Source organism: Loxodonta africana, chromosome 3 (assembly GCF_030014295.1).
Source record: "Loxodonta africana isolate mLoxAfr1 chromosome 3, mLoxAfr1.hap2, whole genome shotgun sequence".
Lineage (NCBI taxonomy): Eukaryota > Metazoa > Chordata > Mammalia > Proboscidea > Elephantidae > Loxodonta > Loxodonta africana.
In genome coordinates, this window is record NC_087344.1 from 26,643,507 (window position 1) to 26,774,718 (window position 131,212).

The 131,212-nt window shown below is 54.6% G+C and overlaps 16 protein-coding genes and 2 non-coding genes across 51 annotated transcripts; 7 read left to right on the forward strand and 11 right to left on the reverse strand.

Annotated features, from left to right (window-relative positions):
* Window positions 1-2,197: 2,197 nt before the first annotated feature.
* On the reverse strand, window positions 2,198-16,776 carry MAN2B1 (mannosidase alpha class 2B member 1). Of its 5 annotated transcripts, none has more exons than XM_064280746.1 (24): window positions 16,600-16,776; window positions 15,333-15,435; window positions 14,988-15,161; window positions 14,432-14,625; window positions 13,664-13,796; window positions 13,271-13,416; window positions 12,666-12,782; window positions 10,256-10,338; window positions 10,050-10,170; window positions 9,887-9,965; window positions 9,591-9,700; window positions 9,321-9,428; window positions 8,822-8,938; window positions 7,768-7,944; window positions 6,537-6,634; window positions 6,335-6,452; window positions 5,072-5,190; window positions 4,883-4,984; window positions 4,615-4,702; window positions 4,333-4,413; window positions 3,669-3,911; window positions 3,127-3,282; window positions 2,935-3,037; window positions 2,198-2,437 (listed from the first exon to the last, which is right to left on the reverse strand). In XM_064280746.1, the coding sequence occupies exons 1-24, from the start codon at window positions 16,759-16,761 to the stop codon at window positions 2,304-2,306; spliced, it is 3,066 nt and encodes a 1,021-aa protein (XP_064136816.1). In that variant the 5' UTR covers window positions 16,762-16,776; the 3' UTR covers window positions 2,198-2,303. The 5 variants fall into 5 exon arrangements, with proteins under 5 accessions (XP_064136816.1, XP_064136814.1, XP_064136815.1 ...); XM_064280744.1 differs by having other exon boundaries at window positions 9,591-9,730; XM_064280745.1 differs by having other exon boundaries at window positions 10,256-10,341.
* Window positions 16,777-17,590: 814 nt separating this feature from the next.
* WDR83OS (WD repeat domain 83 opposite strand) lies at window positions 17,591-19,037 on the reverse strand. Its single transcript, XM_003413076.4, has 4 exons — window positions 18,932-19,037; window positions 18,710-18,815; window positions 18,082-18,179; window positions 17,591-17,976 (listed from the first exon to the last, which is right to left on the reverse strand). The coding sequence occupies exons 1-4, from the start codon at window positions 18,979-18,981 to the stop codon at window positions 17,910-17,912; spliced, it is 321 nt and encodes a 106-aa protein (XP_003413124.1). The 5' UTR covers window positions 18,982-19,037; the 3' UTR covers window positions 17,591-17,909.
* Window positions 19,038-19,348: 311 nt separating this feature from the next.
* WDR83 (WD repeat domain 83) lies at window positions 19,349-23,621 on the forward strand. 2 transcript variants are annotated; one of them, XM_003413075.4, is made up of 9 exons: window positions 19,349-19,456; window positions 19,541-19,661; window positions 19,743-19,848; window positions 20,060-20,108; window positions 20,193-20,319; window positions 21,934-22,001; window positions 22,097-22,205; window positions 22,289-22,403; window positions 23,472-23,621. In XM_003413075.4, the coding sequence occupies exons 1-9, from the start codon at window positions 19,354-19,356 to the stop codon at window positions 23,619-23,621; spliced, it is 948 nt and encodes a 315-aa protein (XP_003413123.1). In that variant the 5' UTR covers window positions 19,349-19,353. The 2 variants fall into 2 exon arrangements, with proteins under 2 accessions (XP_003413123.1, XP_010591598.1); XM_010593296.3 differs by having other exon boundaries at window positions 19,354-19,661.
* A 35-nt stretch (window positions 23,622-23,656) lies between these two features.
* On the reverse strand, window positions 23,657-27,637 carry DHPS (deoxyhypusine synthase). 6 transcript variants are annotated; one of them, XM_064280761.1, is made up of 9 exons: window positions 27,246-27,452; window positions 26,495-26,659; window positions 26,155-26,276; window positions 25,979-26,075; window positions 25,812-25,898; window positions 25,254-25,359; window positions 25,078-25,181; window positions 23,948-24,036; window positions 23,657-23,870 (listed from the first exon to the last, which is right to left on the reverse strand). In XM_064280761.1, exons 1-9 carry the CDS (start codon window positions 27,450-27,452, stop codon window positions 23,657-23,659), a joined length of 1,191 nt encoding a protein of 396 aa, XP_064136831.1. The 6 variants fall into 6 exon arrangements, with proteins under 6 accessions (XP_064136831.1, XP_064136830.1, XP_064136833.1 ...); XM_064280760.1 differs by having other exon boundaries at window positions 25,078-25,196; XM_003413073.4 differs by having other exon boundaries at window positions 23,664-23,870; window positions 23,948-24,073.
* A 437-nt stretch (window positions 27,638-28,074) lies between these two features.
* On the forward strand, window positions 28,075-32,357 carry GNG14 (G protein subunit gamma 14). The gene is given in 3 exon segments (XM_023551923.2): window positions 28,075-31,342; window positions 31,345-31,422; window positions 31,425-32,357. Coding segments are annotated over 3 exon segments (363 nt in total). The 5' UTR covers window positions 28,075-31,173; the 3' UTR covers window positions 31,541-32,357.
* FBXW9 (F-box and WD repeat domain containing 9) lies at window positions 31,198-38,321 on the reverse strand. Of its 2 annotated transcripts, none has more exons than XM_064280757.1 (10): window positions 37,902-38,321; window positions 36,296-36,435; window positions 36,087-36,215; window positions 34,681-34,793; window positions 34,505-34,596; window positions 33,371-33,519; window positions 33,168-33,281; window positions 32,956-33,045; window positions 32,799-32,864; window positions 31,198-32,726 (listed from the first exon to the last, which is right to left on the reverse strand). In XM_064280757.1, exons 1-10 carry the CDS (start codon window positions 38,314-38,316, stop codon window positions 32,652-32,654), a joined length of 1,383 nt encoding a protein of 460 aa, XP_064136827.1. In that variant the 5' UTR covers window positions 38,317-38,321; the 3' UTR covers window positions 31,198-32,651. The 2 variants fall into 2 exon arrangements, with proteins under 2 accessions (XP_064136827.1, XP_064136828.1); XM_064280758.1 differs by having other exon boundaries at window positions 31,199-32,726; window positions 36,296-36,460; window positions 37,902-38,067.
* Window positions 38,322-41,501: 3,180 nt separating this feature from the next.
* On the reverse strand, window positions 41,502-57,827 carry TNPO2 (transportin 2). Of its 8 annotated transcripts, none has more exons than XM_064280748.1 (25): window positions 57,720-57,827; window positions 56,174-56,285; window positions 55,247-55,322; window positions 55,015-55,164; window positions 52,813-52,919; window positions 52,594-52,727; window positions 52,433-52,514; window positions 52,234-52,356; window positions 52,018-52,136; window positions 50,696-50,756; window positions 50,434-50,599; window positions 50,111-50,263; window positions 48,273-48,498; window positions 47,894-48,065; window positions 47,333-47,419; window positions 47,140-47,247; window positions 46,877-47,035; window positions 46,288-46,375; window positions 46,004-46,102; window positions 45,393-45,488; window positions 44,971-45,076; window positions 44,686-44,785; window positions 44,532-44,606; window positions 44,289-44,416; window positions 41,502-41,614 (listed from the first exon to the last, which is right to left on the reverse strand). In XM_064280748.1, exons 2-24 carry the CDS (start codon window positions 56,270-56,272, stop codon window positions 44,309-44,311), a joined length of 2,694 nt encoding a protein of 897 aa, XP_064136818.1. In that variant the 5' UTR covers window positions 56,273-56,285; window positions 57,720-57,827; the 3' UTR covers window positions 41,502-41,614; window positions 44,289-44,308. The 8 variants fall into 8 exon arrangements, with proteins under 8 accessions (XP_064136818.1, XP_003413118.1, XP_003413119.1 ...); XM_003413070.4 differs by lacking the exon at window positions 41,502-41,614 and adding an exon at window positions 44,084-44,212 and having other exon boundaries at window positions 44,971-45,046; XM_003413071.4 differs by lacking the exon at window positions 41,502-41,614 and adding an exon at window positions 44,084-44,212.
* On the reverse strand, window positions 46,172-46,246 carry LOC135230908 (small nucleolar RNA ZL2). Its single transcript, XR_010321633.1, has one exon. It is a non-coding gene; the product is annotated as a small nucleolar RNA ZL2 (small nucleolar RNA).
* LOC111751526 (small nucleolar RNA SNORD41) lies at window positions 48,150-48,218 on the reverse strand. The gene has a single exon (XR_002786640.1). It is a non-coding gene; the product is annotated as a small nucleolar RNA SNORD41 (small nucleolar RNA).
* A 131-nt stretch (window positions 57,828-57,958) lies between the features above and the next one.
* On the reverse strand, window positions 57,959-65,408 carry TRIR (telomerase RNA component interacting RNase). 2 transcript variants are annotated; one of them, XM_003413069.4, is made up of 3 exons: window positions 65,004-65,398; window positions 63,021-63,098; window positions 57,959-62,724 (listed from the first exon to the last, which is right to left on the reverse strand). In XM_003413069.4, the coding sequence occupies exons 1-3, from the start codon at window positions 65,346-65,348 to the stop codon at window positions 62,617-62,619; spliced, it is 531 nt and encodes a 176-aa protein (XP_003413117.1). In that variant the 5' UTR covers window positions 65,349-65,398; the 3' UTR covers window positions 57,959-62,616. The 2 variants fall into 2 exon arrangements, with proteins under 2 accessions (XP_003413117.1, XP_023408127.1); XM_023552359.2 differs by having other exon boundaries at window positions 62,709-63,098; window positions 65,004-65,408.
* A 965-nt stretch (window positions 65,409-66,373) lies between these two features.
* GET3 (guided entry of tail-anchored proteins factor 3, ATPase) lies at window positions 66,374-72,951 on the forward strand. The gene is made up of 7 exons (XM_003413068.4): window positions 66,374-67,189; window positions 68,031-68,178; window positions 70,744-70,892; window positions 70,983-71,133; window positions 71,866-71,973; window positions 72,056-72,253; window positions 72,692-72,951. Exons 1-7 carry the CDS (start codon window positions 67,029-67,031, stop codon window positions 72,821-72,823), a joined length of 1,047 nt encoding a protein of 348 aa, XP_003413116.1. The 5' UTR covers window positions 66,374-67,028; the 3' UTR covers window positions 72,824-72,951.
* Window positions 72,952-73,127: 176 nt separating this feature from the next.
* On the forward strand, window positions 73,128-81,251 carry BEST2 (bestrophin 2). Its single transcript, XM_064280759.1, has 9 exons — window positions 73,128-77,348; window positions 77,536-77,630; window positions 78,666-78,899; window positions 78,979-79,133; window positions 79,438-79,515; window positions 79,670-79,822; window positions 79,909-79,989; window positions 80,175-80,329; window positions 80,790-81,251. Exons 1-9 carry the CDS (start codon window positions 77,197-77,199, stop codon window positions 81,214-81,216), a joined length of 1,530 nt encoding a protein of 509 aa, XP_064136829.1. The 5' UTR covers window positions 73,128-77,196; the 3' UTR covers window positions 81,217-81,251.
* On the reverse strand, window positions 81,197-93,899 carry HOOK2 (hook microtubule tethering protein 2). 9 transcript variants are annotated; one of them, XM_064280753.1, is made up of 23 exons: window positions 93,748-93,855; window positions 93,519-93,585; window positions 93,173-93,258; window positions 93,031-93,103; window positions 91,537-91,587; window positions 91,312-91,444; window positions 91,144-91,211; window positions 90,733-90,795; window positions 90,343-90,423; window positions 90,089-90,249; window positions 89,867-90,007; window positions 88,735-88,936; window positions 88,278-88,388; window positions 88,082-88,169; window positions 87,455-87,524; window positions 86,558-86,695; window positions 86,382-86,469; window positions 86,143-86,177; window positions 84,480-84,562; window positions 84,293-84,396; window positions 83,932-84,042; window positions 83,793-83,867; window positions 81,199-83,712 (listed from the first exon to the last, which is right to left on the reverse strand). In XM_064280753.1, the coding sequence occupies exons 5-23, from the start codon at window positions 91,570-91,572 to the stop codon at window positions 83,563-83,565; spliced, it is 1,938 nt and encodes a 645-aa protein (XP_064136823.1). In that variant the 5' UTR covers window positions 91,573-91,587; window positions 93,031-93,103; window positions 93,173-93,258; window positions 93,519-93,585; window positions 93,748-93,855; the 3' UTR covers window positions 81,199-83,562. The 9 variants fall into 9 exon arrangements, with proteins under 9 accessions (XP_064136826.1, XP_064136821.1, XP_064136823.1 ...); XM_064280755.1 differs by having other exon boundaries at window positions 93,567-93,585; window positions 93,748-93,838; XM_064280750.1 differs by lacking the exon at window positions 93,519-93,585 and having other exon boundaries at window positions 84,293-84,393; window positions 93,748-93,899.
* Window positions 93,900-108,171: 14,272 nt separating this feature from the next.
* On the forward strand, window positions 108,172-111,533 carry JUNB (JunB proto-oncogene, AP-1 transcription factor subunit). Of its 2 annotated transcripts, XR_010321237.1 has the most exons (2): window positions 108,172-110,700; window positions 111,504-111,533. XR_010321237.1 is itself a non-coding variant. In XM_003413066.4 (1 exon), the coding sequence occupies exon 1, from the start codon at window positions 108,172-108,174 to the stop codon at window positions 109,213-109,215; it is 1,044 nt and encodes a 347-aa protein (XP_003413114.2). In that variant the 3' UTR covers window positions 109,216-111,533. The 2 variants fall into 2 exon arrangements, 1 of the variants encoding a protein (XP_003413114.2); XM_003413066.4 differs by having other exon boundaries at window positions 108,172-111,533.
* On the reverse strand, window positions 111,504-114,706 carry PRDX2 (peroxiredoxin 2). Its single transcript, XM_064280764.1, has 6 exons — window positions 114,603-114,706; window positions 114,041-114,152; window positions 113,799-113,952; window positions 113,063-113,185; window positions 112,763-112,893; window positions 111,504-112,169 (listed from the first exon to the last, which is right to left on the reverse strand). Exons 2-6 carry the CDS (start codon window positions 114,141-114,143, stop codon window positions 112,084-112,086), a joined length of 597 nt encoding a protein of 198 aa, XP_064136834.1. The 5' UTR covers window positions 114,144-114,152; window positions 114,603-114,706; the 3' UTR covers window positions 111,504-112,083.
* Window positions 114,707-114,715: 9 nt separating this feature from the next.
* On the forward strand, window positions 114,716-116,727 carry THSD8 (thrombospondin type 1 domain containing 8). The gene is made up of 2 exons (XM_064280765.1): window positions 114,716-115,090; window positions 116,155-116,727. Exons 1-2 carry the CDS (start codon window positions 114,940-114,942, stop codon window positions 116,352-116,354), a joined length of 351 nt encoding a protein of 116 aa, XP_064136835.1. The 5' UTR covers window positions 114,716-114,939; the 3' UTR covers window positions 116,355-116,727.
* A 645-nt stretch (window positions 116,728-117,372) lies between these two features.
* RNASEH2A (ribonuclease H2 subunit A) lies at window positions 117,373-125,398 on the forward strand. 6 transcript variants are annotated; one of them, XM_023552341.2, is made up of 8 exons: window positions 117,373-117,624; window positions 117,802-117,873; window positions 117,998-118,124; window positions 118,256-118,343; window positions 119,644-119,781; window positions 119,888-119,975; window positions 120,904-121,058; window positions 121,139-125,398. In XM_023552341.2, the coding sequence occupies exons 1-8, from the start codon at window positions 117,498-117,500 to the stop codon at window positions 121,346-121,348; spliced, it is 1,005 nt and encodes a 334-aa protein (XP_023408109.1). In that variant the 5' UTR covers window positions 117,373-117,497; the 3' UTR covers window positions 121,349-125,398. The 6 variants fall into 6 exon arrangements, with proteins under 6 accessions (XP_023408109.1, XP_023408110.1, XP_010591588.1 ...); XM_023552342.2 differs by having other exon boundaries at window positions 120,994-121,058; XM_010593286.3 differs by having other exon boundaries at window positions 120,994-121,058; window positions 121,167-125,398.
* Window positions 125,399-125,486: 88 nt separating this feature from the next.
* RTBDN (retbindin) lies at window positions 125,487-129,419 on the reverse strand. Its single transcript, XM_064279896.1, has 5 exons — window positions 127,670-129,419; window positions 127,053-127,137; window positions 126,864-126,937; window positions 126,268-126,479; window positions 125,487-125,717 (listed from the first exon to the last, which is right to left on the reverse strand). Exons 1-5 carry the CDS (start codon window positions 127,836-127,838, stop codon window positions 125,487-125,489), a joined length of 771 nt encoding a protein of 256 aa, XP_064135966.1. The 5' UTR covers window positions 127,839-129,419.
* Window positions 129,420-131,212: the final 1,793 nt, after the last annotated feature.

Below are 131,212 nucleotides of genomic sequence, written 5' to 3' on the forward strand. Positions count from 1 at the left end.
CTGCATCCGGCTTGTCATCATCTGATCTCTCTTTCTCCTCCTCCTCTCTCTCTCTATAGAGAGACTCTCTACAATTCTATAGAATTTGTTAGACAATCCAGCCTAAGACACTGGCCAAACCAAAACCAAAACCACTGGTGGGTTTGAACCGCTGACCTTTTGGTTAGCAGCTGAGTGCTTAACCACTGTGCCACCAGGGCTCCTCCCCTCAGGATAGGGGGACTTAAAAACATTTTAGGAGACACATCCAAAGACACGGACCCAGGTGTGGCTGTGGGTGGGCCTGGGGAACACTTGAAGGGCCTTCCTGTTTAGTCCAGGCCAGTCACAGCATCTAACGAGTTAGAAAAATTTTCAAGAGGCTGACTCCATGGCTGGTTAGGGCCAGTATAGCCCCTCTGGATGGTGTCTTAGAAATATTTTCGGGATGCACATTGGCGATTGGGCCGTGCCAGACCATAGCTCTGTCTGGGCCATCTCCTCAGACTTCCTTGTCCATCTGTTATGGGTTGAATTGTGTCCTCCAAAAATATGTGTTGTAAATCCTAACCCCTATACCTGTGGTTAGAAGCCCTGGTGGCACAGTGGTTAAGAGTTTGGCTGCTAACCAGCCACTCTTGGAAACCCTATGGGGCAGTTCTACTCTGTCCTATAGGGTCGCTATGAGTAGGAATCAACTTGAAAGCAGTGGATTTGGTTTTGGGGGGGTATTCCTGTGGTTATAATCCCATTTGGGAATGGGTTTTCTTTGTTATGTGTGTGTCTTAAGTCAATCTCCTTTGAGATATAAAAACAGCAGACCAGGCACAGAAGAAGCAGAGATGGGACTGGTTGTCACACCTCATGAATATCATCAAGAAACCACGGAAATAGAGCTGAAAAGAGACGAGGATTTTCCCCTAGAGCCAACAGAGAGAAAGCCTTCCCTTAGAGCTGGTGCCCTAAATTCAGACTTCTACCCTCCTAACTTGTGAGATAATAAATATCTGTTTGTTAAAGCCACCCACTTTTAGTATTTCTGTTATAGCACCACTAGAAAACTAAGACACCAGCCCAGGCCGATCCTCGATACTAGAGGGAAACTCAGGAATGTTTTTATGGAGCACCTGATACCAGGCCCCACATGGTGTAGCAGATGGGTACAGGGAGCCCTTTGGGCCTCACTAGCTGGCCCAGGTGGTCCCTCCCTCAAGAGAGAGAGTTAAAAAACATTTCAGGCCCCATCCAGCAATGGGGGCCCCATGCAGGACTATAGTAGGGGGTCTTTAGAACATTTTCAGGGGTGCTTCCAAAGACTGGCCCCCCATGCAAACCACAGCTGGGTAGCTGGCCCTTAGAAGAGAGGCTTAGACAATTTTTCAGGTGCATCTGGTGACCGGGCTCCACATGGCACCTTGGGGGACCTGGGGCACCCTTGTCAGGCCACCCTATTTGTCCTGGGAGGTCCCGTTCCAAAGCATGACTTTGTAAATTTCCAGGAGGTGCATCTAAACACTGATCAGCACGTGGCCCGCAGGCAGAGCTGCATGAGTCTCCACGAGCCTTCAAGGGACTGGCACAAGCCTGCACCAACTGATGAAGTCAGTTCCTTCTGACTCTAAGCCTCAAGCTTAATCCCAACATCTCCTTCCTCCAAAGCGGACTCTAGAACTACTAGAAGCCCAGGAAGTGCAAACTCTCTGCCTCTGTCTCCTGGGAGGTCTGTAGCTCCAGCCCACCTGTCCAAGGGCTCCCTTTGGGACTTGCCTCTTATACCATGTGCTTCACCAGAACTTCCCAGATTCCTCACCCTCAGGACTCAGCCACCAAAGCCAGGCCAGGGGAAACCCAAGGTGTGTTGGGTTCTGTGGGCTCCACGGTCCAGCACAGGGGTACCCTCTGTGGCTTCTCCAGGCAGCTCCACCAGGGTCTGAATGGATAGAGGAGGAAGCAGCAGGTAGGGGAAGGAGGGGTAGGTGAGGAAGGAGTGATAGGCAGGGAAGGAGTGGTAGGCGGGGAATGAGTGGTAGGAAGGGAATGAGGGGTAGGCGGAGAATGAGGGGTAGGAGGAATGTGAGGGGTGAGTGTCTGGTAGGAGGATTCAACCCAGCAAGGAGCCTCCCTGCATGCCTTGGGTAGGGCCAGCTAGTGGATGCTGACTTTTTCTGGATCTATCTCCCTCATCCCCCACCCCTCAAACAACCACACTCAGTCAGCCTCAAAGTGGGTCCTGGTGGTGGCATTTTAATGACTTTTCTTTGGCAGCAGCAGCAGCAACAGAAAAAAAGGCGAGCATCCCCACCCATGGTGGAGGGGACTCAGGCTCACAAGGGGGCATCCGAGTGGGTGTAGATATCCTCCTTCCATTCGACTGAGGCCAAGAAGGTGCGGATTTCCATGGGCTGTAGCGTGATGGCAGCGGGGTCCAGCAAGGAGGGCGTGGTTTGGGTTGGAAGGCCTGGGTGCAAGGAAAGAGGAGTGAGGGGGCGCAGACTTTCCTCTGCCTCATACCACCATGCTCCCTGCTCTAGGCCCGGGCAGGGCCGTAAACCCTCAATCAGTCCACAGGGCCTCACCCCATGACCCTTAAGTGGCTTCCCAGGGCCGGGATATCATCTCCAAATCCACAAATGTCTGGCCAGTATCGTCACACCCTCGAGCCCCACCCCTGGGATCATTAAGCTTACCCCATGCATGATGGACACCACCGCAGACCCCTGTATTATGCTCCTGGAACTGGACACTCAATCCAGATTCCCAAATCTTGTTCTTGGTCCTGAGCCCCATTCCCAAACCATCCATACCCTTTGCTAGTTTGCTAGACTCACTTCAGACCCTTTAGCTCGGAACCTGGATCTGGACACCACCCAAGACCCTCAAGTTCTGTTCTGGGTCCTGGTCAACATTCCCACGCCTCACACACCATCCCAGCTCCCTTTCTAGCCCGGCCCCCACCTGTGCTGGGTGTCCACCGGAGCCGGGAGGCGAGGTCCCGAGCCTGATTGGCCGCCAGCATGGTCTCTTGCAGGTGGGTGATGGTGAAAGTGGAAAACAGGTTCTGCGGGCAGTGCATGGGCCGGTTGAATGGGAGCAAAGCAAGGTTTCCCCTCTCCCCTTCTTTCTAGTCTCCTTTCCACCTGTGCTCACCCTCAAGTCCAAGGTCACGGGGGAGCTTAGATTGCCAACTGTGTCCTCTCCAACAGCGAACTGGTGCTCCAAACGCAGCAGCAGGGTCTCTGGGCCCCAGCGGGCCAGTGTGAGCAGGTGCACTGTGGGCGGCAGCTCCTGGTGCAGCCCGGAGAACTGGGGGCAAGGACCCAGTAGGGCTCAATCAGAAGGGGCGGGGCTTACAGTTGTCAGGAGGTGGGGCTGGGCAGGGCCGAGCCTGGGTTGGTGAGTGGGCAAGGGGGGGGTGACACTGAAGAGGAATGGGGCGGGGCCAAGGTGAGGCAGTTGAGGGGGGTGAAGGGGCATGAGTCAGACTGGGTAAAACCCAGTCAAGGTGGAATGGGACTGGGCCTGGACCACCCGGGGGCAGGGCTGAGCAGACAGGGTGGGGACCAGCTGATGGCCTCCCCTGACCATCTAGAGGCGGGAAAGATGGGTTCCGGCTGAACCTAGGAAAACTTGCTACCTACCCGCAGGCTTCATTCCAGTCCTTCCTATCCGCGGACCCAGCTGCCCCTCACCTGAGTGCGCGGGGCAGCCCCCAAGCGATAGGGGGCGCCACCTCCCAGGGCCAGCACTATCTGCGGGGCCAGGACTTCCTTTTCCGCCAGCAGCCGGTGCCCAGCAGCAGCGGTCCTGGCTGTGTCCAGTAGCAGGAGGTGGCGCCCTCGCACCCACAGCCCTGGCCCCCAACCGTCCAGGCCCGCCTCCTGCAGTGGCTCCCCTACTCCACGTGCATCATCTTTCAGCAGCCTTCGGTGCACCTGGGGTGAGAGTGGCCAGGAGAGGGTGAGGGTCCGGTGGGTGTCCCTGGGCCAGAAATTGGGTAAGGGCTCCTGGGAGAGCCTGGGTTAAGAGAAATTAAAGGGTGAGGGGAACAGATGAGAATGAAGGCAGGGGTCTGGTAGGGAACCCCAGCAGGAGGAGGAAAGTAAGCATCTAACAGGGCAGCCTGGATAGGACAAGTCAGGGCCTGGAGAGCAGCCCTGGGTAGGGATTGGGTAAAAACATGGAGGAAAAGTCTTGAATAGGGATAGGGTCCTCAGCTTAGTAGGGACTACAACCCACAGGGCACACCTAGCAAAGAACTGGGGCAGAAACAGGCTTCCAGGTCCAGCAGGGGCTGGGAACTGAGTGAAGGCCTCGTGGGAAGACCCTGGCTTGGAAGAGCTGTGACCCACTCACCATGAGCTCCAGGGAGCCATCGCTGAGGCTGCTGCCCCCCTGGGAACGGTCAGTCAGCACTGTGAGCTGCATGTTTCCATCCTGGGGGGTGAGAGGTCAGGGTGAGGGGCAGCCTGCAAACTAGCCCCTGCGGGTGGGCACAGGCAGGTCCGAGAGGGGGTGGTAGCGACTGCCCAGGACAGTTGGTGATGCTGAGAGTGAGGCGTGATTCCTTCTCTGGAGAAGTGTGTCAGGAAGAGTTAGGGAGAGGCAGACTAGGGCTGGGTGGGGGGTAGAGAGTACCGTAATATAAATGCGGCTGTTGACCGGGTAGTAATTTCCCGCCACTGGCTCAGTCTGGCTCAAGTCCCAGGTGGGCCGATAATTTCGCCTAGGGAGGGGTGTGGTTTAGTCAGGCCTGGGGTCTAGCTCTCCTTCCCCTGCTCACCTCCTCCTCACCACCCCCATCCTTTCCTCCCATACTCTTATCATCAGCAAATGTCCCCACCACCCCTGGGTCCCAATACACCACAGACCACTCTGTGCCCTCAGTGTCCCTAGCTACCCCCACCTCCTCTCCAGGATCTCCCGGCCGTTGCTGTCTGTGTAGAAGCGTCCATCTGTCTCCAATGTTGTGTCAAAGCGACTGATGACCTCCTTCCCCCAGCCATCGCTGCACCCGATGGGGACACAGGGTTGTGAGCCTCACATAAGCCCACCCTGGCCTTGGTCCCACCCCCATAGCAGTCAGGACACTTACCCCACGGGTATTGGCCCCACTGTCCACTCCAGCTCCAGGTGCCTCTGTCCAGGGTACAGGCGAACCACCTGGGAACACCAGGCTGAGAAGTTCTGGTGCACCTCCTGCACCAAGGCCGTCTGCGGGCACATGGGGAGGGGAGGTGGAGTGCAAGTGTGAACCCACACCTGAGCAGAGATGAACCCTACAAATGGCCTACAACAGGTTCAACCACACTAATGGAGAGCATGGGAACCCGACCTGCCTAATCATGGCTACATAATTTTTGAGTGTGGCATATGTGTTTGTTGACCACCACTGCCCCCATCTCTGCTCTTTTCACAATAATAGGAGTCTAGCTTGGCACATGGCTACATGGAGTAGACCATATTTCCCAGTAGCCCCTGAAGCTATGAGTAGCTGTGTGACCACAGTCTGCCCAATGCAAAGTGATTAAAGTATATGAACAGCTCTCCTTGACTCTTGTCCTCTCCTACTGGCTCAATGCAGCTGTGATGTTTGGAACTTGAGCAGCCATCTTAGATCATGAGGTGGAACTGAATGTTGAAGAAGGCAGAGCAACAAGATAGAAGGGGCCTGGGTGACTGTGGAGCTGCCTCACCTGGCTTGGACTGCTGAGTTAGACTTTATATTAGAGGAAAAGAACAGTTAATTTGGATAACTCTGTTACAACAGGCAAAAGTATACCCTAATACAGTGACCCAGGTATGTACACACTCACTTCAAGGGGAGGCGAGGAAATGTTGAACACAGGCCCCAGGAAACCCCCTATACACTTGTGGAGTATGCTGTCTTCCCAGCCAGATGTACCCTCAGATATGCACCCTAAGTGAGACTTGCCAAGTGTGAATGCTCAAATACCCACCCCAGATATGAACCCCTCGTACCACATATGCTTGGTGAACTCCAAACAGCTGCACCTGGCCCTCCCCGTTTGTGGACCAAGTGGGAACACCCTGCCCTCAATTTCCAAAAAAAAAAAGCTAAGTATAATCCTGACACCCACAGCAGGTACGGGTGCCTTCAGTATGTGCTTCCTCAGGCACACACAGACATGAAGACCAGCCCATGGGAGAACCCTCAAATATTACCCTCAGGTCTTCACCCCTTTATCTGATGGAGACATGAATCCTTCCCCCCATCTTACCCTACCCATACATGCAGTTTACCCTCCTTCCCAGGCTTCCTCACACTCAACACCTTGTTACAGAGCTCCCACCACTCTCAGCCCCACCTGCCCACTCATCATTCCTGCCTGCAGACCTTCACCAGGCGAGTCTCAGCCCAGCGTCTCACAGGCAGTGGTTCTGGTTGATTGGGTCTGAAGATGTAGGCACCTGAGACCTGGGGGCTTAAGTAGTCACCTGTACTGGCGTTGTACCTAAAGCCAAGGTAGGCAAGAGTCAGGTAAGGGGCCCCAGGGCTCCACTCACATCCCTTCCCTGACCTGGTGATCCTTCCTCACCAGAAGAAGGCCTGGCGAACAGGCAGTAGGAGGTTCTGGTCCAGGTTCTCAATCTTCATCAAGAGTCCTGTGTCAGGGTTGAATGAAGCCCGGATGTGCTGGGCAGAGAAGGTGGACAGATGTCAGTGACCATCACTTCAGCCAAGAGCAGCCCTGTCCTTCCCAGGGCTCAGGACAAAACCCTAGAGTCATCCTTATTTCCTCTCTCACTTCTCACACCTGAGCCTATTAGCAAATCCTAACAGCTCACCTTACCCTGAATCTGACCAGTTCTTACTAGTCAGAGCTGCCACCATCACAAGCTGGGACTAGTAGGGTGGCCTCCTCCCTCATCTCCCAGCTTCCTCCCCCTACCTCTAGTCTGTTCCCTACCCCCACAGCAACCAGAGGGCAAATCCTAAATCCCATCATGGCCCTCCTCTGCCTGGGACCAGGGCGGACTCTGCACCAGACACAGGAGCCTCAGTGCCTAGGACCCAGGAAACTTTAGGAGTTCACAGAAATGTTTTAATTTTAATTATTTTCAGAATCAGAAAAAACTTGAATATATTAAAAACGAATATATAATAATGAATCCAGTATGGATTATATTCATCTTTATACCAATGCCATCAAAAAGTATAATTTTAATATTCTTTTATGGAGGAATGGTCCCACAAAGGCCAAAGTCCTAGGTCCACAGAAGTCTTAAAGGAGCCCTATCAAGACCCCCCTGTGGTTCCTTCTCTATAAAACCCAAAGTCCTCCCCTCACCCCTTAAGGCCCTGCCCTCCTCTCCTCCCATCACCACCCCACACTCTGCTTCAGCCTTGCTGAGTTCCTTGGGATTCTTTAAACACCAAATCCCTTCTGCCTCAGGGCTTTTGTGTCTGCCCATCCCTGCCAGGATCCCTCTTCCTCCATATAGCCACATGGCTCACTCCCTCACTTCCCTAAGCATTGCCCTCAACCATCACCTTCTCAGGAAGGCCTTCCCCGCACCCCACCTGAAAATACAAACGCCCCCCCCCAACCATCCACTCTGACACATCCATTGAGTATCACTTACCAATGCTCACACTGGGTCCTCACAGCAGCCTCAGGAGAGGTCACCCACTTGAGGACACACAATGGTGGGAGTGATGGCACTATACCATGAACCCAGGACCTTTCAACCCAGAGTTCACCTGGTTCACCATGACACCTCAAATTTATCATGGGGCCAAAGAAGGGGATTTGAATGGGGTCTCACCTCATTTTGTATGACCAGGACACGGGACCAGGGCCTGGGTCGATAGGTGTGGGCCTTGGGGGTCCGTTTAGGCACCCGGGACACTGAGTAGGTGCTGAAGCCCAGGGCAGGCACTGAGGCAGAGAAGAGCAGCTCTGGAGGGTGCTCCTGACTGTTTGAGCCTGGAAGTATCACCACCTCAGGTAATGAGGAGGGAACCCAAGTCAAGAGGCTGTGAGTATACGTACATGGGGGGGCTCAGTGGAGGGGCCAAATTCAAGGAGGGGTAGGATTCCTGGGATGGGGAGAAGACATTTAGGTGGAGCAGGGGCATCAGAAATTCTGAGGAAAAGATTGCACAGGAGATTCATCCACAAGATAGAAAAAAGCCACTGGGAGGACCTAGCCTGCAGGTAGGGGGAAAAAGTGAGAGAGGAAGTTGAGGAGAAGAGATCTATGAGCAAGGAGAGTGAGGGAAAGATTGATTCTTAGAGGAAGAGATGTGTGGGGGACTGTAGGGGGGTGACCCCATGTGTGTTAGAGTAGAACTATGCTCCATAGGGTTTTCAATGGCTGATCCTTTTTTGCCCAGAAGTAGATTAACAGGCCTTTCTTCTGATGTGCCTCTGGGTAGACTCGAACCTCCAACCTTTTGGTTAGCACCGGTTATGTTTGCCATTTGCACTACAGGGAGTCAGGGTCAATTCAACAGCAATTAGTTTAACTGATGCGTGGGGGTATCCATCTGGGATGAAGGATTATAAATAGGAAAGATTTCCATGAGAAGAAGATATTCAAAAGGCGGAGATATTCATGGGCAGTGGGGAGATGTTCCCAAGGGGATATCGAGCAGTGAGGGAGATATTAGAGGGGTGAGAGTATTCATGAGGGGGAGGTACCCAAGGGAGGGAAGTGTTTATGGTGGGGCAGTAGAAGGCATCATATTGGAGGGAGAGAGATATTCATGGAAGGGAGGTGTCCGTGGTAGAAGAGCAGTCCATGGAGAGGTGTTCAAGGGGGTAGATAATCATGGAGGGAGGTATTCATGGGTGGAATATTCGTCTAAGGGGCTCACTTCGCTCGGCACAGTCGTGCCATTGGGGTCTCTCACTGAGAAAACGCCTCCGCGCACCGGCAGCCGTACCATCCAATTTACCTTCCGCCCCAGGGGGTTATAAATGGTGACCTGGAACTGGGGTGAGAGGGTCTGGGTGGGAATAGGTCACCGCAAGCATTCTCCAAACCCACCCACCATGACAGGCAATGTGCCTGTGCGATCCCACTGCGGTCGGGGCCATCCAGGCAGAGGGCCCATGTGTTACACGAGATCCTCAGTCTGGTCGGGTCCTGCCCCATCTTGACTGTGCCCCACGTGATACTGCCCATGTGTGCTTCTACAAGAACAATTCCATAACCGCCCTCAGAAGAGGGTAAGCCCAAGCCCCGCCTCCTCTTCATCCCGCCCCGACTGAACCAGTGTTCTGCCCCTTTTGTCCGCTCTTGGCCCGGACCACTGGATCGGCTCTTCCACCCCTCCGGCCCCGCCCACCCGCCCCGCCTCCAGGAGGGCTCACGCGCGCCGCCGTCTGGCTGAGCGGACAGACGCTGACGTTGAGTTCGCGGCAGTATGTGAAGTTCTCCTTGGAGCCGCTGAGCAGCGCCAGAGCGTTGCTCAGGAGCACCTGAGGAGGAACGTAAAATGGGCGGGTCCACTCTGAATGCCCGCCCCTCCCAGCCACAGACCCTTGCTTCCTTCCTGGCTCCACCCATTCCTCTCTGCCCCTCCCCTTCCAGGCCCCACCCCCGCCTAGCTGCACCCCGCCCCTTCTGGCCCTGCCGCACACCTCACAGGGTCCCCAGCCCTCAGCAAGCTGGAATGCGTAGTCGTCAGCCACGTGCTGCCGGGAAGTGCCACTGACAGCGTCGTGGTGCTGGAGCACGGCCACCGCTTCCCCTATGGGTGGGACACTGAGCCTGGCGGGACCTTCATAGGACACCGCACCGACCTCAGGAAGACACCGAAGGTCCGGTGCAATTGGAAACAGTTCTTAGGAACTTTAAAGGAGGGACTCAAGGAGGGACTGAATGACAGGTCTAGCCCCAGTCCCACCCCTCGTCCCTTAGTTGGCCCGACACCTACTGAGGGGCGTACTGTCTCCCGAGCCATAGGGTCCCACGTTGGCCGCAGGTCCCGCCAGTGCCTCCAGCTGCTTGCATACCTGGTAGGCAAGGGTGCGTTGAAGTGGCCAAGCCTGCCTGGTACCACCCCTGGGCCACACCCCTCAAGCCAGGTGCCCACCGACCTGCAGGAAGTTGTAGCTGAGGCGCTCGTAGCGTTTGAGGGCCGGCCGGCTGGAGAAGTAGCCGGTCCAGAACTGGTGGGGGCCGTCAGCGTAAGGGAAGAAGTCATCCTGTTTCACCGACCTGCGGGGATGGGGCACTGAGAACAGGGTCATGGCCCATGGGGCATCCCAAAGTCCCCCCAGACTCTTGGCCCCCCTCCAAATACCAAGTCAGGTTGGCCTTGTTCAGCTCTCGGAGATAACAGGCTGGGGTGGAATAGAGAACATGGACTCGGCTCCCACTGGCCTGCTGCTGGGGAAAGAAGTGATTGAGGCCTCCTGGAGTCTGTGTCTTCCCAGAGGGCACACAGGTGTGCACATTCACACATCAAATGTTCTTACTGCACATTTTGAGTGCAAACTAAATGCCAAGTGTGAAAATGAACATTTGGCCAAGCCACATATTAGCATCCTTGAATTTCAGGGGTGCAACAATAAACCTGAAATTTTACTAAGCTTTTACAAATGATTTCCATTTTATTACTAAAAATCTTAGTGGAAAAATTGTGACATTATTAAAAAAAACAAGCCCATTGCCATCAAGTTAATTCCAACTCATGGTGAACACATGCATTAGAGCAAAACTGTTCTACAGGGTTTTCTTGGACATTATAGTACAAGAATAATCCTTCTTCAGGAATAATTATTTTCTACCAAATGTCACAATTTTTATAATGAATGAGGCTCACTTTCACTCCAGAGGAAGGTAACAGGACTTAGGGCAGTTTTGGTGAAATGGCAGTGCAGGGAGTGAGGGGGAGGTGAAGTCATGGAGATTGGACAGGTAGACAACTATGAGGATGAGGTCGATGGGAAGGGGCATCTTAAATGGGAGTGATGAGACAAGTTTCTTTGCTGACAGGACCACAGTGTGGTGCGATGGACTACTTTTGTGTGACCTTTCTTGCCATGGTCTTGTAATTCCCAACCAAGTGATTGGGTGGGACTGTGCAAATAGGGTAATTGTGGCCCACCAAGGGGATTGATCAGTTTTGCCATCGCGCTAGCCTTGAAATGAGTCATCCCAGAGGCGGGGAAGAGAGGATCCCACCACAACCAAGGAAGGAGAGCCAAAAGCAGAACGTGTCTTTTGGAGCCAGGTTCCCTGTGCTGAAAAGCTCCTGGAACCAGGAAGCTGAGAGAGAGAGAGCTGTATCACTGAAGATGTCAAGAAGTGATGGCAGCAGAGACCAGCAGCAGAAGACAGTATTGTGGGTTTCCTGGTCCAGAGTGAGAAAGCTAAGTGACGCTGGGCAGGAGACTTGATGGAGAGTAGGGTGCCCCCGGGCACTTGGTGGAGCTAGGTTTGCTGATCCATGGAGCTAGAACTGAACGTCTTCTAGCAGAGGCTCACTGGCTGAGTGGAGTGCCTCTAGGCACTTATCGGCAGAGCTAAAAGCGCTCTGTAACACTTGCATACGCAGGGCAGAGGCCAAAGGCAGGGAGAGGCCTATCTGCCAACACAGCTGGGAAGAGGCTGTCCTGACGAAGGAATTGTATCCTGAGTGTTCCTGAACCTAAATTGTAACCTGTTACTTTCCTAATAAACCCCATAATTGTGAGTACTGTCTGAGTTCTGGGTGGCCACTTCAATGAATTATCGAACCCAGCAGAGAAGTAGAGAGTGCTGTGGGAGGGACAGTTGGTGTCGGAACTGGTAAACATGGTGGAGAGAGGAGGCATGTCTGACCTCCATCTCATAGAAATCAGCCTTGGGCTGTTGATCTCAATTCTCCTTCCCTCTCGTGAAGTTAGAGGAGGTGAGATGCCGCCTGAACACAGTTTTTACACACAGTCACAGGCTGCTTACGGGAGCTGCACCAACATATCCTGGTAAGTAAAATAATGCCCCCCCATAAAAAAAAAAAAACCAAACCTGTTGCCACCGAGTCGATTCCTACTCATAGTGACCCTACAGAACAGGGCAGAACTGCCCCATAGAGTTTCCAAGGAACGCCTAGTGGACTCGAACTGCTTCCCTTTTTGGTTAGCAGCCATACCTCTTAACCACTACGCCACCAGCGTTTTTTCCCTCCATAAATGTCCTAATTCCCAGAACCTATGAGTATGTTAGGTTACGTGGCAAAACAGAAGTAAAGTTGCAGATGGAATTAAGGCTGCTAATCAGCTAATATTCAGATAGGGAGATTATCCTGGATTATCCTGGTAGACCCAGTGTAATCACAAAGGTCTTTAAAAGTGGAAGAGGAAAATAGAAGAGGTGAAAGGACCTGAGAGAAGATGTGACAACAGAGCAGGATCAGAGAGATGTTGTGTTGCTGGCTTTGAAGATGGAGGAAGGGGCCACCCGCCAAGGAATGCAGGCAGCCTTTAGCAGCTGATAAAGAAACAGATTCTCTCCTAGAGTCTCCAGAAAGAAAGGCAACCCTGTTGACACCTTGATTTTAGCCCACTGAGAACTGTGTTGGACTTCTGACCTACAGAACTAATAAATTTCTGTTGTTTTAGGCCATAAGTGTGTGATCATTTTTTACAGAACCAATAGCTATGACTCGACACACAGAGAAGCAAACACACATGTGCACACAGGTACCACGCACGGGTAGGCATGCTGACCTGGGCGTTGACCAGTTGGATGAGCTTGTCAAGGTTCTTGAACCACATGTTGGCATTCTCATAGTGGAAGTCTGAGCCCATGGTCATTATAGTGTGGTTGGTGCGGTAGTGCCGGCCCTGCAGTTGGGATAGGGGACTCCTCAGGTCAGGGTGTCCTGTATATACATGTGATCAAGAGTGGATGATAATAGGAGAAACAGTGTGCAGGGGGCCAGGGAATATACGGGAACTCTGTACTTTCTGTACAATTTTTCTGTAAACCTAAAACTGCTCTAAAAAATAAAGCCTATGGCATGTGGGAACATAGGGATGCACACATAAAATAGCCAATGGTTGTTCATGAGTTCCCTTGGGCCAACGACACAGATGAGGGCACCCCGGCACTGTGCCAGGCCATTTCATGGTCATGGGGAATGTGTGCAGTGGGGAAGGGGTCTGCATGCTCTGATCAGGAAGGCACCCAAATCTGGGAGGAAGACATGGTGGTGGCGAATGGGATGTTACTGTCCTCACAGGGTTTTGAGGAGGTATTAGGAAATGCTGGGCCACGGGAAGGGCCCTGAATTATCTACACCAGTCCTGTAGGATCGGGACACTGGAGTTACCTGAGCAGCAGCCAACTCCAGGAAGTATTTGACCAGCTTGTCGGCATTGTACTCAGGGCTATAGGGGTTGTCCACCACGGGCTTGTCATCACACAGCATGTCCCAGCACAGATCCTTTGGTGGGTTGTACATATTGGGGAGCACACCTGCAGGCCACACCAGGGTCAGGGGGTGGCCAAGCATCCTAGACCTGCCCTAGGGTCAAAGCCTGCCATCCCCCACCCAGGCTGCAGAATTTGTGAGCCCCAGTACAAAATGAAAAGGCTCTTGTTCATAAACTACTGAGAATTTCAAGACAGTGACAGCAGAGCATTAAATCACGTGCAAGGCCCTCTGAGTCCAGGGACCACATCAGTCACACACCCATGAGGTCAGCTGCCACCTGGTGCTCACCAGTGAAGAGGTCGGCAGCCGGGGGCTTCAGACTGGTGCTGGCACGCCACACCTGCTCCATCTCCAGCATCTGCTCCCGAATCGCCTTGTCTTGATAATCCAGGCGCCCAAAGAAGAAGCCATCGAAGCCCATCTAGGGGGGTCACAGCACAGGAGAGGGCAGTCTGAATCAGTGCCCACCTCTCTCACCACCAAGTGAGCCCACACCCAGCTTGGGAGCAGGTCTGAAACTAGGGAGGCTTCCAGCACATTTCCACGCTTGGGGAAGACTCAGAACCACCACAGGAGAGCAGGGAGGGAGCAGGAACCCACCTCCACCTTCCCCTTGGGAAAGGGAGCTTGGTCACAGTGGAGAGGGGCAAGGCCTGACTCAAGATGACCATCCCTCTTTCCCAGCCTAAAGACAGATAGGTTACAGCACGGAAATGGGGTGGGGTTAGGGTACAGGTAACGAAGCCAGTTTAAAAGCAAGGCGGACTGCCACCAAGCTTGAGAATTCGGCATCATAGCAAGTGAGGTGGGGCCAGAGTGTGACAACTGACGGCTCAGGAGATGGGTCGAAGCCATCTGGAGCCAGGTCAGCTTGGGGCTGAGTCATAGCAGGGCTTGCACCAGAGTGGGAAGGGACTGGGATTCACAGCTCAGCCAAAGGGCAGGGCCTCAAGGGGCCGGGGGCACGGTCTGGTCAGTGTGGGATGAGAGAAATGGTGGGTTTGAGTGGCTGTGGGAGAGATCAAAGCAAGTGAGAGGGAAGATTCAAGACAGCACCTGAGCAAAGAGTGAGGCCTGCTCACGCGAGTGGCCAAAAGGGTCAATGTGCCAGGCCACATGGGGGCGCCCATCAATGCCAAACGTGTCCTCTAGGAAGCGTAGCCCAAGCGTCATCTGGTCGATGATGGCGCCATAGTGGGTGGACGCTTCGTCATTCATCACCCAGCCACCATTGGCAAACTCCAGGCGCCCTGTGCCAGGAAGGACACAGTGAGGGTCAGCAGTCAGAGCCAGGAGTGGGGCCAGGGTAGGTGATGCTGGAGATGAGAGGACCTGCCCACGTGCCTAGGCCTGGAAAAAGAGAGGTCACCCCCAGGCCGGTGTAGCCAGATCTGGGCCAGAGGGCCCTTGTGTGGCAGGCTTCCCACAGGATCAACTGGAGATGGGGCCTTGGAGGATCCATAGGAGTTCAACAGATAAAGGGAGACTGGAGACATGTGGAACCACATGCACACACAGCCTGCACTTGGCATGATAAAATCTCAGAAGCCAGAGTGGCAGAAACAGAAGCTGGTTGCAGCTTCCTCGTTTCACTTCCTGAGGGCAGGCTCACCCTGGCGCACCAGATCCCGCACAACTTCCTGCTTTGCTTTTGTCTGCTGGTACCACCATCGGGCGAAGAAGGCGATCTCCACATAGATGAAGCGGCGGGTGGGATTAGCCAACAGGGAGGAGACTACTGAGTCCAGGATGTACTGCACACCTGCTCGCTGGATGTCATTGTGGACTATGGGCACATGGATCAGGCAGTCAGGGCAAGAAGGGCAAGGAGGACTTTCCTGGACACAGGAGCCCAGGCTGGGCATTGCCCCACCCCAATGTCCAGGGCCCACAGGGCATGTGAGGTGCTCAGAGGGGCTATGGGAGTCCCTGGGTCCCATCTCCACCCTTTACTCACTGCCGTAAAAGTACTGGTCCACTGTCTTGAGCCAGCCCACGTCATCGTGTGTGTGGGCCACCAAGTGCACGTTGAGCATGTCCGGCTGCACCTTGGGGCATGTCTGCACAAGGACCGCAAACACACACACACACACCATGTCAGAGGCATGATGGGGAAAGGGTACAAAATAAGCCTTGATCTACCAGGCAAATGACTCGGAGGTGGAGAGCCTGTGACCTGAGCCCAACTGTGTGCAGAGGAGGCCAGGCCCCTCTCAGAAAGGACACACTCAGACTTGCCTCCCCAGTACAACTCTCATTCACACAACTCCACAGAACAGCTCTCACTCACACCCTGGGAAAAGAGCAGTATTAATTAAAAAAAAAAAAAAATTACGTGGATTCTCATTGACCCCATATGTTTCAGAGTAGAAATGCACTCCATAGGGTTTTCTTTCAGAAATAAATCACCAAACCTTTCTTCTGCGAGGTGCCTCTGAGTGGACTCAAGCCTCCAATCTTTTGGTTAGCAGCTGAGTGCTCAACCATTTTCACAACCCCGGGACTCCATAACTAACATTAGTAAAATGTTTATTAAGCATTTGCAAATACTAGACAGCCACCCTGGGAGGTGAGTGCAAAATTATCCCCAGTTTACAGATGAGGAAACTGAGGTTCAGAGAGGTGATGTAACCTGCCCACAGTCATGCAACCAGGAAGCAGAGGAGCCAGGAAGAAAAGGGAACTCCAGGCAGGCTGACTCCAGAGTCCCAGTTCTCAACCAGTCTCTCTCCTCCCCCCACCACACACACACACACACACACACACACCCCTGCTCACACCTCCAATCACACAGTTATGTGAATGCGAAGTTCAGACAAGCCCACAGGCAGATGAGTCCAGTCAAAGCCAGCCTCATCCTCAGAGGCGCAGTAAAACCTCTCTGACACAAGGCACGCATTCAGACTACACTGTCGTATTAGCTACCATTCCCTCCAAAACAAACCAAACCCGTTGTCTATGAGTCGATTTCGACTCATAGCGACCCTACAGGACAGCGTAGAACTGCCCCACAGAGTTTCCAAGGAGCGCCTGGTGTATTCGAACTGCCGACCTTTTGATTAGCAGCCACTACGCCACCAGAGTTTCCAACCATCAGGGTTTCCAACCCATTCCCTAAAAAAAAAAAAAAAAAGGCACCCACAAAACAAGCCCACTCACAACTCCGGACCGTTCTCGGGTTTTCACTCCGGCTCCTGTACATTTCCGCCACGGGCCCCACTCACCTCGTAACGCGCGGCCCGAGCGCCAAGCACCACCAGCAACAAAAAAAAGAGGAAGGCGAGAGACGGGAGCAGCGGCCGCGGCGCGAAAGAGCTCGTCCAGGGCCCAACCGCGCGCCGGCCGCTGCCAGCGCGGTCCCCTGCGGCCCGCGCGTCCGCACCCATAGCTCAGCTGCCACTGTTGCCTCCTCCTGGGTCTCCCAAGCCCGGCTCAGGCTAAGCAAAAGCCCCGCCCCAGAACCTGGCCTGGCCAATCGGCGTCGGCGTGGGCGGAGCTAGGGCGCAGACTGGCCCATCACAAGTCTACTAAGGCTGTAGCCTGGGGCTGCACTCGGGCGATAGGCTCAGAGTCTGGCAGCGCTAGACGTGTTTAGCTCTTGAGAAGCCGGTTTCGACTGAGAAGCCGGCTCTAAGGGGCCTCAGAAGTGACCCTTTGTCCTCATGGGGACAGAGGTCTCACACTTTGTTACGAGTGTCGTTTGCCGGGGGGGTGTGTGTCTGTGTGCATGTAGAGGTGTCCCATCTACTCTCAGGGCTGGGGTCCTGGAGGGACCCAGCTTGGCTAGCAATGGGGGTTGATGGGGGTTGGGCATCTGGTAAAGAAACTGCCCTGCCCTTGGAGTGCTGGGGATGGGGGGCACCAAGCCTGGATGGGAGGGCTGCCTGGAGGTCCTCTGGTGTCTAATCTCTGCCCCTGGAGTGAAGCCTAACTGGTAGGGGAAGATTCTTCCTAATTCCTGATGGTCTATCCAGGTTACAGGCATTATCCCATTAATCTGATAAGAAAACCAAAGCCCAGATTCCTCAGGTCAGCAGGCCTATCTGCTGAGTTGCTGAGAGCAGGGGTCACTGTCCTATACCTGACATCTGACTTGTGAAATAAGTAAACCACCTGAAAGCCCCAAACTGGGGCTTCCATCCCAGGCTAGAGGCCTTCCCCCACTGAGAGGGGCACCCCCAATGGCACAGAAGGAGACAAGTTGCAAAGGAAGGCTAGAGTGAAAAACTTTATTAGCTGATTTCAACGCAAAAAGAAGTGGAAGTGCCTAGAAACACAGACAGCACTTCCACCAGCAGCAGGCAGGGTGAGGGAAGAGGGCACAGGTGTAAGCCTAGGATGTTCCCCTCGTACCCTAGCAGAGGCGGGGCCCAGGGAAAGGGCCAGGTTCCTCCCATTCAGCTGAGAGCCCTGAGACCACCTCACCCAAGGAAGCCCCAGACAACAGGTGAGGGCAGGAGGCTGACCAGCCAAAGGCCAGGCCTGGGGGAAGATGAATAGAGGGGGTCCAGGATGTGACCCCTCTAGACTGGCATCACCAAGGGGGCGTCATGGGCTGAGGGTTCTGTAGATAGGACATCACCACGGCAGAAATGGACAGCCTGAGACGGGAGAGAGATGTCAGTTAGGGTCCAGGACGAGTAGGCCTGGGTCCCTCCTTCCCCTACTCAGAGTCAGAGTCCCTTTCCTTCTAGGCCTTCACTCACATGAAGCTACTCATCATCTGCTTGGTATCCTCCGAGCTCCGGGAATTGGCGAAGCTGATGAAGGAGCAGTAGACAGCGACCCAAGCACACCACTTCAGCTGGGGAGGAGTAAGTGGATGGGAGGGGTAAGTGAATGCATGGGTTAGGTCTGTGAAAGGCACACCAGTGAGCCCCTCAAGCCTCAGGCTCAGTGCCAGCCACAGTCCCCAGCACCGGTTCGAACCCACTGATTCCATCTGGTGCAGCTCAGGCCTTGTCCCCAGAAGTCCCTCAGGTCCAGTCCCCTCATAGCCAGGTACCCGATCCTACTCCCTGACCCCACGACGTCCTCTCAGACTCAAGACACCTGGCGCTTGCCGTGCTCCCGAAGATAAGGACCCCGCCCTTTTGCCACAAGCCCCCTCCAAGTTGCTTCAAAGCCTGCCCCACTCTCTGACTCTACCTCCTACCTAACCATTCCGGCCCCGCCCCCTGGCTTCACCTATGGTTCTGGCTTTCCTGACCGGCGCCATCCCAGCTAAATTCAGATCCTGATTTGCCCCTAGCGGGAGTACCCTGGTCTCTGGCCAAGCTCAAGCCCTACCCTTTCAATACTGGTCTTTCGCTGCGGTTTACAGAGGACACCAACCTTCAGCATGAGGCCGCACATGCTGAAGATCATGCCGAGTAGGTTCATATAGTCTGGCGTCGGGTCGTCCAAGGCCGGGTTACACTCGCTCGGCGGAGGCTTGTACCTGCAGCAGGCTCAAGGGTCAGATCGTCCAAGTCCCGCCCCCAGAACGGACGAGTCCCTGGACCCCCACCCACATCGACAACTCAAGCTTCGTCGCCATGACTTCGGAGACCTTACCTCAGCACTTTGTTCGGCCTCCGTGGGTCCGACATACTGTTCGCGGACATAGCTAGCGGAAAGCCAGGACGCGCCTCTTCCGCTGGGCAGTTGCAGCTTCCGGCGTGGAAATGGGGGTGGCTTTTTGGGTAACACCGCAGCCCTCTGCTTCCGTTCCTCGCGGCGGGGGCCGGGGCTCCCCCAGAGGGGCACCAGAAGAGGCCAGAAGTGTCCTTGAAAACGGGAGGTGGGAGGAAAACCCTGAAAGCGGGCTTCGATATTCCCAACACTATGCCCCAAAAGACGAAATTTTGAACCTGGAAGTGAGAAACAGGAAGTAGACCGTGGGGCACAATAATAAGGTTACACCCAAGCGTGGGCTGGAGGGATTGGAAACCTAGGTAGAGATTAGTATTAAGGAGCGAGGAGGGGATCTCGGAACAATGGCATTCCCTGAGCCAAAGCCGCGGCCCCCGGAGCTGCCGCAGAAACGGGTGAAGACGCTGGACTGCGGGCAGGGGGCGGTGCGAGCCGTGCGGTTTAATGGTGAGCGCCTTCTTCGTTCCGGATTCTCCCACTCCCCGCCTCCTGAGATCCGCGGCCATGTAACCCCTGCCTGGTGTTCCCCAGTGGATGGCAATTATTGCCTGACGTGCGGCAGCGACAAGACCCTGAAGCTGTGGAACCCGCTGCGAGGGACGCTACTGCGGACGTACAGCGGCCATGGCTACGAGGTGTTGGACGCGGCCGGGTGAGCCGAGGGCCAGACGGCATCGGAGCGCCGGGGCTGAAATCAGAGGTCGACGCTGATATTCCCTCCCTTCACCTCCAGCTCTTTTGACAACAGTAGTCTCTGCTCTGGAGGCGGAGACAAAGCCGTGGTGCTGTGGGACGTGGCGTCGGGGCAGGTCGTACGCAAATTCCGGGGCCACGCGGGGGTGAGTGCGAGAGAGAGCCTCATTAGAACATAAATGATGAGGGGAACAGCAGTAATGCCTGGTGACAGGGACACACACACACACACAAACCACCCTCCCGCCCCCCGTTCCCCCTAGTCTTTGCCATTGCTTTTACCTGCACCTGGAACCCTGCCTTTATCCCAATCCTCCAAAGCCCATCCCCCTCTGAGTGGCAGTTCCTGTTCCGCAGAAGGTGAATACCGTACAGTTTAACGAAGAGGCCACAGTGATCCTGTCTGGTGAGTCTGGGGCCTAGGCAGGGGGGCCTAGAGTGCCGTTGCCATTCTCCCAAACCTGACCGTACCTTCCTGATGGCCTCACAGGCTCTATCGATTCCAGCGTCCGCTGTTGGGACTGCCGCTCGAGGAAGCTTGAGCCAGTGCAGACACTTAATGAGGCCAGGGATGGCATATCCAGTGTGAAAGTGTCAGACCATGAAGTCCTGGCAGGGTGAGTGGAGCCACTGGGAAGCATAGCTGCCACTGCACTTAAAGACAATCAGTAAATCTCTGTTCCTCGCAGCTCACAGCAAAATCTGGCCGCTGCTGACCTCTCAGCTTTTATTCACTTGTGGGCCTCATTTCTCACAAATATGCCAAGCATCTCCCACCTCAGGGCCTCTTTCATTGCTCTTCCTCTGCCTGGTCTGCCCTTCTGTTACTTATTGAAAATGCATTTGAGCACCTATTATATGGCAGATACTTTCCCATTCATTGGAAATATAGCAAGGAACAAATTAGGGAGATTCCTGCCCCGAGAGGGTTGATATTCTATTTACAGGAAACAAGCAATTAAAAAAAAAAAAATTCCCCATGCAGGGCCACCCAAGAGGGAATGCCATCCCCATCACAGTGGGAGTTTGGGCTCCCTGGCCTGTGTGGCTGATCGTATTCCCACAGGACTGCACATGCTGGCTCCTTCTCATCCTTCAAGTCCCAGTTCCGATGTCACCTCCTCAGGGTGACCTTCCTAGATCACCCTTGATCAATGCCAGCTCTCTGATGGCAGAAACTGTGCCTGGATTGGTCACATGTCCCAAGGTCCCTCACAGAGCCTGGCCCAGAGGAGACGCTCGTACATGTTTGAATCATCAGAACAAATATTCCTGATGGCCTTGTGAGGAACTGGCTGTGTCTATTTCCCCATTACGGGAGGAGGACACTGCATTCAGACAGCCAGGTGCCATGGGAGCCCTGGCCCCACTTTTGCTGTGATCTGCCTGATCTAGCCTTCCACACTGGGCGCTGGGAATGTGGCTGAGAAGGAGACAGACCTGATTCCTGCCCTCTGAGAGCTTCTCTAGTGGGGCAGACAATCAGTAAATAAATGATTGCCAGTACTGTAATTCAAGCACAGATTTGAGAAAAGAGAAAGGATAGACTTGTCTGAGAAGTGAACTTGGGGTACCCTAGGTCATCAGGGAGGCAGGGAAGGCTGTGTAAAGGCTGACACTTGAAAGATGAGGAGAAGCTACCCAGGGGGAGATCTGATAGAACAGCAAGTACAAAAGCCCCAAAGTGGGGAGGGGCATTTTGGGGGCAGGAGGTGAGAATGGGGGTTGTCAGTGGCAGGCTTGTACAGCGTCTGAGGGGCCACAGGAAGAATTTGGATGTTTTTCTGAGAGTAACGGAATCCATATTTGTCTGAGAGAGGGATTGGCACCTAGTGACTGTACTTTCAAAAGTGCTCCCTCTGGCGGCTGTGAGGAGGAGACTACAAGTATTGAGGGTGGACACAGGGAGACCAGGGAGGTCAGATTCAGGAGGTACTTTGAAGAAAGAGCTATAGAGTGCAGGAAAAGGAGAATCCAGAAGGACTCCAAGGGTTTGGCCTAAAAAACTGGGAAGAGACTACCAATCTCAGAAAGGAATGGAATAGGGCTGATGGGTCTGAGTCTCAAAGCCTCAGAATTGCACTCATGAATTCATTTCAGTGCGTTTTTCCATGGCATTGAGGGGTGCACGGGAAGAGTGAGCCCAGCCTTGCCTTCAGGACTCTGGGTTGGGGAGGAGATGGGTTAGGGAAACCCAGGCCACCTCCAGCTGGATCCACCATATCCTGCAGCTCCGTGGACGGCCGAGTGAGGCGTTATGACCTGAGGATGGGGCATCTCTTCTCAGACTACGTGGGCAGTGAGTATGGCCCCAGGGCTGTGGGGCAGGCAGGGCAGATGGGGGCAGGGAAGGGGGTCCCTCCCCTCCACCTGCCAGCCCTCCCTTCCCACCAGGCCCTATCACCTGCATCTGCTTCAGCCGGGATGGCCAGTGCACCCTGGTGTCCAGCCTGGACTCCACACTGCGGCTTCTGGACAAAGACACAGGGGAGCTGCTGGGCGAGTGAGTCCTCACGGTCATTGGGCTCCTTCCCCTCCACCCCTACTCTGGTGAGGCCTAGTTCCCCTGACCCTGCCCATCTGCAGGTACACAGGACATAAGAACCAGGAGTACAAGCTAGACTGCTGCTTGAGTGAGCGTGACACGCACGTGGTCAGCTGCTCTGAGGATGGGAAGGTGTTCTTTTGGGACCTGGTAGAGGTGAGCCCCCCCCCCCGCCGCCCAGACATTCTGTCCTTACCTCGCTCATTCCCAGGTCTGCAAAAAAGAATGGATATTAGAGCTGGGATCTTGAAGCACAAGGCAGGAAGGACATTCCAGGCACAGGGAAGTGTGTGCAAAGGCTTAGAGATGGAACACAGGTCAGTCAGGAAACAGGGGAACATCAGGGTGGCAAGATCCAGATCAGGCAGGGCCATGAGTGCCAGGCTGAAGAGCTAGAACAGACCCTTGGGTGAAAGAGGGCTGCAATTGCTTGGGAAACCTGAACTACATCTGAACAACACCATGGCTTCCAGCCCTGTCCTTGAAGAGTCCCAGGCTGATGGGCCAGGCAGGTGGGCACAGACCATCCCTGCTCAGTGGGCCAGGGCTGAGGAGCTTCAAGAAGGGCAACATTAGCCCTGGGGATTGGCCAGGGGGATTGACTCTTCCAAGAGGGTAGAAGAACCTGTGGAGGCCCTGGAGATTCAAGGGACCAGCTCTCACTATAGTGGAGAATGTAAATGTGCCACCTTCTCAAGGTCCCCACTTACATGAAGTCACCCTGCAGGAGAGGACACGTGGAGGGACATTGTTGGTGTGGAAAGAGGAATTGGGGTTTATTTGAGGAAGTGTACAACTTGTGCTGAGGCTGCAGGGTGCTGAGGGAGGGGAGGAGCACTGAGGCCCCAGAGGCTGGGAGCCTGGGTGGCAGCAGGGAGAAGGGAAAGCTGGAGCAAGGTAGGCTCAGAGCAGGGTGGTGGCCATGAAGGTGGACTGAATGGGCAGTCTCTGGACATGTTCTAAGGATGAGCCAACAGGACTGACTGGAAAGGGATGTGAGGTATAAGAGGAAGAGACTCCCACCATGTTTGGCCCAAGCACCTGGCTGGACAGAGCTACTGAGCTCAGTTTTAGACAGACTGGGTTTGTGTGTCTGGAAAGCAGCTAGGGTAGATGTCTAAAGTCAGGGGAGAGGTGACCAGACTTGGGAGCCAGACTGGGGGAGGGAGACGCTTGGGGAACTTGAGGGCCACCAATAACCACTCCCACTCCCTTGCCTCACAGGGTGCACTGGCGCTGGCCCTGCCTGTGGGATCTGGTGTGGTTCAGTCACTGGCCTTCCACCCCACCGAGCCCTGCCTGCTGACTGCCATGGGGGGCAGCATCCAGTGCTGGCGGGAAGAGGCCTATGAGGCTGAAAGTGGAGCAGGCTGAAGCTGGTGGACACCCCTCCAAGGACAGAGACAGACTCAGAACAAAGGCTGAGACCATTTATTTTGGACATAATGCTGACCATAGAGGGTAGGGGGCTGGGTTTTCAAACTAATAAATAGAGGCAGGGTGAGGCCTCCCTGGGGTGTCAGCTGCTTAGTCCTCATTCTTCTCAGGCATGAAGGCATCCACCTTCTGGGCAAAGGTTTCAGCCACAAGCAGGGGGAAGACCAGGGAAGCATCAGCAAAGACCTGTGAAGGGGACCCATGTGAGCCTCGGGCTCCATGGCCACGGCCCCAGAGACCTGCACCCACCAGCCAACCCTCACCTTGACAGGTTGTGCATCCACCCGGATCTTGCCCCAAGAGACAGCTTCATCCGGCCGGGCACCAGAGTCGGAGCCATCAAACTCCTGGGCTGTGTTGATGTACACCACATAGTCAGCCCCATTCCGCTGCACGGAGGAGCAGGGCAGGAGTCAGCCCATCAGGAGACAGAGATGGGCACAGTGGCCAGAGAGAGCAGTGCAGAGAGATTCAGGAGGGAGTGGGCATGTGGCTGAGGGATGTGTTCCTGAGAAAGCCCTTAGCACCCCTCGCTGCAAGGTGAGAAACCTTTGCCTGAGCGGAAGTGAGGGGCCCCAGGGCTGGAGAGATGATGGGCATCATTTCCCCAGACCCACCTGGGACCTGGTGTGAACACTCCTCCCACCATCTGGCCAGCGGCAGCTGCCACCAATACTATCTCCAAAATACCTCCAAACCCAAACACTTCCCCCTCCACGCCTCCACTATGGCCCCACTGTCACCACTGCTGGCCTGGACCAGCTCAGTCACCTCCTGGTCTCCTGGCTCCACCCTTGCCCCTCGACAGTCTGTTCCCCCATGGCAGCCAGAGGGTCCCTGGGAAGACCTGAGCCTGAGCACGTCCCTCTGCCCAGAACCCTCCAGGGCTTCCATCTCACTTAGCAAAAACCAGAATCTTCCCTGTAGCCCACGAGGCCTTGCATGACCTACCCCATCACTTCCCTGCTCTCATCTCCCCCAACTCTTCCCCCTACCAGCCTCCTAGCTGATAGACTTCAGGCTCTTAGAACCTTTGCATTGGCTGTACCCTCTGCCCGGAACTCCTTCCTGAGATAACCACATGATTTATGGGAGGCACCTCGTGTAAATCTTTGCTCCTGGGCCCCATTTCTCAGCAAGCCCTCCCTCAAACACCCTTTATTGACCACCACTCATTTCTCTTACCATACCATCACCCAGACTTATTTTTCTCCATAGCAGTTACTGCCACCTGACATATATGTCCCTTGGCTGCTGTCCCTGGACGCCAGGTATCCCTGCCTGTCTAGCCCACAGCTGTCTCCCCAGTGCATGGTACAAGGCTTAGCACACAAGCGTGTCTGTGCCACCCCCCAGCCTGCATCCTTTTACTGCTTCCCACGGGCCCACTCACCATGAGGTTGGCATTGGCAATGTGGTGTTTGATCAGGCCCCCGCCCAGGATGATCATTCCAGTGCGCTTGGCAAAGATGGCCTGGGTGTTGATGAGCCTCAGATCTGGGGAAAGAGGGGCTGTGGTCAGGCCTTGCACCCAGCTGGTCCTCCCATGCTCCCTTCACAGGATCTCACCCTCAACAATGTCCAGGACGAGGCCAGGGTTCTTGTAGGAATGGAAGAAGATCATGTCACCCAGCGAGCCATCCGTGAGCGCTGGGCTCAACACAGGGATGTGGTTCTGTGGAGGGCAGGAGCTGGAGCTCAGGGCAGTGAGGGCAGCCTGGTCTCTGTCCCCAGTGCTCCCCTTCCTCTTGTCTGACTATGGGCACAGTGCTTAACTTCTCTGGGCCTCAGTTTCCTCAATTGTAAAATGAGGTAACAGCATCTCCCTCAGAGACATACATGAGATAACCCATACAAAATACTTAAGACAATGCCTACCACATAAGGAGTGACAGGTCTTGTTATTTTTCAGACTGTTGGACCTTGTAGCCTTTGGAAAGGAGGTTGCTAAGTGCTGCCCCCAACTGCTCACCAAGACCCTACCTGGTAATTATGTGATCTCAGACAAAGTACTTGTGTCTGAAGCTTCCCATCTGTATCATGAGTGTGAGAACTGACTCCTCAGGTGGCTGTGAAGGTGAAAGGCCTGGGAATTGGTTGCTGCCCTGCACCCACCCAGCCCCTCACCTTCTGGGCCCAGTAATACACCGACTCTGGATTGTTGATCTCCTTGCCAAGCCGGGCGATCATCTTGGACGGTGTCCACTTCACACCCTAGAAGGGGAAAGCTGCTTCAGCCTGCTCTTACCCTGATCCCCACCATGTCTACCCCCGAGACTGCCCTGGGGCCCCACCTCTGTGTTCTGCTCCAGCACCATCTGATCCAGAATGGGCATCACCCAGTCCTCAAACTTGCAGTAATTGTCATTGGGCACCAAAAGGTTCCCAATCCTGAAGGCAAGAGGGTGGCCATCAAGACCTGGACCTCTTGGCCCAGCACCCCTGCCCAGCATCACTCAGGGCTCCCCACCTGTTGATCCCATTCTCCCGGAGCTCCTTCCCCCTGAGGCTAAACTCGCCCAGGTACGTGGGTGCCAGGCACTTGATGAAATCCTCCTCCACGCCCCCTGCCGTGGTCACCAGGACATCCACCTACAGCCAGAAAACAGTAAGATTGGCCAGGAAGGTGGATTCTGTCATTCCCAGCAAGCTTAGAACCCCCAACCCTCAACTAACGACCCTTCGAGGGGAACTCGACTGCAAAACAAACTAGCTCCTTAAAACCAACCCGTTTCCCCATCTCACTTAAATAATCTTATTTTCCATGGAGACGTAGAACGGCCAAAGCCACAGCCCCACCGAGTCCCCACCATGTTGTGCTGTACAAGGTAGCGGATGGTCTCACGGATGCCTGAGCTGATGAGGTTGGACGTATAGCCCAGGAAAATAGTGCAGCCGGTGAGCGGGCGGCGGCTCTGGGTCAGGTCTGCATGCTGATCCTCCTCCTGTGACAGCGGCTCCAGCTTCTTCTCAATCTGAATGTAGGGGCCAGGTGAACAGAGCTCTGGCCCTAAGCACCAGCTCAAGGGTCCCATAAGGATTCCAGAGTCACACTCCCCGCCCCAGGCCCTGCCTACTCAGGGATACAGGAATACTTTTACCTGGGTCCAATGAAAGCCCTCTGTGCAGGCCCCGACCCCTTCCCGCCTAGATCTTACCTCACAGATAAGGTTTCGCACCTTTCAGAAAGCAACCCCTTTGCAGACCTGGCCCTTTTCCAAGCTGATAAGTGCAAACCTAAATTCAGGGCCCGCTCTGACTTAGGCTCCTCCTCCATTCCCTCTCCTAACACTACCCTTTGCCCAAGCTCCGCCCAGTCCACGACACTTGGGCACTTTGCCTAAGCCCGTCCCCGACCTAAAATCAGGCCCCATCTTTTCCAGATACCAAACTTCCCCTACTGCAGGCCCGTCACAACAAAGAAATACGCCCAAGACAGGCCCCGCCTCTCTCCAGGTATTGGTCCACTCTACTGAAGGCCCGCCCCCTCCTAGGTACTGCACCGTTGTTATTGGAGGCCACGCTCCTCCCCACCACAGGAAGTCCCGCCCCAGCCCTCACCATGGCGTTGATTTGCTGTACCGCCCGCCCGAAGTTAGTGGCCTGGAAGCCGGTGGTGCCGAAGGCCTCCAGCAGCGCGCGGTAATCCACGCCGCGGTTGAAGTCATAGCCCCGGACCTGGGTACTCTCGGGCGGCAGCGCGGAGCTGTGCTTCAGCACGGCGGCCAGCGCCGCCGCGGGCGCCTTCCCTTCCGAGGGGCCCTCCATGCGCCTATAGACGCGCTCTCAAGCCAGAGGCACGCCCGGCCGGGCCTCCGGTGGCGTCAAAACACTCGGCCCCAGCACGGGCGTCTCTACAGCAACGCAGGAAGTGGAGCACGAGCAGATGCCTGGAGAGAAGGGCCGGAACTTGCTCAGTCACATGATCCTCTTTGGCGGCTGGGAGTTCAGAGTGCAGCCATCTTTGCGAGGCTGTTCCGTAATACGGAAGCCTCGAGGAGCCTTTATTGTCTGTTTCGCTTGTTTTCAGCCTCTGATCATTGATGATTTCTACCTTTACTGCCGCCTGCTGGAGGCCCATCGCGTTGCGTTTCGCTTCCCCTGTCCATTTCTGTGCCCTCGAGGAGAGGATAGCTTCTTAAATGTCGCCCTTGGACGAATTTGGGTCACCAGGCAGAGTCTCCCTCGTCAAATGGGATAATGATCCTTAGTGTGCCCTCGCAAGTCTCCAAAGCGTCCCCATGCCGCATAACCCTCTGCTTTTCTTTTCCCCTTCCTCTCCCCCCGCCCCAGCTTCGGCTGTCTCTTCTTTTAAGTATCCTTCTCTGACCTAGAATGGTCAGGGCTTCCTCTGGGATCCAGGGCTGACATCTTCCCCCCTTCCCCCCTCCCCCAGGGAAACTGTGAGATCTTCGAGAGCAGGGTCTGTATCTCAGGCATACTCCTAACTGTGCACATGGTCTGGCCCAGAGGGGGGCCCCTTTATTCACTGTACAAGGTATGGAGGTCACACTATGTATTGGGCTTGGTGCTCTACGCTGCCATTTTAGTATTGAACAAGACACCTGCAGCCCATAGTCTGTTTGGGGAGATAGATCAACATCGGTTAGGAAAGGAGAGCAAGGGTAACGTTTGATCCAAGATCAGAAAGCTGAGAAAGGCCCTACTATGTGAAAATGTGAGTGTGGGGGCAGGGAGGAGGACTCCAGGAGAGAAAAGTACTGTGCAAAGGACCTGAGCCTGGAAATGAGCACACTTTATTGGAGGAACAGAGATCCTCCTTGACATTCCCATGAGGACCTGAAACTCCACCTCAGTTTCTTCTCCACCTAAATCTGATCCTCTGCCATCATCCCTGTCTTGGCAAATGACCCTACCCTCCATTCCTCTACTTGGCTAAATACTGAGGTGTTGAACTTGTTGTCTCCCTGTATGGTAATGCTATTCAGCTATATGCATCACCTCCTAATGGAGTCAGTCTTGCTCTTCCCCGAAGCATGCTGGGGGTGAATTCAGGATGGAGATGGACTCGAGCTAAGGTACAGGGCCTGGAGTGGTATGACTGGGCTGGTGGCCAAGGCTGAGGAATGCCTTAGCAACAGAAGAAAAACATCTGGGCCTGAACGTGAAGTCCCTGGGAATGCTGAATGCCCAAGAACATGGGAGAAAATGATGAGCCTTGGTCCCAGCTGGAATGGTATATAAGCTTGTGTCCGTTGCTAGGCAGTTGTGGAGCACTAAACTGGTCCAGCCACCACCCTGGGGCGTGGTCCCTTAAGTAAGCTTCCCAATAAACCATATATCATGATTGCTGGTTCTAGAGTCTTTCTTCAGTCTCTTAGAGATGCAGTCGACCTTGGGTTCAGGTGCCACTGGCTTGTTACACAACACTCCCCTTCTCTCAAGCTCCCATCCATCCATCCATCAGCACACCTGCTAAGCTCTACCTACAAAATAGGCCCCAAATCCAGGCACATACCTCCATCCTGACCCAAGCATTCAGTCGCCTCATATGCACGCGAAAGCTGGACCGTGAATAAGGAAGACGGAAGAATTGATGCCCTTGAATTATGGTGTTGGCAAAGAATATTGAGTATACCATGGAATGCCAGAAGAATGAACAAATCTGTCTTAGAAGAAGTACAATCAGACTGATCCTTAGTAGCAAGGATGGCGAGACTACGTCTCACATACTTTGGACATGTTATCAGGAGAGAAGGCCATCATGCTTGGTAAAGTAGAGGGTCAGTGAAAAAGAGGAAGACCCTCAATTAAATGGATTGACACAGTAGCTGCAGTAATGGGTTCAAGCATAACAATGATTATGAGGATGACGCAGTGTTTCATTCTGTTGTACATAGGCTCGCTAAGAGTTGGAACTGGCTGGATGGCACCTAACAACATCTCCATCCCCATGACCTCCATGCTGGATTTCCTCCCCTCGAATATCTCTCAGCAGTGGGCAGACAGCTCTTCTGTAGGAATAAATCAGATAGGTCATTCCTCATTAAAACCCTCTAACGGTGGCTTTCCCCTTGGAGGGCCTGCTGACCTCCTGGCCCCATCTCCCCCATGCTTGCCCTCGCTCACTCTTCCCCAGCTACACCACCTCCTTGCTGTTCCTAGAACATGCCCAGCACTTCCCTGACCAAGGGCTGGAACATCCCTTCTCTAACTCCTCCTTCCAGTCTTGGCTCAAATGTCACCTCCGAGAAACCCTCCCTGAGCACCCCTTCTCGGCCCCACCTTGCTTCTATAATGACATGTGTGTGTGCATTATAGTATGCGTGTTATTTGCTTGTTGTCCATCCATCCCCAGCTAGAACGGCCACTCTGTGAGGGCAGGCTTTGTCTTATTTCACTGTTGTTCCTTTTGTGCTTTGAGCAGTGCCCAGCACATATTACGATCTCAACAAATATACTGAATGAATGAATGACCACAAGGGTGTCAAGGTGGTCAGTGAGGAATAAGGGAGCAAGAGGCCAATAGAAAATGGACTCAAAGACCAGGTAGGCCCCTGTGTGCTGAGGTGAGGAGGAAGGGTCTTATCCTAAGGGGCTAGGAAGGCTTTGAAGGGTTTTAAGAAAGTGATCAAAAGACTCGATTTTTTTTTTTTTTTTTTTAACAGATTCCCATTGGCTGCTTGGAGAATAGGGAGGGGAGAGGGCCGGAGCTGAAGACTAGTGGAGATGGGAGCTGGGCCAGGAGGGGATCAACAAGGGTGGAGAGAAGTGACCAGACTCAGAACCTAATTTGAAGGTTACCTAATGGCACTGGAGGGAGGATCAGATGTGGGGATACTGGAAAGAGGAATGAAGAAGGACTTGGAGATTTTAGTTTGAGCAATTGGGAGGACGGTGGTGAGCTTTCATCGGGGACAGGAGGTCTGTGGGAAGACAATCCAGACTCTCATCTTGGCAGAGTTCGGTTTGAGATGCCTGAGAGATGCTGTGAGGAGGGAGGTGGGAGGTGGGCCCTCAGAGGTGGGATGGGGACAGAGGAAACCATCACCCTAAGTGAGTGGATTGAGTCGTCTGTGGTTGTGAGTATAGATAGAGAGGAGAAGCAGGGGCTGCATCCAGGTGGCCAGGGCCTTCGCACTCCCCCAGCCCCAAGGGCTTGGTCCCCTAGGGACCTGGTGACATGTGACACTAGGACAGTCACCCAGCCGCCCGGGGCCTCCTGGGGCACAGACTCCCTTGGCAGAGGCAACTGCTGCTTAATGGTGACATTTCACTTCACGAGCATCCTGGCTTCAAAGTCTCTGCAGGAGTGGGAGAGGGAGCGGTGGGGGTTGGAGAAGCCAGGCCAGTGTGGGGGAAGGAACTGGGCCAGAGCAGGGCTGGTGATAGATCTGGCAGCCAGGCATTTGCTGACAGAAGTCCTCAGCTGAGGTACCAGGGGTCTGGGAGTGGCCCCCCTCCCCCACAGTCCCCAAGGGACGCAGAGTTGTGGGGCCCCTTGAGTGGTCCTAGGGCTCAGGGTCTGATGTTGGGCCCTCTGACCACACCCCTGCTCATCCTCCCCCAGATGTCTGGCAAGGTGGCCATTGGCAGTGATATTGGGCAGGCCCGTCGGGCTGCAGAGCAGCTGCGGGTGGAGGCAGGCATCGACCGCGTAAAGGTGAGGGGCAGGGCAGGGCAGGGCAGGAGGTGGGGTGAGGTGAGGGCACATCTGGGCTGAGGGGGCAGGTGAACAGCCAGGTCTGGCTGACTGGGTTGGTCTGCAGGTATCCAAGGCAGCCGCCGACCTGCTGCAGTTCTGCATGGAGCAGACCAAGAGTGATCCCTTCCTTGTGGGTCTTCCAGCTGCCACCAATCCCTTCAAGGAGAAGAAGACCTGCGCCATCTTATGACCCTGCGGCCTACAACCCAGGGCGCCTCAATAAACATGAAGTGAATGTTCCTCAGGGCATGGCTGGGCTGGGCTAACATGGGGGCACGGAGGGGGCTGTGGCCTTGCCAGGGCCAGGCGCACACGTGGCCCAGCCTCTCTCCCTCTTTACCTCCAGGGTCACCACCAAAGCGGCACACACACATCCTGGACAGAAGAGCATGCACCTACCACCCATCCCACCCTTACCCCACACCTATGGGATAGTATACATGGCTTTACGCTCCCACTGTGCACACACCAGGTTAGAGTCATAATCTGCACGCCCACAGGTCTCACACACACACACACACACACACACATTACATGCACACATACCACACACATTTCACACCCCCCCACACAGCTCTCTCATTCACACACACACGTACCTCTCTCACACACACATACACACGCACATGCTTGTGTCTCACACACACAGGTGAGAACATAAAACAAGTGCCCACGGTCCTCAAGTCTCTCTTCCTCACACACACCCTCACAGGCCTGCAGAGACACATAGACAAGGTTACCATAGTAACAAACACAGCCAAACCTGCCTACCCAGTGACACAACGATACACATGATCACTCATGTGACTCATGAAATACACTGTTGGTGTGCACAGGCACACACAGACACAAGTTATGGAAACAAGCACCTGCAGCTTCCACACCCAGTGCCACCAACATGTACGGCCCAGCCCTTACACACTGTCTCTCAATGTTCACTCACACACACACCCCTACAGCAGCCCACCCCCAAGCAGACACTAGTGGGGCTACACCAACCTCACAGTAACATTACATCAGGTTTATTTCTTCTTCACTCAACTTTTCAACAGAGAGCAGGGTGTCTGAATCATAACAAAAACAGGGCCCAACGGTGGAGAGCAGTTCCCCAAATGGGCTAGAACCTCAATGTCACCACCACTGGCATGGGGCCCAGCTCAGGGACCCCAGTCCGACCATGGCCCGGACTCCCTGGTCCTAGGCCTGCCAGACTAGGAGAAGCAGCACCAACATGGGGGAGGGTCCCCTGAGAACAGAGGCTGTGGCCAGCCTGCTGGCAGGCAGTATCCACATCTATCTGCTCAGGCCTGTAGCCTCCAGACTTCCAGCGACAGGCCCCCGGAGGCAGCTACCACCAGGTTACCCTCAGCACAGATCTGGGTGGACAGGGAAGTAAGGAGTCAGGGGCGCTCTGGGCACCAAGGCAAGGGGTAGGCTGCAGGTCTTACCCCATTCAGCACGTTGTGGTGGTTGCGGATGCAGATGGTCCTCGGTGGGTCTGTGGGCACATGCACCTGATGAGGGGCAACAGGCAAAGATCAAGAAGTCTGCCCCAGGGCAAGGGGGCAGACTGTCCTTGAGGCAGGGGCTGGGCCCGGGTCTCACCCGGATGGTCTTGTCGGTGGACGTGGTGTACAAGGCCCCCAGTGAGTGTTTGATTCCCGTGATCTGAGACCTGTGACCCACGTCGAAGGACTGCAGGGTGAAGAGAGAGAGACAAATGACACTCAGGAGTGGCTCTCCCAAGGCCAGCCCTTCACCACCACCTGGGGCCAGGGAGTAGGAAGGAGGCCCAGAGGCCGGGGCCCCTGGCTGACCCGGACAAGCTGGAAGCACCCATTGCGGTTGGCAAAGACGTGCAGTAGGCCCTGGTTGTCACCAGCCCAGAGCTGGGGCTTCTGGTAGGACATGGAGAGCAGGTACGAGTCCAGCTGCAAGAGGGATGGGGAACACAGAAGCTCAGGCCATGCCCTGCAGGGCTGTAGCCCCAGTCCCTTGGGGTCCCAGGGGAGGCTCCCACCTGCAGCCGTTGCAGGACACTGTTGGCTCGGCGGTCAAACACCACAAGCGTGTGGTCCTCGCTGCCTGAGATGATGTGCCAGTCATCAGCCAGCAGCGCCAGCACTGCACTGGAATGCAGCCGCCGGCTCTTCAGCAGGGTTGGGCCGGCTGCAGGGACCATGCGCCAGGGAAGAAGTAGGGACAGGGGCATCAGAGCCCCTCAGAGACCCCCAGCCTACCAGAGGCTCCCATGCCTCTCTCCTCCCTGGCAAAACCCTCCGACTACCCTGTTCCCCACCCCGCAGGTGACCCTATCTGGTGTCTAGCTGGATCCAGGCCCCCCCTTCCCCCACCCTGCCTCTGTTCCCCCACCTTCTGTCCCATCTCCATGCTCCAATCCCACTGCTCCTCTCAGTGTGGAGTTGACCAAGCCAAGTCCCAGGCACCTTTGGGACTGGTGGGACACTCCACCATCCCCCGCCCCCAGCTCCAGCTCTGCCTGGATAAGGCACCAAACCAAAACCTGTCACTATCCAGTCGATTCCAACTCATAGCAACCCTATAGGACAGAGTAGAACTGCCCCATAGGGTTTCCAAGGCTGTACTCTTTATGGAAGTAGGCTGCACTCTTTATGGAAGTATGCTGCCGCATCTTTCTCCCTTGGAGCAGTGGGTAGGTTCAAACTGCCAACCTTTTGGTTAGCAGCTGAGCGCTTTAACCACTGTGCCACCAGCGCTCCGGATAACACACAGACCCTCCAATTAAACACAATAAAAACGAATCAGTAAATAAGCAACAGAACAGATTCACATGCCAGGCAGTAGTCTACGCATTTTATGTATACTAATTAATCTAATCCACCCATTAACCCTACAAAGTCAATGTTATTAACATCGTCTTCCCATTAACCCTACGAGGCTAATGTTATTATTACTGTCCTAATTTTACAGAAGCGGTGCTTCCTCTGTGCGCCCCCCCCCCCATTGCACGTGTTGCACCCACCACAGCACTGGTCACCCTGAGTGGTTAGCATGGGGTGATGTGCCTGTCACCCCAGCCAGGCTCAGAATTCCATGAATGTCTCTTCCCACATGACCCTGGATACCCCAGGCAGTTCTACTCTCCCACCCAGGCCCAGGGTCCCCAGCCCACCTCTGGGGTCGTAGACGGTCACCTTCTTGTCATAGGTGCCCGTCACCAGGATGTCAGGCTGATAGGAAAGGCACAGCACAGCCGCTTTGCCCCTGGGGACACACAGCACACAGGGCTGGGGCTATGGCTAGCCAGTACCCTGCCTCCCCAGTCCCCCCATCCATGACCCCTCACACTTTATCTCGCCAAACTGCTGTCCATCAGCTGCCATGTCCCAGAGCTTCACCGTGCTGTCCCAGGAGCCGGAACACACGCGGTGGTCCTGGGCCGCCAGGGACCACACCCAACCCTGTGGGACAAGGACACAGCAGTCACACACGGATGCCCCACCTCATGCGTTGTGTTTAGCTCAGGGCTCCTCGCAAGAGCCCAGTGAGAGGAAGGCCTTCTCTGTTTTTGCAGATGAGGCTCAGAGAGGTCAATAGGCTCACCCAAAGCCACACAGCTTTCCCCCTTAACACAGCTTTGACAGACTGCAGTACAACTCTATCTCTGTGTGATTATCCCCATTTCACACACTATTAATAAAATTGAGGGTCAGAGGAGGGACACAACTGACCCAAAAACTCAGAGCAAGTCAGCACCAAGTTGAGATTAGAGCTTGGGTCTGTGGGTCCATCTGACTTCAGAGCCTGGGGCATGCGCAACCCCACCCAATAACATCTTTAAGTCAAGTCCTGAGGAGACTCAACACCAGTGGTGGCTTGAGGCCACAAGACAATATGGTTAAAAGTGGCACCTCCACTCTGTGACCAAAGCAAGCCATGTTCCCTCCCTCAGATTCTTCATTGGCAGAATGGGCCCCTCCCTCAGCAGCTAACATGTGCAGAGTGCCAGCTCCTAAGTCCTCACCAAACCCCCTGAGGCGGGTACTGTGATGTGTCCTGTTTTACAAATAAGGAAACTGGGACACAGAGGGGTTGAGTCTCCCATTCAAGGTCACACAGCCAGGAAGTAGCAGAGTGGGGATTTGAATGCAGCAGTCAGGCTCCAAGCTCAAGCTCCTGGCCACCAGCCTGGACCACCTCAATGGCCAGTGGATGTGCCCTCTGCAGCCATTTCTCACAAAATGACAGTCATGCTCAGGGCTGTTTGATTCTTAAGGGTGGTCTCTTCAGGGTATGTATTAAAAAAAAAAAAAAAAAGTTGCTGTCAAGTCAATTCCGACTCATGGCAACCCCATGTATATCAGAGTATAACTGAACTCCACACAGGCTGTGACTTCAGAAGTAGATCACCAGGCTTTTCTTCCAAGGGGCCTGTGGGATTTGAACTGCCAGCCTTTTGATTAGCAACTGAGGACTTAACCATTTGTGCCACCAGAGACTCCTTCTCAGGGTTTACCTGACACCTGTTGAGCACCACCGACTGTGTCAGCGCCTGAGTGAAGTTATTCATCCTCCTCACTGCCCATTGGACAGAAACAGAAACTGACGCACAGAGATGTCACACATCTCACCCAAAGTCACACCAACAAGGGCAGAGCCTAGATACGAATCTGAGATCTGGTGCCAAAACCCATGCTCTTAACCTCAGTGCCCTGCCACAAACCTTCTGTCTTCTTCCCAGCCTGGTCCCTCACCTTGTGGGTGCTGTTCTGCTTGGTGCCCAGAGCCTTCACCAGAACCCGGCTGGGTTCCGCCCCCAGCTGCCGCAGATCCCACAGGTTGACATTGCGATCTCTGGAGCCTGACAGACAGAGCGCCCCACCCTGGGAGGAGAGTGAGGTGATGTTGCTGAGGACCACACCCTAGCCCACCCCTGCATGGCCACCAGCTGGCCTCACCTCACCTGGAGCAGCAGCACTGAGTCAATAGAAGCAAAGTGCCCATCAGCCAGGCAGAAGTACTCAGCCCGGCGCCCATCCTCTGCCCAGCGTGCCAGGTGTTGCTCCAGCTCAATGCAGGCGGCTGGCCAGTCAAAGTCCTCCTCTGTGGGGCACCAGAAGCAGGGTCCCTGGTGGGCAGGTACCCTGCCACCCACATCAGCTGGCCAATCCCACCCCTGGCTCCAGAGATCCTGACCTGCACCAGACTTAAACAGATCACCACCTGAATCCTTCACCTCACTCCACCTCAGGACAACTGCGTGCTCACCCCTTAGGCAGACCTAAGACGACTCCTCACCCCGGTTTCCAGAAATTGGAGATCTGGGGCCTCAGGATCACTTTTGCAGACCCAATTCTGCAACCTGAGACTGGGGAGGGGGCAGCAGCCTCAGGACATTGAGGTCTGATCTCAGCCCCTCAGCCTTCATGCTGGGCATAGGAGCTGGGGCCTCTTGAGTAATAGTCCTCCCTGCTTCAGTGTCTGAACCTGACCCAGGGAAGTATTTCTCAAACTTGTATCTATAAATCAGGGAGCATTATAGAAACCCTGGTGGTGTAGTGGTTAAAAGCTACAGCTGCTGACCAAAGGGTCAGTAGTTCGAATCCACCAGGTGCTCCTTGGAAATCCTATGGGGCAGTTCTACTCTGTCTTACAGGGTCGTTATGAGTCAGAATCAACTTGATGTCAGTGGGTTTGGTTTTGGTTTTAACAAGATCCAGGATTCATGCCCCAGGGATCAAGCATCTATGTTTATCAAGCTGGTATGGAGAGTGTGACCCAGATGCTTAGAAGGCAACACCTTAAGAATCAATGATCTCTGCAGATCAAAACTTCCAAGTTAGTATAATCAACCACCCAACTCATTATTCAGGATGGGTGAAGGGCCTGAGAAGCCAAGGGGTCACTGTCTCAGGACCAACAATATCAATTCAAGGTCCCCAAGCTGTCTTATCCCCCAGGGACCCATGACCTCTGGGGCAGGAGGAGAGACCACCAGCCCCTGCCTATAACCCCAAGCTAGATTCAGGCCTTGAGGACCCGTGGATGCTGATGTCAGGAATCCCATCTCCTAAACCCTAGTTTGGGTCCAAGGCAGTCGGCTCTGCACACTGAGTCCCTGCCTCACCCCTTCCTAGGTCAAGGCTCTAAAGACCAGGGGCTTTGGCATTATCAGTTGCTGCCCAGACCTCTAGACCTGAGTATTCTTAGGCTTACCTTGAATGCCAAGCATAGGTTCCCAGAGCCTGAGACTTCAAGTCCCTGTGTTAACTGTCACCCAGGGGTCATGGCTTTCATATTAACAGACCCAAAGCCCGAGGACCTTTGGATTCTCAGGTGAGGGACTCCAGCCCCCTCACTCTCCCCTTGTAGGTTACCACAGTCTCAGGACCCCAAGTGTCTGCCCCATGGTGCACCCAGAGGTCAGGGGCTTTGGCATCATCAGTAACTACCTGAGCCTCCAGCCAAAGCCAGAACAGCCACAAAGCCTGCTCCGGAGGCTATGCTCCGCAACCCCTCCCGCCCCAAGCCTGACCTGGTCGGGCATCTCCGGCCCCGGGCGCGCGCACCTTCCACCACTGGGTAGGGCGCGCGCACGCGGCGCTGAGCGCGTAGCCTCCAGGTGACATGGTCACGCACGAGGTCGCGCAGCGCGTGGCACACTCGCGGCAGGACCTGGAGCACAAGGCTCGCGTCCAGGTAGGCGCAGATCTCCAGCAGCAGCTCCGGGGGGAGGCTCAGCAGGCCTGGCACACCTACGGCCGAAACCTTGGACGCCGCCCGTGGCTCCAGGGCGCCGGGGGACGCGGCGGGAACGGGCAGCGGCGGGGCGCGCGGGGGCTCCAGCCCATGTTTCGGCGGACTGAGCACACGGGCGACGTAGGCTTCGGCCTGTGCATCGGGGTCGGGCTCTGGGTCCGGGTCCGGGTCCGAGTCGTAGTCCCAGGCGCGGGGATCATCGCACAGCCCTGGAGGCAGCTCCATGGCAGCCGAGTGGGCGCGGCCGGCTCTCCCTCGTCAGCTGTGGGCCCAGCGTCTCGTCTCCTAGGCAGCGTGAGGGCACTTCCGGCGCATCCTGATGACGTTTACGAACCCACAGAAAGGCACGGGCTACCACGAAAACTGACTGACTCCCCAGGGACCGCTTGCTGGAGGGGTCTTGCCCTGCAGCTGCGTCGGCCTTATGGGCACGCTGGAAAATGCAGATTCTTCGTTCCTACATTTTTAAAAACAAACGTAGCTCTGTCGAAGGGACCTCTTACAAGTGACACTGAGCTTAGAAACAAGAAGGCTCTTTTCGAGATCGGAGTCTGGGGCAGGGTAGTGATTCAAACTCCTTTCCCACCATTTCCAGAGCCAGAAACATTACAAGGCACACAGGCCTCAGTGAAATACCCTGAATGACCTAAAATCATACTGATAAGAATACCATCTTATTTACTGAAAGCCTGTTTGGGGCTAGACAGTGTTAACACAAGTCATCTCACAATAGCACGTGTTGTTCCCTCTTCTCCACATAGCCACAAGACTCTTCCCAGATCCTACATAAGACTGCAACATTTCTCCAACTTCCCACTTGCCAATGTATTTCAGTATAGCACTCACCGCTGGGTTTTGCTATTGTCAACTATCATCACTAGAATATATGCATTATTTATCGAATGAATGCTGGTTTAAAAATGAGGACCTCCAGTATGGCATTCAGGAGTTGAATTATATGCATCAGTGGAAAGAGCCCTAATGGTACAGTGGTTAAGCACTCAGCTTCTAACAGAAAGGTTAACAGTTCAAACACTCCAGCTGTTCAGCGAGAGAGAGATGTGGCAGTCAGGTTCCTTAAATATTACAACACTGGAAACCTCATGGGGCAGTTCTACTCTGCCCTACTGAGTCGCTGCGAGTTGAATAAACTCGATGAGAATGTGTCAGTATTTTTAATTTTCCCATGTTTATGCAGGTGATCCTTGGGCCATAATGAGACAGCAGTAAGATTTTTTCTGAGGCTTGTGTGTTGCTGTTGTTAGGTGCCCTCTAGTCAGTTCCAACTTATAGCAACCCTATGTACAACAGAACAAAACACTATCTGGTCCTGCACCACCTTCATAATCATTCCTATGTTTGAGCCCATTACTGCAGCCACTGTGTAAGCCCATCTCACTGAGGGTCTTCCTCTTGGTCCTCCACCAAGCATGATGTCCTTCTCCAGCAACTGGTCCCTCGTGATAACATGTCCAAAATATGTGAGATAAAGTCTCACCATCCTTGCTTCGAAGGGACATTCTGTCTGCCCTTCCAAAACAGATTTGTTCATTCTTCTGGCAGTCCATGGTATATTCAATATTCTTCACCAACACCATAATTCAAAGGCATCAATTCTTTGGTTTTCCTTATTCATTCTCCAGCTTTTGCATGTATATGAAGCAACTGAAAATACCATGGCTTGGGTCTGGTGCACTTTAGTCCTCAAGGTGACATCTTTGCTTATTAACACCTTAAAAGAGGTCTTTTGCAGCAGATTTGCCCAATGCAATACGTTGTTTAATTTGACTGCTGCTTCCATGGGTGTTGATTGTGGATCCAAGTAAAATAAAATCCTCAACAACTTCAATATTCTGTTTTTATCACAATGTTGCTTATTGGTCCAGCTGTGAGGATTTTTGTTGTATGTTGGAGTGTAATCCACACTGAATGCTGTAGTCTTTGAGTTTAATCAGTAAGTGCCTCAAGTCCTCTTCACTTTCAGCAATCAAGGCTGTGTCATCTGCATATCATGGGTTGTTAATGAGTTTTCCCCAATCCTGACACCATGTCCTTCTTGATAAACTCCAGCTTCTCAGTTTACTCTGCATACAGATTGAATAAGTATGGTGAAAGGATACAACCCTAACGCACAACTTTCCTGAGTTTAAACCATGTGGCATTCCCTCGTTCTTTTGGAATGACTGCCTCTTTGTCTATGTACAGGTTCCTTATGAACACAATTAAAGTGCTCCAGAATTCCCATTCCTCCCAATGTTATCCATAATTTGTTATGACCCACATAGTCGAATACCTTTGCATAGCCAATAAAACAGAGGTAAACATCTTTCTGGTATTCTCTGCTTTCAGCCAAGATCCATCTGACATCAGCAACGACATCCCTCATTCTACATCCTCTTCTGAATCCGGCTTGAATTTCTGGCAGTTCCCTGTCAATGCACTGCTGCAACGACTTTTTAATTATCTTCAGCAACATTTTACTTGTGTGTGATATTAATATTTTTTGATAACCTCTGCATTCTGTTAGATCACCTTTCTTTGAAATAGGCACAAATATGAGTATCTGCCAGTCAGTTGGCCAGGTAGCTGTCTTCCAAATTACTTGGCATAGATGAGTGAGTGCTTCCCATGCAGAATGTTTGTTGAAACATCTCATTTGGTATTCCATCAATTCCTGCAGCCTTGTTTTTTGCCAGTGCCATCAGCGTAGCTTGGACTTTTTCAATACTATCAGTTCTTGGTCATATGCTACCTCCTGAAATGGCTGAATGTCAGCCAATTCTTTTTGGTACAGTGGCTCTATTTCTTCCATCTTCTTTTGATGCTTCCTGCATCACTCAAAATTTTGCCCGTTAAAAAAAAAACAAAAACAAAAACCCAGTCCCGTCAAGTTGCTTCCGACTCATAGCGACCCTATAGGACAGAGTAGAACTGCCCCATAGAGTATCCAAGTAGTGCCTGGCGGATTCGAACTGCCAACCCTTTGGTTAGCAGACATAGCACTTAACCACTATGCCACCACGGTTTCCTTTTGCCCACAGAATCCTTCAATATTGCACTTGAGGCTTGAATATTTCTTCAGTTCTTTCAGCCCGAGAAATGCTGAGCATGTTCTTCCCTCTTGGTTTTGTTACTCAGGTCTTTGCACATTTCATTGTGACACTCTGTCTTCTTGAGCCACCCTTTGAAATCTTTTCAGCTGTTTTACTTTCACAGAACAGCCCCTGGCCCTGTTCTGACTGATATTGAGCATCTTCATTATCTTTTTCCACAGATGTAGTCAATCTGATTCCTGTTTATTCCATCTGGCAAGGGACACGTGTATAGTCATATTAATGTTGTTGAAAAAAGGTAGTTCCAATAAATAGCTGTTGGGTCTTGCAAAATTCTCTCATGCAATCTCCAGCATTATTTCTATCACCAAGGCCATATTTTCCAACTACTGATCCTTGTTTCCAACTTTCGCATTCCTATCACCAGTTATTATCAATGCATCTTGATTGCATGTTTGATCAATTTCCAACTGCAGAAATTGGTAAAAAAAAAAAAAAAAAAAAAAAAAACTTCAATTTATTCATCTTTGGCATTAGGGGTTGGCACATAAATTTGAGTAATAGTCACATTAACTTGTCTTCCTTGCAAGCGTATGAATATTATCCTATCACTGACAGCATTGTACTTCAGGAGAGATCTTAAAATGTGTCCAGAGTTGGAGCTATTTCCATTTGTCTCAGTAACTGTCACAATGATGTCTCCCACAGACCTGTTCTAAGCTGAGCCTTATACAAACATTTCTAACCTGCCCAGTGGGTCAGTTGTGCACCCAGCTGAAGACAATACTGCAAGGCCTTGCCCCTTTCATTTCAAGAATGTTATGACATTTAATCTTCCAGCTATCTCATTTGCCTTCTCATTTTACAGGGAAGAAAACTGAGAGGCTTGGGGTCCCAAGCAACGCGCCTGGTTAATGTCTGCTTACTTCAAACGCTCTCCAGCTATTTCCCTGATCCAAGTTCTATGCATCTCTATTTCTAAAGCTTCCCAGGTCCCCCTCCACAGCTCTTTTCCCCACTACCAAAGTCAAGGACACAGGAGACCAGATGGAGATTAAAGGTTTCACAAGAAACTGATCTTTACTCAACAAAGTTCTACACAAGTGGAATCTCACGCCACCTCGGGCGCCAATCCCCAGCACAGCACGGTAATGGACAGACCTGGCAGCCCACAGGGGGAAGGGATGAAAGGGAGGGATACGGGAAATGTGGCAAGAGGGGCTGCGGATCAAGGCCAGTCTGGGTCCACAGCCCTGGGCAGGGGAGAAGGTTGAGAAGCTGAAACTTCGTTGTGCAAAAACCAACCAAAAATAAAACTTAAAATTAAATAGTTTTCTTAAAAGGAAAACCAGAACCAGGCTCTCCCCTTCCCTGAAGATGGCTGGACCCCCCCCATCCTGGACGAAGAGGTGGTTACCGATCCCATCAGACAGCCAATCCATCTGCACACTCCAAGACCCAGTGGACAATGCTCCACAGAACTACAATTACCAGAAAATTAAATGGTATCAAAACATTTTTTTCTTTACAAATGGCTTCCAGAGACCTGCTCGAGTTTTATAGGGAAAAAACAAAACAAAAAGCTGAGTTGATGGAATGTGCACTTAGTGGACCTTGGAATAGAGGCAGGGCCTAACCGTCTTAAAGAACACAGGGCTAGGATGGGGGTTGGTGCAGGGTGTCAGATGAATGGATGGAGCAGGTTCCAGGGTACAGGAATCCAGTCAAACCCCAAACCACAAGAGGCCCCCAAAGGAGTAGAAAGCAGGAAAGGAGAAAAAAGAAACAAAGTTAAGGGGTTGTTAGCCCGGTTTCCCAGCCAAGTCAAGCCTGGAAGGAACCATACTCTCTCCCTCTCTAATATATCCCCTCCCACCTTGACCCAACAAAACCCCAGTTCCCTAGAACCACTGACCCCAAACTAACGGAGTCTCTGGGCCCACTGGGAGCAGCAGGCTGGCTGTGATGAGCAGGAAGTTCCAGTGGGACAAAGTGGAGGGCAATGGGTGTACCACTCTTTCCCTCCCAGGCCCTCAGTTTCCTTCTTGCTGACAGAGCCGACACCTTCATCCTCTATAACCGTCAATTGAATGCTCCTGCTCCGGCCCTTGTATTAAAACTCAGGCCTGGAACTTGAGAAGTGGGCTGTCAGAAGTGCGGAGAAACTGCTCTTAGAGCTGCTTTACAGAGAGATGGAGGGGGCCGGTAGATCCGGCTGTACTCGGCTTGCTCTCTTTGGGAAAAGGTCCCAGCCCACTACTTTCAGAAGTTGCTGGAGCACAGGGGAGGGAGACACAGCCACCTCTGGCCAGCCCTTCCAGCCACCCCACTCTGCTGGCTGGGACAGCACAAGGACGAAGATATTGGCTGAGGCTGCCACAAGCTGGCAGGAAGTTTGCTGAGCAGGTCCCAAGCGTGCACGTGCTGACTAGGTGGCCCCAAGATGGCTGTCTTCTTCCCCCCGCCCCGGGGTCCCAGCTGAGGCCCCACAACCCACCCAGCCCTCCCCTATCACTGCTAATTCTGGCAAAACAGCAGAAGCTTCTTAAACTCTAGAGGAAGGTTACACGGAAGGCCTTACGGGGTTCACTAATTCTACTGTCTCCATGCAGTCGGGGTAACGGTGGGGTGGCTGGCCGAGCCTTGATGGCTGTAGTGCCCACACGTGTATGACCACGTATGTGCGTGTGATTGTATGAGTCTCTACAAGGACCCCCTCTCCACCTGCTTCCCCGTTTCATCATCTTAAACCAGATTAAGGTCAGTGTGCTGAGCCTTCCCTCCCACATGGCTGGCCCAAGAGGGCTGCCTGAGACGATTAGAGTGAAGGGGCCCTTGCCCACCAAAAACTCCCACCCCCCTCCCCCTGTTTGTAGGATGAGTGTGGAGGCCCCACCCACCTGCCCGCCCCCCGGCCAGACAGGCCTGGTGCGGCAGGTAGACGGACGGGGTAGGCGTCTGGATTTGGGTCCCACTTCCTCCTCCCTAACCCCCCTCAACCAGGGCACGGTGACTTCTGGACGCAGCGCGCTCCTGGCAATCCCTCTGATGACAACGCAGACAGAAACCTGCAGGGAAGGAGGGGGGTTAGGGCTGTCTGTTCGGTCCCCTCAATATAGCACTGCCCCCTGCCAGTGGCCTCACCTGACAGTCCCGATGCCTGTCTAGACGCCGTAGAAGGCAGCCAGACGCTCCTTGAGCAGCGGTGGGAACTGCTCCGAGAACTGTTGCCAGTTCTCCTCCCCGACTTGATCTTTGAAGCCGTGGAGAATCTGTGTGAGGGACAGGTGAGGGGCACCATGGGATGAGGGGTGCCAAAGCGGACCCTAGAGCGGGCGGCCCGGCCTCTCTTCTTAGAGTTTCCTCCTGCCCCCTTCTGGGCCTCACCTTATAAAACATGTCCCGAAGGTCATCCTTTGGGCTCACCCAGGAGGCTACAGCATCACAGAAGAAAATAAAATCCTGAAAAGTAAAGGGTCCTGTGTGAGGGGCCCCCCAAAACCAGCCCCAGTGCCTTCCCTCCATGCCCAGCTGCCCCAACCTGCACAACACCCCCAGGGTTGACGCCTATCATCATGCAGATGCCTCGGAAGGCAGAGTCCTTCTCCTCGTTGTCCCTGATGTTCCTGAGGGATGTGCACCTATGGGGAAGGTGAGCAGTGGTGTGTCAGTAGGCGGGGCTGGAGGAGCATCTATAGGGAAGGGGACAGGGAGTCAGTGAGCAGGCAGGCTGGGGCAAGTGCAAGGGAGGGGACTGGCTGGGCCTGTCCCACCCACCAGTGCCCAGCCCTCCATAGAGCAGGCACCCACAAAGGTGGACACGCACCAAGGCCGGATGAATTGCTGCAGCATGGGTGCCACCTCCTGGGGGCACACGTAGCCCAGGCGGCCAATGGTGATGGCTGGAATGGCAGAGGAACTCGTCAGGCGACCTGAAACCCCGAGCGGCCCCGGGACGGTACGTGGCAGGACCTCTGGCACGAGGCACCAAGCCCCGTCCCACGGACCCCAAGGGAATGGCATCTGCCAGCCAACCTGGGCCCCAGCATGGCCCAGCCAGGTTCTCCCCCTAGGGCAATATCCCTTCTTAGGCTCCTCCCCCTTCAGGTTCACACAGATACCCTCCCTGGTTCTTTCCCAAGGTCTCTTTTCTCGACGCTCCTTCCCAGCCCAGAACCCCACCTCTGCAACATAGACAAGAGGGTGGGCACTCTGGGGTGGCCCCAGCAGCCCAGACCTAGCACCCACCTGTATTTTCCAGCAGCGTCTTGGGTGTGTTGGGCCGGTTAATGATCTCCACCAGGTTGTTGAGGACCATCTGCACATAGGGCTGCATCTCTGCCCCTGGGAGACGGCCAATCAGAGCCCCACCCAGCCCCTCTACCCACTGTAGGCCAATCAGGTATTGCCCCACCCACCTTGGTCCCACCTCATTCAATTAACCCTGGTTCCAACCAGAGACTGGCCCACCAGCTGGCCCCAGCCAAGACCCATGGCCAGCCAGAGACAAACCCAGGCCCTCCAAACACAAGAAGCTTCCCTGCAATCACCACTGGACACCATGGTGAAACCACACCCCCAGATCTCCCATGGAAAAAAGTAATCAAGATCTCCCAACCAATCCCAATGGGCCTTTCTACCAACTGTATCATCGCCCCGGGGGTGGCAGTTAAATCAGAACAGTTCTCCATTCCTGTGTTTTGGCCTCACCCCTGAGGAAAACGGTCAAAGGTGTCCTCTTGCCCCTGCTACCTGGAGCCTTAATCAAAGAGCACCGGCCTGGTCTTGAGGAGACCTGTCAGTCAGAGTCAGACTCCCGCCCCCAGGCTGGGAACAAGCCGACGGGGAGGTTCACTCACCCATCTGCATGCAGATCTCACCAATGGCCCAGGTGGCATTGTTGCAGACCGAGATGAACTCAGGGTTCAGGTTGGTGCCCAGGATAGGCATGAACTCAGCTGGTGGGGGAAAGGGAGGGTGCTGAACGGCAGGTCAGCTGGGGTGAGCTCCCGAACCTTGGCCAGGCAGGCCCCATCAGACAGTACGAATACATCCCAGTTCGGTCATGGTCCTCCCAGGTCATTTCTCCATCACTTGAGGCAGGGGTTGGGGTCATGGGTCAAGGACAAGACAGGGGTCATACCGATGCAGGGCTTGACGTGGATGAAGCAGGCTTTGGTGAGGTCACCCAGGAGGGCAAAGGAGCTCTGCCGGACCTCAGGCATAGAGTCCTGAGGGTTAGAGCAGGGTCAGCATGGCGGACCCCTCCACCCCCATCTCCACCTCCCACCGCCATTCACCAGCCAGGGTCTCAACTCATCTCTCAGTCTAGGGCCTTAAGAACGCACAGTCCACAGTGCCTACCTGACCCTGCCAGGCTCAGGGTTATCTCTTTAACCTATCTAGTAAACTGGGGATGCCGGTCCCCCTCCAGGACTCAGTGGGAACGTAAACGGAGAGTGCTCTGCTCAGAGTACTGCTCTAGGGGAGCTGTCATCGCTGCTCAGCCCGACACTATCGGGGAGATTTTATTCATGTTTTAAATCATTTTTGAAAAATAATCAGAAGGTTTTCTTAAGGGTACCTCTTCCCTGGGGTCCGTTGGGCACAATCAGCACCCTGATCTCCCTCAGGATGGCCAACACAGGCTACTGAGGGTCATTACTGTCCAGCTAAACGCCCTGGGGACTGCTGGAAAGTGGGGTGCAGGCCTGCAAGGCACGTCCACTGACCTGCATGCACTGGAACAGCAGTGTCATGACGTTGCTGCGGGCTACCAGCTGCTCCACATGGCCACCCAAGCCCTCGGCCAGTCCGCTGAGCAGATCCAGTGCCACGATCATGAAGTCCTTGTCAGGGGCCTCATACTGCTCAGGGTGCTGGTTGTACATCTGGGCCAAGATGGGAGTCGGGGAGAAGGTTGAGGGCAGGGGTCTGGGGCCAAGAGAGCAGCAGAGAAAATGGTCGCAGGGGCGGGGGTTGGGGTGGTGCTCACCATGGCCTGGGCCAGTGTCTTCTGCACTAGGGTGACACAGCGCTGGTAGACAGGCTCACAGTAGGGCAGGAAGCCACTCTGGAGAGCAGTGGCCACAGATGACAGGCACTGGTGGGGAGGAAGGTAGGAGAGGTGAGGGCCAGGAGGGCCAGGCTGGGCCAGGGCTGTGCAAGTGGGCCTGGACCCCAGCTACCTCCAGCAGCGGGAACAGATCCTTGTCTTCATCCTTGAGCTCGTTCCACTTCTGGATCAGTGGGGGCATCAGCTTCTGGATGTATTCCTGGAGAAGAAGCAAGAATTTGGGGACCCCTGGGTCGGGTAGTAAGCTGAGAGCCAGCAGGGCTTCATGACTCAGAGGTACCCATTACCCAGGAAATGAAGTCTGGACTCCTCAGCATGGTTCATGGGGCCCTGTAAGGCCTCACCAGCCAGCCAGACCTCCAGGCCTTTCTTGGTGCCTTCTCACCAGTGCCACCCGCACCCCCTCCCCACCCCACCCCTCTCAGAGCCTGGGTCAGCGCCTCCTGGTTCCCACAGGCCCTGAGCTTCCCCCGACACAGCACTTACCACACTGTCTCGTAACTGTCTGTCTCCCCCACTAGACTGTGAGCAGGGCGAGGGCGGGGGCCGGGTCTGTCTGTCTGCTTGGCGAGGTCATGGCCACGTCCCTGGCGTGTGACACGGAGTCGCCGCCAGGTCACTGGTTGCCGAGGGGCCCGGGAATCAGGAAGAAGGAGCCGCTATGGGGTCTCACCGGCTGGTTGAGGTGATGGCCCACAGAGTCAGCCAGGGTGCCGATGGCATCGTAGAGGATAAGCAGGTTCTTGTGCTGGTACTTGCCAAAGGCGAAGACGAGGGTGTCCAGGATATAGCTGAGGTAGGGCACCAGCTCCGTGCAGGCCTCTTCCTCCAGGGTGGCGAAGGCACTGGTGGAGGGATGGCAGGACAGGGCCTCAGCAACCAGCAGTAGGCCAAGCTGGGCCAAGTGCAAAGTCAGGGGAGGCTACACTTGGAATCAGTCAGTACGAATACAAGAGAATCAGCATGATATCAAGGATCACAGGTGTCATCACTTTCCAAAGGGCAGCCAGTTGGGAAGGGACAGGGCTATGGGGCCAGGGATCGAGGGTCACCTGCAGGCTGCCTCTTGTACCCTCTTGTTGCCATCCAAGATGCGTTTGAGTAGCTCAGTCATCAGGGGCTTGAGGTGCATGTCAGGCGGCTGGCTGACCACCCAGTGGGCATAGCGGCTTAGCGTCCAGCAGGCGATGGAGCGGACCAGGGCCTTCTTGTCTGACAAGCACTGGATCAGGTGTGGGATCAGCTCAGGCAGGTAGGGCACCATGCCCTGCATGCAACCTGCAAGGGCCGGCAGACAGGAGGAGGCAGTTGGGCCAGGGAACAGCTGCAAGCCTGAGCCCAGCTAAGGCCCTGGCCTGAGCTCCACTACACCCACCCTTCCATGGAGAGGACCAGCCCCATTTGACAGATGGGGAAACTGAGGCTCAGAAGTTAAATAACTCACCCAGTCACATAGCCAGTGAAAGGCAAGGTCAGGAGTGGAAATTGCATCAGACTGAGACTTTTTCACTCTGCCAGATACATCTCATCATGAGAATGGTGTTACCTATCTGGTCACTCATTCATTCAAACACTGTCAGGCTGTGTACAGCGAGCAGTTTTGTGGGGCAACAGGGCCCAGATGGACGGCAAGTACTTTTAAATTAAAACTTTCCTGCAGATACGTGTGCGTGGTTTTTTTTTTTTAAAACTATGTACATGTTTTTCTCTCAACATAAAAGAGAGCACGGATAAGCATGTATTCCCCATAAGCCAAGTCATAAGATCTATTTTGTACCAGTTTGGGGTTAATTCTTCCAGATTTTTTTCCATTAACATATACCCCTAAAAAAAAAATCCCAAACCCAATGGGAACAGTTCTACTCTGCCCTTTAGGGTCACTATGAGTCATTAACACCTGAAACATGTAATATACTCTATCAATACATGCACGTACTCTGTGTAATACGTTATACATCCTATTAACATCAGCTGCCTTAATCACACATTATACAAAAAAACATTTCCTCAGACAGTTGGAAACGGCTCTCCAGGTTGAGAACTCTGGTTGCTTAAGTGGTCACATGTGACACCTGTAACGATTCATGAAAACCAAAACCCACTGGCATCGGGTTGATTCAAACTCGTAGTGACCCTATAGGACAGGGCAGAACTGCCCCATAGAGTTTCCAGGGCTGTGATCTTCATGGGGGCAGACCGCCACATCTTTCTCCTGTGGAGCGGGCTGGTGGGTTTGAACTACCATGCTTTCGGTTAGCAGCTGGACGCTTAACCAGTGCACCACCAGAGCGCCTACAGATTCATAGTAATTCAACTTTTATTTCCCCAGTGGGTCAAAATGGGCCTGGAAACCTTCACTATGTCAAGTTTGAGGGAACACCACCACTGTGTACCCCTGATCCTGGCCCCACGTGTGACAGCAGGCCCAGCTCCACCATAGCCAAGCTGGGTGATTGTGGGAAAGTGACATAAATCTCTCTGCACCTCAGTTACCCCACTGATGTCAGGTGTGGTGAGGACTGAGTGAAGGCACCTGTGTGAGCACCGGGAACAAGCCCCGGCTACCCCAGAGCAGGCACTGCAGAGGGGCCTGTTGTTTCAACTGTGGCTGTAACTGTACTTTCAACATAAGAAGATTGCCTGTCTGCAAGTTAACAGAGCTGGCATTTGGGGTTTCTGGGTTCCTTTCAAGGCCCAGAGCCTAAGGGAAAGGTTTAGATACAAGAGCTGTTTGGCAGGGGCTGAGTAGCTCTTTGGATGGAACTCAGGGATGGCACCCCAAAAGGCACACGGCTGCATCCCTCAGACAATCCCACGCCTGCATAGGAGTTTAAGTCAGGTAGACGGGCCAGGTGGGCACCTCCCTGGGTACAGGCAGGCAGGCACTCACCCTCAGCGATGGCGCCCAGCACCAGGATGCCCGACTCCTTGACCACCCACTCGGGATGGAAGAGAAGGCCCTTGAGCAGGGGGAGTAGGTGGGGCAGCAGTTCCTCCCGGAAAACATTGGCGAGGACGTCTAGCGCAGCCGCTGAGCACTTCCCTGGGGCAGGGAGAAATTGGAGGGGGAGCCTCAGGGCAACTGACCCTCCTCGACTGTGCCCCCAGGCCTCGGTCATGATTAGAATTTTCCCGATCTAGCCTGAGTAAGTTCTCAATCGCCTCCCAGGAAGGAGCCTAGGACCGACCTCCCTCCCCAGGCCAGCCACGCACTCAGATTCCAGTCAGACAAAGCATCGTCATCATCGTCATCCTCGGCGTCCTCAGATCCATCTGGTCGCTCAGCCTCATGGGGCAGCGTCACTGTGCGTGACTTGTGGAAGCGTGGCTTGATGTCCTGCTCGCTGTCAGGGACTGCCTCATCCTCCTCCACATCCCCCTGTGGGGTCGGGCGATATCACTAAGTACCACCAGGGCCCACGCCCCAGTGTCCTAGCCCTTGCCCACCCATGCCCAGCAATTAGCCCTGACTGACCTTCAGCAGAATGATGTCAATTTCTGAGTACTTCATCCCATTTACAAGGATAGGGATCAACCTATTGGGAGGGAAGCTGTGAACCAGGAGGCAGGGACCCCAGAGAAAGGGTCAGATGTGACAATGGGCACATCAAGGAGCCAAGGGGCGGACTGTCTTGAGCATGTCGATTCTGCTTGCTCTGCAGACATTCTTTTTCCTTTGGGGAACTATCCTGACCCATTCTCAGCCACTGTTATCTGACAGAGCTGACACCACTCCTGGCTCCACTCTTAACCCAGATGTGGCTCATCAGTGAATTCCCAATCTCTGAATACACCGACAAGTTCGGAGCACTACCCAGTCCTGAACACTCTGTAAAGCAATGACATGCCACGCAGGCACTGGCACTTCCCTGGGATGGGGGAGTTAACAGGCAGAGCAGCTGGCCCCTCTCAGTGGAACCCATGTACCTTGGGGTCAGAAACGTTGATTCGAGCCTTCATGTAATGCTCTGCACAGGTTTCTCATCACTTCCTGGGAGTCGCCCACCTAGCCCCAAGTACACCTCCTGCCTGTTATTATTGATTTAGGGATAGGTATGGCATCCAAGCTGGTCAAGAGGAGTCAGCCCTAGGACTTTTGCTGGAGATATTGGTCAAGAATTTCTCTACATTGAGATTCCTAAACTGGAAAGATGCAAGAGGGTCAATGTAAAGGAAACGGATCTAAGAATAAACAGATATCTTTAACATCCTTTGAGCACCTCGATTCAGCTATGCCTGAAGCCTCTACTGATTTTTCAATTACTTCAGCCTATAAATTAAAGAACCAGAACAAACCCATTGCCGTCAATTCTGACTCACAGTGATCCTGTAAGACAGAGTAGCACTGACCCATAGGATTTCTAAGGCTGTACTCTTCACAGAAGCAGACTGCCACATCTTTCTTCTGCAGAGCATCAGGTAGGTTTGAACCACCAACTTTTCAGTTAGCAGCTGAGTGCTTTAACTACTGTGCCATCAGGGCTCCTTAGTCTATAAATTACCAACTTTTTAATTGTTAAAGCTAAAACCTCATCACTTGCAAAATAACTATACAGAGAGATGGAAAACCAAATCCGTTGCTGTTGAGTCGATTCCGACTCATAGCAACCCTATGGGGCAGAGTAGAACTGCCCCACACGGTTTCCAAGGAGCACCTGGTAGATTCGAACTGCTGACCTTTCGGTTAGCAGCCGTAGCTCTTAACCACTATGCCACCAGAGTTTCCACAGGGATAGAAAGTAAATTAAAACAGAGAACAAGGCCGAGGTGGCAACAGAGGGCAGGAATGGCACTCACTGGACTAGATGGGAGGCCAGGACTTCCTTGCAGATGGGCTGCTCGGCCAGCGTCAGCCAAAACTCGCAAGCCTCGAGGGCCACATTCTCGTCGTGATCCTGGGTCCTCTGCAGCATGTACTGGGGTAGGGGGGAGAGGCTGAGGCCCGGCCTGGCAAGGTGGGAGCCTCCCTGACCCTACAACCTGCCCGGCCAGGCTGGTCTTGGCCATGCACACCTGGATTATGCTGTGCATGTGAGGGATGAGCCTGTCGATCCGCACTTCCAACAGCATCACCAGAGCACGGCACACATTCTTCCGCACCTCGGGGTCATCATCCACGGCCAAGGCAAACAGGTGCTGGTGGGGAAGAGCGAGGTCAGCTGTGGTGGGGCCTGGGACCCTTGTTCTGCCCACACGCAGCCCAGCTGCCCACCTCGATGAAGGTGTCAATGTTGTCCATCAGAGCCTGGGCCCGGTCCATGATGAACTGGTTCACACAGGCGATGGCATGGGACCTGGCAAAAGTGGGCACATGGTCACCTCTGAACTCACCCACAGGCTCCAGGCCCTGATACCCCGGGGAGCTCCACCCACCGGATCTTGGGGCTGCAGTGCTTGAAGAACTGCAGGAACTTGGGGATCATGATGTTGAGGGGCCTGTTGAGGGCGTCGCTGTCCAGAAGCTCAGATGAGTCTTCGCAGATCTTCTGGAGGGCTCCAAAGGCTCCCTGTGTAGAGAGGGGAGGGGAGACGGGCACGGGTCATGGTCCCCTGCCTTGCAACTGTTTGGGCAGGCTGCAGTTTGTCACCTACCTCACAGGTGTTGTAATCCTCTGAGTTGAGCAGGTTGCACAGCTGGGGCAGCAGCTCGGGCCACATCTGAAGCTCACCCTTGGAAGCGATGGTGGTGATAAGAATGCCTGGGGCAGCCAGGAAAGGATGCTACCTCAGGCTGGGCATGAGCTTGCTGGTCCCCAGCCCTCCCCGTCACTCACTCATCTCTCTCCACAACACACACGCTTCCCCTGTACACTACCCCACGTAGGCCTTGAGCACCCCTCCTGAGGTAGATACGAGTAGTACTCATTGACCCAGCAAACATCCTCAGAGCCTTACTGTGGGCCAGCTCCTTTCTAGACCTGGGATATAGCACAGAACAAAACACAAAATCCCCACCACCACCCTTGGGAGCTGACTGTCTACTGAGGAAGACCACGTGGCAAAAAGATAATAACAAGATCTAGGAGGCTAGATAATGAGGGTTAAGGAGAAAAGGTGGCCTGAAAGTGCCTTTAAACTGGGTGACCAGAGCAGGCCTCACTGAGGAGACATCTTGAAACCTGAGCAAAGACCAAGCGGGGGTGAGGTAGAAGCCATCCAGGTTCCTGGAAAAAGCATCTCAAGCAGAATGAACAGCATGTGCAAAGGCCCTGGGGCAAGAGCTGGCCTGGTGTGCTCAGATCAGCAAGACCAGTGGGAATGTGTGGAGAGGGCAAAGGGGAAAGTGAGAGGAGACAGGACAGGGAGGTGACAGGGATAGACTGGGCAGGGCCTTGTGGCCATGGGGAAGGCTTGTACAGCCTATTAGAAATCCAAGCAAAATATGCAGTAGGCATTTGGAAGCCTGAGGGCAGTGGAGCAGTCTGGCAAGATCTAAATATGGCTTAAATTATTTTTATTTAAAGTCAAGAGAGGGCAGTGTTTTCCAATGGTGGAAGGTGCCACTATCAACACTGATTCACACATCAAGAAAAGGTGTTCCCTGCGGCAGGTAGACTGTGAGGACGTGGACAGCAGCCCAAGGTGCAGTCCCAGCCCCGATCCTGTCTGTGTGCCTTTGGACACATGACCTAACCTCTGCGCTCTCAGCCCTCAATGGCGATAATGAGCCCCTGCCTCCAAGGACTGTGAGTGGCTTCAACGACTTGATCCAAATCATTAGTACACAGCATGGCAGAACGAGCGCAGTGTCTATAACAGATCACTTTGAACAGAGGCAGCAGTCCCCAAGGTCAGTGCTTTTGTCAGGCCCCAGTGTCCACCTCAAATTTAATACCCTCTTTCTGTGCTATTGTTGGGTGCTATCAAGTCAACTTCAACTCACAGTGACCCCATGTGACACAGAACTGCCCCACAGGGTTTTCTTGGCTGTAATCTTTATGAAAGCAGATCACCAGGTCTTTCTCCCATGGAGCCACTGGGTGGGTACAGAACACCAATCTTTCATCTAGCAGAACGTTTAACCATCTGTGCCACCAAGGCTCCTTCATCTATGTATAATCCATCTTTTTTTTTTTTTAGGTTTCCTTCCTTTTAGGGCAACCAAATCTGGTTTTTCATTTTAAAAATTTAATTCACTCTTATTGTATTTACAATTTGCCTTACAAATTAATTTATAATTTCCTGTTAAAAGAAATTTTTTAAAGTTGACTAAAGTTTAAAAAGGATACATCATTCAAGAAAAAACTCATAATAAGTAATGTGCTAGCATTTATAAATAGGACAAACTCCTGAAGTAAAATTATTTTAGCTAACTCCTTTCATCCTTCCTATATCTTCCTCAGGCAGCCTCCCTAAGTGAGATATGCTCTAAAGTGAACCTAACTCACTTTTAATCTAAATAGTTATTTGTGAGAACTAGTTCATAGTTAACTCTGGACTCGGGACTGCACGATCCATGAGGGCAGGGAGCCTGCATAGTTAAACTGCTATACCCTCAGCACTGAGCTGTACACTGAATGAGTGACTCAGAAGGAAGAATGGCTATTTCAGGTGTGGACTCTGGACCTACACTGCCTGGGTTGCTTCTGAGCTCTGCCACTCATCAGGCAAGTCCTTTAATGTCACTGTACCTCAGTTTCCTTGCCTGTGAAATGACAACAGTAATAGTAGTACTATACTGGGGGATGGGAGTAATCAGTGAATCAATATATAACATGTTTAGAAGCTTCTAGGCATGGAGTGAGAGCTCAGTGTGTCCCACCCCACTACCCCCAGGCCAGCTGCCACTCTCACCAATGGTAGCTCGGATGAGTGAGGAGGCATCACCGATGTTATTGAGACACTCCTGTTTGATGAAGTCAGCCACAGGTGGTGGGAAGCTCTGGTAATGGGCCTTCACATTGTTCTTGAGGATGAGGCCACTGAGAGAGCGAGTTGGCTCATCTGGGGGAAGAGGGCTGGGGCTCAGGGGACCACAGGGAAAAAAGCAGGGTCCAGGCCACATGGAGGGGCACAGAGGGTGTACCTTCCGACTTGAGTCTGGTCAAGACGAAGATCAGATAGTTGTTGAAGTCAGGAAACTGGTTCAGTTGTTTGAGTTTCTGCCAGGCTGTTAAGGGACTTGGGAGACATGGGCTTTATCCAGGCAGGGGCCCCTCACCATCGCCCTGGTGCAGTGAGGCAGCTGACAGTGCCCCCAACCATTGAGATTAAGCAGCCCATTACTGGGACCCCACTTGTTGACCTCCATGCCCAAGGCAATACAGAGCATCTCAGGCAAGTCAAATTCATACAAGGAGGGGATGCCTGAACTTCCCAATCCCTCCCTCCTGAAGACCCAACCAGAGCAGGAAAGTTAGGGACCCTGCTCCATCTGAAGGTGGCCACTGCTACTCAACACTCACTACCTTCCGAATGTTCCCTGCATTTTAAAGAGATGTGAACCTAAATTCTCAAGTGAAACTTTCTAATATTTTAAATGCTAATAACTAAAATTAAATGTAAACCATAAGGCCTAAACCTGAGTTCCCACTGAAGGCACCCTTCCCACTTCCCTGGACTCTGCATGACAGTTAAACAAATGGACTCTGGCATCTGACAAGGCTGGACTTCCCATCCTAGCCCCACTGGTCACTCACAGCCACCTCGGACAAGTCATTTTGCCTCTCCAAGCCTCAATTTCCTCTTTTGTGCAATGCAGAGGATAACGGTACCTACTTTAATTAAGTTAACCAAGTGTTGCTGAATATTAGGTATTTTCATTATCTTTCATAATAATTCTTCCAGCTCTGGGAATGGGTCCCAGGGAAGTCAACTCCCTAATTCTCTGTTCAGGCCAGCTCCTCACCACAGCAGTCTGGAGATCAGAGAGGCAGCCCCTCCCCTTCCCGCCTTCAGGGACTGCAGGTGTGCCCCCAGTTCCCCAGGCCCAGAAGGAAGGAAGGATGGATACATCCTGGACAATGCGCTGTGTGGCGGTGTTGGGTGACTGCGAGTCTTTGAGCAACTGCAAGACCTGCTGCAGGCCCTGCTCGTCCGGCTGCCAGTCCATGGCTCAAGGCGGGCTGCGGGGGTAGGAGCCGGGGTCAGCGCAGGGTTCCCTGGGCTTACTCTGAGACCCTAGATGAGCCCGCACAGCGGCGCAAGACAAAGGCGACCTCGGCGAACAGGCAGAGGCCATCGATCCACACCTGCCCAAGTACGGGGTCCCCACCAGCTGCGCCATCCTTGGCCGCGTAGTCGTGGGTTTGGGAGCCCGGGCAGGGCTGTGTGGAAGCGGATCACTGGAGGTGGCGGAGCCGGACGGATCTTCACAGTGCCCAGCGTGGAGCCCTTATCCCATGGCGGTCCATGCCGCTGCCCCCGGCTGTGGGCCCCAAGATTTCTGCCTCCCTCACTGCTGCTGGGTAAGGATTTAGCAGCCTCCAAGTTCAGGGCCCAACGCCCCAGACTGCGATAGCGCCCCGGCCCCTGTGGTCTCCCCGGTGTAGGCACGGTCCCTGAAGACTCCACTCCTCCAGAAATCCAGCCTTCAAGCTCCACATCCCTGCCGCCTGCAGCCCTGATCTGGTCCTTGAGCCTCCCCAGTTGCTCCTTCCCAAGATGCTCCAATTGACCTGGTCCCTGCCGCTTTCCCTAATCCGGCCCTCCAAACTCAGCTGAACGCCAGACACCCCACTTTCTGGCCTAGCCCCTGACCCTATCCAGATAAACCCCTTAATTGGGCCCGGAGCAGTCTCCTGAAGATCCTTGTTACTTATCCCGATGAGACCCAGCCAAGTTCACCAACCCCATGACGAAGCCCCCCACCCGACACAGGTCCCTGTAGCCTTCCCAATCAAGTCTGGCCAAGCCTCTTGCCTTCTCCCTCCCCCCCAGCCAGCAGTGACTCCTACAGACAGATCTCTGCTGCCTCCCCCAATCAAATTCGGCCAAACCCTTCACCACTTCGATTCTGAAACCCCCTTCGTGCGATCCCTGAATAAGCTTGGCCGAACACCCCTGAAGCATCTAACCCTCAAAGGATCCCAGAGATGCCACGCAATCAGACCTAGCAAATCTTTCTAGACCAAAATCTCCTGCCCCTTCCTATTAGGGCCCAACAAGGGCCCCCCCCCCACAACTTTTCAACGCGGCCTCCCCCAATCAGACCCGGAAAAGCCCCGCCGAAACAGCCCCCCACACACACCCGATCCTCGCAACGTCCCCCGATCAGATCCCCTCCAGCCCGATCCAGGTCGCCCCACTGGCTGGATTCTCGCGGCACCCCAATCCGTCCCGGTTCCGCGGCCCCACCCCCTAAGGCTGGCCGGGTTTCCCGTCTCCCCACCGCGGACCCATCCTCGCTGCCTCGTAGATGCCGCCTAACCGGGGCCCTGGCCTTCGCCGGTCGGACGCGGCCCCGACGCCTGGGCCATGCGCGACGCAGGCCTGGAGCCCGGCGGGGGTCGGCGCAGGCCCAGGCCGAGTGGGTCGGGCTCTGAGTGAAGCCCACTTACCGGGCCCCAGGCGGCGGCGGCGGCGGCGGCCTCTCGCTGCTGCTTCTCCCGAGACTCGCACGGAAGGAGAGAGCCAAAGAGAGAATTAAAAAAAAAAAAAACGCGGCCACAGATGTGCCGCCGCGGCCTCCGTACGCCGTTCGAACTGACCCGGCAGAACCAATCGGAGGGCGCCTTCGTCGCACGTGGCCTAGTGGGGAGGAAGGCCCAGACCCCGTCATGGCTGGGTCACGTGACGGAAGAGTTGCTGCGTCTTTTGGCCTCTCTGGCCAGTGGCTCCTCCCGTCACCTCGTTACCTCAAGCCTCTTCCACACCCGCCTGACCACAGTTCTTTGCCGGAATCAGGTGTTCGGTGGCGTGTGGAGACTTGCAGTGTGTGGTGGAGCCACATACCCCTAGGCCAGGCCCTGGGTCAACTAAGCCTTTGTCACCACACCGTCCTCTAAGAATTGAACTGTGCCTCCCTCCCCCATCCAGAGAGTACTTCAGAGAAACACACTACGTGCGAATAAAGAAAGAAGGGACTGAATCTGTGGTGAAATTTATACCCTAGAGACAAAGGAAAAAATGCCGCAAAAAGGGAGTTCCTGAGACGGGCGCGGTTCCTGCGGAAGCCTCTGACACTTTCGTGTTATTTTCCTATACTGTTTGACAATTTCTACAAGAACATGAAAAAAAAGTTTTAAAAATTGAAATAAAATGAACTAATAAATAATGAACTCTGGAGCAGAAGGTCTAGTTCCTTTTCCTGCCTGAGGTTGGATAGATCCTGGAACAGCCCAGGAAATTAAGGGGGGCAGGGTCTTAAAGAAAGGAATCTTTGTGATTCCTTGCCATGTGGGAACAGAAAAGGACACTTTCTCTCTCTTGACGGCACAGCGAAGCTGGGAAGAGCTAGAAACCCTGAGGTGTCCCAATTTCCCCTCCTTGCCCTGCCAGTTACCTCCTGCCACTCTTAGTCCGTTTCCCAACTTGTCACACTAGCGTGAGAATAAATTTGCTCGATCAGAAATAATCCATATTTAGCACTGCCTGGCCTGCAGTGAACTGTGGTTTTAAATGGTGCGTTACCTATATTTTTACAATTAAAAATAAAGGTAACTAAAATTGTAGTTTAACCACCTACCCATTCCCGCCCTTTGTATTCAGCCCTTCCGTATACACTGTGTCAATATTCACTAGAATCAACCAGTGCTCTAAACCAAAGGGCAAACTTGCCCTGTCCTGAGGGATTTTGGGAGTCTCAGGAGTGCACAAGGTCGATTTTTGCCCCAGCTGGAGAAGGGGTCAGGTTCCTTCAAGCCCACTTCATCGTCGTCAAAATAAGTCCCGGCTCCGTTTATAAAACATCTCTGCGCCGAGCACTGGTGCCTTTCATGGTTGGCAAGAGTCTCCTGGCCCCTAAACTTCTCCCCGAGGGTCGGAAAAGGCTCCCTAAAAGAGCAGCTGAGATTCCCACGGCAACCGGCTCTACTGAAAAGAAACTGGGATTGACAGACACGTGCACAAAAGCCTCCTTTTTCTCGACACCGCCGTGAGCTCTGAAACTACAAATCCCGTCATGACTAGCGCCAGGCTTGCCGTGCTGCGGGCTCTGCCTGAGAAACAAACGTGGGGTGTCTAGGGACTTTCCTGGTTGAATGTTGAGCATAAGGGAGAGTGGAACTGCCGGGCTGGAACTGGGTTTGGAGGTTCCGGGAGGGGGCGAAGGGTAGGAGCCTTCTGGTCAGGTTTGAGTGCCGCAGATAAGAGACACGTGGGTAATGGGCCGGGGATGCAGGAGAGAATTTGTTAATGCTCACCCCCTTAATTTTATGTTGTTTCCAGCAGAGCTGTACAAACCTCAGGGGAAGGGAGAGTAGGAGCAGTACAAAGAGGCCCCTGCTGCCTGCTTGGTCCGCATCATTGGCCCTCATGTGGTGAGAGAAGTCTTTTGTCCTTTTCACAGCTGATGGATTTGGGAGCCGAATTGGATTTTTTTTTTTCCGTTTCTTAAGCTACTGCGTGAGCATTGTCTGTTCATGCAAGTCTCACAACAGCCCCGTGCACGGCAAACTTCAATTAGAAGCACTCAGTGCAAAAATAAACTCAGGAAGCTGATACCCAACTGTGATCCCAGATGGGAGACAAACGGCTTTCAATTTACAATGGTCTCTGTGGTGAGCATCTAATCACACTGCGCGGTTAAAAGGACAGCATTTTTCAAGCACAGCCCCCAAACACAAGCCAACTTCTTCACCGTAAGAAGCAGCAATTATACCTGTTTTAGACAATGTCAAGGTTAAAGCTGACGATATGAATATTCCGTTTACTTTAGACCTTGACTCTTAGAGATGCGTTGGTATTTTTTACCATCTTACAGAGAGAAAACCTGAAACACAGATGGGTTAAGTGACGTACCCAAGATCACACAGCTAACAGGCACCAGAATAGTTCGAAGCCTGGGCTGTTTGATTCACTGAAACCTAAATTTTATTCTTCTCCCCCTTCAGACGTTCCCCAGGTCAGGGCTGGTAAGCACAGGGAAAGGATTACGTCAACTTCTGCCTCCTGACACTCCAGAACAGAAGCTGCACCACTGCAGGAACGACCTACTTCATGAGTTCCCTTTTAAAGATTCAGCAGCTGCTGGTGGCTTTGAGGAAGGAGGTACAGATGGCTCCCTTGGCTTTGTGTGTCCCTTATCCCACTTCATCCCCAAAGCCAAAGTCACCCCCCACCCATCCCGAACAGCTCACCATACCTAAAACCTTTGAGCTCATGTGGAAAATAACCCAGACAAATCTTACTGTGCTTTAATGGGAAGTGGAATAGGGCAGGTATCTTGTTCCAAAACCTACCTGCTGTTTTTTTAGCAAGCTGGTTTCAACTGGGGGGGGGGGGGTCTTTACACCTGCTGCTCTTTCTGTCTGGAATCCTCTTCTCTGGACATCCTCACATTGCCTGTCCCACATCCCTGACCAACTTGCTTAAAATTGCCTTCTCTCCCATCCTCATCTCAGTTCCCACATTTCATGCTTCATTTTTTTCCTTAGAATATATAACCATCGCATGTACTCTGTATTTTGTTTTCTTGTTGGCTCCATGAGGACAGACGTTTTTGTCTTCAGGTCACTACCGTATCTTGATATGGCAGGTGCTCAGCATTTGTTAAATCAGTGAACAGCCCAGGTCCCAGGCCGGCTGATCTGGCACGGCTTGAGATGCCAGGTGGCCTCCACCTCAGCCCTCCTTCAGGACAACAGCTATGTGCCCTTCCTCCCTCTGCCCCCAGTTCCCAGGCTCTGGGAGCCATGGTCCTCTCCTAAATCAAGGTGGGAGGGACCCTGGCACTGGGATGGAATTCAGAGTCTGCTCAATGACCCTGCCTGGGAAAGCATAGGAGGTAGGCCCATGGCTGGGGGGCCCAGATGTTGTTTCCCGTCTGGCAGGTTTGAGAACGGACTGGGAAGTAAGGGCCCCAGTGAGGGCATCTTCAAAAACATTTGTGGGCTTGGTGGAGATTAAGACCCAGGATAAGCAGGTGGGGCTGGGAGGAGGGTACAAAGGTACAGGAGCACTAGAGGGCCATAGGGGAGTCAAACTTCCTTTAAGATACCCCACCCCTGACATGACAAAAACCGTGGTCTGCATTGTGGGACAAAAATCCCCTCTGTTCTCCTTCTGAGTGTATATACGTCTGGGTGAGGCAGCCTCCAGCCTCCTTGGAAAGGTACCAAGTAGCTACGAGCATGCTTCAGGTGGAGCAGCTTCACTAGAATCCAGGTCTGGCACTCCTCACCTCCTCCACTGCCAAACGCAGCCCCAGCCCCACCACTTTTCCTCCCATGATGGCCCCAGGCTCCTCACTGTCTCCCAGCCTCTGCCCTGGCCCCCTTGCAGTTTATTCTCCAGAGCCAGAGAGATCCTGTTAAAATACAAAACATACCATGTTGCTCCTTAGCTCCCTCTGTAAAGGCCCCCTCACTCAGAATAAAGTGCCAAATTCTCACCCAGCCATCCATCCATCCCCCCCTTCCATTCAGTGCCTCAATCACCAGGCTCTAGTCACAATGGCCTTGAAGCTCCCTGGAAAAGCTAGGCACTCTCCAACCTGTCTTTTTACACTGGCTGTTTCCTCTACCTGGGACAGCTTCCCCTAGAGAACTGCATAGCACACTCTTGACCTCCCTCAGGGCTCTGATCAAATGTCATCTGAAATAGAACAAAAACCACCTCCTCAAGCTTCTATCCCGTTCTTTGCAGTTATCACCCAAAATGGTCTCTCCTGTCTCTTTGTGCTTGCCATGTTCCCAGGGCTTAGGACAGCCCTGGCATACAACAGGCACTCAATAAACATCTGCTGAATGAACAAATGAACATCTTAGGCCCAGCCAAAATGGGTTTGTGAAGAGAAACTGAACCTAAGGACCAACAATAGGAGAGCAGTCAGGACTGGGGGAAATGGGTTTTGAGGAGAGTTAGGACGACAGGTCCCTGGGCCTGGGTCCCTCACACAGCTGGATGCAGCTTTGGCAGTGGCAGCCAATGGGCTAGGACTTAGGTTAGAGACAGCAAAGAAGGCAAACCAACCACACAGTTCGGCACTAAATCAAGTTCTTTACTTCCCAGAAGTGATGACTACGGGGAAGAAGGGGAGGGTGGGAAAAGAGGGAGACAGAAAGCCAGAGAGGGAGGAGGTGGGAAGAGATGGGACAGTAAACCACTGTTCTATCAAGTGCTCAAGGTAAAAAAGAGTCCTGGAGAATCATCCGCGGCTGCGGGAAGCATCTCGGTTTCCTTCTGTGTATAAGTCCTCCGGGGGGGGGGGGGGGAAGGCTGCCGCCGCTGCCACTGCATTAAATAGTTATGTACATCGCAGAGTCCGAGGCCATGGGCAGGCGGGGGTGGGGGGGGTCATTTCACCAGGGGCCGCGTTTTATCATCATCACCACACTGGTGGGCTTTGTACTTTTTCACTTCTGCCATGTACTTGGCCCACGCGTCACCTTTACTTGTTAATACCTGTGCAGGGAAGGGGGGGGGCAAGAGGGTTGGGAATGGGATGCCAGGGAGGCCATGAACTGTAACCAGGACTGTCCTGATACAGCTGGTCCTCAGTGTCACCCAGAAGAGCCTGGTTTGAGGTCAAGATATGCAGGGTCAAGGTAACTGGGAACCTTGTTTAGAGTCCTCCTCCCCCACCCAGTACATCCATCTAAAGCCCGGACATTAGACAGGCAGGGAGAGGGCTCAACAGCCAAGAGTTGAGCTTGGATGGGAAAGACAATGCGGGCAGCCCCCACACCCAGCCTGCTCACCTCATCCTCCGTCTTCTGCTTCTTGGCTACTATTCCCGTCTTGAGGGCTAACTTGTTCCCGCCTCTGCGCTTGCCCACCTGGGTGAAGGGACAGAAGACTGCAACGGTTACAGGAGCTGGGGCCCGCCCTGTCGGCGCTGAGGCCCACTACACCTTCCTAGCCCGGCCCGGCGGCCCGTCCCGACGCCGCGCCCAGCTCCGCCAGCCGGCCGACCTGCGCAGCAATCAGAGAGGAGCACATGCGACTCTTAGCGCCTGCCCTGGGCCCATGATGCCCAGGCAGTCCTGGGCCCACGGGCTGCCCTCCCAGGGAGCAAGAAGAGTACCTGCTTTGGTGGGGATGGGCTGTCTTCATTTTCCATATCAAAGCCTCACCTTCCCTTGTAGGGACCACATAGGTGGCAACAGTTCCCTTTATTGAGCACTTACTGTATGCCAAGCCCTGTGCCAAGTTCTTTGAATGTATCTTCTCATTTCATTTTCAGTTACCTTAAGATGGAGGTTATAACTATCCCCATTTTATGGATAAAGCAAGTCTTTGTGAAGGAGAGGCCCAGACCCTGGGTCATGCTGACAGCAAACAATGGAGCTGGATTCAAGATACAGTGGGTCGAAGCCACAGAGCAGCATGAAGCATCCTTAACCACCAAACGACACTGTCTGCCCTGCACCTAACACAGCCTGGCCCCCTTGGGGGAGCTCCTGTAATGGCCCCTCAATGAGCAAATGGCAGTGACAACGGCTACTCCTATTCATGGAGGGGGACCCAGCCTCCATCTTCATTCCTCATTGCAATCCAGGTCCTGACACTTCCAATTCCTCAAAAAAAGTCCCATTACTCTGGACTTTCATCCTGGTACCCCATCTTCACCTACTTACCAAGACTTCCTGTGCCCTAGGGGCTACAGCAGGCTTTACAGGCATCAGCCTAACACCACTCCCTCAATGAGGCATTCAATGACCCACAGTGCTGGGACTTTTCTCCTACCCATTTTTAACAGATGTAGAAACTGAAGCTCAGAGGTTAGCACACTTGCCCAAAATCACACAGCTCATCAAGGACCCGATCTCCAATCTGGTATTCATATTAACACTTTGGTCTCCACACCACAGGGACTTAATCTCAACACCAAAGACAAAGCTCAGAGTTGACAATAAATATAGAAACCATTTATTTAGCCCAACATGTTTCAATTTTGGCAAAATCGACCTTTGGGGCTGGATCATCCTTTAGTGTGGGAGTGGCCGGTAAAACACCACTCTCAGTTCTGACTACCAAAAAGTCTCCAGATTTTGCCAAATGTCCCCTGAGCCTGGGGCCAAAATCACCCCTGGTTAAGAATCACCGACTTAGCCCTTCTTTCTGGTTATAAAACAAGCCCCATGCTAATCTCACCATACCGGAAGATGCTATGATCTCCATTTTTGTAAATAGGGAAAATGAGACTGGGACAGCCTAGACGCTCCAGGAAAGCAGAGATCTGGTCTGTCATGTTCACCTTAGCAGACCCAGAACCTAGTACAATGCCTAGCACAAGGTAAGGAGCTCAATAAATGGACACTGGACAAGTGAGGCTCGCGGAAGTTAAGCAATTTTCCTAGTTACACAGTAAGCGGTCTGAGTCTCCAATTCACAGCTCAGACTCCAGGACTTGAACTTGCCCCCTTCCCTACAGTGGGGGATGGTCCCAATAGCCAAAGTCTGGGTACCACTCAACAGGAATCCTGGTATCCTGGTTTCTTTATCCCTGGAGCTGTTTCTAATGCAATTCCCTGGCTCCCGATTTTTGCGGGCAAGCTCCAGAGGTCCCCAGCCCCCTCTCGTCGGAAATCCCGGTACCACTTCCTCAGAGTTGGCCCGGGAACCCCCGGGCCCCTCACCGGGGCTGGAGGTGGACATTTATCCCGATTTCCCTTCTCGGGCTCGGATTCTCCCTGCCAGGGCAGGCCCTGGTGCCCGCCCCCACCCCCGCGGCTCCTTACGAAGCTGAGCGTGGGGCCGGGGCCGCCCTTCCTCTTCGGATCCCCGGGGCCCGCGGCGGCGGCCGGCTGGTCGGGTCGCGGCGGGCCCGGGGGCGGCTCCTCCTGTCGCTGCCGCTGCTCCTCCTCCATCTTCCGCTTAAACAGCTCCAGGAAGCTGCCGTCGTTGGCGAACAAGTTCACACCGCCCGACACCGGGCTCGAACCTGCGCCAGACACCTCGTCGTCCCCGCTCTCGGGCGACGTCCCGGGCCCAGACTCTGCCCATCGACTCCCGCCGCCGCCGCCACCCGCGGGCCCCGGCGTTTCCCGGGCCGGAGGCTCCGCCCGTCTCCCTCGGGCAGCCATTTTGTCGCCAGGTGCCGCGCAAAGGACTCCGGGAAGGCCACTACGGCCCCGCGCTTGGCGCCCGACTTGCCTCGTCCCGGGCAATGCATGTCGGGAAGAGCTGTCTGGCAGTCAGGCGTCAGCCTTAGAGGCGGGGCGAATACCGAGTGTTACCGGGCGGAGCGGAGGGTCGGCGCCCCGCCCCTCAGGCTTTTATACTTCGGCTAGCCTGCGGCGGGTGTTACGCGTACAAGGGTAAATGGGACCATCGTCTATGATACTGGTGCCGTAGCTGACTCTCCGGAGTGCGGCCCCGATTAGCTTTCCGAGGCTAGATCCGTGTCTGGCACCAGAGAGAATCTGTGAGAGTAGTGGACCCCGTCTGGGGCTGTGTGCTCAAGTGGCTCCTCGGAACTTCGGTGTCTAACAAGGTCTAGAGGGTATATCTAAACCGGACTCCCCGACTAAAAATGGGGATATCTCTGGTCAGGTACTTGTCTCTGGGATCGAACTCTCATCTGGGAATGGGAACACAACTGGCTCCGTGAGGTGGGGTCCTCGTCTGAGACTTACAGATATTTTCTGGGTTGGAGTACTCAAATGAAGCTAGGGATGTTTCTAGGCTGGAGTCCCCGTAAGAACCCCGATGGCACAGTGGGTTTAAGTGCTCTGGCTGCTAACCCAAAGGTCAGCCTTTCGAGCCCCCCAACCGCTGCACGGGAGAAAGATGTGGCAGTCTGCTTCCGTAAAGATTAAAAAAGCCTTGGAAATCCTATGGGGCAGTTCTACTCTGTCCTATAGGGTCGCTATAAGTCGGAAACCCCATCTAAAGATGTTTCTGGACTGGAGTTTCCTCCAAGGGTCTGGGACACAGCTTGTGTTTTAGCCCAGGGCAGAGAGATTCAAACAAGGAATTCCCTGGAATCTCCTGGTTGAACTGAAAGTAAAGTGCCAGGAGGTTTTTGGAGATAGAGTCCCTTCTAGAAGTAGGAGCGCAGTTACAGGTGTGGTCCCTGCCCTGCCCTGCCCTGCCCTGCCCTGCCCTCCCTAGCCTGGGCGCTCAGGGTGCACGAGCCAAGGGTCTGTGGACCTTCCCCACAACTGGAGTTATTCTCCTTCTAACCCACTCGCAGCCGGGGACCTGTTTCCAGCCAACTAGTCAGTCCGTCTATGATTGGTTTGTGGCAGGAGCCAGGTGGCTCACAATCAATTGGATAACAGAGAGGGCGGACCTGAGGCGGTGTGGGGAAATGATCGACACGAAGTCGAGCTAATGGAATGTGGTCAGACCGGACTTTCAGCTCTAACCTCACCGAGAGGGCATGGAGCGGGTGTTTGGCCGGTTGCTAAGGTAAGGTTGGCGCCACCGGAGCATGAGGGTGATTGGTGGAAGTAAGAAAAGATATAGCCAATGAAACGTGTGCTGCCAGACTTCTACCCCAATCAGAGAAGGGGAGTAGACTGGGACGCCTCAGTATGTTAATTAGACAGGGGGAGTCTTTACAAAACTATAGACGTGAAGTCGACCACGTGAGCCCTAGAAACGGAGGACATTGGCATTATAGTCTCTATTAGCTCCTAAGAGGCAGGCCACGAGAAAATTATTTCAAGTGTCCGGTCTCGACGGGGATGTGATAAGGAGTTTCCCCCGTAGGCCCTTTGCATGGTGCGCTCCGCTTGTTCACGTGAGCCGGTTACAAGATGGCGGCAGGGGTGGCTGGGTGGGGGGCTGAGGCAGAGGAGTTCGAGGATGCGCCTGATGTGGAACCACTGGAGCCCACGCTTAGCAACATCATCGAGCAACGCAGCCTTAAGTGGATCTTCGTCGGGGGCAAGGGTGGCGTGGGCAAGACAACCTGCAGGTAAGGAGGTTGTGGCGGGGGGCCGGGAAGACGGGTGGGATGTACCATTGGGCGGAAGGGAGGCCAGAGACAGGCTCTTCACCAAGAGCCGGGCGAGGTGGCTGGGCTGGGGTCTTCCGGGTTTTACTCTCCGGAAGTTACCTGGAGAAAATGGAAGATACCTTCTCAACGCATGAACACAGTCCCGCACCCTTTGAGTTGGACCATCCGCTTTGGGGCTCAAGGGCCCAAACCACAGTGAGCTCAGCGCACAAGGGGGTAGGTGGGGAGAGGGACATTTAGATGTCCCAACTAGCTGGATCATACCAGAGTGAGCCCAGAGTAGGGGCAGGAGCCCTGGGACAGATTATCTTAGACAGGTGAACCTTGCAATTCTATGCCTACCGCGGGGGATCGTGGATGTGGAGAGTAGGGGAGGGGGCACATGATCAGGCTGTCCCAGTCAGCTGGACCAAATCAAACTCAACTCGGAGGAGGGGGAGAGGTCGCAAATTATGTTACACACGTGGATTGAACCATCCTGAGCTTGGCAAGTGGTGCAAGGAACCCCTTAGCTTAAAGTTGAAGGAGGGCCAAGCCATGCTGATTTTACAGTAGGCACCAAGCCAGACCAACTCAGCTGAACCTCACTACTGTACCCAGCTAGAGGAGTCAATAAGTGAGGTATGAGTGGGTCCCCGTGCAGGCATTGAAGCTTAATCCCGCAGTTACCCATATTGTCTTCTCAAGGGTTCTGCTGACACCAGTTCCCCACTCCTAGGGCTCCACATCTACCCTTGCAGCCTTGGAACAAGGGAATCCCACCCCTCACTCCCTGCCTCTTGGCCTTTCCTTTGCCCAGCTGCAGCCTGGCAGTCCAGCTGTCCAAGGGGCGGGAGAGTGTTCTGATCATCTCCACAGACCCAGCCCACAACATCTCGGATGCTTTTGACCAGAAGTTCTCCAAGGTGCCTACCAAGGTCAAAGGCTATGACAACCTCTTCGCCATGGTGAGTGGAGCACAGCTCAGCTCCCCACTTTTGGCAAAGGCCTCTCCAGGCTGCTCCTGTGAACACTCAGCATCAGCTACCATGACCTGCCTACCCTACATCCTATGTCTCTTCTGATTCCACCTCTTCCTCAGCATACCCACAGGGAACAAGTGAGGACTATTTCAGGAGCAGAAATGAGGCAAGAGGGCTAGAGCTTAGTGAGCCAGGGGAGGGAAAGGACAGAAGAGTGGAGAGGCCAACCAGGCCCAGATAGTGTAGGACCTCACAGGCCGTGATGAGCAGTTTGGCTTTGATTCTAAATTTAATGTAAGGTCATTCATTTTAAGTAGTGCAATGTCAAGGCCAAATTCATGTCTTGAAAGGCACCTTCTGGCTGTCCTGTGGATATTAGGGTGGGAGCAGGGAGACAAGTGAGAAGACTATGACAGCAATCAGGCAAGAGATGACAGCAGCCCAGACTAGGGTGGTGGGCAGAATTTTGAGGAAGAAATGGTCAGATTTGGGGTGTATTTTGGAACTAAAGCAATGAGACTTCTTGATTGTGATGAGTGAAAGAGATGAATTAAATAATATCTCAGTTGTCTTCTGAGCAGCTGGGATGAGAAAGACTAGGAGAGGAGGAGGTTTAGAGGGGACAAATAAAGAATTTTATTTGACCATGGTGAATGCAAGGTTCTCACTGGACATCTAAGGTGCCCACTGGACATCCAAGTGGAGACATCATGAGAGTAGCTTAGTTAAGTATCCCAAGGGTGATACTTAAAGTCATAACAGTGGGAGAGAACAAAGAAGCCCAGAAAGAAGCCTAGAGGCATCTCAACATTTAGAGTAGCAGGAGGAGCCAGTGAAGGAGGCCCAGAAGAAGCTGGCTCAAAGGAAAGCCAGAGAGTGTGGAGTCCTGAGCACCAGGAAGAGTCTCTGGCAGGAAGAGGTTGCTTTTGCAGGCAGATCAGTTTTGGAGGGACCTCCCTGGGAGTAGGGGAGAAGCCTGCCTGGAGTGAATGAGGTGAGGAGATAGAGACGGTGGCTTGGAACCACTCTTTGGAGAAGTGTTGCCATGAGAGGAGTTGAGAAGTGGGGCCACAACTGGAAGGAGATGTGGGGTAAGGAGGGCTTTGTGAGAGAGGAGATGCTAGAGCGGGTTTGTTTGCTGATGCCAGTGCACCGACAGGGAGGGGCAGTGATGCTGCAGGAGGGTACGGGGGTGCTGGCAGAGGATGGCCCTCAGGCTGGCATGAGCTCCATCCAGCACACAGGCCTGGATCAGTGTCAGGAACCCACAGAGAAGGCAGGGGAACTGGGTTGTTTTGTTTTTTTTTTTTGGTGGGGGGGACAGGCAGTGAGAGTGTTGGCAACTGATGCCTTATTTTTTCTCACTGAGCCGTAAGGTAAGGGTCTAAGCAGAGAGTAAAGGGAGAATGGGACAGAAGAGGTTTAAGGAGGGAGGAGAAGTGACATAAACACTACCACAGGTAGAAGGGGGACCCAGGATGGTCTGGTTGGTTGAGCACACATTGGAGATTTGTGATGGGGAATGGGGAGCAAGGTGGAAGTTATTCATCAGGTTTATTCAGGCCCATAGTACGGCAATACCAGAGACCTGCAAAGAACCAGGGTGGGGATCTTGCTAACTACAGAGGGAAAGGCAGCCTGTGGAGCCTGGGCTAGTTAAGGGTGCAGGCCAAGAGGGACACCAACAATGAAAACATGGTGGCAGTGCAGGCATGAGGTGGTCCAGAGAGGTTTAAAATAAGTGAGGCAGGAGGCAAGGAGGCTCAGGTCAGAGAATGGGGTGTGACCAGTGTGGGGGGCCAGTGATAAGAATAATCTGTCAGGGGTGTAACTGTGGTAGGTGATGGGGGTGTAAGCTCCCTGGAGGGGAGTGGCCTTTGAGGCCAGTGAGTTCAGGGCTTCCCCATGGTACTCATGATGTCACATAGAAGAGGTTACCCAAGAGGCAGAGGGAGGCCTTGACCCCAGGACTGGCCAGCCACCCCAGAGATGGTCATCCCTTCATGGATGCCACAAAGATGTTGAGTTGCTGTCATGTGCCAGACGCTGTTCTAGGTACTGGGGACGCAGCAGTGACCAAGTTGGGGAGGCAGACGATAAGCGATAAGCGTGTAAGTAAATCCTGTGGGGTGTGAGGAGGGACTCGATGTTGAGGAAAGAAGGCAGGGCAGGGTACACAGGGTTCTACGTGGCTGTGCCATTAGACAGGGGTCGGGGGAGGCTCCTGTTAGTGACGTGGAGGAGGTCAAGGAGCCAGTCATAGGAGTACCTGGGGGAGCCAGTTCCAGGTGAAGGAACAACTGGGGAAGAGGCCCTACAGTGGACTTCGGCTCCCCTTCCCGTCACTGATCACCGTTTGGAATGTTCCATCTGTTAGTGTAATGGTTTGACCATTCGTGTGTCTACATGAGACTGTAAGTCCCTGACGGAGGGCAGGGACCATGTCAAGGCCTGTGGTCAGGGACCTCCATGGGCTGCCTCTGGCCCTGTGCTCTGGTGGGGAGGACCCAGCAGTAGCAGCAGCCTGAGTCTCGTCCCCTCGATCCCCAGGAGATTGACCCCAGCCTTGGCGTGGCAGAGCTGCCTGATGAGTTCTTTGAGGAGGACAACATGCTGAGCATGGGCAAGAAGATGATGCAGGAGGCCATGAGCGCCTTCCCAGGCATTGACGAGGCCATGAGCTACGCTGAGGTCATGAGGTCAGGCCCAGCCTGAGGGGCAGGGCAGGGCACTGCCAGGGCTGGGGCAGGAGAGGGGGCAGAGTGGCCCTGACCCCCATTTCCCCACAGGCTGGTGAAGGGCATGAATTTCTCGGTGGTGGTATTTGACACAGCACCCACGGGCCACACGCTGAGGCTGCTCAACTTCCCCACTATCGTCGAGAGGGGCCTGGGCCGCCTCATGCAGATCAAGAACCAGATCAGCCCCTTCATCTCACAGGCAGGCGGGGCCCGGGCCATTCAGACGTCCCCTGAGGCAGAGTGGGCCCCCAAACCCCCAGATGTGCAGGAACAGAGGCCCTTTCCCATGCCCCCCTCAGTCAGTGCTTCCCAGTGTGTGGGACAGATTTTCACGGGGCAGGGGGTACTATCTCATCACCCTGTAGGACTCACTGTCCCTGGCCCCCACCCACTAAGTGACCCAGACAGAGCTCGAGAGCACATATTCTGGAGCCGGGCTGCCTGGGTTCAGATTCTCTGCACTTGTAGCTCTGTGACTCCAAGCAAGTCACTTTGCCTCTCTGGGCTTCAAATGAAGATCATGAGAGTGCCCTAATGGGTTACTGTCATCATGACAGGCCCAATGTCCCCACACTCGGCACCCCTCCCCTGTGTTAATGTGGTCCCACAAGGGGACCTGTGCCTCAGGCAGTAACATTTATTGCGCACTTACTGTGTTCTAAGCACCTTATATGTGTCAGGTCACCTAGCACAGCAGCTCTAGGAGATAAGCTCTACAGGTCGGGAAACAGGCTTTGGGAGGTCAAGCCCTTTGGTCATGGTCCCCCAGAAATGGCAGAGTAGGGATATGACCCCAGGGTCCTGCTCGAGGACCCACACCTTTAACCACTGGGAGGTATTAGTTGTCCCCCCAAGTGTTTATTGACCCACCAACCCAGGGTGTGTGATGGGCTCCCGGGTAAGCAGTAAGTCTTCCCACATCCTCCCACAGATGTGCAACATGCTGGGCCTGGGGGACATGAACGCAGACCAGCTGGCCTCCAAGCTGGAGGAGACACTGCCTGTCATTCGTTCTGTCAGCGAGCAGTTCAAGGACCCTGTAAGTTACAGTCCAGGCAGGCCGTGAGGAGTGGGGGACAGGGCCAGAACTCGCCCCCATTGTCCTCCTTTGTGCCCTGCAGGAGCAGACCACCTTTATCTGCGTGTGTATTGCTGAATTCCTGTCCCTGTATGAGACAGAGCGGCTAATTCAGGAGCTAGCCAAGTGCAAGATTGACACACACAACATCATTGTCAACCAGCTCGTTTTTCCTGACCCTGAGAAGCCCTGCAAGATGTGTGAGGCCCGCCACAAGATCCAGGCCAAGTACCTGGACCAGGTGTGCCCACCCACCCACCTGCCCACCCACCCATCACTGTCCTCAGCCCACACATCTCTGACCCTGGAAGGAGGGGCCTGGCTGGCACAGGCGAGGCACATCTCTGAGCCTTTACTGCCTTCTCTGTCCTGTTGCTTCACCCTCTGGCTCTTTGTTCCAACTTCAAGCCCTTCACCCTTCACCCCTCACCCCAACTTCGACCCTTCATTCAAATTTTGGCCCTCCAGCACTGTGGCTGCCCTGGCCTGTGTACCTCTGACCCTAGAGGGTGGGAGATCCACCCCAGTCATCTTTGACCTTACTGGCTCCCCTGCCTCTGACCCAGTGGGCCCTGCCCCATATTCTCTCCCTCACTCTGGGGAGCCCCCAGCCATCTCCACACTCCATTGCCTGCCCTTTGGTCCCCTGACTGCTTGCTGCCTTCTGCCCCGGCCACAGATGGAGGACCTATATGAAGACTTCCACATCGTGAAGCTGCCACTGTTGCCCCACGAAGTGCGGGGTGCGGACAAGGTCAACACTTTCTCAGCCCTCCTCCTAGAACCCTACAAACCCCCCAGCACCCAGTAGCACCGCTGCCCACCCCAGCTGCTGCCATTTCACGCCCACCCTCCAACCCTACCCCAGGGCAGAGTTTGCACAAGGTCCTCCCATGGTGCAGGGGGAGCCACTGGGGGGAGGGGAGGGAGGTGGCGAGGGGGCCTGTTCCCCCTGGTGGGGCTGGGGGGCTGAAGTTGCCCCCCACCTCTCCTCACCTCTTACCCCTCAATAAAATGATCTTTAACTGCTGCGGATGTTTATAATGGGGGCTGGGAATGGTGCTTCTGCATACAGTTGCACTGCACCATCCAGAGGGCTGCCTTCACAACAGGGCTTCGAACCAGTTTGTTCTGGTTTGAACCTCTGCTGAGAATTTGCATTTCTGACAAGTTCCCTGCCGAGAATTACCTTTCTAACAAGTTCCCAGGAGATGCTAATGCTGCTGGTTAGGGACCAATTCTGAGAACCACTAGTAGAGCAGAGGTTCTCAGAATGTATTATATGTAAGAATCACCTGGGGATCTTGTAAAAATGTAAATTTTGAGTCAGTATGTGTGGGGTGGAAATGCAAATCCTCAGCAGGTTCAGAGCCCTGGTTCACAAAACCAAAAAAACCAAACCCATTGTCATTGAGTCAGACCTACAGCGACGCTATAGGACAGAGTAGAACTGCCCCATAGGGTTTCCTAGGAGCAGCTGGTGAATTTGAACTGCTGACCTGTTAGCAACTGTAGCTCACCATAGCTCTTAACCACTGTGCCAGCAGGGCTCCCGTGGTTCACAACAGAGACCTAATAAGTGTGTGTTGCAGCCATTTGGGAAGGAGGGTGGTGGGTAAGAGAATATAGGGGTGTCCCTACCAGGACTGTGAAGCCTGAAGTGGAGGAGAGGGGGATCTCCCCGGTTCCATGGAGGTTCAAAGTGTGGGAACCGGGTGCCCCCTCAGCTGGCCCCAGGCTGGTAGAGAACGGATTAGGTTGGCAGGGGGCCCAGTGCTGCCTGCTGTTTGGTTTGGGAATTAGTGGGCGCCCTGGGCAGAGGCTGGGCTTGCCAGACTGGGGATTAACAGTCTCCACCCCCTGCCAATTTCTGCCTCCTGAGGTAGCATTGCCCCTCCCACACAGTGCTGCAGCCGGGGGTTGGGGGGGTACTGACTAGGGGTGGGTTAGCAGAGGACTTGGGACATGGCCCCTGAGTTCCATTGTCCGTGGAGAGCTTTCTCACTGAGTGGCTACAGCACGTTTCCTGCCGTCTGAGATTCAGTCCACTCATCACTAACTAAAATGAGGACGTTAAGAAGAGCCACTTCACAGAGCCATGGCACAAGTCCTCCAAGACAGTGTGCACACTGGAAGGCATCTGCCCTTTACCCCTCCCTTATGCCACTGCCTCAGGAGCCCTATGATCCCCAATTCAGAGACCCAGGACTGGGAATGACCTTGGGCAGCTGCAAGTTCCAAGCTGAAGCTGGTTGTGAGGAGAGGACAGAAGTGGATGTGAGGACACACATGAATCAGGAGGTGGTGGTGAGGTGTGCCAAGGTGTGTGTGCAAGGGGGACTCAGCCACGAGTCTAGCCATGCCCCCCCTCCCCCACTTGACTGCTGGGTGTGCAAAAGCAGGTACGGGCACGTTGGGGTGATGCATGTTAACACTGAGGTACAACCTGGTCCAAAGACCCCAGACTCCTGGCCAAACTGCCTGGCTTCAAATCCTGACTCTGCCACGAACAAGCTGTGTGTGTCCTCAGCCTGCTTCCCTACCTGGAGCATCACCTTCATAACCCTGCTTGTAGGGATTCAATGAGGTAGAATATGTAATGCCTCTAGAACAACGCCAGGCATGTACCAACCAAGAAGCGTTATTAGTCACTGTTACTAAGTATGTGTACTAGCCCAGGCAACCTGCCCCTGGGCCCGTGGGGGTTCAGCAGTCAGTGGGTATGTGTTTGAGCTGGGGGCAGGTGTCGGGGGGGAGATGATGAGACAAGCGGGCTAGCTCAGTGAGTGTGAAAACGCTTTACAGGAGGCTGGTCAGAACAGAGCCCGTAAGCACACAGCCTGCCCCCTCCCCAGGTCTGGCAGCTGGTGGCCCTGCCCAGCACCAGCTGGGCCCCCTTTTATGGGCCATTCGGCAGCTGGACAGCGGAGGCACGGGTTCGAGGTGGCCGGCCTGGGTGGGTTCCTAATTACCCCGGGCGGGGTGGACATCTGCCAGGCTAGGAACGCAGTGTCCTGGCCTGCCAGGCCTCAGGGCGGGGCCGTGGAGACATCCGCACTGCTAGCAATTGGGCAGGCACAAGGGATGCGGGAGCACCCACCTGAGGGCATTCCTCCCTGGGCTGGCACCCTGAGCCCCTGGCCCCCCAAACCAGTCCGTGCATTGGAGTAGGTGAGGCTGGGGATGAGGATGCTGTTTGTGCCAGGCTGGAGGTGCCTCCTTTGTAGGCCTGTGTGGAGGAGAAACAAGTGTCCCATATCCCTGTGGAACGTGAAGATCAGGTTTTGGATCCCTAAGCTTGTGTGTTCACGGCAATGTTGAGCATCTGAGAGCTATGAGTGTTTATGGGTGTGTGTGCACTCATAGAACAGTGAAAGGAAACATTGGGGAGGGGATTGTCTTATGTATTGATATGCAAATGCAGGTGAGTTTCCTGATAGGGGGCTATGGTCATGATCCCGCTCAGAGGTGAACTTCTCCATCTGCCCTTCTGTGAGTGTGACCCAGGGGACCTCTAGGGCCCACTCTGACTTCGGGACTGTGTGCCACTGTCTTGAGGGGAAGTGTTAGTACATCTGGTGTCGTTGTGCTGTGGAGATCAGAAGAATCACACGTTACTCTCTCAGTGTGATGGTTTGTGGCTTTGTTGAGGGGAGGTGTTCTGGTGTCTGAGTGTGTAATGCGCTTGGCTGGCTGTGTGACCTTGTGTGTGTCTTTGTGACATGGTGTGATCCTGAGGGAATGCGAGGCCCCTCCTTTTGTCCCTGCCTGTGTTCTCATATCCTGTTTGGAGACTGTCAGTGTGCCTGAGAGCCTGGGGTATTAGGATACATCTGCCTATATATGTTGGGGAGAGGGGTAGAGCTGCGTATTGGGTGTGTCATGTGTGAACCTGGAAGTCTGTGACAGTGTGTACCACCAGCTGGGTCACTGTGGTTGTGTGAGACTAGGTTGAGGGAAGCTGAATTTGTGATTGTCTATGGCATGTTCGTGTGCATCTTTGTGACAGCATGATGACTGTGGAGTGACCCACAGAGAGAGACTCTAGGAGTGGGAAGGAGACAGTCCCTGCCCCTCCGCCAGCTCCAAGATCCCTGGCCCGACAGCAAGTGGGAGGGTGATCAGCCAGGCAATGGAGGGAAAGGCAGACTTCTCCCCCTGCCCCAGGTAACAAACTGACCAGCTTCTCCAAACAAAGTTCCAAGGCTGCAGCTGAAGGGGCGGGCCAGGGAGGGGCCGCCCCTGCCCACTTCCCAGCCCCGTCCAGCTCAGGGTCTGGCTCCAGCCCCACCCAACACTGAAGCCACCCGCCCATCCTGTCCCTGTCCCTGTGTGTCCTTGCATTCGCCACCCTCAACACAGGTGAGAAGGGCCCAGGCCTGGGGGGAAAGGGGCACCTTGGGAGCAGATGGGCCTGCGGGCAGGAATCCATCTGGAGTCCTCAGAGTGGAAAGTAGAGAGTTTGGAAGGCCAGAGGGGAGCAAAGAGAGGGAGGGTCAATGTGGATTTGGGAAAAGAAGGGGGAAGGGCAGCACAGGCAGTTAAGTGAGAGGTGGAGAAAGCTAGAGCCGCCAAGTGCAGGAAAGGGGAAGAGGGGTCAGCCTGCGGTCAGCCTGCAGCAGTGGGACCGAGGGATGGGGACAGAGGGTCAGCGCTGTAAAGAGAGTGCAGGGGTAGAGCATGGGCCAGTACTGAGAGCTGGGGGAGTGGAACCAACCAGAGGGCCAGAGGTGGGGGCTAAGGGATGGGAACTGGGGGGAGGGGGTCGGAGCCCTAAGCCTAAGTACTGAAGCACTGGGGCGCAGAAAGTGGAGGAGGCTATAGATGGCATCCTGGGGAGGGGCAGGGGATCAGGTAGAGGGCGCCGCCGCAGCGTCCGCGTGGACTCATGGCGCTGAGGGAGGGCAGGGTCTCCCGTTGGGCGGTCCTGGGAAGGGGGCTGGGAGAAGCAGGCGCCAGGCTCTGGGACCAGGAGTCCAGGGAAGGCTTCTGAGAGGGGGCTGGAAACCGGGACTGCGGTGTAGGGCGGCCTGAGCAAGACTGGGAGGAAAAGTGAACCTGGACGGGCCGGAGGGGACGGTGCACTCAGTCCGCCCCGCACCTCCGCAGCCCCCAGTTTCTCAGCCCACAGGCCGGGGGCTGGCCCAGACCCCTCTCCTTAGGCCTGGTCCGCCCGACGCCGCGATGACCGTCACGTACACAGCTCGCGTGGCAAACACGCGCTTTGGCGGCTTCTCGCAGCTCCTACTGCTGTGGCGCGGGAGCATCTACAAGCTTCTGTGGCGCGAGCTGCTCTGCTTCCTGGGGCTCTACATGGCGCTGAGCGCTGCCTACCGGTGAGGTGCCTCGGGGTGGAGGGTGCAGGCCAGAGCTCCGAGCTGGTGGGGTGCCACACGCTCTAGGGAAGGAGGTGGCCCGCAAGAGAGGGCTGGGGAGGGGCCCTGGTGTACCTCAGGGCGCGGAAAGTGAGATCTGCAGCTGGGGAGGGGACCCTCCTGTGACACCGCACCCCCTCACTTCCAGCTTTGTGCTGAGTGAAGAGCAGAAGCGCTACTTTGAGAAGCTCGTCATTTACTGCGACCAGTACGCCAGCCTCATCCCAGTTTCCTTCGTACTCGGTGCGGTCACACCCTCCCCTCATTACTGTGACCCTGAGACCCTCATTTCTATTTACACCTTTGGAGATCCCATTCCTGCCTCTCTGAGACACCCCTCAAATACAACCCTTACAGCCTCCACCCCATTCCTTGGTCCTGAGACCCTGGATGTCACCAGGCACACGTCCTTCAGTATCCTCATGAGAGCTCCGTGTCACTCATAAGTTTATCCTTGGTCACCTCAGGGACTCCCACCTATGTTTGCATGAGACTAGTAGTGTCCTCCCCCACAAGTCCTGGGCCCCCAGAACCCCCCTCAAGTTATCTGTATGACTCCATCCTCTCAAGTCCAGCCAGGCAGGCATTTATCTGACATGTCTTTGTCCCCAGTGACTTCGTGCAACCCCAGATTTCCAAACCATTGTCCTGAGCCTACACAGATGGGGTGACCAGCCTGTCCAGAGCTCCCTGATATTTGTTGCTGTTGTGTGTCATCAAGTCGATTCTGCCTGGTAGCAACCTTACAGTACACAGTAGAACTGCCCCATAGGGTTTCCTAGGCTGTAATCTTTACAGGCTCAGATCCTTTATCTAACCTCTTCATGTGTTTCTGGCTCAGGGCTCATGCGGCTGTTATAGCAAGCCTTCCCAGGTGTCCTTGATGTACACCTCCACAAACTGGAGCCCTTCCCCATGTTCTGGTCCCTGTGCCCCCAGCTCAGTGGCTCCCTGTGGCTGGGATGACAATCTGTCCATGTACTTCTAATACGGGCCCTATGTCTCCACCCCCAACTGAGACTTCAATTCCCCAACTCAGGTGACTCCCAAGTAACCAGGATGACCCAGCCTGCTCCGTCTCTCTGGCGTCTTCTCATGCCTGGGACCCCCAAGTTCCCACCCACTCTGACGCAGTCAGAGTGACCGACCTGCCCCTGCGTCCCTCATGCAGACTCTATGGCGCGCCTTCTCCCACCACCTGGCACCTGGTCCCATACCCCACCCCCACCCGCAGCCCTGGTGTCTGCACTAAGTCTTCTATTCCCTGCTCACCCGCAGGCTTCTACGTGACGCTGGTGGTGCACCGCTGGTGGGACCAGTACCTCTGCATGCCGCTGCCCGACGCGCTCATGTGTATGGTTGCGGGCACCGTCCACGGGCGCGATGAGCGCGGTCGCCTCTACCGGCGTACGCTTATGCGTTACGCAGGACTCTCCGCCGTGCTCATCCTGCGCTCGGTCAGCACCGCCGTTTTCAAGCGCTTCCCCACCGTGGACCATGTAGTAGAGGCTGGTGAGGCCAGGGTGAAATGGGGCGGGGGCGGCGTAAGGGCGTGGGAATGGACGAGCAACCCCTGGCCCCGCCCCTCCAGGGTTTATGACCCGCGAAGAGCGCAAAAAGTTCGAGAACCTCAACTCATCCTACAACAAGTTCTGGGTGCCCTGCGTCTGGTTCTGCAATCTGGCGGCTCAGGCCCGGCGCGAGGGCCGCATCCGCGACAACAGCGCCCTCAAGCTACTGCTCGAGGTGGGCCTGCCAGAACCGTTTGTGCTGGGATGAGGCCATTTATATAGATGTACCAGAGAAAATTGGGCCCCTGGAGTTGGGTCAGACAGCAGCCCTGCCTCATGCGTCCAAGGCAGCAGATTCTAAACACCCTCAAGGGTGCATGGTGCCCTGCACTCCTGGTGTTCACTCATAGCCAAATACTCTCCCTGAAACCCCAGAAGCACACTCCCGTCTCCCACCAGACGTAGACTAACCTCCATCCCAGCTAATCATATTTAATTCTCACAATTCACGCCTCCTCATGACCTGTATCCACCCCCAGGAGCTGAATACGTTCCGGGCCAAGTGCGGGATGCTCTTTCACTACGATTGGATTAGCATACCTCTTGTGTACACCCAGGTAACCCCTCCCCCGTGTCTCCGTTTATATCTGGTGACAAGGGGAGACAGAGCCAGCTAAGGCCCCCAACCCAAGGACGCCTAGACCTAGCCCAGGTTCCTCGATGACCCTGAGCCTGGGAGAACCCTGACCTGCTGGCCTGCCCTCCTCCCAGGTGGTGACCATCGCAGTGTACAGCTACTTCCTGGCCTGCCTCATCGGTCGCCAGTTCCTAGACCCAGCGCAAGGCTACAAAGGCCACGACTTGGACCTGTGCGTGCCCATCTTCACTCTGCTGCAGTTCTTCTTCTATGCCGGTTGGCTCAAGGTGAGTGGGGTCTCGGGGTGGGGACGCCGGAGCGGAGTGGGGAGAGGTTCTCAAGGCTCCGCCTACCCCTTCCCAAACCCACTCAGGTTGCGGAGCAGCTCATCAACCCCTTCGGAGAAGACGATGACGACTTTGAGACCAACTTTCTAATCGACCGCAACTTCCAGGTGAGACTCTCGCTGTTGTGGCCATCCCTGGCTCCAAAGACCTCCAGCTCTGGCCCCAGAGCGGGCCTGGCCTCATCCCCGCCAACACCATCCTGAACTACACTCTCACCCTCCTTGAGGGATCCACGGCGTGGTCCGGGCGCTCTGCCTCACCCCCACCGCGCTCCGCGTATCCGCGCCCGCAGGTGTCGATGCTGGCCGTGGACGAGATGTACGACGACCTGGCCATGCTGGAGAAGGACCTGTACTGGGACGCGGCCGAAGCTCGCGCTCCCTACACGGCGGCCACCGCCTTCCTGCTGCAGCAGCCCTCCTTCCAGGGCTCCACCTTCGATATCACGTTAGTCAGCGGGAGAGGGCGGGGCTGCTTGGGGGCGGGGCTCATGCCTTTGAGGGATGTGTCTGACCGAAGGGACTATAGGGCACGAGGACAGGGTTTAGGGCTAAATCCTACGGGGATTGGGAGTATGAGGATTAGAAGGGCAAGGGTTGAGCTCGGAGTCAAGAAAAAAAAAAATGAGGGGTGGGGCCTCATTTTGGGGCTGGGTTAAGGTCTGAGGATGGAGTTGGTCAGAGACGGTGAAAAGGATACGGGGCGGAACAAAGACTGGAGCTTTGGGGCTTGTGTTTGAGCAGAGGCAGAGGATGAGGCCAGGCTCTGGCGTGAGGAGCCAAGTCTTTTGGGATATGTGGGGCAAAAGGCTGGATGGAACCAGGGGAAGCAGCGTGCCTCGGTCCCAGATGTGTCAATCAAGGAGAGGGGCGTTGCCGCAGCGCTTACTCGGCTGTCGGTCCCGCAGCCTGGCCAAAGAGGACATGCAATTCCAGCGACTAGACGGCGTGGACGGGCCGCTGGGGGAGACGCACGGAGACTTCCTGCAGCGCCTCCTGCCGGTGGCTGCGGGCACGGCCGGAGGCCTGCTGGGCCGGCGCCTGTCGATGTTGCTTCGCAAGAACAGCGGCGTGTCGGAGGCGTCTATAGTAGCCAGCTGCGCGTGCGCCACCGCCCCCGATGGCGCGGCCCAGGACTGCAGCTGCGAGGACCCGCTGCTCGACCCAGGCCTGCGGGAGCCTGAGCCCGAGCTCCCCGCCGGTCCCGAGCTGCCTGTGCCCGCACCCGGGCCTGCCGCCGAACCCTTCACCTTGGTGCCCATGCCTGGGCCCCGAGGGCCAGCGCCGCCCTGGCTGCCCAGCCCCATTGGCGAGGAAGAGGAGAATCTGGCCTGAGACCCTCCGACCTAGGAAGCCCAAGGGCAGAGGACCAAGCCGACACAACACAGCACGCAGTCCGCGGATCCAGGTCTGCAAAAGCCGTTTGTGAACTTCTCTTTTCCCCCATCCCCACCTTCACTCCCCCTTTGACTTTTCCCCAGTGACCCACTTCCTGTGTGCAGCCTGGCTTTGGCAAAGAGGCTAAGGGCCGGAGATTCCTCCAACTTCTTTGAACAGGGGGTCCTTAACACCAGCTCTACTTCTCATCCCTATTGCCTGAAAGGCTTCCACCAGTGCATCCTGCCTTTATTCTTAGAATGGAGATGGATGCCTACCGCATTGAGTTGTCCTGAGGATGAAATAAAATGACAGCTTTAAAGCCTTTACTACGTAATAACCAAAACCAAACCAAACCAGTTGCTGTGAAGTCAATTCCCAACTCATGGCCACCCCATGCGTTTCAAAGTAGAACTGCAATCCATAGGGCTTTCAATGGCTGTGACTGTTCATAATTTAGATCACCAGGCCATTCTTTCGAGGTGTCTAAGAGTGGATTCAAAATGCAAACGTTTTAGTAGTAGCCACTTGTGCTACCCAGGGACTCCTTGGTACATAATAGGTGCTCAATAAAATGTTGTTTATACTCAAACATTGTCAGTGTAATGTATTAAGTAAGGTTTGGGAATTCTTCCAGATTCACATGGAATCTTCCCTTGTCCACTTCTCCCCAACTTCTGTTATCTGAAATGCCCCCCAACAGTACCCCAGACTTCACTCATTCATTAATGTGCCAGCCACTCTCCCAGACCACAGCTTCCTCCTGCCAGCTGTTTCATGATTCTGCAAGTGACAGCCCCCCCACACACACATTCCTGCATTCTCAAGTACTCCTCAGAGCTCCAGATCTTGATTTAATCATATGCTGATGACTCCTGAATTTAGAAGTCCAGCCAGGATTCCTCCCAAACTCTAGACCCAGAGAGCCAACTGCTTCCTTGGCTTCTCCTGGCCTTTTATCACATTTGGGACACCCCAAATATATCACACCCCAAACCAGCTCCCTTTTGCCTCCCCAATTTGCCCCACCCTCTTTATCCTTCTAGATGATAAGGCCAAAACCTTGGCATCATCCTTGTCTCCTGTTCTTTCACCCCTTTCCACATCAAACCAGCATCAAATTCTATCAGCTCTGCCTTCAAGTTGTATGCAGAATCCAATCACTTCTCATGCCTCCAGGGCCCCACCCTGGACAGAGCCCCACTATCACCCCCCTGAACTAGGCGCTTCTGCCTCGATCACCTGGCTCCTGCCCCTGATCCCCAAGAGTGGCCAGACAGTGCCTGTGAACACCTGAGTCAGGGCATGTCCCTCCTCTGCTCAGAACCCTCTATGGCTCACCTCACATGGAATAAAAGTCAAAACCCTTCCTGCGGCCAACAGGCCCTCACTGTCTCACTCTTCACCTCCCTGTCTGAATCTCCTCCCAGTCCTACCTCACTCACACCTCTCCAGGCACACTGGCCTCCTCACTGTACCTCTAGGCCTTCAAGGTCCCCCCTTGGGGCCTTTGCACTTGCTGTTCCCTCTACCTGGATTGTTCCCCCCCCCACCCCATATCCACATGGCTACTCCCACACCTCCTGCACACGTCACCTCCTTGGTGAGGTCTCCTTTCATGGCCTTTTATTAAAAATGTTCACATCTAAAATCCATCTCCTGCACCCCCATCATTCTTTCCGGCTTTATTTGTCTGACACTTCTCATATCAAACTTATATTTATTTATCGCCTGTCTCCCTTCATAGGAAACGTCGGCTTCGCGAAGGCAGAGATTTTTGCCTAAAGATTCTCCAAATGCCACCATCACCACATACACACACACACACAGACACTAACATGAGCTTCATGATCTTCACCTCCCATTGGATGCTACCACTCACTCACACTTTAGTAAGAACACAAGCCAAGCCCTTTCTTAAAAGCAATGGTACAGCAGAGAGGAAAGGAAGTTGAGTCCCCAGCCCACCTATACTTCCCTTTACCTCGGAGACCAGAGTCCAGGAAGGGCAGAATTAAAGTCTTTATTATTCTTTGTCTCAGATATAAAATCAGACCCTCTCCAGTTCATTAACCCCAAAGAGAGAATCAAGGATAAGAATAACATCGCTAGCTAAAAAAAAACAGGCCTATATCTGCCTCCTGCCCCGCCTCCCCCAATCTGGGAGAGCAAGGGTCAGGGGTCATAACTCCAAGGCTCCAAGTAGCTGGCCAAGGCCTGATACTGGGGCATCATGTGAGGTGTGGGAACCCAGTGTGGATTAAGCCCTGGCTGTCTGGGCAGAGAGCAGGATCCAGAGGCCCATCAGTGCTTGTCACTGGGACGCAGATTCAGGGATGCCAGGCGTCCCAGGGGTCCACGGCGAGTGTTGGTGGCCAGCCGCTGCTGTGCCAGGAAGGATTGGGCATGGGCAGGTGCCCGTTCTTCCCCAGCTCGCTGCTGCAAGGCCATGCCCTGGAGGGGAAGCGGTAGGGTTAGGTCCAGTGAGCCCAGAGGAGCCCCCAACTCTATGGCCTCAGTGCTGGTGTACTCACCATATTATACCAGGCACTAATTAGCAGCTTTTCTTCCTGCTCCCGCTGACTTCGACTCTTCTCAAAGTCCGTCTGCTGAGGAAGCTACAGTCAAGGGCCTGGATGGGCAGGACCAGTGTGATGGGAAAAGGACACTCACCTCCAGGTGCCGGATGCGGAAGTCCCGCTCCCGGAGCTGTGTCTGCAAGTCATGGAGTTCTGGGGGTGCACCCCCAGGTGGCCGTTGCTTGGGTTCCAGGGTCTGGATGACCTAGGAGTTGGGGAAGACACAGCCCGGGTGAGCTCATGACATGCTGGGTGCACTTTATGTTACAACCTGTGGCAGTGGGAGGCATGCAGAGTCTGTGACGTGGTGTGGTATGACAAGCGTGGGCATGTGGAACAGAGAGGCATGAACTGGTGAGAGCATAAGCCAATGGGAGGCAAGGCTCAAAAGAGGGTGGGGGCCTTGGGGAGAAGTCTCAGTAAGAGACCTATGCCCCACCCCCCCGCATCCTCACCGTCCGCGCCTTGTCCACATAACGGCGGTACCGCTCCTCCATGGCCCTCAAGTCTGCATCCTTCTTCTGCAAGCTGTGCTGCAGCTCCTCAATGCGCCGGGCTGCTGGAGAAATGAGGTGACCCCTCATCTCCACGCCCAGCTCTTGCTCCCCCTGCCGTCAGACCTCCCCCCAGGGTCCCACTTACTGCTGCTGTCGGCAGGTGGCTCTAGCTCCTCGATGTACTCACGCTTCCGCTGCAGCTCCAAATCTGCCTCGTGCAGCTTCTGCCTATGGGCAGGGGAGGGGCAGCTGCAGGCTGACCTCCAGGTTCTATTTCTCCTCTCCTCCCATGGCAGCCACAGCCTCCCCAGCTGGCCAGAAATGCTCCTACCCTGCCCAGAGCCATGTCCCCTGCCCCACCATCTCCTCAGTCATCAATCAAAGCCACCATCCTCCATATCGCCTAGACCCATGGCCCTGGAACCAGCCATTTCTCCCCTTCTACAGCCCCCGCTCTAATGCGGCCACCATCATCCCTCCATAGCCTGTTCCAGTCCCAATCCCTCAGTTCCATTCTCCACCAGGCAGCAGAGAGATCTTTCTAGAATGCAAATCTCTTCTAACAGAAGGAGATGCTAACCAAAGCTTGACAGTGCTGCCATCTGTGGGTAAACTCCAAAGAGTTCTGACAGACATTCCATCTGTGAGACTGCGGCACAGTGGACATGAACATGGTATAACATCGAATAGTAGACTTTCTGCTCTGTGCACTAAAATTACAAAGGCCTGTAGCCTTTTAGCCCCAATTCCACTTTTGTGATATATTTACAAGGTTATACTTTGACGCATTATTTGAAATTGCAAATACCTAGAAAGGAACAATTATAATACCCACAAATGAAATGGGACGGGCCAGCCCTTCTCAACCAGAATTTCATAGAAGAATTAAACCCTAGTGCCCCAAGGCATCCATCGTAGTGCTCCAGAATACTACTAGCTACTCCCATCCTGGAAACCTTGGTGGTCTAGTGGTTAAAGGCTACGTCTGCTAACCAGAAGGATAGCAGTTCAAATCCACCAGGAGCTCCTTGGAAACTCTATGGGGCAGATCTACTCTGCCCTATAGGGTCACTGTGAGTTGGAGTCAACTCGATGGCAATGTTTTTTTTTTTTTTTTTTCTTTTGTACTTTCATCCGGGGAGAACTGAGAAAATACCGTGGAAATCATTTTCTGCTAGGCTTAATTTTTCCATGGAACCCCAGCTGATGAAGGCTGCTATCCTTGTAAAAAAATAATGTATTTAGTCATTTGGGGAAATTTTCCAGCCATCTTGTTAAGCCAGAAAAGCTAAGTGCAGACAAGCACATTTTAAGCTGCGTTTTGTATAAATAAGGGTTGAGAATAAAAAACTATATTCATGTTCACTTGCATTTGCTTTTAAAACTCTGTAAGGATTGTCCATAACAAACAAATAGGAATGGGGTTGGGGTGGAAACTGAGTCAATGCAGTAGGCTGAGAGGTAGACCACTTCTCTCTGTATAGCTTGGTATATGTTTTGGGTTGGTTTTTTTTTTTTTTATGTCTTAGTTTTTGAAGCATAAGTTTGACAGCTTTTTAGTTTCTCTTTTAAAAAATACATTAAATACAAAAGGCAAATAAAGTATCACTTTATCATACTCCCCTCCAAGTCTGAAATCCCTTCCATGGCTCCATAATGATCCCCCCAAACAGTGACACTCCTTCGCTTGGCCTGTAGGGATCTGAGCCCTCAGTCTTCTTCAGCTTTCCTCCATCCCACACTAAATCCATCCCCCACCTTTGTTTGTGGGCCCTTCCCCATTGGAATGCCCTCCCTCTGGGACTCACAGATGCTCCTCCAGCTTCCTCTTCAGCAGGGTAGGCTGGAGGAAGAGAAGAGGCAGGAGATGACTAGGGGTTCAGAGGCCCTGAACCCCTTCCTCGGTCAGGGTAGGGTTACCAGCCACAGCCCTTTGTACTTACAATAGCCTACACAGGGCATCAGGCAGCAGGGGGAGGAAGGGAGAGAGAGAAGGGTTACTGGGGGGTGTGTGGGAAGGCCAGGCAGGGAAGAGGTGAGCACTCACATCCTCGCTCTTGCCCCCCTGCTCCTGCAGGGCCTTCTGCAGTTCCTCCACCTGGGCCTGCAGCTCTGACAGCTGCTGCTGGTTCAGCCTGCGGGGTGAGATCCTCTCAATGCCTGTGCCCCCTCCACCCAGCCCCCTCCAGGCACACAAGGCCCTCGGCTCCTCCAGGCCCTCACCGGTGCTGCGTCTCCAGCCCGTGGCGCGCGCGATTGGCCTCCTCCAGGTGGCGCTGTAGTTCCTCCTGCCGTTCACGGTCCGCCGCCTCCTGCTGGCACAGCCGCTTGTTCTCCAGCTGAAGCCGCAAGAGCGTCTCCCTACCCAGTAAGGGGTGAGAAGAGCTGGGGACCAGCAACCCCGCAGCCCTGCTCAGGCTGGGGAGGAGGGCAGGACAGAGCTCTGGGGAAGAGCCCAGCAAGGCTGGACCATGGGGTAGGATTAGAGTACAGGCGAAAGGGCCAAAGTATGGTTGGGCAGAGTGCTGGGGGGGCAACCAAGCGAGGAGCCAAAGTGGGCGGGGCTGTAAACTGAATTTCGGAGCGGAGTCAGGCAAAGGCGGTGCTACAGCGGTGAGAACAGTGGGGACAGGGTGGGGTGGCATTAGTCCTGGGAAGGCACAGGGACTGAACCTAGCAAAGGTTACGCTAAGAGGAGGACTGGAGCCTGAGAGTAGAGCCAGGAGGCAAAGCTAAGTATGGGGTATAGGGTCTAGGGGCAGAGCTAAGGCTCTAGGGGTGACTCAAGTGACAGCTGGGGTGGACTGGGAATTGGAAGCCGATGTGGGTGGGGCCAAGCATAGGATTTGTGTACTGGGAGCGCAGCCACACGGGTTGAGCCTAATTTGCATACTAATTTGTGTACTGAGGATGGATCTGGAGAGGCAAAGCCTTGGAGCTGGGCTAGAAGCCCTGGGTCAGGTAAGAGCAGAATTAGGAGAGTGGGTGGGGCTAGGAGCTAGGCTGGCCTTAGGAGCTGAATTCAAGCAGAGTTAGTAATAGGGTTCACACACTTGGGGTGGGCTGAGGGAAGACCCTGGCAGGCCTGGGTGAGGCCTGGGCTCCCAGTTCCCAGGATACCTGAGCTCAGTAGGCAGGATCTCTGCTGCTAAGTTTTCCACAGCTGCCGAGGTGGAATCTAGTGATGGGTCTGAATAATTAAAAAAAAAAAAAATGCTACAGGTCTCTGCACACCCCTATGCTGCCCCTCTACTGCCCCAAGGGTCATCTTTCCAAGGATCACCTTTAGGGCTCAAGTTCAACCAAAAGCCTGGCTTGACACAAGCCCCACCCACTCTTTGCCCTTTCCCCACGCTAAGCCCTGGAGGAGAGGTCCCTGCCCAAGCTGCCCTTTTCTCCTCTAGCCTCCCTCCCAGACTGGTCTAGTTCTGTTCCCTGCTTAGACAAGCTCTTTTAGCCTGCCCTAATCACTCCAAGGAGCCCTGATGGTGCAGTGGTTAAATGCCAGGCTGCTAACCGAAAGGTCGAGGGTTCAAACCCATCAGCTAACCGCTCCACGGTAGAAAGCCTTGAAAACCCTGTGGAGCAGTTTTACTCTGTCCTATAGGGTCGCTATGAGTAAGAATCAACTTAATGGCAATGGGTTTGGTTTGCGTTTGGGTAACACCACTCCAAGCCAGGTAAGACCCCTCGACACCCGTTTTCAGGCCCAAGTCTCCACGCCCCCTAAGACAGCCTCCAGCTCACCGGCTGGGGACAGCCCCCGCGGCTGGAGCTGGGCACAGCGCAGTTCCTCATTGGCCTCTCGCAGGGAGTCGCGCTCCGCCAACAGCCGCTGGAGGAATGGGGTGCAAGAACCACATGAAGGACCTTCTGCTTCAGGAGAACTGTGCTACCCCACAGGGGGCAGGGCCGGGTTTGGGAAGTGGGATCTCAGCCTCACCTCCTTCTCCTTTGTCACTGACTCGTATTTTTCCTCCAGGTTGCGGCACTCAAAGAGCCATTTCTCGGCCTTCATGGCTTCCTCCTGCCTCTGACTCTGCAGTTCCTGCACCTAACAGGGGAGAGGAATGAGGGCTGCAGGGTTGGGAAGAGGGGCGTGAGTACAGCGCTCACCTTCAGGAGCTGGGCCAGAAGGACTCGCTGCGAAGAACTTGAGGGGGCACAACAACTTAGGGAAGGGGCGCGGCTTACAAGTCCAGATAGGGGACCCGACCCGGGTCGAGAGGGCTAGAGCCTAAAGGACTCTGGTCTATATAATAGGGAGGAGGAGGACTCAGGGCGGACTCAGCACAGCGCTGGGGGCGGGACAAAATGAGGAGTTGCACGTGGGGGGCGGGGCGACTCACTGCACCGAGATCTCCCGCCCCTGGCCCCGCCCACGGGCGACCCCGCCGCACCTGCCGCCGCTGCGCCTCCAGCTGGGTCCGCAGCGAGCCGGCCCGGCGCAGCTCCTCCTCCAGCTGCCGCGTGCGCTCGGCGTGGCCGGCGTTGCGCTCCTCTAGCTGCCGCACCTGCCGCCGCAGCTCCCTCAGCTCGCCCAGGCGGCGCCGGCAGCCGCTCAGTGTGGCCTCCAGCTGCCCAGCCCGCTCTGAGGACTGCCTGAGGGAGGAGGTAGGGCGGGGAGCACGCGGGGAGGGGGGGGTCTTTGGTCAGGCTTCAGCTTGGATGCAGGGCTTTCGGGGCAGAGGAGGGTGTCAGCCTGGGGCATTTGGGGTCAAGGTGAAGCGGTCAGGGATGGGGGGTGGTGTTCTTGGGGGCCTATAGGGGGCATAAGTGATCCTGAAACATCAATGGTTACAGTGGGGTCATAATCGAGGATCCCCAGGCGTAGAATTGCAGGGTCACAGAAGGGCTTTGGGGCTATAGAGGGAGTGATTGGGTCCCAGAGGGGGCTAAGGAGCCTCCAAGGACACTGTCGGGTAATGGGGTGGCTGTGGGGCAACAGCACTTTGGGGTCTGTGGAGGTGCAATAATGGGAACCCACTGGGCACTTCACAGGGATGTTGTAGGGTCACAGTGGAGCCCTTTGAGGTTATGGAAGGCACAGCAGGGTCTGGGAGGTGAGTGCTCCGGAGGCCCATCAAGAACTTTGGGGTTGCAGGAGTGCTAAGCAGTTATAAGGCGATACAGTCATGTCATGGGGGCACCTGAGGTCACAGGGGTCATGGAGGGCAGCATGGGACCCAAGGGCATGATTTGGCCTGGAATGGTACAGTGGGTCTGGGAAGCACTATGAGGGGCCCGGGCTGATTGGAGTTACAGGAATGCTATGGAGTCTGAGGGGTATAATGTGGGGTAACAAAGGAGCACTGTTGGGTCCTGAGAGCACCAGGGATTCAGGGAACGTGGTGGGGTCCAGGAGACATGAGGGGTCCAGGATGGTGCAGTAGGGTCTAGGGGGTACTGTGCAGTCTGGGAGACATTGTAGGGGTCCACTGGGCATTTGGGGGGTTACAGAGGTCCTGTGGCATTGGAGGGGCACTCTGGAAGCAGGGTATGTGGGGTGGGGACCCAGGGACCACTACTCACCGCAGTTCATCCATCTCATCCTTCAGGGCCTGTGCCTCCTGGGCCAGGCTGGTCAGCGCCTGGTTCCGCTGTTGTAGCTCCGTGACCTCCCGCTCCAGCTCAACACAGTGTAGATGATCGTCCTCCCTGCTGCTCTCCAGCCTGAGAAGCGAGGGGGCACATCAAGGGGCAGCACCCACCCAGTCCCCTGGTCTGCCTGGCCCCATCCCCATCTGATCACACCTGAAGTTCTCCTCCTGTAGCTGCTCCAGCTGGGACTGCAGCAGCAGCAGCTTCTTGGCAGTGAGGCCCATGGCTCCCTCACCCTCAGGCTGGCCCATTCGCTCTCGCAACACCGCGTTCTCCTGCACCAGGCTCTGCTTCTCCTCTGACAGGAGCACCAGCTGGGGGGAAGGGGTGGACAAGCTGGAGCTTGGAGGGGGCCGTGCCAGGGACCCAGCCTCAGGAGCACCAGTGTCCCCCAACCTTGGCCCCACCTGCCGCTCCAGGTCCAGACAGCGCTGCTGCAGCTCATCCCCCTCCTCAGCCTCCTCACTCAGGAAGTAGTACCTTCGGGACTGGGGAAATGGGCACGGGGGTGTTCGAGGAACTCGGGGATCTAGGGAAGGGACTAGGGGAAGAGAGGCTGGGGTTTATAGGGCCAGAGAAGAAGGAGCCAAGAAACCCTTGGGATCTAAGGAGAGAGAGATGGAAAACCAGGGGACTGGGGAAGGGCCATTCAGGAACCCTAGGGACCTGGAGAAGGAAGAGACTAGGACCCTGAGGGATGGGGATGGTTTGCAGGTTTATGGACAAGCCTCTTCTCCTTAGGCACCCCCGAGGATTTGTGACCTTTAACCTCAATAAGCCACCCCTTCACCCCTTACCTGGCTGTCAAAGTTCCCATATGTCTCCGGGCCCAAGGAGTCTGGGGTGTCTTTGGTCATGAGCTGGGGAGGAAGCATAGAGATGAGTTGGGCCCTTTGAGGGCAGCTTTCAAGGTTTCAGTGATCAGCCTGAGAACCTCTTCATCCTTCTGTCCCCAAGACCAGTTTTTCCTGATAACCCAGCCCCGAAGACTGCCCTGTGTCCCTCATGAAGGAGGCCAGGTCTTTTGAACTGGCTGGCTTGTGACTTGGAATTACTCGGAGCTGGCAGACACATGAGACACATGTCTGACCAACTGAGTTCCAGGCGGAGCCCAGACCTTTCCCAGGCAGGGCCTGTGCCCCATTCTCTCTGCCCTGGAGCTGCCCCATGCCCTGATACTCCTTGACACACTGGGCACTCCCACCCACCTCCTGGATGGCTTCCATCACCACATGCTGAACCGATTCCTCCAGTGTCATGATTCTCTGGATGTGCTCTGGGGATCAAGGTGGGGGAGACTGAGACCCAGACCCAGGGCGGTGGGAGGAGGGACTTCCTCAGGTCGTCCCCTAGAGACCCGCTTGCTCGCCTCATACCCTGCTTTTTCTCGCAGCTGATGGCACAGCCCAGCACCAGCTGAAGCAGCTTGCCAAGCTCTGCAGAGTCTGAGAATTTGCCAATGAGGCTCACGTCTGGGACGTGGTGCTCAGACACAGGGTGTCCCAGGACCTGAGGATGGGGTTGAGGGGGGTGTCAGGGCCTCACAGACCAACACTCACACTTCTCCGTTTGAACCGCTAAGTCCCTTAACAGTTACTCACATCCTGAGAGTATTCCACCAGGCTCTGTAAAATCATCTTCAGATTGCCAACCTGGGGAGGGACAAGGGCTGTGTAGGGATCCAGAGCCCCTCAGAAGGGGCCAAGCAATCCCACCCTTTCTACTCCATTCTTTTTTCTTCACTTCACCCCTCAATCCCTGGTAATCTCTCCTGTTTTTCCTCATTCTCTGTCTGAATGTCTCCTCCCCTGGGGACATTCTCCCTGGCTGTCTGTGCTTCTTGTCCACCTGACTATCTTTGTTCATTTGTCCCCAGAATCCAATCACTTCTCACCGCTTGCACCACCTCCCCTTTGCCCCAGCCACCATCATCTGTCACCTGGATTACTGCACCAGCCCCCTCTCACCCTCCACCATGCTGCCTGCATGCCATTCCTCTCCAAGTAGCCAGGGGGAGCTTTCTAAAACTCAAGCTAGGTTGTGTCTTTCTTCTGCTATAAGCCTTCCTTGACTTTCCACAGCACTTAAAATAGAGTCTGCATCCTCACCCCCAGCCAGTGAGGCCGCTGGTGACCTCTTCTCCTACCATTCTCTCCTTCTTACACTCTCTGGTCCAACCTACCTGCCATTCCTCCATCACACCAAACTTATTAGTGACTTGGGGGCCTTTGTCTTTGTTGTTCCCTATGCCTGGAATAGGAGCCCTGGTGGTGCAGCAGTTAACCACTTGGCTACTAACTGAAAGGTCAGTGGTTGGAACCCACCAGCTGCTCTGTGGGAGAAAGATGTGGCACTCTGCTTCCACAGATTTACAGCCTTGGAAACTCTATGGGGGCAGTTCTCTCTGTCCTACGGGGTGGCTATGAGTTGGAATAGACTTGACTGCAATGCCATACCTGGAATAAGGAGCCCCTGTTGGTGCAATGGTTAAGAGCTCAGCTGCTAACCGAAAGGTCAGCAGTTCAAACCCACCAGCCGAGTCAAGGGAGAAAAAATCTGGCAATCTGCCCCTATAAAGATTACAGCCTAGGAAGTGCTATGGGGCAATTCTAATTCTTCTCTGCATATAGGGTCACTATGAGTTGGAATCGACTTGATAGCACACAACAACAACACCACATCTGGGATACTCTTCCTCCTAATCTTATGCAGGGAACAGACCATCTCAAATAACCACCCAGCCACCCCAGTTGCTTTCTCTTATGACTCTGCTTTTATTGTCTCCATAAGACTCATTGCTGTTGGAAATTTTTATGTTTGTGTACGGACTGTTTGTCCACATCACTAGAATGTCAGCTGTGTGAGGGTAGATTTTGGTCTGTGTCATTCCTTGCTACATCCCTATACCTAGCAGGCACTGGGTGCTCAACAGAGTGAATGATCCTCCAAATGGTTGGTTGACCACTGGACATGTGTTTGACAATCTGTCTCCCTCGCTAGGTCGGTCCGTGCATCACTCAGGACATGTGTCTATTTGCCCTTTTCCTGGACAACTCTTCATCAACCTGTCCCCCAGTCATGAGTCCAACTGTCACCTTTGGTCTCCAGTTGTGACCTGGGTCGTCTGAGATGCCCTGAAGCCATGCCTCGTTGAACCAGGAAGGGTCTCTGGGGGTGAGAAGGTGGGATGAGCTCAGCTGGAAGGACCTTTTGGGGGCCCCCCTCAGCCACACTCACATCTGGTTCAGCACATAGGCTACTGCAAGACCGCTGCTCAGGTCCTGGGGGCTGGCACAGGGGGACGGGACATGGAACGTCTGCAACTGAGGCGAAATGAAAAGGGCAAGAGTTAGGGCCTGGGATCATGGAGCCACTCCCTGTTTTGCAGACTGAGGTCAGCAGGAGCTGGGACTAGCCTGTTGCTCCACCACACCAGCTCCACTGAGAAGTGGCCTCTGCTCACCTGGGACCAGAGGGGGCGCGGCCTTAGCTCACCTCTGCCCAACAAGCCCCACGCAACCAGGGAAGGACGGAACCACGAGTCATTTGAGCCTCACAGGGACCACGTGACTAGTTGGCTCACCTGTGCCCTCGCTTCACGTGACCCAGCCACAGAGGGGTAGGGCCTCACCTGTTCTTTCCACGCAGACCTGCCACGTGACGGAACCGGGTGCCAGAGTCCAACGGCCTCGTAGGCCCACGACCCCTTCCTCCTCCCAGCCCCAGAACGAAGAGGCGGGCTGAGCCAAGGTCGGGGCTCCCGGGCAAGAAAAGCGGGTGCACACCTGTTCCCAGCCCCGCCCCCGACCTACCCAGGTGAGCAGAGACCCGCATAGATCGGCTTTGTCCACACTCATAGCTCCGGATCGGATTCGACCCCAGCCTCGGAGCCACTGCCGATGCAGCCGCCTCCGAGTCTGCCACCAGAGAGGGCCGGTAGCCCCAACCTCCCGCTCGGCCTAGAGCGCCGCCCCGTCCCGCCCCACCCCTTAGGCGTAGGGTCCGCCCCCGTCACGTGATCTTTCTCAAGCGCGCCTGTATGCCTCCAACCCCGCCATCTTGGATCCGGGCAGCGATGGGCGTCCGCCCTGAGTCCTGCAGGTGGCCCGCCGCCCCTCCTCCCCTGGCTCTTTTGAGGGTAAGGGACCCTCATGATCAGCATTTGAGGCCGAGCTGCCTCACCCTTTTATATAGGCGCGTTAACTTCCTTTCCTTTCAATTGTAAGGAATTCTGTTTAACTACCACCCTCTTTCTGCAGTGACAGTTCTTTTATGATTGGAGCCTTAGTGTGCATGGGGGACTTGGAGGGTGGAATACTAATGGGCTCCTCCCAGTGGCTATGACTTGGGAGTCTCGCCCCAAAAGTAGACTAGGGGACACCAGGTATGGTACTAGGTTGGGAGCAGGAAGGGTCAACCGGACACATGTCCTGGGCGACAGACACACGGACCCAGCCTGGGTCAGTCTCCCACTGAGATTCCCCCTCCCCAGAGACCCGCGCCTGGCGTTCTCCTGCCGCTGAAACTGCGCGTCTCCACTAGGGGGCGCACAGACCGCGGGGATGATGCCTTCAAGGGACAGGGTGAGCCCTCCTGAGCACGCAGTGGAGGGGGCTCAAAGGAAAGTGATAATAATATGTAGTTGTTATTAGTTGCCCTCCAGTCAGCCAATACAGACGAAAGGTTAAACGCTCCTGTGTCATCTTCATGATCCTTGCTATGTTTGAGTCCATTGTTGTGACTACTGTGTCTGCCTTCCAACTTCAGGGGCTCATTTTCCAGCCCTATATAAGTCAAGATTCTATTGTAATCCATAGGGTTTTTTGGAAGTAGATATGCCAGGCCTTTCTTCCTACTCCCTCTTAGTCTGGAAGGTTGCTGAAACCTATCCACTATGGGTGGCTCTGCTGGTATTTGAAATACTGGTTACATAGCTTCCAGCATCATAGCAACATGCAAGCCACCACGATTGACAGATGGGTGGTGGATGACAACAGTGGTAACAAAATCACATCCACCATAGACTTTGTGTCTACTATTTGCAGTCCTTCTGCTAAGTGATTTAAATATCTTAGGTGGTTAAGCACTTGGCTGCTACTGCTAACCAAAAGGTCAGCAGTTCAAACCTACCAGTCACTCCATGGCAGAAAGATGTGGCAGTCTGCTTCCAGAAAGATTGTTATTGTTGCTAGGAGGCCTACTATATGGCATAAACAGAATACAAAGCATAACTACCAATGCACAAACACCAGAAGAGAAACTAGGTAACTGGGAGCTCCTAAAAATCAAACACTTATGCACATCAAAAAACTTCACCAAAAAGGTAAAAAGACAACCTATGGACTTGGAAAAAATTTTTGACTATGACATATCCGATCAGGGTCTAATCTCTAAAATCTACAAGATACTGCAGAACTTCAACCACAAAAAGACAAATAACCCAATTAAAAAATAAGCAAATGATATGAATAGGCACTTTACCAAGGAAGACATTCAGGCGGCTAACAGATACATGAGGAAATGCTCATGCTCATTAGCCAAATGCAAATCAAAACTACAATGAAAATACCCTCTCACCCCAACAAGGCTAGCATGAATTAAAAGAAAGCACAAAATAATAAATGTTGGAGAGGTTATAGAGACTGGAACACTTACACACTGCTGGTGGGAATGTAAAATGGTACAACCACTTTGGAAATTGATTTGGCACTTCCTTAAAAAGCTAGAAATAGAAGTACCGAAAGATCCAGCAATCCCAATCCTTGGAATATATCCTAAAGAAATAAGAGCCATCACATGAGTAGATATATGCACACCCATGTTCATTGCAGCACTGTTCACAATAGCAAAAAGATGGAAACAACCTAGGTACTTATCAAGAGACAAACAAATAAACAAATTATGGTATATTCACAATGGAATACTACACAATGATAAAGAACAATGATGAATCCTCAAAACATCTCATAACATGGATGAACCTGGGAGACAGTATGCTGGTTGAGATTAGTCAGTTGCAAAAGGGTAAATATTATATGAGACCGCTATTATAAGAACTCAAGAAAAGGTTTAAACACAGAAGAAAATATTCTTTCATGGTTACGAGGGTGGGGAGGGAGAGAGAGGAGAATTCACTAACGAGACTGTAGACAAGAATTATCTTAGGTGAAGGGAAGGACAACACACAATACCGGGGAAGTCAGTACCACTGGACTAAACCAAAAGCTAAGAAGTTTCCTGAACAGAACCAAACACTTTGAGGGACAGTGTAGCACAGGCAGAGGTCTGGGGATCATGGTTTCAGGGTACATCTGGGTCAACTGGCATAACAAAGTTTATTAAGAAAATGTTCTGCATCCCACTTTGGTGAGTGGCATCTGAGGTCTAAAAGCTAGCCAGTGGCCATCTAAGATGCATCAATTGGTTCCAACCCACCTGGAACAAAGGAGAATGAAGAACACCAAAGACAAGGAAAATATGAGCCTAAGAGACAAAAGGATCCACATAAACCAGAGACTCCATCAGCCTGAGATTAGAAGAACTAGATGGTGCCCGGCTACCACCAGTGACCGACCTGACAGGGAACACAACAGAGAGTCCCTGATGAACCCGAAGAAAAATTGGTTGCAGAACTCAAATTCTAGCAAAAAGACCAGACTTAATGGTCTGACTGAGACTGGAGGAACCCCAGAAAACACAGCCCCCAGACTCTGCGATAACCCAGAACTAAAACCATTCCCAAAACCAACTCTTCAGACAAAGATTAGACTGGACTATAAAACATAAAATGATACTCCTGAGGAGTGTGCTCCTTCGTTCAAATAGATACACAAGACTAAATGCCAGCTGCTGTCCAGAGGCAAGATGAGAAGGCAGAAAGGGACAGGAGCTGGTTGAATGGATACGGGAAATCCAGGGTGGAGAGATGGAATGTTCTGCCACATTATAGGGGTAACAACTAGGGTCATAAATTTTTGTATAATAAACTAACTTCAGCTGTAAACTTTCACCTAAAGCACAATTAAAAAAAAAATTGTCGTTGTTGTTAGGTGCCATCTAGTTGGTTCCGACTCATAGAGACCCTATGTACAACAGAACGAAACACTGCCCAGTCATGCACCATCCTCACAATCGCTGCTATGTTTGAGTCTATTGTTGCATCCGCTGTATCAATCCATCTCGCTGAGGGTCTTCCTCTTTTTCAATGGCCCATTACTTTACTCAGCATGATGTCCTCCAGGGACTGATCCCTCCTGATAACATGTCCAAAATACATGAGATGAAGTGTCGCCATTCTAGCTTCCAAGGAGCATTCTGGCTGTACTTGTTCCAAGACAGATTTGTTTGTTCTTCTGGCAGTCCATGGTATATTCAATATTCTTCGCCAATGCCACAGTTCAAAGTCATCAATTCTTCTTTGTAATCCGTAAAAATTATAGCCTTGGAAACCCTATGGTGCAGTGGTACACTGTCCTATGAGGTCATTATGAGTCGGAATCAACTCCATGGCCATGGGTTTTTGTTTTGTTTTGTTTTGTTTTGTTAGCTATCCCCAGAGGGGCGCTCTGGTGGTGTAGTGGTTAAGAGGTCAGCTGATAACTTCAGCAGTTAAAATCCACCAGCGGCTCCTTGGAAACCCTATGGGGCAGTTCTATTCTGTCCTATAGGGTTCCTGAGAGTCAGAATTCACCCAATGGCAAGGGGTTTTTTTTTTTAACACCCAGAGGGAAGGGAGAGTCCTGTCCTGGAGGTTGGTTTTGCTCAGAAGAGAGGCCGCGCTGCTTCCCCCTACTCAGACTCTGGCTGGGGCACCTAATCCCTGAGTAGGGTGGGCAGGGTGACAATACCCCCTCCTCCATTGCACAGTCACCCTGCAACCAGACACTGGTTACAGCCCTCTGAGAAGCGCAGCCTGAACGCTTGCGGGGGCGTCACGCTTATCCATACCCCAACGCCCCTCCCACGTTGCTTTCCAGCCTCCTGCCTAGGAGTGGGGGGTGGAGTGGTGGGGGTGGGGACAAGGGCCGGCAGCGCCGGTTTCCGGGCTGGGCTGCCTTCCGGCAGGCGTGAGAGCAACTGCCCTTGCTTTGTCCGTCCAGCTCCCACTGCAGGAGAGGGTACTGCCAATAAGGGGAAAGAGGGTCATCCTAACCACAGGTAGCAATGGGAGGTGAGCCAGGGACCACGAATGTTACAAGGATGAAGGACCGGTATCCTGAATATTTGTGGGAGGGCCTAGTCTCCTCAATGTTGAGGAGTCTGCTGGGAACACCAGATATTTGTGGCTGGGGTCCCCAGACTTGCAGAAAGTGCAGAAATATTGATGTCTAGAGGAATCTGAGAATCCAAATATTTGAGGAAGGGACTTTAATTGTTCTAATGTTGGTGTGATGTTATCAGAGTCCCAGATGTTCTGAGAGGGCCAAGAGTCCCCAGATTTAGCCAAGGGTTTGTGTTTCCTCAATTTGGGAGAGAAGCAACAAGCCCTTCATTTAGGGTGGCAGGGAGGCCCATATTTGGGGAAGGAAGAGAGCTCCCATGTTGGCAGGGAGAAACAACAATCCCTATTTTGGGATGCTGGGAGCCCCACTTATGGGGGCGATCTGGTACCTTCTGTTCAGGGAAAGGGGCCACAAACCCTCCATTTGGGGGATGGCCATAACCCTCACCATAGAGACTAAGAGTCCCAGAGTGTGGACCCTGGCCAGTAGACCCCAGCCGGTTTGGGGACCCCACCCCCTCCTGCCTGTTTCCAGGAACAGCTGGGCCTGGGTTGTACTGCTGGGAAGCCGGTGACTCAACCCCTCCCTGTGGCCACAGCTGGGCCCCTGCCCACCCCCTCTGGCCTTCACATCTGGGCAGGGACCCAGTCATCAGGGCTGGGATGGGGACCCTGAGTTCACACAACAGGAGGTCATTGTCCTACCCCCTCCCCTTGGCTGACCACAGCCCCTTGATGGACCCCATGCCCCATACCATGGGGGACTCTGGCAGGCCCACCTGACATCCTGCCAGGAGCTCCCTGGTCATCTCTTCCCTCCTTGTGTCTGTGCGTCTCTGTATCCATGTGAAGTGTGCTCGAATTTACGTAGGTGTGAGATTGTGTCCGTGGTTTTGTGTGCATAGATGTGTATTTCCATCCACCTGGGTCTTGGGGCCCTGGGAGTCTGCGCAACTGGCTGTGTGTGATTTGATGGGGTGACCGGTTGTGACTCCATTCCCCTCTGCGTGTAACACCCAGAGTTGGGGTGAAGGGGTAGCTTGATGCCTCTGTTTCTCCCGGTGCCCTGTATGGTCCACAGAGAGTTTGGGTCTCACTCTGATGGTGTCTCCAGGTTTGGCGTCTGCGTCTACCACGTGCTTCTCTAGGTGGGACATTGTTTTGTGTCTATATCCTTGTGTCAGTATTTGTGTGAGAAGTGGGTTTGTGACAACCGGTGTCTCAGTGTGGCTTTATGTTGTGCATCTGTGTGTTCTACCTTGTCTTCACGGTGTGTTTTTCTGTGATAATGTGACCTTGTCCTGTGTGGCCTTGGTTTGTGTATGCTGTTTCGACTATCTGGGTGTTCCTGCGTGTGGCCTTGTGAGTTTGTTTCTGTGACTGAATTCTACTCGGTGTGCCCTATTTGTGATAACCATGTGATAACATGACTGTCTTGTGTGTCTGTCTCCACCATATGTCTCTCTCTGTGTAGCTTTGATTATGTCTCTTTGCCTCCACACTCTCTATTTGAGAGGCATGACAACCAGGGTCCTGGTGTCCACGACTGTATCTGTTTGTATCTGGCTTTGACTATCTTTGGCTTGATAGTGTGGCTTTATCAAAGTGAGTCTCTATGTGTGTGTGAACATGGTCCTGTGTCCCTGCAACAGGCAGTATGTGACATTGTGTCTGTGTAACTATTTGTGTCTCGATGTGGCCTCATGTGTGACTGTGTACTCCTGTTCTCGTTCACTGCCGGAGCTGGCTGGCTGGCCTTGTGAGGGTTTGTGCCGAAGTGTGTCAGGTGTATCCTGTGGCTCTGAGACACTGTGGGTCAGAGGGTTTGTTAGTGTTCCTGACCCTGTGTGTGTGTCTGTGTGTGTCTGTGTGTGTCTGTGTGTGTGTATGTGTGTGAGAGGATGTCATTGTTACATCGGGCAGCTCACTCAGCGTAGGTGGAGATGTGCGCAGGGGCGTCGGTCCCGCAGCAGCTCTCAGCTGTGAGCTCCCCTCCCCGCGCTGCGGGGGCGCGTGCGTCGTGCGTGACGTGAGACTCGACAGGGGTCGCTGTGTGCGTGGAGCCCGACGCGGTCGTGCGTGCGAGCGGGAGGGAGTGGATGCATGGCTGCGTGCGCGCGCGTGGGCGACCGCCGGAGGAGAGTTGTTGCGCGAGCGAGGCCGTGCTGGGCATAGCCCCGCCCCGCCCCGCCCGGGACTTTCGGAGCGGGTGAAATCCAGGAGGAGGGCGCCGTTAACCCCTTCCTGCCTCATCTGAAACTTGTGGCCCCTCAACAGTGCGCGCGGGGGCTTCCCCTGCGCGTGGGGCTGTCCCTGTTTTGGGAGGGAGCCCTTAATGAGCTGAGACCCCCCAGTTGCCATGGAAACTAGCGGGCTTCCTCCTCCCTAGTGCCCGGCTCCAGCTCCAGCCACCGATTGTGAGCTTCCTGCTCCTGATCTCCGGGGAAGGGGGTTAGGATCAGTGAGGCTAGGGTGTGCGTGACTCAGGCCAGCCCTGGGGTCCCCTAGCCACAGCCAGCCTCCCTCCCCATTTTCTGCCCCCGTGACTCACCCATCTCGGCTTTCCCCGAGTGTGACTCAGGTCCCTGGGGAGGGGGCTGCAGACTCTGGGACCCCCTCCAGGCAGTGGGGGCTGAGAGGGGAGGGGAGGGGATCCCTCTCCAGGGAGAGAAGCTGCGGGGCAGTGTCTCCTCTTATCTTAGCACCCCCTCACCAGGTCATTCCAGGCACTTTCCCTCATCTGCCCCCCCTCCCCAGTTGGCAGAGCCTCCCCACCACCCCAGGCCTCCAGGAACCCAGGCTCTAAACCTCCCCCCACCCCAGCCCACAGGAAGTTTTGGCAGAGCCGTAGTGGCGATGAAACGGTTAAAGCCGTTTCTTATTCATTTCATTCAGTGGCCCCTTTTGACTCAGAGCAAGCCCTGTGCCCCCCCTTGAGCCAGGGCTTATGGGGGGCCTGGGTTTGTACTCCATTGCACATCTCTGATTTCTAGAGAGGGGGAAGTCGGTTGGTGAGCTTGCGGGGGGGTCTTGAGTAGCTGACAGAGTCAGGTTCGAATTCCGATGCTGCCCTCATTGTTGTCTGGGCCTCAGTTTCCCCAACTGGAAATGGAGGATAATTATGCCTGGCTCTTTGGGTTGTTGTCGGGATTAAGTGAATAATGGAGGGGACGCTTTGAATCCAAGGCTGGGCCCAGGAGCAGGGAGGGGCTCGGGTGACAGAAGGGAGCAGGCCCTCCTGCCTCTCAGACCTGGGTGTAGGGGTGCCCAGCAGAAATGAGTCCTTGTGGGACAGACGTGCCCCACCCAGGGCTCTGAGGCCATGGGGTTCAGCCTGTCCACCCCCTGCCCCCCGGCGGGCACCCAGGAAGTGAGAGGCGGGGCAGGAATGAGGCGGAACCTGTTGGGCCCGTCGCCTCCCCAACCCCCACCTTCATTCCCGGGGCCTGACAGGGCCCCCCTACACCGCGGGCCCCACCCCCTGGACGCCTGGGTTCTGACCCGAGGGTGGCTCAAGGGAGGGGATGGCGGATGGAGACGGTGTCTCGGGAACATCCTGTGGACTGCTGGCTGGACAAACGGGAGGGTCCCTCCTGGGGCAGGGCAGACATCGGTTGGAGGCAGAGTAAACACAGCCCAGGGTAGCCAGACTGGGGGAGGGGTCAAGGAGTGTACACATACACACAGTCACCCCAAGAGAGCCAGTCCAGACATACAAACCCCTGTCGCCCTGGCCACGGAGACACTGCCAGCCAGGGACCCACTTGGGGTCAGACATGAGTCTGGGCAAGAGAACCCAGTGACAACTGATGCACAGATAGTGACAGGGCAGACCTAGGCGCAAGACAGACATGCTGCCAAGCACACAGACATTGATAGGTCAGAAGCACATGGACAAGGGTGATGCCTGTGTGCCTAGTCAATTTGTGTGTATGACATGGATACATGGACTTGGCACATGGACAAGATAGACGCACTGACACACAAACACATTGACCATTTAGATCATAAGCACACAGCAAGACAGACACCATGGCATGCTCACATTCACACTGACATAAACATGACAGGCCAGAGGAGTAAAGGGCAAGATACACAGACACACACACACAAATACAGAGAGCTGTGCGTCCAACACGAGCAGGCAAGACCTGCATGTTGATCAACTCAGAGGGAATGTACATCCCCTTCAGCACAGACGTCCCGAGAGCAGTACAGGAGATGTCCAGGTATACATACATACATACTTTATCAGATCCTGACACTGAAAAGACAAGACCGGTACCACACACTAACAAGATCACCAACTCAAAAACATACTCAGGGGCAAGAAAGACAAACAGAATCCTATATGGACAGATGGACAGAGAGGGCACACACACCCACCCACCATTAGAGAGAGCCCCAGCAGCAACCTATCCTTGCACAGCCACTCAGAGATGCTCTGAGAGACTCCATGACACAGCCTTACAGATACATACCACCTCACAGGTAACACAAACTGCAGCAACCCCCCAAAAGATCTGCTGACAGATGGGGCACATACAGGCAGATGAACACATTCACAGACATGGTCTGGCCAGACAGTCACACCCAGAACAGGGAGGCACAGACAGGCCACAATCAGACATTCATAAACACATCTGGACAGAGACACTCTGACAGAACCTGTCTAATAGTGTGTGCGTGTGCACACACACACATTTAGCCACAGACCTCACACACACACACACATCCAGCCACAGACCTCACACACACAGACCAGCCACAGACCTCACACACACATGCACACACACACACACAGACCAGCCACAGACCTCACACACACATGCACACACACACACATCCAGCCACAGACCTCACACACACGTATACAAACACACATAGACCAGCCACAGACCTCACACACACACATACACACCACACCAGAAATGAATAGGTTAGCCGTCTGTACTCCCAAGCAACCTACACAAACAGACATATAGGCCAGTCACATGCAACCCATTCCATAAACCACACACACACACACACACACCCTCCCACGCACTCACAGTCAAAGCAGAACAGAATCCTATATAGACAGGCCCTACACACCCTCTGCAGGATTGGACCAACACACAGACACACACTCTCACGCTCCCTAACAGGCCAGCAGCATGCAAGCCCACAAGCAAACCAGACACACACATGCCCCTGGGCCTGTGCTGAGGTTCTGTGGAGCTCTGGGCTTCCCAGCCTGTCCTCTGTCCTGCAGAGATCCTGGCACTTCCTCTCTCCAAACATCACCCCCACTTCCCTCCCCCCTGCTGTTTGTCACTTCTCCTAGGAGGCCCAGCTCAGCAACCTTGTCCCCTGGCAGGCTCTGGGCCTATTTTCTTATCTCATCCCCTGTAAAGGGGACACCACCGGGATCCCAGTGTTGCTCAGGCACCCCAAAAACTTCACCAGCAGTGGGGGGGCAGGCAGAACCAGCTTGTGGGAAACTCCCCCCATGCCCAGCTGAGTCAGCCTGAGGAGACCAACTCTACTTCCTGCTTCCAAGAAAACCCAGCAGCTTCCTCTCCTGGAGAGGGGTGAGGGGTGCTTCCTGCACCTTGAACCCCCCAAACCACATTGGAGGGAGGTAGCTGGCAGGCCAGGGGTTCCTGGGGGAGGCCTCCATGATCCTCAGCCTCTTCCTGCCCAGCTGCCTGTCCACACCCAGGGGCAGGGACTCAAGAGGCTGGGTGCCGAGGCTTGTGGCTTCTCGCCCTGGCCTGCCCACTGCCTGACTCAGGGCAGCCCCAGGCCCAGTTTCCTGGTGGGGGCCCTGTCGGTCAGTGGGGCCGGGGGGGAGGGGGTCATCAGGCTATTTATAAGAAGGAAGTCTCTCATGCCAAGGCCAAAAGCCCCAGAGAGACCCGTGGGTGGGGGTGGGTGAACTTCCTCTTATTCTGCCCCCCAGGCCCTGGGTCCCTGGGCATGGGGGAAGCCTGGGCACAGACTGCTCAGCCAGATGCAGGTGTGGAGTCCAGGACCTGGGCAGTACCCACATCCAGGTCAGCTGGGGGAGGGGGCTAGCCTCACGACCTCCTCAGGGAGCTGGCCTCGGCGCCAGTGGGACGGCGTGAGGGGGTGGTGCCCAGGCCACAAGGGTGAGACTGGCAGGAGCCTGGAACCAGCTGTACCAGCTTGGCTGGGCCCCCACCCTGGCTCCATGGCCCAAACCCCACCCCTTGCCCAAACACCTGAGCAGGGTGCATCCAGCGACCCCATGCTGGCCGGTACACACCCACCCTCACCCACTCTCCCTGTGCCCAACTCCATCTCTCTCCAGATTAAAGGAGGCCCTTTGTGAAGGGGCCTGCAGAGCTTGCCCCACAGTTGGCACTCCACGAAGGTCCCCTTCCTGCCTGGTTGCCCCTCTCCCCATCCTTCACTCTCTGACCGTTTTTCTCTCTGGTTTTGATTATCTACAGGACAGTGGCTAATGGTTTGGGGCCAGACATCTTGGGTTATATCTACCACTTATAGCTGTGGAACGTTGAGCAAGTTCCTTAAGCTTGGCTGCCTCAGTTTCTCCTCGGTTAATGGGGATAAAAATAGCATATATTTTGCCGGGTTGTTGGAGGCATTTAATGACTTACTACATGTCAACCACTTAGAAGAGTGCCTGGCCATATAAGTAAGCACAGTATAAGTGTTAGCTATTAAAATAATCATTATTTTTAAGTTTGTCTACCTATCTTAAGTGTCTCTGAGTCTCTCTTGTCTCTGTGAAGCTAACCTTGCTCCCATTTGTCTCTCTGGCATCTCTCCCTGCCCTGATACCTCACCCCCATGTGCCCACTCTCCTTGTTTGGTTGTCCTTTGAGATTTGCCCTCCATCTCTGACCCTCTCTGGCAGAGCCTTGCCTCTCTCTGCTGGACTCCCCTGGCGTGGGCTGTCTCAGCATTGGCTGGCCTGGGCTAACTCACTGTAGCCTCCTGGTCTGTGGGACCTGCAGGTCAGCTTCCCAAGGTGCTGCCCTCTGGCCTTGGCCTTCCCAGCCCCCCCAACGCTGCCTGATGCACCCCCACAGAGCCCGGCCAGATGTCAGCTGCAGTTATTAGCATGGGCGGGCAGGAGACACAGGCCTGGCAGCAAGCCCGCCAGACACAGCGGCTGGAATCTCCCTTGAGACTGGAGCGGGGGAGGGGAGCAGTCACACAAGGGTAAGGGGGAGGGGGCATTTAGGGGTCACAGGGACCCTTCAGAGCCAGGGACACCCCCACCTTCTCATGGGATCTTCCTCCCGAAGGCCATTGCTTTGCTGGACTTTCCCCTGTCCCCATACAGCTCAGTTTCTTTTTCGCCTCTTTCATTTTCCTTCTCTCCCCCACACTGGGCGAGCTTGGTGCCCGTCCCATGAAGGTCTGCCAGCCCCTGTCCCTCAGACTCAGCCTTTCTACCCCAAAGAAAGTTCCACCCTTCTAGAAGACACAGGCCTGGAAGGTACAGAAAGAAAGCTTTTCCCCTGAGTTCCCCAGTCTGGGCTTCTCGCCTCTTGTTCTAGTGGCTCATACCCTAACTGCTTGGAAGTCCCACTTTAAGTCTAGCTAGAATCCTCACCATCTGAATCTATACCCAGTTCTTCCTGGGGAAGGTGTGCTGGTTCTGTGATTCTCCCCTTGGATTTTCAGCTCATCTCTGACTGGGGTGGCAGAGGGGGGCCCTCAATGGAGGGAGACATCCTGGGGAGGAAGGGGCCTCCCTCCAGGTATTATAGATGGGACCCACTGACTAGGTGAGGGAGGCAGGGGCATCCCAGCCCCTAGGAATGTGTGTGTTGGGGGTGCCCAGACCTCCCGGCAGAGGGGAAGGGCACCTCGCCCAAGGGAGGAGGCAGCCGTGCCAGCCTGCCCAGGCGCCAGGGGTGCCTCTAGGCATCGGCCCGCCTCCTCCGCGCCCCATCGGGCCGGGAGCGAAGTTCGACCCAGGCCCGCTGGCAGGCGGGGACCTGCCAGTCTGGGCTGGGCAGGGCCGGGCCAGCCTGGCAGGACGCGGCCCCACAGCGGCTGGGCGGGGCCGGGCTAGGCGGCCGTGGGGGCTCCGGGGGCGGTGGCCGGGGCTGGTCGGGACTAGCCAGTCCGGGGGCCCGGGCGCGCCCTGGGACCTGGCAGATATTGGTGCTCCTAACTCCTGGCTCGCGGCCCCGGGACAGCGCTGGCCCCACCCCTTCCTGTGCCCTTATATGGGCCTCGGGGAGAGCTACTCCCCGGGCGGCCCCGCCCCCAGTCCCTGCTGGCGGACTCGGGCCGTTACCATGGCGACCAAGCCCCGCTCCCGGGCTGCGCCCCCCTCCGTCGGGATAATGGAAAGGTCTCCGTTTTGCCTTGAAAGTAGTCTGCAGGCGCCGCGAGCGGAACCACTGCTGGGGGCGGGGGAAGATAATAGGAGCTCTCTGCGGCTGGGCGGGCCCCGAGCGCTCGGGCCTCGGCGGGGGTCTCAAGCCCAGGTTCCTCTTCTGAGGCACGGAACCCGGCCAGACCCAGGGCGGGGTGCACGGTCCGGTAGGATACGAGTGACGGAGGCAGGGCCGGGCTCCTTCCCCGGGGGCTGTTGCCACACTTCCTGCCGCCACGCTCTTTCCCCAGCCTGTTTCTAAGGAAGGGAGTGGGGTTGGGCGACCGCGCCCCGGCCATCGGGCTGGGTCCAGGCTCCGAAGTTGACACGGTGTAGGGCAAGCCCAGGGTCAATGGGGGAGGCCATTGAGCTGGGGACAGAGTATTCGGGCGCCGATGGGTCACTACGAATGGGGTTGCGCTAGTCATGGAAGATTCGGCACAGCCTAGTCCCCAGGATCCTGGGAGCCCCTTCCTCGCACATCTCAGCTGGGGACCCTCCTGCCATTGTCCTCTGATTTGAATATATGTTCCAACCCTTCTAACTCTCCATCATGGCTTCACAGATTACCCCGGTGACTCCCCAACCTAGTGCCCCTGACAGACATATTCCATTTTCTACTCCACGTATTTTCCCTGGCCAACTGTACCCGAGGACCCGCATCACTTTATGCATATCCAAATTTCCCCATCTTCATTCCTCCCCCACTTAGGCAGGGCCCTCAGATTGTCCCATGGATGCCAGCATCCCTACTCATTTCTGGTATAATGGGTCCTCCAGCTTCTCCTCTTGTATCCTTTTTAAGCGTTGCCTTTCTTCGTTTTTCTAAGTCCCTCCTGTGAAAGTTCCGGAACCCCCACTCAATTCCTGTGCCAGGCGTTTCCCCACCCCTTCCCATTTACTCGCTTTAACCCTCTTCCCCTTGTTTTTTTGGGCTCCCAGGGTATTATCAGAGTCCCAACCCCTCTGGAATACTTCGGGTCCCTCAGGCCTTTCGCTTACACCCTGGGATACCCGCCCCCACTTCCTCTGTACCCTGTCCTTTTTCTCAGGTGTACTCCAAGGGAGCCATTGCTCCTTCTCAGCCCCTCCCCCAGATGCCTCGTGTCCCCCAGCAGATCCTTCCTCGCGTACTCCGGGGTCCCCCAGCCCCTCCCCTGCAACCGCGCCGAGCCACACGGCCCATGGCCGCTGTTTACAAGGACACGCGCTTCCTGACAGTGACGCGAGCCGCCTCCTCCCCTTCCCCACGCTCGAAGAGGGGGGCGCGGGGGCCGGGCTCGGGCGACCGCCAATCCGAGCGCACTTCCGCAGCTGACAGCTCATATAAAGACCAGCCTCTCTGCTCAGCGGCCGGGACCTTGAGCGCGGCCAGGCCATCTTCGGAATCTTCAGGGAACGGGGAGCGGGGGCAAGCGACACAGAGAAAGCGAGCGCACTAGAGAGGGCGAGGAGGACACGGGAAGCTGGGTAGAGCTTTCGCGCACAGCCGCCGGCTGGCCGCTCCCCGCCCGAACCAGTCGCCGGGAACGCGCGTTCCGACAATCAGTCCGGTCACCGCCGCGGACAGCGCACCGGTCGCTGCAGCGAGGCCCCGGGCGGCCCCGCAGGGACCACCCCCCCCGCCCCCAAGCCCGCCGGGCCGCCCGGATGTGCACTAAAATGGAACAACCTTTCTACCACGACGACTCATACGCAGCAGCGGGCTACGGCCGGGCCCCTGGCGGCCTCGCTCTACACGACTACAAACTCCTGAAACCCAGCCTGGCGCTCAACCTGGCCGACCCCTACCGAGGCCTTAAAGCGGCCGGCGCGCGGGGCCCCGGACCAGAGGGCAGCGGAGGCAGCAGCTACTTTTCCAGCCAGGGCTCGGACTCGGGCGCTTCGCTCAAGCTCGCCTCGTCGGAGCTAGAGCGCCTGATCGTCCCCAACAGCAACGGCGTGATCACGACGACGCCCACGCCACCGGGACAGTACTTTTACCCCCGCGGGGGTGGCAGCAGCGGAGGTGCAGGGGGTGCAGGGGGAGGTGTCACTGAGGAGCAGGAGGGCTTCGCCGACGGTTTTGTCAAAGCCCTGGACGACCTGCACAAGATGAACCACGTGACGCCCCCCAACGTGTCTCTGGGCGCCAGCGGAGGTCCCCCGGCCGGGCCCGGCGGCGTCTACGCGGGTCCGGAGCCGCCTCCGGTCTACACCAACCTCAGCAGCTTCTCCCCGGCGTCTGCACCCTCTGGCGGCGCCGGGGCCGCCGTCGGGACCGGGAGTTCGTATCCGACGGCCACCATCAGCTACCTCCCACACGCGCCGCCGTTTGCCGGCGGCCACCCTGCGCAGCTGGGCCTGGGCCGTGGCGCCTCCACCTTCAAGGAGGAACCACAGACAGTGCCGGAGGCGCGCAGCCGCGACGCCACGCCGCCGGTGTCCCCCATCAACATGGAAGACCAGGAGCGCATCAAAGTGGAGCGCAAGCGGCTGAGGAACCGTCTGGCGGCCACCAAGTGCCGGAAGCGGAAGCTGGAGCGCATCGCGCGCCTGGAGGACAAGGTGAAGACGCTCAAGGCCGAGAACGCGGGGCTGTCGAACACTGCCGGCCTCCTCCGGGAGCAGGTGGCCCAGCTCAAACAGAAGGTCATGACCCACGTCAGCAACGGCTGCCAGCTGCTGCTCGGGGTCAAAGGGCACGCCTTCTGAGCGCCTCCCCGCTATGTACGGACACCCCCTCCAGCCTGGACGGCTGGGCGCACGCCTCCCAGGGGGGGCGAGGAGGCAGGCGATGGACACCGGCCCCGGGGCCTAGGGGCGCCACAAACCACACTGGACTCTGGCCTGCTGGCTCTCGCCCAATCCTTCCACCTCGACGTTTACAAGCTGCCCCTTCCACGTTTTTGTATGTTTTTTTTTCTCTTCTAGAAACAGACTCAATTCATATTGAATATAATATATTTGTGTATTTAACAGGGAGGGGAGGAGGGGGCGATGGCGGCGGAGCTGGCCCCGCTGCCTGGTACTCAAGCCCGCGGGGACACTGGGGAGGGGACCTCGCCCCCTGCCCTCCCCCCTCTGCACTATACTGTGGAGTGGAAACACGCTTGGTTTATTTTAAGATGTGTTTGTGTGTGTGTGTGCGTTTATTGTTCTGACTTTTTATTGAATTTATTTAAGTAAAAAAAAAAATAGTTCTTTATTAATTTCTGGAGTCTTTTTTTTCTAAGCCGGGCGGGCGGAGGGAGGAGAGTACTGGGCGGCCCTCACCCCACCGCTGTTTGGGGCTCACTCCAGTGCCTGCATCCCCCTCTCCAGCCCTGTCCAGCCATCTTAATGTCCCAGCCTAGCGGTCCGGCCCTCATATCCTGAGCTGGGTGGTCCCCGGGGGTTGGAAGGTGCGGGACGCGGTCAGTGTCCCAAGGGCGCGACGCGAAGTGCGCAGACGCGGCCCGCCCAGCCCCGCGCGCCGGGGCTTTCCCCGCTGACGCAGCGGAAGCGCTGCCCATACATGGACCGATTCTGCCCAGTGACGCGCTGGCGGTCTCCGGGCAGATTCCGGGAATCCCCTCCCCCGCTCTGCCGGGCAGGGCCGCAGCGCCGGGAAGGGGGCCGGGATTTTCCCGGGCAGGCGTCTGCCCGGGCCCGGAAAGCCCCAGGCCTGGGTCCAGAGCGCCCGGGGTGGGCGGGCCGCGCTCCCGGGCCCCGGGAACCACCCGCAGACTCCCCCATTAGGCTGGCGCCGGAGCCTGGTCGCGTCCACGCCCCCTCAGTCTGACCTGACCCAGGCAGGGGATCGCTGTAGCCTCCGCGCCGTTGCCGCCGCTGTCCTCCACCCTGCCCCCGCCAGGAAGGGCGGTGCCCGCCTGACTGTTTCCCCTCCCGGGTGCCAGGCCGAGAGCGGGGTGACTGCCAGGACTGGTCCTGCCGCGGCAGCTGCTTGGGCCGCCGGGCATCGCCACCGCCCTCGCACGGGGCTCCCTCCCCCGCTACTGGAACGGGTGGGGGGCGGCTGCGGCAACAGATGGAAGCCTCCAGAGCAGCGAAGGAAAACAGAGAGAAACCAGGCCATAGGGGTGGGGTGCGTAGAACAGGCACTTCACTAACTCGTTTATAAAATACTGAGCAGAGTCTGGAGACGTAACCTGGACCACGGCAGACAGGCAATAAACAATCAAACATTCCGTGATGGTGGTAAGTGCTAGGAAGAACAAAAAACAGATCCAGGTCGTAGAGTGATGGAACCATAGAGGGTGTATTGAGAGGGTGGACCTTTAGCGAGGCAATTTTTCAGCAGATTTGAAGGAGGTGGCCTGGAGAAAATCCCGGGAAGAGTGAGTGTGCGAGGCAGGGGGAACAGCACTTTTGAAGTTCCTGTGGCCAGAATAAAATCAGCCTGTTAAGAAACAGCCAGAAACTCAAGGGTGGCAAGAATTGAGTGAGCCACAGGTGGGGTAGATGAGGGCAGGGAAGGCCAGTCAGGCCTCATAAGCCTTGGAGGGGAGCGTAGATTAAATTCCGAGGGAGATGAGTGACACTTGGAGGGGATTAGGCTGGGTAACAATGTCAATAATCTGTGGGTTAAATGTGTATATCAGCCTAGTTCTGTGGAAGGAAATTGGGGCTCAGAGTGGCAAAGTCACTTGTCTGATCCTACACAGCATCAGACTATGCGGCAGCGTGGTAACCATTGGGAACACTGCCTTGCTCCTAACACCTGCCCCTTGCCTAACGCTCACCCTTCCACCCTTCACCCTGTCACCCTTGCCAAGGATAGACAGGCAGCCCTTCCAGGCTGGAGTTGAACAGAGCCTGCAGCAGGGGCTGGGCATGTAGCTCAGGACTGGGTCCCAAAAGACTGGACTCGACTAGGCTCTGTCCTGCCAAAGGCAACCATCCTAGTAGCCATTCACTGGGCCTTAAGCAGGGACCCAGCCCTGGGCTTCACATTATCTCCTTTAAGCATAGTGATATGGCTTGATTGTCTTTACTTCCAGTCACCCAGGGAAGATCACAGCTATTAAAGGGCATTTGAACTCAGACTGGATGATAGCAAATTATGGGTTCTGCCTTGGAAGGCCAAGTTTCAAGATGTAGAACATCCTGAGACTGCTCCTTGCCAGGGGCAAACAGCATCTTCTCCTCCCCACCACTCCAGAACTGCCCTCAGACCGAGGAAAAGGAGGGAGAAGAGTTAGCAGTGAGCATGAGGTAAGGTTGCCATCTTGTGGTAGAGATAAGTAACTTCAGGGTCAGTTTCCCAGGCCGGAGGCTGGAGAAAGCACATGGGAGTTGGGGGCACTGCCAGGACAGATGACACCGACACAGATTTGCACCTGTCCTAATAATTTATTGGTCTCCTTAGGTCTGTGCCCCGATGGGTGGGCTCTGGGGAGGGAGGGTCACCATCCATCAGCTTCCAGGTGGGGGCATGAGAGGGCCTTAGCCCCACCCTCCAGGATCCCAGATTGGGGAGTTTCAAGGGGACAGGTCTGGCCTTTCCTGGGTCAGCATGGGGCACCCATGCAGGGGAACAGGTGGGGAAAGAGGGCCCAAACTTATTCCCTGCCTGCTAGTCTAGTTGTGTTTAGAGAAGTATTCCTTGCTGTCATCCACGTTGGGCTTGATGGTGTCGCTGCCCGGCTTCCAGCCAGCGGGACATACTGTGGGAAGACACAGACATGTGTGAGCCCCAAGTTCAAGGCAGGGACAGTAGTAGGGGACTAACAGAGGCAAAACAAGAGCCTGAGTTGAAGAAGAAAAATCCTGGGCCTAGTGGTTCAGGTCCAGGAATACACATGTTGATAGAAGTCCTCCATTCAATCACCATTCTATCATCTGTGTTTACCCTCACAGGCCCAGCTGTAGTATTTTCTGGCTAATAATTTTCCTGTTTTTATCCTCATTTTCTTTTTAGGCCCTTCAACCCAGTCTCAGTCCCTCAGCCTAGCCTTGCTTGACTTTGAGTCTATGGCCAGACTATCCCTTCCACATGAGAAGGTTCTCTGATCCAGCTAACATTATTCAAACCTGACTCAGTATGCACCGCCTCAAATACTTTCTATGGCTTGTATTACCTCCCAGTTCTCCATCCTTGTATTCTATTGGGGTATCTCTCCCGCCACATGAGGCATTTCCTGAAGACAAGGCCCTGAGCTGAATCGCCTATGGGACCCTAACATTGCCCTGCTCAGGTGGAAGGGCTGACAGTAAATGTTTGCGTGAATGACAGAGGAGCTGTGTGTGAACTATTCACCTTCCCCATGCTCATCCGTGTACTGGAAGGCCTGGACCAGCCGCAGAGCCTCATCCACGGAGCGCCCCACAGGCAAGTCATTGACTGTGATCTGACGAAGGACACCCTTTCCATCAATGATGAAGAGACCTCTGAAGACATCAAGGCTCATGGTGAGGAGCTGGGAACTCCCAGGACCAGAACAGGGAGCACCCACCTCTTGCCAGACACAGGGTTGGGAGCAGAGAGGGCGTTGCCCAAACATGGTCCCCTCACCCTGGGGATGAGGCTCCCTGAGCCTGACTGAGGGCTTCACTGTACCTGTAAGCGATGCCCTCATCTTCCTTCAGCACACCATAATCATGGGACAAACTTCTGTTCACGTCAGCCAGCAGGGGGATGTTCAGGGGGCCCAAGCCTCCCTCCTTCCGGGGAGTGTTGATCCTGGGGGTTGGGAAGACAGGACTGGCACCTCAGGAGGCCCGGCACAGCGGGGTCCTCACCCTTTGGGCCCGGGTGAGATAAGTTTGGGGGGGGCCCTGGAGGTGGGAGATAAGGGGCTTTAGAGCAGAGCCCTGGGAGACACACCCACCCCGCCCTGAAGTGTGTGCAGGGGCTGTTTCTGGTGCCTGGGAAGACTAAAGCCTACAGACTGGCACTCCAGTTCCAAAGGAGTGCCTTCACACATGCTACTGATTTCCAGCATAAGGGGGGGAACATGTGCTAGAGTCCTGGTGCTCCTCTCTAGCCCTGTAACTTGGGGCCCAGCCCTTTACGCCCTTGAACTGGAGTTTCCACCTTCACAAAATGGGGCAGTACAGCCTCCCTCCCAAAAACTATGTGAGATAAAACGTCTGCGACTCTGGGCGACAAGCAACGAGTTTCCAAACGCTAATTACTGTCATCATCGTTAAGAACTGGGTGTCATTATTTCCATTATTTTCAGGATGGGGAAAGGGAGGCCCAGAAGTTGAGCAATGGTCATGCAGCCACACAGCTCAGACCCTAAGGTATGGGCCTAGCGGCATACTACCCTCCTCCTGTGCTCCCCTCATACCAAGCCAGGTGAGTGAACTGAGAGTCCACAGAGGCCCCCAGCACCTCGCAGCCCAGCTTGCGGAAGTCTTCAGCATGTTCGCTGAAAGCGATGATCTCGGTGGGACACACAAAGGTGAAGTCCAGCGGATAGAAAAAGAGCACCACGTATTTCCCTGGGTGGGTAGGGGTAAACGAGGAGTTAGGGCCCAGACCCCCTTATGCCTGGGCCAGTTCCCTGGGCCTCCTCTAGGCTGTCCTCACCTCTGTAGTCCGAAAGCTTCACCTCCTTGAAGGCTCCATCCACCACTGCAGTGGCCTGGAAGTCAGGGGCGGGCTTTCCGATGTGCGCGTTGCCGGAGGCCATGACTGAAAGCTGAGACCCCAGCCCGGTCAGCCCGCCCGGGAAGACCTTTTGTCTTCCCTTTCCAAGGTCATGCTGCGTGCGGGGGCCCCGTTAGAGCAGCACAGGCAGCAACACTGATCCCCGCCCTCCCTGGTACCAGGTCCACGCGATATTGAGGCTACTGGGAGCCGCCCACTGACCAGAGCACCAGCGGCCCGGCCGCTGCTGCCTGACCCCCCTTAGCTTGTTGGCGCAAGCCCCCAGTCCCAGTAGGAGACAACGAAGCCCCCGCGAGCAGGGGGGCTGGGAGCCCGGCGATCCGGCCTGTACTCCAAGGCTCCGGCCTCGGTTTCCCCCTCAAGGACAAAGGCGGCTACTGCGGCGGGAGGAAAACAAAGGCAGCCAGCGATAAGGTCCGGATAGGGCCGGAGCTGCTCGAAAGGGGCTTCCCCCAGCCGGGTGCACACCCGGTGTCTATACCTGCGTGGGCTAGGGCTGGACGCAAGGACAGCCAGACGGGCGGACTCTGGATCTCAGCGTCACGAGCACCAGGGGCTGCGGAGCCTTTTATGCGCGGCCCGAACCATGACGCGCAGGGCGTGGCGGGGGGGGGGCGTGGCGGACGAACGGAGCGGTCGGGTCCACTGAGTCGGGCAGAGAGGGGAGCGCAACCGGTCGGCTCCACGCACCGCGGGCGGCTGGGGAGACCTGCAGCCGCCGGCCGCGACCACCATGCAGGCCCGCGGGGTTAGTGAAGGAGCTGCGGGTCCACGTGAGGCTAGGCCCGGGAGCGCGCTGTGGGCGGTTGGAATCTCGCATGGCCCGGAGCCGGGCGGGGCTGCTTCTGCTGCCTCTGATACTCCCGCTCCTGGCGACGCCTGTCCAGGGGTCCTACGACTACCAGTACTTCGGCGATCAGGGCGAAGGCGACACTTGGGAGCAGCTGCGGCAGCTGCAGCAACCGAAAGGTAACCGCAGGTGGCGGGGGTGACGACGCCGAATGATGTTTCCATGACCCTACTTGGCCAGCCGGCTGCAAGGAGACCTCCTCCCACGAACTCTAGATTCCCGCCTTACTCCTCCCTGGCGGTCTCTCCTTGGGCTGATTACTTTTCTCTGAGACTCAATTTTCTCATCTATAAATTGGAAAAGAGGCTGACTTTAAGCAGCTCACAGCTGGAGAGGGGACGTGGGCAGGCAATAAGCACAGAAGCAGACATCCATAAACTCATGGGTAGGTGCTAGGAAGAGCAGAGATAGAGACAGGAGGGGGCGGGTAAGCTTGAAAAGTCACAGAAGGCCCTGCTAAAGAAGATATATAACCAACGCAGCTGGACTGACAAACAAAAGCCAAAAATGCAAGGACTGGGTGGAAGGAGTGTGCCAGGAAAGGGGAACAGCATGTACAAAGGCCAAAAGACCTAATGGAGGAATGGAAAGAGGCCAGGGTGGTGGAGGCTTGGTGAGGAGAGAGTTGTAGAGGACGTGATCAGCGGGCCCTGGCCTTATGAGTGGTAGAATCAGGATAAGACCTGTCTCATACGGGCATAGGGAGGAACCAGCAGAAGAGCTCTCGTAAAGAACATCCACTAAGTGCTCCATAAGTGATAGCTGCTTTAAAAGTGATGATTAGAATTCTTTTTGTTCTGTGTGCTAACACAGTGCTAGGGGCTTTAAGTATCTTCATTATGTCATTTAATTAGTCATTTAATTCACCACTTGACGGCTCTGCTGGTCTGGTGGCATGGTGCCCGCTGAACAGGCCAAGGCCACCTCCCTCAAGGCCGCAGTCAACTTCTGAAGACAAGCACCAAGCACCAAGGGTGGTGTACCATACTCCCAGCTGGGCGGGTTGGCGCAGGTGGGAAGTGTCAGTTTGCATCCCGCTGGGCCACTTGTCAGATGTGTGACCTCAGAAGGGTGGCTCGCTCTCTCTAGGTCTCAGTTTCTGCACCTGGCTCTGTAGCTAGAAGAGGGCATAGGGGGATTGTTCCCCTCTACCTGGGTCTTCATCTCAGCCCTCCACCCCCAGACGTGGAGGACTCGATCCTGAGCCCGTGGGGAAATTGGCGCTGCCTCTGCGACCTGGGGAAGGAGGAGCGCAGCCGCGAGGTGCAGGGTACGGCACCGGCCCCTGTGTTCATGGATCGTGAGAACCTGGTGCAGATGCGGCCCTGCCGGCAAGGAGATTGTCCATCCTGCAAGCTGATCCAGTGCAACTGGAGGCCCTGAGCCCGCGTGAGAGACTGGCGCAGAGGGGGCGGGGCCTAGGGGGCTGTCAAGTTCAGGGACGTGAGTTGCAGGAGTGGGGCTCGCAGAGTGGAAGGACTGCGTGGGGTGGGAACCCAAAGCCAACGAGATTGGCCCTGGTAGGGAACCAGGAGCCACAGGCAGAAGGGGACAGGAATGGGGACGACGCAGAGGGGTGAACTGGGACCTTGAGTAAGGGACGTTAGCCTGGTGAAAGGCCTTGACGCACAGACCGAGAACGATAGCCCGGCTGAAACCTGGGGATAGAGGGAGAGAAGCGGTAAGGATCGCAGACAGGACTGAGAGAAGTGAGCTTCGCTGAGACTGGGGGACTGAGGAAGAACAGTGGGGGTGGGGGAAGGGGAGGGCATGAACCTTGAATTGGGGGAATGAGCCTGTATAATGAATGGAAGCCCTGAGCCCGAGATTGTAAACCTTTTGGGCTCTGGGATTCTAATTCGAGGGACGGGGAGGCTCAGCCTGAGTGAGACAGGGTGGGAGGCAGGGACCCTGTGGGGGGCAAGGATCCTGATTCCAAAAAAGTGACTGAGACAGAGAGGGTGGGGACCCCAAGTATAACGGCCTGAGCTCACGTAAGAGCGGGGGTACCTAGTTCAGGGAGCTTAGGCTGTGTAGGTGGCAGGGATTTCGAATATAAGGGCCTGAATCCAAGTGGGGGACGGAGCCCCAGTGATGCTGAGGCCCGTGTTTGGGGAGCGTAGTTATATTTGACCTTTGGAATCGACTCGACGGCACTAGGTTAGACCCCTACAGGGCTGGGTCCTCCATGCCCTGCCTCAGTTTCTCCCTTTATTTCCCTTTCCTTCCACCAGCTCCTATGGGCGGGGGTCCGGAGCCGGCAGAACGCAGGTTGGATAGGGGCCCAGTCTACCCCGTTCTTCACCAGAAGCTCTTCGCTATCGATCTTGAGAACTACAATTTCCAGGAAGCTGAGCGGCAGCGGCGTCCGCGTCGGCTGCGCGAACGTCAGCCGCGTCGGGCGTGTGTCCTGTGCGCCGATTGGTCCCGAGTGAGCGCCGCTGCTGAGCCCGCGCAAGACGCGCGCCGAGGCCTGCGCTTGCAGCCGGCGGTTCTGCGGCTGGCACTGGCGGCAGAAGCGGCGGCATGGATCTCAGCGACCTGGAGAGAAACAATACGGGCCGCTGTCGCCTGAGTTCACCTGTGCCCGCGGTGTGCCGCAAGGAGCCTTGCGTCCTGGGCGTGGATGAGGCGGGCCGGGGCCCTGTGCTGGGTGCGCCACAAGGGCCAGGGGCGGGGGAGGGGCGTGATAATGATGATGGCCATGGCATTGTGCCAGTGGACGAAAAAAGCGGTGGTGATAGAACAGGAATGGGGGTTTTCACGATACTCGCTGCTTGGATTCGGGAGCCACCCCCACTTCCAGAAACCTGACACCTCTCCTCCCCAGGCCCCATGGTCTACGCCATCTGTTATTGCCCCTTGTCCCGCCTGGCAGATCTGGAGGCCCTGAAAGTGGCAGGTGAGCCCGGGGTGTCGAGGGAGTACGTCTTGAGAGGTGGTTCCAGAGTATATGCAGGGCAAGTGAGAGCTGGAGGAGGGCAGGAAGTGAGAGAACCAGAAACCTTCTCTCCCAATCCTCCCAGACTCGAAGACCCTGTCGGAGAGCGAGCGGGACCGGCTCTTTGCGAAAATGAAGGAGGACAGGGACTTTGTGGGCTGGGCGCTGGACGTGCTGTCTCCAAACCTCATCTCCACCAGCATGCTTGGGCGGTGAGGGGTCTCCCCACCCCCAGAGTGGTCGGGATGGAGGTGCAGCCAGCTCTCTGGGGGAGGTAGAGAGCATGGGGAGGTTTGGCTCTGTGGCTGCAAGGGGTTCACTAGGCTCTGCTCTTAAACCTCAGGGTCAAATACAATCTGAACTCCCTGTCCCATGATACGGCCGCTGGGCTGGTGCAGTATGCCTTGGACCGGAGTGTGAAAGTCACCCAGGTGAGCCTAAGTATTTTGGTACCTGGGTTGCCCCCATTTGATCACCTCTAGATAAAATAGGGGTGAAAAAGTACAGTGGGCAGGTTCAGCATCAGAAGCATGGCAAGTGCCTCAGCAGTGTTGCTTCCTGCTGTTGACTTTTTACCCCTGTTTCTGCCTGAAATCCATGTCCCACCAAGGACCAGCGTGGTTCTCTCAGTCTCCCCTCCCCCAATCTAATCAGTCTTCCTAAAGACTTAGTGTCCAGAACAAATCCCACATCTGTCCACCTGCCCACAGCCTCCATCCTGGCCCAGGACACCCCCACCTGGACTCCTGCCCCAGGCTCCTCCCTGGTTTCCCCGCCTCCACTCCTGTTCCCTCTTCTGTCTGACATTTAATTTACTAATTACAAGATTTAAATCAGGAAAGTTCAGAGTTGAGTAAGGAAGAGGTTAAATTACTACAGAGAAGCATGAATCAACATTACATTGAGTGTACGGAGGCAAAGAACAGACTGTTTTGAGACAACGACAAGGGGGAATACTTGAGTTGGGGAAGGTAATGGGAAACCTCCCTGAGGAGGTAGCTGAGGCCCATCCCCAGCAGGAGGAGCTGGCAAGGCAGCCCTGGAGCAGACAGACGTAGGCCCTGCTCTCGGCTTCAAGGCCTAGTGAGAGGAGATGGACGATCAGCTGGTAAACTAAAGAATAAAGGTAACCTTTGAGAATGGTGACTGCCCTGAAGACATCACTTGTCCCTGTTACCTTCATGATCTTATTTCTCAGCATTCTAGTCCAGCCTTGTGGCTCCCTACTGTTCTCCAGCATATTTGATGTTGTCCCACCTCATGGCCTTTGCACTGGCAGTTCCCTCTGCCTAAGCACTCTTTCCCAGATCTCCACATGGTTTATTCACTCACCTTCAGATCTTTCTTGAAATGTCATTACCTTAGAGAGTGCTTCCTTGAACCTCCGTTACCGCCATTTAAAATTATAACCCCTTCCAACTCTCCCCTAGGATTTATTATTTATCTTGTTTCTTGTTTGTGGCCCTCAGGGTGTCTGCTTCACAAGGAAGGGATTTTTATTTCCATGTCCCTGGCATCTAGAATAGCAACTGGCACACAATACGTGTTCTGGGAGGTGACCTTTGATCCAAGACCCCTGATATGAATTGATAAGAAAGATCCAGGCTGGGGATAAGCTGGAAGAAGAGTATTCTGGGCAGCAGGAACAGAAATGCAAAGGCTGTGAGGCTGGATAATTTGCACAGCTGTTTTTTGGGGTGTTGACCGAATACGTGTCTGTTGCTGTGATAGGTATTTGTGGACACTGTGGGGCTACCAGAGAAGTACCAGGAGCGGCTACAGCAGCGCTTTCCTGGAATTGAGGTGACAGTCAAGGCCAAGGCAGATGCCTTGTACCCCGTGGTCAGTGCTGCCAGCATCTGCGCCAAGGTCAGCCCCCATTGGGCTTGGGCCAGCTTCCAGCACCCCAGTGGGCAGGGGGTAGGCGCTGGTTGTTGCAGGGGAGGGAGATTCCAAGTGCCCATCTTGCCCACAGGTGGCCCGAGACCAGGCAGTGAGGAGCTGGCAGTTCGTGGAGAAACTGCAGGACGTGGATGCTGATTATGGTTCGGGCTACCCCAATGGTAAGCAGACAGTGGTGCAGGCTGCCTCTGGAGTTGCCTCAGGGTAGCACCAGCAATACTAATGCCAAGTTGGCCAGGGCTGAGCATGCTTCTGAGGTTTTCTAAACTGTTCTGGTAATCCTATTCTACAGCAGAAGGGGCTGAGGCCCAGAGAGGGATGCCACTTGCCCACACCCACACAACCAGTGTGCAGCAGAGCTGGCCCTCCTCCCACTTTGCTGTTCTTTGGAGCCCCAGTGAAGGGCTGAGACCCAAAGTGGGCACCTCTTCACCCATTAAGGGGAAGGGACGCAGGCTGTTGTTAAACAGCTGTTGTTTGAATGCCAGCTCCACCATTTTCTTCCAACTCTGAGGCTCCGTCTCCTCATCCATAAGTGAGAGTGATCATGCCTCCCCTCGCCACACATAAGGGGAGATAAGAAGTGGCTGGGTTCAAGGAATCTTCCCATCCTTCTCTGAGGCCCAGAGAAGGGCTGGCAGTGGGGTGGGGCAGCACAGCCAGTTTGTGATTGGAACTCGGGTGAGAGGCCAAAGTGAGGAAATCAGGTCCCTGCCAAAGATAGTTTGGGCATCCATTCTGCACTTTTGAGCACCTGGTAACATACCATGCAAGGCCAAGCCCTGGGGGTAGAGCAGTGAGCAAGACAAACAAGGACCTCCCTACCTCTCCTGAGCTCATCATTACTTGCACAGCTAGATCAACAAATGTTAATTCCTTTTGTCCTTGAGGGGGTCAGGGAGATCTCTCAGCAGCAGTCTCCCTAAACTGCAACTTGAGCAACTCTTGGTCAGGCAAGTGAAGGGGGGTGGCCTGTGCAAAGGCAGAAAGATGTGCAGTGGAAGGTGACTCAGGTGTGCAAAAGGAGGCCTAAGATGAGGTGGCAGAGCCTCAGATGCCAGGCTGAGGAGCTTGGATATTATGGTGCAGCTCAGGGGCCATTGCCTACCACATACCCCAGATCCCAAGACAAAAGCGTGGTTGAAGAAGCATGTGGAGCCCATCTTTGGCTTCCCCCAGTTTGTCCGGTTCAGTTGGCGCACAGCCCAGAGCATCCTGGAGGAGGAGGCGGAAGGTGTTACATGGTGAGTGCCCCGGTGGTGCTGTAGGAGTGGAGGGAGGAGCGGGCTCAGCCCTGACTGGAGGGCTGGCATCCCCTGGAAAGGGTCAGTATTGTCCCCTCTCTCCCACAGGGAGGACTCCTTGGCAGAGGATCAGGAGGGACTCAGGAGGATCACGTCCTACTTCCTCAGTGAAGGCCCCCGTCCCCGCCTCCCCCACCGATACTTCCAGGAGCGTGGCCTGGAGTCAGCCACCACCCTCTAAAAGCCAGGCAGTCCCCCCTTTATCTGCCGCTTCTCTCCCCAGCTTGTGATTAAAACAGTTAACGAAAGCCAAGAGTAGGCTTGTACTTTGAGGTAGAGGCAGGGTGGTGGGCGTGTTCTGTGGCTGGACCTAGCTACTGCCTTTGGGAAGCTAAATGGGGTAGACATTGGGTGACTGATTTTATTTTACTTTTAAAATACTGCGACATATTTGTATGATTCAAAATTAGAAAGGAGCACATTGAGAAGGTGCACAGCCAACCTGCCCCCAGCTCACTGTGGGCTCGCAGGTGCCCGTGGGTCCTGCAGAGACAGTGGGGCATGATACAAACACATACAGGTGCACTCTCTTCCTGAAAAAAAAATTTTTTTTTTACGCAAATGGAAGCAAACTATACCCTGAATTGTGCACATTACTCTTTTCTCCAAATATGACTTGCCAATAATTTCAAATGGTTGTCCAGAGACCTTCCTCATCCCTTTACACCACAGAGTCCTCTTAGAAATGCAAAGTCCTGGGCGCCACGCTAAACCTGCCAGAAGTCTATTTCCAGGGTCTTTTATTTAAAATGAGGTTGACAACAACCCTGTCTCGTAAGGACTTCCAAAGGACTGCAAACCCACATCCCTGTGGATATGCCTCTCAAGCCCTCTGGAACTCATTACCTCCTGCTTGTTCTCTGGACCCTGCCTAGCACCCTGGCACGCTGGTGCCACTTATCTCCAGGCACTGTTCCCCCCACTCTGTCTCCAAGTGGTGGCCTGATGGGCCCTCCCCTGCTTAAGGCTTCCATGGTTCTCACCCCTTATCAGGTTGCAGTGCCTTTGCTTGGTATTCAAGGCCTTCCAAGATCTTATCTCACTTCCCACGCTCTGCTCCAAGTGCGCTGACCAACTCAGAGTCTGTTGTTAAGTGCTGTCAAATCCATTCCAACTCATACTGACCTTATGTACAACAGAACAAAACACTGCCCAGTTCTGCGCCATCCTCATGATGGTTGCTATACTTGAGCTCATTGTTGTAGCCACTGTGTCAGTCCATCTCATTGAGGGTCGTCTTCTTTTTCACTGACCCTCTATTTTACCAGGCATGATGGCCTTCTCCAGGGACTGATCCATCCTGATAACATATCCAAAGTATGTGAGACAAAGTCTCACCATTCTTGATTCTAAGGAGCATTCTGGCTGTACTTTTTCCAAGGCAGATTTGTTCCTTCTTTTAGCAGTCTATGGTATATTCAATATTCTTTGCCAACACCATAATTCAAATATATCAATTCTTCTTCAGTCTTCCTTATTAACTGTCCAGCTTTTGCATGCCTGCGAGGCAATTGAAAACACAGTGGCTTCGGCCAGGCACACCTTAGTCCTTAAAGTGACATCTTTGCTTTCTAGCCTCCGGGCCTTTGCAGGCAGACTCTCCTTGGAATACCCTTCCCCACAGCTTGACCTGCCTAGAAATCCTTATCCTTTTGTCACAATAACATAGTAACAACACCAAAGATAAGTGATGGCTACATTTGTTGAGTGTTAATTATGTGCCAGGCACAGCCTAAGCATTTTCTAAGCGTTTTATTTGACATTCTTCCATTAGGTGAGTCTCGTCCCTTTCCCTTGAGTATGAGCTGGCATTAGTGGCTCGCTTTAGTGAATAGAGAACAACAGAAGTGACATTGTGTGACTTCCAAGGCTAGGCCATCACAGGTGAGCCAATTTCCACCTGAGAAGTGTTCCTTGGGGCACTTACCCTAGGAACTCAGCTGCCATGCTGTTGGGAAGCCCAGGCCACGTGGAGAAACCATGAGTAACTATCCTGGCCGACACCCGTAGCTGAGATTCCAGGCAACAGCCAGCATTAACTGTCAGATAGGGGAGTGAGGGAGTCTTTGAGGTGACACCAGCCCTAGCCACTGTCTATAATTGCACGAGAGACTGCAAGCAGGAACCACGGAGGTGAGCCCAATAAAAACACTCAGAGCCACAAAAGATAATGATTATTGTTCTGCGTCACCAAGTTCGGAGTCGTTACACAGCAATGGATAGCCAGAACAACTTGCATTGACTTGCTTGATCCTCCTAACAACCTTTGTCGAAGAACTGAGGCTCAGAAAGGCTGTAACAACATGCCTGAAGTTATAGCGTGAGTAAGTGGTAGAACTGGGTCGTGAACCCAGGTAAATGTACAGTACTTCAGAGCCAGGATAGTAGCCACCATTTTCTGTAGTCCACATATCTTGATCCCCTGCCCAGCACCCCCCCTTTTGGTTCCAGCACCTGGTCTTTGGGGGACCACCCTCCCTCACTCTCAGCCCACATGGTTCAGATGGAACTGAGCCCACCATGGGCCTTCAGGTATGACCCTATAACCCAGATCAAGCCAATGAGAGCACAGCAGCCTTCTGGTGATAGTGACTGGTTTGGTGATGAGCTCATGACCAAACTGGAGGAATGCTAGCTTTACAGAGAACTAGGCACACTTTCCCACCTGTCAGTTTGTTGTAGGTGGTGGCTTGTGTGTTGCTATGATACTGGAAGCTATGCCACTTATTTCACATACCAACAGGGTCACCCATGGTGGACTGGTTTCAGTGGAGCTTCCAGACTAAAACAAACTGGAAAGAAAGGCTTGGCCATCTACTTCTGAAAATTAGCCAGTGAAAACCCATGGATTATGACAGAATATTACTGTCCAACACAGTGCTGCAAGACGAGTCCCCTAGGCTGGAAACCAAAAAAAAAAAAAAAACAAACCCAATGCCGTCAAGTCGATTCCGACTCATAGTGACCTTATAGGACAGAGTAGAACTGCCCCCACAGAGTTTCCAAGGAGCACCTGGTGGATTTGAACTGCTGACCCTTTGGTTAGCAGCCGTAGCACTTAACCACTACACCACCAGGGTTTCCACTAGGTTGGAAGGCACTCAGAATACACAATGGCAGCAACAATGGACTTGAGCATACCAATGATTGTGAAGATGGCGCAGGACTGGGCAACATTTCTGTTGTACACGGGGTTGCCATGAGTCCAGCCGGCTGGGTGGCAACAACAGGCACACTTTAGCCACTGGAAACATGGAGTTACTAGTCCATTTTTGCAACTATTAGGAGATCCTGTCCCAGAGTATAACCAAGAGAAAGAAAATAACATCCTAACATTTAAGCGCTTAGATACAGCCATTCCTGAAGCCATACTGAGGGATTTTTTTGGTCACTGTTTTGGATCATGGCACTTCGAGGTGAGTTTGTTACTTGCAGCTAAGAGAAGCCTGTCTGCTATGCTTCCAGTGGGCACCTCTCTGCTTCTATGGGAATGGGGACATTGCCCATCTTACAGGTAAGGAAACAGCCTCCCCATGGGCCTGAGGATAAGGGGGAGCATTAGGGGCAGTGTTTGAAACCCAAATTCTAAATCGGAGTCCAGCCCTTTGCCTTAGGTCTAGGAGTTGGATATGGAGCGGGGGAGGAAAAGGGCCTTAGGCCAGATGGCACCAGGCGTCGCTAATCAGAGGGAAAAGCCATGAAGATGTCTTGAGGTCTATGCAAGTCAGCGAGCTTCATGGTGGGCCCTCTTTTGACTCCGCCCACCTCCATTTCTGACACATGGGTATTCCCAGATATGGCAAATGCTTAGGGTGTAGGACAACCATCATTTACACTTGAGTGTGAATCAGTTCTAATCCTAGAACATGAGGATTAGGAATGAGGCACCTATCAATTTCTGGCAGCCCTCCTTCCCACCTATTTCCCCAAGAAGCAGCCATATCAGGTGTTCTAACTAGGGACTTTATTCAGGAGGATAAAAAAAAAAAACAAACATTTTTTTTTTTTTACTAACGTTGTGTGGATTCCAACTCCTAGCGACCCTATAGACAGAGTAGAACTGCCCCCATAGAGTTTCCAAGGAGCGCCTGGTGAATTTGAACTGCTGACCTTTTGGTTGGCAGCCATAGCACTTAACCACTATGCCACCAGGGTTTCCTATTCAGGAGGGAGAGGGGAAAATGGGCGAGAGTTGCGTGGTTTCTTGGATAACCTGGAGTGGGGGAAGTCTCTGGGCCTAAGGGAGGATGGACAGGACTGGGGAATGTGGAAGGCAGGAGGGAGAGGAGTGGGACTCTGGGTGTCTTGAGGGGGCTGGGCGGGGGGGCGGGAGCAAGGGACGCGTCTCCCACTTAAGCCAGGTGCCCGCTAGGGGCCGCTGCCGCTTCCACTGCCACTCCCACTGCCCGCAGCATCCAAGATCAGCGAGGTGCGAGGGCGCCTGAGGCGCAGGGAGGTGGTTTCCCGGGCCAGCCGCCTGGGTCTGGGACGCGGCAGCACAGAGATTGAGACGTTGAGGCAGTGACGGGACCCAGGGGCTGCCACCGACAAGGTGTGGCCCAGAACAGAGCGGCAAAGGTCTGCGCCGTCCGCGAAGGTCTGGGCGAAGGGGTGGAGTTAGAGCCTGAGTGGGCGGAGTCCAGGTATCCTGGGGCCGGAGCTTGTAGAGCACCGGCTGGGGGCGTAACTCGGGATTTGGGCTTGGAAAAGGAAAGTCCAAACTTCCCTTAGGGGAAGGGGCCAAGGCGGGCATGGGTCCTTGCGTCGGGCAACTCAGGCTTCTGGGTCCTCCCAGGGGCCTGTGGGCGGGACTAGGGTGGGGCTGGGACTTGGGAAAGGCGAGTCGTTCTTAATAGGTCCTAGGAGGATGTAAGGGAGAGGGCGAGATCAGGGGTGGGGCCTTGGGGAGGGTCCTGGCCTCTGCGTCCTTCTTGGGGCACTATGGACTGGATCGAGGCAGAGTTGGCCCCTTGGAGAGGACGAATCCGGATTTACCGGGCCCTGGGGAGGGTATGGGCGCCTCCTGGTATGGCGGTTGGGTTTTGGGAAGGGGAAGAATGGGGAAAGAGCTTTGGGAGTGCCAATTTGGACTCTTGGACCTAACCAGATTAGGGCAGAACCTGGCGAGGGCTCTTTGTCCCATGCTCACCTGCCCATAGGTACGGCAGCCAGGCTCACAACTCCTCCTTTCCGGGAGTGAGAGCCAAGTCCGGCCGCAGATGATATCACCTTCACAGGTGGTGAACCTAGAGATGGTGTTTGGAGAGTAGAAGAAGATGAGTAGAAGCTCCTCAAGCAGTAGTAGAAGTCTTGCTCTCCAAGGCTCCGCCCCATGTATGCCCTTCCCTGAGAGCCACTCCCCTACAAACCCGCATCTCTTCAGAATTCATCTTGCCCCCCCCATTCTATCAGCTCTTTCCACCCATGCCCAGGGTACTGTCACAACTGGCCCCACACCTGAAGACCTAACACCATCCGTTCCAGGTCAGTCCCTTATATTCCCCATCCTTTTAGCTTCAATCAAGAGGCCCCGCCCCTTAAGAACCCAGGCCCATAAAAGCCAGCCCTCCATACAACTCTTAAGCTGGGGGCTCCAAGGCCCCACCCCTTTCTGTTTCAAACCTGAAACCTTGAGCCTGTTCTAGTCAGGCCATACACCCTCCAACACAGGGCAGAGCTAACAACAGACCCCCCCCCTTGGCCCACCCCAACTCCAGGCCCCATTCCCTTCCTACCAGCCCTCGCAGAGCTCCGCGCAGAGTGGCAGGTGGAAGTGACTTCGGAGGGCACCTTGGAGGTGTCCCAGGAAGGATTCACATCTGAACATCAGGAGAGACAGGCCCGGATGGGTCAGGGACCGAGAGGGCTTCTGGCTCCTGACAGGGATAACTGGAGCAAAGAACTCGAGGAAATGCAAGAGGGTGCTGTACTCACCTGGGGCTCAGCGCCCCACAGTGCTCTGGGATCATCCCAGGGCCAGATGCCTCTGGTGTGTCCATCTCTGCGGAACAACAAGGTCCTGGGGAAAGAGAGGCCAGTGAACCAGGGTCTTGGATTCTGAGTTAGGGGTGGAGAAACAAGCCCTGTGTGTCCCCTGAACAGGAGAAACCCCCATCTACATCAGTTCTCCCAAACATAAAACCTAAGTAAAGACATTTTGTTTGGTATGAAAATGCAGCTTCAAGTAATAATTATTTATAACAAGTAACTTATTTATCATTGTCCCTGGTAGTGATATAAGTGCACATATGTTTCACCTTCACAACACCCTGTGAGGTAGGTCTGTTATTTCTCCTCTTTTTTAATGGGCTATGTGAAATCCGAGAGGTTAAGTGACTTTCCCAGGGTCACACAGCTAGAAAGTGGAAGAGATTGGATTTCAAACTAGGCAGACTCCAGAATCTGTGCTCTTAACCACCACTCTTCAGCACTAGCTCCCGCTGCCCACCATGGTGTCCACTCTAAGCCCCTCTCATAAGGAAATTCTAGAATTGCCATGGTGGGGTGGGGGTTCCTGGACATTAGGGTTAGGCAGGGTCTGAGGTGCTCACCTGCCAGGTGCAGCTGGCCTGTGCCCAGATTGACTGCCAGCCCATGGTGTCCCGAAGGCCTACCTCGGATTGGGCGGCTCCCTCCACAGGCCCCCAGCAGTGTGCATGCCAGGGTCAGTCGAAGGGGCCAGGCCAGGCTGCTGGTTCGAGTGTGGCCCCTGCAGGCCATGTCCACCTGAGATAAGAGCCAGCTGGGGTGGGGGGATTAAGCTGTCTCTTTCTGGGAGGTCAGCGTGGCACCCTCCCAATGTACAGCCAGGAGACAGTACCCAGCAGAGTAGAGGTTGCAAAGGTCATTAGGAGGCTGCGCAATGGCAAGGGCCCTTCAAATCCCAGGGGGCACCAGGGTCTGCCTCTGACCCAGGAGCCCCTCCCCCATCAGACCCATCCCTTCAGACCCAGGCTACCCCCACCCCCATCCCCTGCTTAGACCATAGTGCCCCACCCCCCTCAGACCCAGCGGAATCTCCCACCCTCTCAGACCTTGGGCATCCCCTCCTTCCTTAGAACCAAAGGGATCTTCCCAGCTCTGCCAACACCTGGCCTCCTTTCAGTAATTCCTTCTTCATCTGTGCCCAGCCTCCTCCCTTTGTCTTGATTCCCGTTGGCCCCTCTCAGGGTCACCTTCTCTCAGCCCACAATCGGCTTAGGGACTGCCACCCAGGGTTGGGCCTTTGGGCCAAGCAACAGTGTCAGGGCTTGGGTTCTGCCACTGGGGCCCAAAAGCCCCAGGGGCAGGGGAAGCTGGGGGCCTGTGGAGATAAGACGATCCCCTTCCCTGTCCCTCCTCCCCAGGCTGGCCCTCACCTGTTGGAAACTGAGGTCTATGAGCTGCTGAGACACCTCAGGGTCAAGTCCAGGAAAAAATGGCAGTCAGAAGGGGTGTGGTTTGTTGCAGGGACAGGACTTCCCACTTTCCATCCCCTGCTCCAGCTGACCAAAGCCCCAGGAGCCTAGGGCAAGTGGGTATGTATCTGTATTTATGCCCTTATGTTAATGCTTGTAGTCTAAGTTCTGTATCTATATGTGCAGAGAATGTGTGTGTGTTTGATGAGGGTGCAATTGTGTGGCCTGTGTGTATTTGATGCAGTAGTGTGTCTCTTGGTTGTGTGGTTATGTGCTTGGAGCATTTATATGTGTGGTTGTTGGGTGAGTTATGCTTATGTGTTTCTCTTGGTTGGGTGGTTGTATGTGTGTTCAGTATCCGGGTAGAGGTGCCTGTATGTGTCCCAAGTAAGTGTGTGCAGTTGAGTAAGAATCGGAAAATGAACAGGGGGGTGGGAATGTAGGATCAGTGTGGGTGTCCCTAAGAAAATATTGTGGGTAAGTCAATGGATAAATGTTGACCATGAGTGAACAAGGAGTGTGGTCACATGCTGAACAGGGCGTGTGCCGGCATCTGAATCATGAGGGTATGTATCTGTGTCCTTCTGCTTTTCTGTGAATGTGTGTCCCTTGTGAACATTCCCTCAATTTACCCATTCATTCAGTAAACATTTATTGAGCATCTACTGTGTGCCAGGTCTGAGGAAGCAGTAGTGAACAAAACATGCAAAGTTGGACCCTCCAAGAGCTGACATAGTGAGGGGGTCAGACAAGAGAGGCAGCCCAGCCCTGGAGATGTGGGTATGTGTGTGTGCTCACGTGTTGTATTGTAGGAATAATGTGTCTGTGTAAAGTAAGGGTTTGTGTGCAGGTGGGCATCTCTTGGTTCTGGAACTGTGTGTGTGTGTTTGTGTCTGCATATGTTGAGTATATATTAATATGTACATGTTTGCTAAGTATGTATTTGTGTTTGTAGTGTTAGTTTTTTATGTGTATATGTATTTGTGTTTGCTGAATGTGTGTTTGCATGTGTGTTTTCAGAGTATGTCTGTGTTTGCTGAGTGTGTTATTTGCACAATGTGTACGTGTGCTCATGTGTGATTCTGTGTTTACTGAGTATGTGTTTGTATGTTTGTGTGCCTGTGCTTGCAGTGTGTTTGTTAGGCCTGACTGCCACCAAGAGTCTGTCTCCCTCCCACTAGGGTAGGAGAGTATTTCTGTCTGTCTGCCTCACTGCTGTACTCCTAGCACCCACAATACTACCTTGCACATAGTAGGTGCTCAATAAGTGTTGAGAAAATGAAAGAAGCAGGAGACACTGTCTCCTGACTCCTCTGTAGGTCCCCAGTGATGTCCTGGAGGCCCAGACTTCCTAGCCTGGTCCATGTTAGGGGTGGTCCAGGGTGCTTGTGGGTCTGACCAGTCCAGCCTCAGAGCTGTACCTTCCACCAGACGCTACGTATCCCTTCCCTTCCCTTGACCTTAACTCCCCCAACCCTGACCTCGGGTTTCAGCACCACGGACAACAGCGCGTGAGATCAGCACCAGGGAGAGCTCCCGTGACCGCCAGTATGAGATGAAGCCACAAAAGGGAAGTCCCGATCATGGACAGAGAAAGGTGAAAGGAATGAATTCAGGGAGACAATAATACAGAGATATGCTGACAGAGACTGAGAGACACAGATATAACTCCGGCCCAGGGGCAGATAAGGAGATGGGCTTGAGATCTCCCAGCGCCCCAGGGACAGGTGGAGAGGGACCTCGCCTTCGCCCGGGCCCAATTGCTCTGTCCAGTGATTACACCCTCACAGGCCTTGTGACCAGCTAGGGGCCAGGACCCCTGGAAACCCCCTCTCTACCCTGCCCCCCCAATGCCCAGATCTGGAGTGGGGAGATCTCGGATGCTCCCCTCTCCAACTCTGGGAAGCTGTAGGAAACTGTGTGTGTGGGGGGTGGGAGCTTCAGCTGTCCCTCTCCCCAACGACCAGCTAATCACTCCTATAAATACAGCTGGCCTGGCCTGGCTCCTCGATTCTGATGGGGAGGGAGGAGATTGCTAGATACCAGATTCCCTGAGGAGCGCTTTGCTTGGGAGAGGCTGCGTGTTGGGGGAGAATATTCGTATAAATGCTTTTCTGAAGGGGCATCGCCATGGGAATATTCCCCAGGATCTCTCCCGTAAGGATGGGTCTTCCCAGTGAAAACATCACTCTGTGAGAATGTCTCTCCTTGAGACGTTGGGGGTTTCCTGTGTGGCGACAGTCTCCTACAGAAAATACAGCTTTTGGGGGGGGGCTCTCATTGGGATGTTGAAATGTCACCCAGGCGGATGTTTCACGCCCAGAATGTCTCTTCCTGGGGGGGAAGGGGATGTTGAGAGGAAGCATCATCTCTCAGGAATCAACTCTCTTTGGAATGATTTTCAGGGTCTGGGGAGATTTGACTGGAGAGGACCTCCCTGTGGAGATTATCTCCCTGTAGAAACGTGGCTCCCTAGAGGGGTCGCTGGGAGGGGAGGTCCTCATACGGAATATATCTCAGTGGAAGTGTATCCCTTGGGGAATTTCTTGGGTTGAGGGTCTATTCATGAGGCTGTCTCTCCCCTAGGGTGCCTTTTCTTCTAAGGGTCTCTCCGCGGGGCCGTCTCTCGGGAATATCTGGAGGCCTCTCCCCCCAGCACGGGCCTCGGTGGCCAAGGCCGGGCTCAGGCGCCCAGAC

Excerpts from the sequence above, each read along its gene's own strand:
- MAN2B1 (XM_064280743.1), bottom strand. The coding sequence starts at position 16,761 with ATGGGTGCGGACGCGCGGGCCGCAGGGGACCGCGCTGGCAGCGGCCGG. Across the intron at positions 13,417-13,663 it reads GGCTGCCGACCTCTTCACTG|GTGTGCTCCCCAATATGTAC; the intron begins GTGAGCACCAGG and ends TGTGGCCTGCAG. Across the intron at positions 9,429-9,590 it reads AGGGCTGGGGACCCTGTGAG|GTGCTCCTGAGCAACGCTCT; the intron begins GTGTGCGGCAGG and ends GTTCCTCCTCAG.
- WDR83OS (XM_003413076.4), bottom strand. The coding sequence starts at position 18,981 with ATGTCCGCGAACAGTATGTCGGACCCACGGAGGCCGAACAAAGTGCTG. Across the intron at positions 18,180-18,709 it reads TGTGCGGCCTCATGCTGAAG|CTGAAGTGGTGTGCTTGGGT; the intron begins GTTGGTGTCCTC and ends ACTCCTCCCCAG. Across the intron at positions 17,977-18,081 it reads CAGATGATGAGTAGCTTCAT|GCTGTCCATTTCTGCCGTGG; the intron begins GTGAGTGAAGGC and ends CTCCCGTCTCAG.
- WDR83 (XM_010593296.3), top strand. The coding sequence starts at position 19,354 with ATGGCATTCCCTGAGCCAAAGCCGCGGCCCCCGGAGCTGCCGCAGAAA. Across the intron at positions 19,662-19,742 it reads GAGGTGTTGGACGCGGCCGG|CTCTTTTGACAACAGTAGTC; the intron begins GTGAGCCGAGGG and ends CTTCACCTCCAG. Across the intron at positions 22,002-22,096 it reads CTTCTCAGACTACGTGGGCA|GCCCTATCACCTGCATCTGC; the intron begins GTGAGTATGGCC and ends CCTTCCCACCAG.
- DHPS (XM_064280760.1), bottom strand. The coding sequence starts at position 27,452 with ATGGAGGGCCCCTCGGAAGGGAAGGCGCCCGCGGCGGCGCTGGCCGCC. Across the intron at positions 26,277-26,494 it reads ACCTTGTACAGCACAACATG|GTGGATGTCCTGGTGACCAC; the intron begins GTGGGGACTCGG and ends TTCTGGCTGTAG. Across the intron at positions 24,037-25,077 it reads TTGCCAATGCCAACCTCATG|CCCAGGAGTTTGATGGCTCC; the intron begins GTGAGTGGGCCC and ends ACATCAACACAG.
- FBXW9 (XM_064280757.1), bottom strand. The coding sequence starts at position 38,316 with ATGGAGCTGCCTCCAGGGCTGTGCGATGATCCCCGCGCCTGGGACTAC. Across the intron at positions 33,520-34,504 it reads GACCGTCTACGACCCCAGAG|CCGGCCCAACCCTGCTGAAG; the intron begins GTGGGCTGGGGA and ends TGGTCCCTGCAG. Across the intron at positions 33,282-33,370 it reads GTGTCCTGCAACGGCTGCAG|CTGGACTCGTACCTGCTCTC; the intron begins GTGGGAGCCTCC and ends TCCCTCTTGCAG.
- TNPO2 (XM_064280748.1), bottom strand. The coding sequence starts at position 56,272 with ATGGACTGGCAGCCGGACGAGCAGGGCCTGCAGCAGGTCTTGCAGTTG. Across the intron at positions 48,066-48,272 it reads GTACAAGAGGCAGCCTGCAG|TGCCTTCGCCACCCTGGAGG; the intron begins GTGACCCTCGAT and ends TCCCTCCACCAG. Across the intron at positions 47,248-47,332 it reads ATCTGTTCCCGCTGCTGGAG|TGCCTGTCATCTGTGGCCAC; the intron begins GTAGCTGGGGTC and ends CCTCCCCACCAG.
- TRIR (XM_023552359.2), bottom strand. The coding sequence starts at position 65,348 with ATGGCTGCCCGAGGGAGACGGGCGGAGCCTCCGGCCCGGGAAACGCCG. Across the intron at positions 63,099-65,003 it reads CCGGCCCCACGCTCAGCTTC|GTGGGCAAGCGCAGAGGCGG; the intron begins GTAAGGAGCCGC and ends CCCTTCACCCAG.
- GET3 (XM_003413068.4), top strand. The coding sequence starts at position 67,029 with ATGGCGGCAGGGGTGGCTGGGTGGGGGGCTGAGGCAGAGGAGTTCGAG. Across the intron at positions 67,190-68,030 it reads GTGGGCAAGACAACCTGCAG|CTGCAGCCTGGCAGTCCAGC; the intron begins GTAAGGAGGTTG and ends TCCTTTGCCCAG. Across the intron at positions 72,254-72,691 it reads AGGCCAAGTACCTGGACCAG|ATGGAGGACCTATATGAAGA; the intron begins GTGTGCCCACCC and ends CCCCGGCCACAG.
- BEST2 (XM_064280759.1), top strand. The coding sequence starts at position 77,197 with ATGACCGTCACGTACACAGCTCGCGTGGCAAACACGCGCTTTGGCGGC. Across the intron at positions 78,900-78,978 it reads GGACCATGTAGTAGAGGCTG|GGTTTATGACCCGCGAAGAG; the intron begins GTGAGGCCAGGG and ends CCGCCCCTCCAG. Across the intron at positions 79,134-79,437 it reads CCCTCAAGCTACTGCTCGAG|GAGCTGAATACGTTCCGGGC; the intron begins GTGGGCCTGCCA and ends ATCCACCCCCAG.
- HOOK2 (XM_064280749.1), bottom strand. The coding sequence starts at position 93,792 with ATGAGTGTGGACAAAGCCGATCTATGCGGGTCTCTGCTCACCTGG. Across the intron at positions 90,008-90,088 it reads CTACAGGAGGAGAACTTCAG|GCTGGAGAGCAGCAGGGAGG; the intron begins GTGTGATCAGAT and ends CTCGCTTCTCAG. Across the intron at positions 84,043-84,292 it reads ATGTGGACAAGGCGCGGACG|GTCATCCAGACCCTGGAACC; the intron begins GTGAGGATGCGG and ends CCCAACTCCTAG.
- JUNB (XM_003413066.4), top strand. The coding sequence starts at position 108,172 with ATGTGCACTAAAATGGAACAACCTTTCTACCACGACGACTCATACGCA.
- PRDX2 (XM_064280764.1), bottom strand. The coding sequence starts at position 114,143 with ATGGCCTCCGGCAACGCGCACATCGGAAAGCCCGCCCCTGACTTCCAG. Across the intron at positions 113,186-113,798 it reads CAGTTCACTCACCTGGCTTG|GATCAACACTCCCCGGAAGG; the intron begins GTATGAGGGGAG and ends CCCAACCCCCAG. Across the intron at positions 112,170-112,762 it reads CACGGATGAGCATGGGGAAG|TATGTCCCGCTGGCTGGAAG; the intron begins GTGAATAGTTCA and ends GTCTTCCCACAG.
- THSD8 (XM_064280765.1), top strand. The coding sequence starts at position 114,940 with ATGGCCCGGAGCCGGGCGGGGCTGCTTCTGCTGCCTCTGATACTCCCG. Across the intron at positions 115,091-116,154 it reads GCAGCTGCAGCAACCGAAAG|ACGTGGAGGACTCGATCCTG; the intron begins GTAACCGCAGGT and ends CTCCACCCCCAG.
- RNASEH2A (XM_023552341.2), top strand. The coding sequence starts at position 117,498 with ATGGATCTCAGCGACCTGGAGAGAAACAATACGGGCCGCTGTCGCCTG. Across the intron at positions 117,874-117,997 it reads GGAGGCCCTGAAAGTGGCAG|ACTCGAAGACCCTGTCGGAG; the intron begins GTGAGCCCGGGG and ends CAATCCTCCCAG. Across the intron at positions 119,976-120,903 it reads TGGTTCGGGCTACCCCAATG|CTCAGGGGCCATTGCCTACC; the intron begins GTAAGCAGACAG and ends ATTATGGTGCAG.
- RTBDN (XM_064279896.1), bottom strand. The coding sequence starts at position 127,838 with ATGGCCTGCAGGGGCCACACTCGAACCAGCAGCCTGGCCTGGCCCCTT. Across the intron at positions 127,138-127,669 it reads AGGCCAGCTGCACCTGGCAG|GACCTTGTTGTTCCGCAGAG; the intron begins GTGAGCACCTCA and ends CTCTTTCCCCAG. Across the intron at positions 126,480-126,863 it reads GCCACTCTGCGCGGAGCTCT|GGGAGTGGCTCTCAGGGAAG; the intron begins GCGAGGGCTGGT and ends GCGGGTTTGTAG.